The sequence below is a fragment of the Thunnus maccoyii genome, chromosome 12, assembly GCF_910596095.1.
Source record: "Thunnus maccoyii chromosome 12, fThuMac1.1, whole genome shotgun sequence".
NCBI classification, from domain to species: domain Eukaryota; kingdom Metazoa; phylum Chordata; class Actinopteri; order Scombriformes; family Scombridae; genus Thunnus; species Thunnus maccoyii.
Window position 1 is genome coordinate 20,427,067 of NC_056544.1, and position 122,475 is coordinate 20,549,541.

General features: G+C 39.8%; 6 protein-coding genes and 1 long non-coding RNA gene across 9 annotated transcripts; 4 read left to right on the forward strand and 3 right to left on the reverse strand.

Moving 5' to 3' along the window:
* Positions 1 to 17,176: 17,176 nt before the first annotated feature.
* Positions 17,177 to 20,667, reverse strand: adcyap1b (adenylate cyclase activating polypeptide 1b). Its single transcript, XM_042427643.1, has 5 exons — positions 20,158 to 20,667; positions 19,642 to 19,746; positions 18,510 to 18,644; positions 18,075 to 18,179; positions 17,177 to 17,454 (listed from the first exon to the last, which is right to left on the reverse strand). The coding sequence occupies exons 2-5, from the start codon at positions 19,743 to 19,745 to the stop codon at positions 17,271 to 17,273; spliced, it is 528 nt and encodes a 175-aa protein (XP_042283577.1). The 5' UTR covers position 19,746; positions 20,158 to 20,667; the 3' UTR covers positions 17,177 to 17,270.
* A 2,975-nt stretch (positions 20,668 to 23,642) lies between these two features.
* Positions 23,643 to 52,546, forward strand: yes1 (YES proto-oncogene 1, Src family tyrosine kinase). 2 transcript variants are annotated; one of them, XM_042427642.1, is made up of 12 exons: positions 23,643 to 23,699; positions 35,079 to 35,369; positions 36,880 to 36,979; positions 37,988 to 38,086; positions 39,163 to 39,266; positions 39,476 to 39,625; positions 41,277 to 41,432; positions 44,281 to 44,460; positions 46,732 to 46,808; positions 47,586 to 47,739; positions 48,089 to 48,220; positions 50,674 to 52,546. In XM_042427642.1, the coding sequence occupies exons 2-12, from the start codon at positions 35,087 to 35,089 to the stop codon at positions 50,880 to 50,882; spliced, it is 1,644 nt and encodes a 547-aa protein (XP_042283576.1). In that variant the 5' UTR covers positions 23,643 to 23,699; positions 35,079 to 35,086; the 3' UTR covers positions 50,883 to 52,546. The 2 variants fall into 2 exon arrangements, with proteins under 2 accessions (XP_042283576.1, XP_042283575.1); XM_042427641.1 differs by lacking the exon at positions 23,643 to 23,699 and adding an exon at positions 25,474 to 25,860.
* Positions 52,547 to 52,718: 172 nt separating this feature from the next.
* On the reverse strand, positions 52,719 to 56,159 carry clul1 (clusterin-like 1 (retinal)). The gene is made up of 8 exons (XM_042428176.1): positions 56,051 to 56,159; positions 55,598 to 55,746; positions 55,344 to 55,514; positions 54,566 to 55,004; positions 54,154 to 54,273; positions 53,850 to 54,064; positions 53,120 to 53,295; positions 52,719 to 52,936 (listed from the first exon to the last, which is right to left on the reverse strand). The coding sequence occupies exons 1-8, from the start codon at positions 56,145 to 56,147 to the stop codon at positions 52,918 to 52,920; spliced, it is 1,386 nt and encodes a 461-aa protein (XP_042284110.1). The 5' UTR covers positions 56,148 to 56,159; the 3' UTR covers positions 52,719 to 52,917.
* A 4,259-nt stretch (positions 56,160 to 60,418) lies between these two features.
* On the forward strand, positions 60,419 to 92,455 carry colec12 (collectin sub-family member 12). Its single transcript, XM_042428172.1, has 10 exons — positions 60,419 to 60,883; positions 64,062 to 64,112; positions 81,646 to 81,768; positions 85,183 to 85,269; positions 85,400 to 86,443; positions 87,598 to 88,164; positions 88,273 to 88,415; positions 88,533 to 88,642; positions 88,768 to 88,910; positions 91,460 to 92,455. The coding sequence occupies exons 1-10, from the start codon at positions 60,877 to 60,879 to the stop codon at positions 91,477 to 91,479; spliced, it is 2,295 nt and encodes a 764-aa protein (XP_042284106.1). The 5' UTR covers positions 60,419 to 60,876; the 3' UTR covers positions 91,480 to 92,455.
* A 1,697-nt stretch (positions 92,456 to 94,152) lies between these two features.
* stam (signal transducing adaptor molecule (SH3 domain and ITAM motif) 1) lies at positions 94,153 to 105,813 on the forward strand. Its single transcript, XM_042428173.1, has 14 exons — positions 94,153 to 94,387; positions 97,272 to 97,356; positions 97,543 to 97,618; positions 97,803 to 97,898; positions 98,036 to 98,182; positions 98,379 to 98,469; positions 98,744 to 98,939; positions 99,236 to 99,330; positions 100,445 to 100,533; positions 100,798 to 100,885; positions 100,992 to 101,046; positions 101,199 to 101,352; positions 102,001 to 102,122; positions 102,834 to 105,813. The coding sequence occupies exons 1-14, from the start codon at positions 94,348 to 94,350 to the stop codon at positions 103,063 to 103,065; spliced, it is 1,566 nt and encodes a 521-aa protein (XP_042284107.1). The 5' UTR covers positions 94,153 to 94,347; the 3' UTR covers positions 103,066 to 105,813.
* A 1,746-nt stretch (positions 105,814 to 107,559) lies between these two features.
* Positions 107,560 to 112,012, forward strand: tmem236 (transmembrane protein 236). Its single transcript, XM_042428175.1, has 4 exons — positions 107,560 to 108,047; positions 108,728 to 108,800; positions 109,546 to 109,669; positions 111,065 to 112,012. The coding sequence occupies exons 1-4, from the start codon at positions 107,794 to 107,796 to the stop codon at positions 111,703 to 111,705; spliced, it is 1,092 nt and encodes a 363-aa protein (XP_042284109.1). The 5' UTR covers positions 107,560 to 107,793; the 3' UTR covers positions 111,706 to 112,012.
* LOC121908272 lies at positions 111,249 to 114,163 on the reverse strand. Of its 2 annotated transcripts, none has more exons than XR_006099210.1 (3): positions 114,121 to 114,163; positions 113,243 to 113,330; positions 111,249 to 111,336 (listed from the first exon to the last, which is right to left on the reverse strand). It is a non-coding gene; the product is annotated as an uncharacterized LOC121908272 (long non-coding RNA). The 2 variants fall into 2 exon arrangements; XR_006099209.1 differs by having other exon boundaries at positions 113,243 to 113,334; positions 114,121 to 114,160.
* Between the last annotated feature and the right edge of the window lie 8,312 nt (positions 114,164 to 122,475).

A 122,475-nucleotide genomic window follows, 5' to 3' on the forward strand; every position in this document is an offset into this window, starting at 1 on the left:
CAAGCAGCCGAAATGAGTTTCCTCCGGGGAGTGTCTGGGCTCAGCCTTAGAAATAGGGTGAGGAGCTCGGACATCCAGGGGAGGCTCAGGGTAGAGCCACCACTCCTTAGCATCGAAAGGAGCCAGCTGAGGTGGTTTGTGCACCTGGTTAGGATGCGTCCAGGACGCCTCCCTCTGGAGGTGTTCTTGACTCATCCCACTGATAGGAGACACCGGGGCAGAACCAGAACATGCTGGAAGGATTGTCTCTCCTGGCCTGGGAACACCTTGGGATCCCCCAGGAGGAGCTTGAGGGTGTGGCCAGGGAGAAGGATGTCTGGGTTTCCCTACTCTGTCTGATGCCACCGCGACCAGATAAGCAGTGGGAAATGGATGGATGGATGGATGGATGGAGCTAAAGTAGCTAACCAAGTGTTCGCTGCTCAGTGTTCCCAGTAAGCTAATGTTCACTTTGGTCTGAGGTAGCGGGGCGTGTTTCCAGAGTGTGAAATGCAAGACCCGGCCTTTCTTATTTGGAAGGTCCTTGCAAGAAGATGGCGCCAACCATAAGCTGCAACTCTGGGCTTCAAACCATCTCCGATGCAATCCAATGGGTTGTATCACACCTCGTTCAGACCCTGCTATCACTATCAGATTGAATTTTTTTTTTAATAGATAATATGTAAACCCAAAAAAGGAGAGATAATTTGGAAATGTAGAATATTTATTGAGATAACAACAGAGGAAGACATTTAAATTCCATCAATGTGAAGAATCATTAGATATAGACCCATGAAGATGCAGTAGGAGATCCATCCTCCAAGTTGGCAGAAAAATGGACCTCTAAGTTGAATCTCTGGGAACAGTCATGGGTGTCACAATAACAGGATCTCAATGATATTTAAAGAGCAGCATCCAACAACCAATTGGCTCAAGAAGTGCAACCAGTTACTCTAGTGTATATAATAAGCAGGAATACAGCCTGATAATATATGACACATCCATCTGGCGCACTATCATGGGGTGAAATCTGACGCTGAACTATAAATCAATTTTTGCACCAGTGGCAGCTACGGTAGGACCACCATACAATGTGACACTAATGTGGATCTGGCTCAAATATAGCTTCTCTTAGCTTCCTTTCTGGAATATCCGTCAGGCCTACTTTCAATTTTAAACACTTGAGAAACACACAAATTGAAGATTTTTTGTTTGTACATACAGTACCGGTCAGACGTTTGGACACATCAGGAAAGTGTGTCCAAATGTTTGACTGGTATTGTACAGTACTTCTGAAACTAAACTGTATTTTTTTATTTGTGGAGGAACTTTAGCTTCACATCATTTGTGCCTACAACACAGTTTGCCCTCATTTGACACAATTCCATGCAGCTGTTAGCACCTTCTTGGTATTGAACTTCATCCCTGCCAGCTGGAGCAGCTGGTGTGCAAAGTTACTTGTTGCAGCTTTCATTACTTTCTTTTATGCTCTTCTGAGGCAGTTTGTATGTCTTTAATGTTGGCTGGTATTGTGGGTTGCTACAGGAATCATGAAAATAGCTTTGTCCAACTGAGAGTTTGTTGCAGTCGATTTGGCAGCGGGACACCTAGGCTGTTTAAAAGCTCTCTATCTGCCTGTCTTCTCCTCCTGTTCTTTCTCTCTCTCTCTCTCTGCCTCACAGACAAAGTGACTTGACTCCAGGCTGTGTTTGCTATACACTGCAGCATCACTGAGATGTTCAATAATGTTTTTCTATAATTAGAAGCCGTTGTAGCGCACTCATTTCCCCTCTTTATTCCTCTCCGGTTGCTGTTGGCTGTGTCCCTGGTTTCATGATTGGATGATACAAGCTATATTTTGCCACCATATGGCTACCTGTCATATAAGTAAACTCTATAATAACCTTGGTTTTATTACAGCAAAAATAATTTCCCTCCTGATTCTGTGAGAATGGGGTTTTCATATTAAAACTGAGTGGTGAATAAGACGCTGCTCAACTCTTGTTCACAGTTTATGAGAAGCTTTATCTCACAAAATCCATCCGCGTTTTGGTGAGTACAAACTTCCACAGTGAACATAGGAGCACTTGGTGAATTCAAAAGGAAGCACTTAAACATCCAGAGGAGAAAATCTTTGTTTGCATTAGCTGTTGTTTGTTTGCTCGTACGATCCTCCCTTTTCCCTCCCTCTGCCACCACTTGCATCATTACACCATTCAGCCCCAGTGCTGGTGTTAAGGGGGTAAACCGGCCCCTTTGGAATCCTTCAATGGCCATTATTAGTATTCTGTGGGGAAATAAAAGGACCCATCTGTGGAGGTGGTGATGAGGGGGTGACAGGAGGACAGGGGGAGGAGGAGGGGAGGAGAGGGGGGGGCGTCCCTTGAGAGACCAAGGGATTAACCACTGACACATGGAGCCTGCTAATAAGGCGGTTTGAAGAACCCCATCTATAGGATCAGTACATGGACACGTAATGCATACCGTACATATACAAACACACATACACACTTGCACAAACACTCATATAGTTTATATGCATAAAAGATCAGCTGCATCTTTCACACACTCAAGTAGAGCCTCAAAGTCTATCACACATACACACACAGGCAAACACACACTGTCGCATCTTTATTAAATTTGTAGTAGGGCCACATCTGGTCACATACACCCAGAGAACAAAAGGGAGAGGCTGAAGGGGGGAGAAAAGCCCAGTGTCAGATATGGAGATTTCATTCCGTGCTGCAGAGTATTAATGTGCGTGTGCACGCGCCAAGCATCTGTCACATATAATTGGAGGGTGTCAGGTGCGGACACAGGGCCAGATTCAGTCCACCCACAACATGAATTGTCTGCTCCTGTGACTGGTAGAATCTGTGTGTCAACATCTATATTTATTACGGGGCTGACCCAGAGGTTTGGGAACGACGACTGCCTGATGGGGGATGAATGACTCTCAAGATTGTCATGAATCAGGCCGCATCACCCGCAGTCTCATTTGCAGTGCACCTCAGCGTTGCTGTTGTTGATTTAATCAGAATTCATTGATTGTCCAGAGCTTTTCTCCTGAGTGGGTCTTTGTTGGCTGAGTGGAAAAAAGAAAACTCAATGTCTGTTAGGTAGATATGTTTACACTTTAATAGAGCATCTTTGTTAAAGCAGTAAAGCGGGACTTGTTTGTTTCACCGTCCAAATTATCTCCTCTCCAAGTGCAGCGAACACACAAGGGGATCCAAGTGCATGAACATGAGAACCTTCCTCTCATGAGACCTACCTGTCACCGCCACCGCACACAAGCCCCCAAGAGTCTCCGATCCTGCTTGATAGAAGAACCCGCTGCACCCAGCAGAAGGTTTTGACATTTCCCTCCAGTAGTTTTGTTTGTGAAAGCAGTCCAAATTGTCTTGGTGTGTACATCCTTGTATCCGTTTTATCAGATTGCTCATGAATGTCCGCTGACATGAGGAAAAGTATTGCTCATTACCTTCAGGTTTCATCCACACTAGGTAATATGTCACATGAGTTGATGAGACAGCTTGGAGTGAGAATTTACCCAAGGGGCGAGGCAATTAACTAGCATGCAGAGCAGCCTCCACAACAATACAACACCGGGGGTTTTGCCTTCCCCAGTGTCTCTGTCTAACCTAAATTTAACTTAAATGACAATATAGTTTAGAGTGCTGGGATAGAAATAGATCACTGGGACCGGAGGAGAGACAAGGTAATGTAATGTCATTCACCGCAAATCAGGTCTAGTTGGCTTCCTGAGATACGGTGGATCCAGAAATAGAATTTTGCTGACAGAGGAAGTTGTTGCGACCAAAGATCGATACACTCTCACTCGCCCCCCCTGCTTTAAACGTAAGGCATTTTTCTGAGCGCTGCATTTTGTTTTCCCTGTTCCTGTCTGGCCGTACCCAGACTTAAGAGACGGTGGTTTTGTCTTTAACAAAGTTTACTCCTGAAAGACTGTAGTGCCCGCAGAGTCAGCTTACATGGGAATTATGCGAGTGGAGGCTCCAGTCACTCAGGATTTTGCTTTATAACATTTGTTTTAAACATTTCCAATAGAGCTACAACAAATTATTATTTTCATCATCGATTAGCCTGTTTATCATTTTCTTCATGAATGGACTTCTTGTTCAGTCTATGAAATGTCAAACAACAGTGAAAAAATACTTGTAATAATTTGTCAGAGCCCCAGATGAAGTCTTCAAATTGCTTGTTTTGTCCAACTTACTGTCCAAAACCCAAAGTTATTCAATTCATTTTCATATGACAAAGAAAAGCAGAAAATCCTCACATTTGAGTTGGTGGAACCAGCGAATGTTTAGCAATTTGCTTGAGAGATTTGTTAAATTATTAATCAATCAGTACAGTCGCAAATGTATTTTTTGTCAATCAACTCATCGATTAATCAACTAATTATTTCAGCTGTACTCATTCATTGTTGCTATTAACAGCCCTGCTCACAGCTTTCTGTGTATTTTTACCTAAAGTGCGCGTTCAGACCAATAACAGCCCAAGGAGCTGTTTTGGCTTGTTTCAGGCACCAGTGAGACATGAAATGCAGTCCAGTAAGTCCAGTTTGAGGCAACAGATCTGTGGATCTAAAGGCTTCTCAGAGGCCAAAACACAGCACAGCAGTTTATAATACTCTAAGTCAGGCTTTTACAACTGTGGAGAATGATCGTTGGCAATCATTTTGTCATACATTGCTTTGATCGCAAGGTAAACAGTACAAATACAGTGTTCACATTAGAAAGTTATCTGCTTGGAATGTGTGATTGCGTGTATTAGGCTCTACTGAATGCAGCCTAAGGGTGTGGAGGTTGGGGTGGTGGGTGGGTGTGTATTGTGTCTGATTTGTATGCAGGACAATGGAGTTTACCTTAACTATCTTAGTTGCCATGCACAGATATTGTAAAACTTTGGCATTAGACATAATTCAAGGTTTTACGGAATTATCATTTCAACAATCCAGTCTGTCATCATTGTCGATTGTGACAACAACAAGTTATTCAGTTGTGACAGTGAGTCATATTGCATTCTTTACACATGTGAAAAGTACATTTCTACACTGGACAAATGTAGATTCAGGAGGTTGTGATTTATGTCTGCAGTGACTGTTCAAATCTATCATAAATTAAGGTCAAATAAACAGATAGTGGCATCTGTCTGGCATAGTGCTGAGTTTTACACTCAGAGTTAAACACCAATGATTTTGCCTCGCGCCAACATGCGGCAGTCAATCTTTCCCCATATGGCTCTGAACATGCTCACAAGCTGCTGTCAGTCACTGACTAGATACCTCCCACACCAAACAGTGGAAGTGAGACAGGCCTACGCTACACGTCCAGCAAAACAGCAGCAGATGGTGAATATTCTGGATCCACGAGCCATTGTGATGGACACCTCTGAGACTCAACTGAGTGACAGCTGTTTCTCAGTGCGCGTCTACTTACTGTGCAATCAGCCACGGATCAGGGAAACGACCTGACGGGTGTATTGGCAGGAGGATTGACAAGAAAAGCTTAATCACAGATATATGATGTCATCAACATGCACCATAAAGTGTATGATTAAAGTCAAAAGTGAGTTTTTCTTCTTCTTCCTTCAGTCGGACGTTTGACCTTCACTGTGCAGAATGAGGTATGTACAGAGTTTGACAGTAGAAGAAGTTTTCATTCATCTGTTTAAAGTGGAAAGTTTCTCTGTGCTCACCTTAAATCTGAGTTTAACACCTACGAGCAAGATTTGCAACATCACAACTAGTTTGGATTCATTCTGAAGATAAAACCACTAAAAATGAACTCAAGACTTATATAATTGTTTCTCAAAGTAGATATATACTGTTCAAGGCATTTCAAAGCAGTCTGAACGCAATTTGTAGACTTAACTACAAAAGTAAGGCAACTGATTTGATTTCTTCCTACAGCTGAGCAATGTGATGTCAATCAATGATTTCACAAATTTACCACGGTATTTTTTTTTTTTTAACTTTAATTCCATAATTTGTATTACTGCCACAGTAGCTTTCTGTCAGCTAATTTCAGTAGATCATGTAACACAGATGTTAGCTGTCAAACTGTTAAAAGTGGGGTTTATTTGAAATGAAAGCTTGCTAGTATGTGTCTTGCCTGCAAATAATAACAAACCATTTATCCTCAGGAAATAAAACACCAGAACCATTGTAGTTAAACAATAGTTAATAGTCTATCTGTAAACCATGATTCACACTAACGACCACACGCAGGGAACAGCTTAAAAAACAGCTAAATTAAGTCAGTAAGAGATTTTGAACATTCATACATTTTTGATATTCAGAGCCCCTTTTCTTAATTTTAAATTTTTTTCTCTGTCTTTTTTCTCTTTGCAGAAAATATCATTGCAAACTATCACCCCTGATCGTTTGCAAGGGTTTCGGCTTGTGCCAATCATCTAACATTTCTCTGGAAACAACTCTGGAAAAATACTCGAGCAAATAAACTCCTGGTTTAGCGTGATGATGTGTGACAGTTGCAGAGAGAATACAGCAAATGTGTAAATGATGGGAATAAATTTAAACACTGATAAGCGCAGAAATAAAGTGTAAAAAATATCATTAACATCTTTTTAAGTGTTAGAATCGGTGTTGTTTTGTGAGCATTATTTGTTTTGTTAAAATTAGACTTCCTCTTTCTTCTTCCTTTGTTTTCCACCTTTTTAAAAATTGTGTGCCTACTTTGAAACCAGCTAATTCTGAATTAAGTTGCTGAAAATATTTAGACAAAAAAAAAGTTTTTAGTCTATTCTTTAGGTACCTCATCTTCATCATTTGTGTCTCCACTCAGTTCAACATGAGTCAATAAAATGAGCTTCACGTGATTATCTGCAGTGTGTTTGTTTTTATTTGGAACATCTTTACTGCTAACTAAGCAGTCATTGCTGTGTTGTTTTTCACTGCGTTTCGGTGCCAGTACTATGATGTCACTAGACTGACAGCAGCTGCCAAACCGCCAAACAAACAGGCATGGGTTGATCCACTGAGACTACAAATAACAGAACAGCAGAAATTAACACTGCCCCAGTGACCGTGTGTGAAGAGACGAGAATATGTCCACCACTATTTTCATGCATGTTTTATGAAATCATATGAGAAATGTGTCACTGCATTATTTTTACTTTTCTATTACAGATCACAGCGGGCAAATACCCGTTGCAGATGTTGATCTAGGATAATAAATATAGTCTGTCTAGACTGTGACTAAGAGCAGAAGGTACCAGTCCACAAAAAAAAAAAAACAGACACATCTGCTTCTCATCATCTATTCTCATGATTGGTTGTCATGTTAAAAGTGAAAACAGTGACAGTTTACTCAAAACAAACAAACAAAAATAACTGACTCTGCACAAGCTGAAAAAACTCATCAGCAACATTGTGCACATAGCAAACCAAGGCAATGGAGGAGTGCCAAATTATACTGTATTATCAACTGTGCAATGGTTCAGCTGATAGTGGAGTGTTTGTAATGAATTTCACTCTCACGAAAGTTTGGCAAGAACTCTGTCCAGGACATTTTGAAATATAGTTAATAAAATGCAGTTGTTATAAGTTAGCTAGAGGTCTAAACTTGTATCAAGTTTTTGCCTGTTCTAATAACTGTCTGTTTGATAACTTTCACGAAACTTCAGCTTATAATTAAATAAACAACATATCTTTTGCTTCTTCTTCAAGAATGAGATGCAGAACCAATCAGACTCCTCCAATTAAACCTCTGTGTATTTTATTCTCCTTTCACGATGCCTTCAGGCTCCCCTCTGAAACCAGACACCACATAGGTTTCATTGCTGCAAAGAAGAGAATTTCACTTCTACAGTTATAGATTTTTATTAATTTATGTATTTCATCTTATTAAAATGAGAGAAGTAATGGATTGCAAGTTTGTCGATATGATCAAACATATCTTAACGAAAACTAATGCCGGCTGGGGTGAAGTTATAAAACAGCACTTTTCCATCCTGTGGAGATCAAACCGAAGAGGTAACGTTAGCATGATTTCATGTGTTATAACCAGTTTCAGACCAACCATTATCAAGCCAGCACGTGCTTTCAGCCATGCTGTCAGTGAAATTGTGCTCAGTTGCAGATTAGTCTATAGCTTTTAAAAACAGGCCTGAGTTCACATCTGCTCTAATCAGAATATGTATTTTCCACACAAAAAGAAGAGAAATCCCACATTACAAAGACAATACAAAGAATCTCTGTCTTACTGAAGGTGAACTTCCTCCAGATATTAATGTCTGTCCTTGCAATTAAATAAGTTTGGGTCAGCAAATGCAGCTCATAGTGTATACATTTCAGATGAATCACTATAGTATTATAGTCAGATACAGAAAGTAGGAAATCATAAAATTTAAATTTCACAGATTGCTGCTTTGGTGCATGATTGTTTCAGTGTTGTGTCAATCAATGTAACAAAAGATCCCTGATGAGAAGAACCGTGTAGGAGGGGGAGCCTTCCAACAGAAGGGAAGAAAGAAAAAAAGGGGGAGATTGCGGGAGACGCAGACAGAACCTGCTTCTCCACTATGCCATCCGGATGCTGTACCCCAGGGAGCGCAGGATGTCGCTCACAGGTGTGAATGAAGAGCCTGGTTGGTTGCCTTGCCTCCCTATGTTTCCCACTCGCACCTGTCTCCTTATCGCACAGCTCCACTTTTTATAGAGCTGCCGCAGACAATTCCCAAAGTTACGGGTTGCTTCAATGACAGGCAGTGCCTTTTTGTTTTGAGTATATGTGAAAAGATGGGAAAAGCCTATGCCTGCTTTGTGCCGCCTCCTCTCAAAGTGAATGCTTACCCTTTTGGCATGCATACGAGATATGGGATAAATCAATCTCTTAAGATCTCCATGTGTGAACGCTTGCAAGCATGAGAAGTTTATAAGAACGGAGAAGGTGCATTTTACAAAGTTGATACAAGAATGTTAAAACAAGAAACTGTTCCGATTACGAACAAAAGATGTTAAAGTCTCGGTGCGTTTTCTTTGAAGCTGTAGACCAGAGAGAAGACACTTTTCTCTTGCAGTTTTTCTATTCTCCACCAACTTTTTCTCGTGTTTTATTGTCCATAGAACTTCCATCAAGAGTTGTGCCCTTAGAAACAGCACGATTACATCCCCCTGTGCTATATAGTCATTGCCAATATTTTATCGACACATAAAGCACCCACCCACCACACATACACACACCCACACAGACGCGTACACACGCTCCTGTCGTGTTCATTAAAACGAAAGAAGAAAGATAACATAACCACAAGCTGTGTGTCAGCGTGTAAATTTGATTCTCATGAGCACATAGCACATGAAGCCCGAACCTGACAAGCGTCTCTGATTCTACCACTAGGATGAACACCATTCATTAACACTCTTCTCATTCAGGAAATCTCACAACTTTAGAGAAGTGAGGGTGAATGATGTGGAAAGGGATGCAACAGTGGATATCTGTGGGGGGGGTGGAGTAATGGGGTGTCTTTCTCCTTCATTCGGAGGAAGGTGAGACAGACGGGGAGGAGAATGAAAAAGAGCATGAACGTTATTAATTCTCACTAATCTCACACTGAGTTTTCACACCTAACTGCTCCAGTAATAATGCATTATTCAGTGTTTGCACAGCCTCTCCCAATCCAGAATGAGTTGTGGGAGCCTATGAGTTACAGGCAAAGTAAAAAAAAAAAAAAAAAAGGTAAAGCTGCAAGGTGTCCGCTTGTTCACCTTGCACTGAACTCTGAAGGTCAGCATGTGTGAAGTTTTGTTGTAGTAGTGCATCAGTGCTTTAGCAAACCAAACACGACTTCTGAGATTCATACAACAACATAACACAACTTCCTAGTAAAGTCAAGTCATCACACTCCAGTAAATTCAAAAGCCAGCTGGCCCACCCGCTGTGGCGCACCTCTGCCATTGCTATCGACAGAAATTTTAAGAAGCACATGGGACGCAGCGGTTCTTTCTTCCTGTCTTTTGGAGAACCACAGTGGGAGAAAACGGCACTTTAAAGAAATTTGTTTGATGTAAAACAACATGGAGCCGCAAGCTCCAGGGAGTTTTCCTGTTAAGTACTGCTGAGGATGTTGAATGGAACTTCTGAGGATAAGCCTGTTAAAAATGTGTGCTAACATATGAGGGTTTGCACCATAATGGACCTACATGAGAGGGAAATCCTGCAAATACAATTTAACTGAAGGTCATATTTGTAAGCCTTTCTTAATGTTAGAGCTTGCACTTGGAAAGGGAGGATTTGCCACCACAGGACAATTCAGACAGTGACAGAGCTGTCAGTGACGACAGGACATTCAGATTATTTTCTTTGAGGATAGATTTTATTTTATTGTTCTAAGAAGTAAACCTGCACCTACGTAAATTAAATCCATGTATTAACAATGGATGAAATGATGCGTAATGTGAAAAGGGTCACTAGTGACAAACTCACAGAGAATTATGACCCAATCTGCAGTTCTCCTCACCTCTACGGAGTGTTTTCAGTCTTTCAGGTCATTGTTTTAGTTTTTACAGCCCGCAACTTCACTGTTTTGGTTCAGTCTCATGGCTCTCATCAGCGTAGTTTCCAGAAACGGCTGTTTTCAGTGAGAAGCTGTGATAAACCCACTGTGCACTAACTGCCCAGCACCAATCAGAGGGCAGACAAAGCTGGCAAGTAGCTGATGACAAGTGGAGACCAAAACAGAGCTAAAAGGACAGCAAATATTGGACTCACACTCATCAGGTACGACTCAGAATGGACGCTAATGTTACTCAGTATCTACTGGATGTGTTAATTGGCAGTTAACATGTTTGCTGCAACAGCTTCATAAAGTGATAATGTGACAGTGTTTTAATAGCTTGCTGCGCTTCCCCAAGTAGTCTAAAATATACATTAATGCAGGTTTAAATTTTACTTGCATCAAAACTTATCTTTGTTTTTCTATTCTCTAGAAAGTGTAAAAGAGACCCAAAGTGTCTTATATTTGTTCTTTCGACACTCTTTTGTTCCACAAATTCCCTGTTTATATTCATACTTAACATTTCTATGCTTGTAATTTGTAACATTTGTAGCAAAATGCACTATTTTCCAAGTACTTTATTGATTGTTTGTAACATTGTAACCAGAACCCTGCACTTCTAGTCAACATTTGTACATTGGATCTCCTTTAATTTCCTTTTTTCTACTTGTTTGTTTATGTGCGTATATGTTATGTGTATGTACGCATTTGTGTATGTACCTATATACAAATATATATTATGTTGTGTATGTTATGCCCTCATCTTTTCTTATTACATTGGAAACTGTTGATATGAAAACATAACATTTAACACTCCTCATGATATCCAGAGGATGTACTGTAAGAGCTAAAGTCTCAGGATGCTGTTTATTTTAAGGTGCATATCACATTCAAACTTAGCTCGGAGACACACTCATTCAGTAGCTGAGAAAATAATATTTCTCATGGTCATTTTTCTTCCTCATAATAGATGATTGATAGTGCTTGTTACCCATGATTACTCAAGCAGCACAGGTAAAGTGTTTCGCTCTAAGCCAGAAGCAACTCTTGATCAGTGATCCATGTCTGCAAACCCTCGCCCACATCTCCTGTTTTCCTCCTCCCTGTCTCCTCTGTCTCTCTCTCTGTATCGCTGCTCCCAGAGGGGCTGCCGTTCACCGCAGAGTGCCTCCTGCTTAATGGTAGATGTGACAGAGTCCACCACAAGATGGGATTTAAGGGAGAGGGGCTTCGGAGCTGCCACAGTCACAGGGGTTTCATTGCAGGCATGACCCCCCCCCCCCCCTCCAAAAAAAAGAAAAAAAAAACCTGACCACTAAATGATTCATGAGGTGAAAGAAATGCAAGGTGGGGGTGAGGTGTGTGTGTGTGTGTGTGTGTGTGTGTGCGATTGCATCATTGCTGTGTCTGGGCCTCTCTTGTGAGTGCTGTATTCTTAACCCTGAAGGGGGGGGGGGGGGGGGGTTAGTGTTTGTGTTGTAAGGGAATAAACACACAAGGAAGGAAAGGCATGAATGTTAATCAAGCAAGCAATAAATCAGCGTTACACATGCATACACACTTCTGTCTCCACACGCTCATCAGACACATGGTGACAAAGAAAGCTGGGTGTGGCTGTGGTGCTGGGGGGACCTGGTGGTTTGTGTGTGAGGGTGGGGGGGCAGCATGGGTATCCCCACTGGAAAAGCCCTGAACACAACCTCCCCTTCCCCCTCTAACACCTTACACATGATTAAGACGTGTCTAGAGGCATTGTAGGGCACAGGGAAGATTATTAAAAGCTGTGCATGATTCCAAAATCTGTGTAGTGTGAGCCATGCTGTTTTTTTTTGGGGTGGGGGGGGGTTCGGAGCTCTAATTTTAGGTTCTCTTCCCATTTTCCCTCCAAGAAACTGCCAACAAAACAAGCCAACTCTCTTGGAAAATTAAGATCAATTGTAAAACAGCTTGTGGACGCTAATGGAGAGATAAGAAGTGGAGTGAGGCATGCCACACAGGAGCGAAGATGCGGGGCTGTGAGGAAGGGAGGAGCCATATTTTTATTGATTCAGGCATTAATGTACATTATGTACAAATTGGTTCAGCGTGGCCCCTCTTGTGAAGCCTACTGCTGCGCAAACAAATTGGAGCATTTGTCTCAATATCCACTGGTGGGCGTATCAGGGCGTGAATATCAAATCCAATTTGTTTACGAACAGGCCTACATTTTTGGTTCATTTCACCCGGAGTCGGTGCGTGCAGCTTTTTTAGAGCTGGAAAAAATGTCACAGGAGAAATCCAGGAATCTCTGCTTGTCAAGAGGACTAAGCCCGCTTTGCTTCTTGACAGCTGAAGAAAAGTGAGAGAGGGGGAAGGGAGGGACGGATAAATAAAGAATGGAGACGTCCTATATATCACACAGGTAGCTGAAACCTTGACAATTGACAATCTGTCAGCCTTTCATAGCAACAGGGCCATGAATCAACGTCCTCAGGGAAGAAAGAAAGATATATGTCTCAGAATGTGAGTGTGTGGCAGGTTTTTGTGGCTAATTCATTTTTTTTCGGATTTCATTAATCATATTTACCACCTGAGCCGGTGACTGTTGCTGTTGTTACAATATCTGTGAGACATAACAATGTGTATCTGCGCTTTCTATCTTCTGCACAGGCGATGTGTTCGCACAAATGTAAAGGTGCAATGTGGAACCTTATCCCAGTGGAAAGGCTGCTGGTCAAGGACTGCCTGTGTGTGGAGCGCACAAATAGCGAAACACAGTCACAGACATGTACACAAAAGGCACTCACACACACACACAATCTCTTTATCTCACTGCTCTTCCACACATACAAACATGAACACGTTTGACACATGCGTATACATAACCGTGTCCCTTTGTGGACCGTTGCCATGCAACATTTCTCTGATTGGGTTAGTTGAGCTCTGGTGCATGTGTGCGCACACACACACACACACACACACACACACACACAGTTTTGCCACACCCATCCTCCTCTCCCACGGGACACAGCTGCACTTCCAAGGCCAAGGATGGAGTGATGAGAAAGACTCCAGGAGGAGGGGATCTCTCTTAGCTCGGCTGCTCAGTCCAGGGTTGCAGCGTATCTTGATGAGCTCCGTGTGAAGATGGATGGTTGAACTACAGGTGCTTTCACTTAGGTGTATTCAAAGCTTTACTCCATTTTCATTTTATAAAGTGTGATTTGAAATTTTAAAACCACCTGGAAATGTCATTATATGATGAGAACTGCTCAATAAAAGACACCAAAGACACTTCACTTGGCTTTTTTGCTTATGATGCAGTGTCTCTTTCTTATTGTTTGGACCAGTTCTGCACAATGCACAGCAAAGTGCTTTGCTGTTTCACTTTTGTTTAGCTCTTGCTTTAGAAAGACAAATTTAACTTGATAGAACTTCAGGTCGACATAACCCACTAGAGGACTGCAGAGTTGTTGCTGTGATGCTTGGAGGATGTTTTCACTTTATTTTCTGTAATATGGCTTAAGGTTTGTGTTCTTGTGTGTGTGTGTGTGTGTGTTTCAGGAGCAGATCTGTGCTCAGACAAATATGTGGCCCCTGGCGATCATGTAAACTCAACTTTTGAGGAAGATTTCAGCTGGATTCTGGTGTCATTCACAAAACAAGGCTAAAGTATACCTCTCTGTCTTTGCTGCACTTTCTGCTGCTTCTGCTTCATAACACATTTCTATTACCCATCACCTTCAAAACGACGTATTTCAAAGATTAGACATTGATTAGAAAATGTTGTTGTTTACAAAAATTTATTCATACAAATCTTACAACACTTCCATAACATTGAGAAACGTAAAACCCCATATAAGGACTCCTGTGTGTATAATGATGTCACTTGTACTAAGGTTCACTTTTAAAACACATTGTTTTTCAGATAGATAAGAGATTAAACATTGAAGTAAGGCGTTTGGCGCTTTCAGAAATATCAACAACAGGCATTTTCTATGATCTGAACAACATCTCATCATTTTCTGAAACCCTTTTATTCTATATAGTGATGCACATAGGTGTAAAGAATAGATTGGGGCTATTTTCTGATTAATAAATTACTGACCAATATCAAAATAATCAACAACACCTCATAATCAACATTAACAAACACTGGTCATTGTTCACAACTCTCACAGACACTGAACACCCCAAACTCATGCACACACACAAACACACACACACACACATTGCCTGCTCCATCAACATATACATTCTATTCTTTTTTATGTCTTTTTTTTTACTCAATAAATCATTGGCCATGCTTCAAAATAAACGCCTAATTCTACTACTCTTGGGGCAGACCAAGCCGAGCGATTAAAACAGAGTAAAAGGAAGTTTCAATGTAAGCTAATGGACTGCAGCATTGTAGGGCCACTAAAATTGCCATCTGTCACTTGTGGCGAATTTTTTTTTTTTTCTCACGTCGAAGCAAGGCACCAAAGCCAAAAGCTGTTTCCACCGCCACATGCACGTTCAGTCAGTCAGTCAGTCACACAAACACACACACACACACTCAGAAATGCGCACCAACATGCACACATGTACATTAACATCCGCACACACAAACACACACACACACACACACATACACACAAAGCCTGTAGGATAAAGCCAAATTGAAGAAAGAGTGTATTGATAGTTTCTAGGGGGGAACACAGGCCACTGATTGGATTGCAGGGGTGCATAAAGCTGCATTTGCATAATATTGAATAAATACATAAGATATCTCCCTAATAAAAGTCAGTGGGAAGATCCCTCTGCTGGAGGGCTGAATTTCCTTCACCTCCATTCTTTTAGAGAGGGGAAACTCAGAGGGGGCCTCGCCCAAATGCAACATCTGATATTTTCTATCAGACTCATTGACCCTGATCTCACTTTGTCAGGCGAGGTGAGGCGGCGGCAGGCTCGACTCTTGTTAGTTTCTATATCCAGGGTCGACAACCTCTCTCTGTCTCTTGTGTAACAGCCTACTTTGCTTTCTCTGACTCTCTCTCTCTCTCTCTTTCTCTCTCTCTCTCTCTCACACACACACACACAAACCGTGTCTCCTCTTCCTCTCCGTGCACACCTCTCTCTCTCTCTCACCTAACACTCTCCTCGTCTCTTTCTCGCATCCTCACTGCACATACCTAAAACAGATCAGCTTTGTCTCAACAATGAACCACAACACTAGAAGCAAAAACAACCTTTATATATATATTTTAAAAAAAAAAATTCTATCAGGACAAAGATGATCAGCAAAAAGGGGGTCCAGTGTCTTGTCTTATGATATCCACAATGACAGCAGCAGTGGAGGTAATACAAAAAAAAATAAAAAAATAAAAAAATCAACAAGTCAGTGCAGTACCAGTTTCCACCACTTCTAGCTCTCCTTGTTCACATTTCCAACACATCTGAGGGGGAGGGGGAGGAGGAGGAGGAAGGGGGGGAGAGTGGTGCTGGAATTGGCACACACAGCCCACCTCCCAAATAGCACTACTGGGGGGGGGGGGGGGGGGGGGGGGGGGCACGATGGCATGCAATTTCTAAGCAAAAATATCAAGGTGTCAGCTTCCACATGCACCATTAATAAGAAATAAGTTAAATATTCCCTAACTTTAACTCAGATGCTACCATTCCTCTCCACCTCTCTTCAGACAAAAAAAAAATGCTTCACTTCCTGTTTCTCATGTGTTCTGGGTCCATTCTAGATATTTGTAGTGCTGCCCAAATACAATCAACAAGTTGAAGCACATTCTTCCAAATATAATTCTGTCGACTGACAACATTGTGATGGATATGTGCACTGTGTGGTTATACTGTACATGATACACACACACACACACACACACACACACACACACATATATGGAACATTCTTGACACAGTCCTATCTGGCATTATGGATCTTCCTACAGTGAATGACTTTGAGGCAAGTGAGCAAGCAGTGTTTGCAGAAACTTGAGTGCTTCCTTTTGTCATTAGTAAAGGCAATCATGCCCTTGCAAAAGCCTACAATGAAATTTTAGTTTGTTTGTTTGTTTGTTTGTTTGTTTTGAAGAGGGCTGGATTTTTTTTTTTTTACCACCAGTTACCAAGAATGACCGTGTAAGTCATTCCATCAAATGAGAGGCTGTACAACAAAAGCCATCTGAATTCCCCTGAAGGGGCAGCAAGCTATACAAACCCAACACATCTCCCATTGAGGGAGCGAGGAGGAGGGTGGACAAGGGCAACATCTATCATTTAGGATAAGCCGGATATGCCTCACATAGCATGCTCACTGCTTCTTTGGGCCTGTTTGGAAAACAAACAACACTAAAAAAATAGAACGTTGGTTACAAAAATAAGTATAACATTCAATACTTTGATTGTCTTTTTAAAATCTATTTATTTTCTGCATATGTAGATGACCTTTAAAGATTTCAAGCGCATAACGTTGAAGGTGCACAATTATCTTTTTTTTTCTATTTTTTTTTTGTCATTTTGTTTTGTTTTCAACATCTTAACATGAAAATAAAATATTGGTCCACAAAGTATAACTGTGCGGTATCAAGTGCTTTTGTACAAAAAGAAAAAAAAACGATATTATTATTAAAATATTCATTTTAATGGCTTTACTTCATACATAAATACATGTTGAAAGAACACAGGCGCAATCCACTGGTTGGGCAGATATATCTGAATGACTTTAACGACTGGATGTATATACACAGGAGGGCAGTTTGTGCGCTTTAACAACGCTACAAATAGGCAAGTCGGCGTCCTTTGTTCCTAACTCTCTGTCTGTACCTTCTTCCCAGAACCGCTGCCAGGTATTTCTGCACGGCCATCTGCTTTCTATAGCGACTGTAGCTGTCGGTGAAGATCCCATCTGAATGTCGTTTGGATAAAGGCTCTGAGTCCTCCTCCATGCTGTTGTCATCACTGGGAGAAAAAAAAAAAGAGAGAGAGGAAAAAAAAAACATATTAGTTTAAGCTGCAGCCTTCTGCTTCCAAACACATTAACGCTTTTTTTCTGATTTGACATCTTAGCTTTGACAGTCTCTTGATCTTGCCATGATTCAAAGTTGCCTGCAATCATTAATAATGTATTTTAGGAGTATTTTATCTTTTCCTTGTCTTTCTTTCTTTTTTTTTTTTAAAGCAAGCCAGTGTAAGAAAAACAGTGATTTAAGCGTTTTAGAAAACGTATAAATTATTCATTTGCAGTTCATTCCATATTCTGACGCATGATTTTTTCAATTGTGCTGGTGCAAACAAAAAAAAATCAATTTATGGATTGATCACAAATACATCGCAGTGTGTTTTACAGTCACAGAAAAAAAAACTGACCCTCGTTGTTAAGTATTCATGAACGCAGCACGCCACAGTGACAACAAGAGAAACGAAAAGATGCAATGAAAATGTCTAGACTTTATTTCTACAGAGAGATAAAAAAAATGAAATGAGACAGACAGTGATGCAGCAGCCTGAACTTGGGCAGCGGGAGAAACAGAAAAGAAAAAAGATGACTGCAGGTAAACGCTTATAAGAAATGCCCTTACCCTGCACGAATTGTCATCAGAGAATGCAGATAATGTCTCGCTGTTAACTGACCCAGGATCTCCCTCAAGGCTCTATCTAATTCTTCCTCAGCATGCCTTTCTGGTCTGAGATGATAAAACGCCAAAAAACACATAGATCATCAGTGACTAAAAACAAAAAAGCGCAGACAAAATGATCAAAAGTAGCCTAAAATGTCCCCACCCACCCGCAGGTCCAATATCACACAGGCTATCCTCCCGTATCTGCCGTTATTATAACAGTATTTCAATCAACATTTTAGGCTACTCCGTATGAAAATAACACTGAACAAATAACATGAGAAACTCTGGGAAAAAAACAAAGCAAGCAAACATTATCGCAAAACAGCAAACAAGTCATTAAAAAAATGGAATCCACGTCAAGGCTTCAGCTGTGTGACATTAAAACGCATTTACCTTTTCTCTGGTGGGTAGTAGAGAGTGTACGCGTCGTCGTTTAAGGATGGAGGGCTTCTTATAGCAATTTGGTCGCTATCAAAACCCATGTCGGATAATGAATTCCCATCCTCGTCGAAGGCGTCGTTTTCAAGTCTGCAAAAAAAAAAAAAAAAAAAAAAAAAAGGGAAGAGAGCATTCATCACCAAATCTGATCTGTACACAAGTGGGACGCGTGGAGTGAAAGAATGCCAAAATGTCTGAATCTGCTTCCAAAAATCAGTGGGAGGTTAAATGCGTTCAAGATAAAAAGGAAGAAAACGAAATATCATCCAATATCTGGGGGTGTTTTTAAAATAAAACCAGAAAACGAATTATTTCAATTCTGGAAAATACAAACTTAAAATGTGTAAAAATATATACAGATGTATTTTTTTTCTTTCTTTAAATTCTTTTTTTTTTCATCGGGAAAATCTATTTTTAATTCCAACTTGGTGCTGCTGCTCTTAACACTGGCTACAGCCTCATTAATTATTTAAAAATCGAAACAATGGGTGTGAAAATGATCACATTTAGTGTAGGCGTGCAGCCAATAAATGTATTCAAAGAATGCTGCAATTAGTTGTGGAAAAAAATAGAATCAATAACAACCACGCCCAAATTATGGATACTTTTCACAGGACAAAAAAAAAAAAAAGAATAAATCTTAAATGGACAGAGCTTTCCTATTCGTTTTGCCTCGCCTCTCCTTGGTGACGCCAGTCCACCGTCATCCCAAGGGCTATCCACTGCATTGACTGCACTCTCATTTTTAATAAGGGGAGTTCTGTGAACCGTCCCACCGGACAGATACCTTTACGCAATTTCCATTACCATTTTCCACCCAAGACTTGCATGTGTAGATGTTAAAATGACTGGTTTTCCTTTCGTTATTCCTCTTGATTCCGTGATTCAAACTGTGCGCACAGGTTGTGCGTAATTACACACACTTATTTGATTGCACAAATCCAAATTCTTAAATAACACTTAATCATTGATCACAAAGCTGCACCATCATTAAAGAAGTAGATGTTCAGAAGCATTTAACATGGATTAATTAAAAAAAAATACAATCATAATCAGGTTGTAAAGATGCATAAGCACATACACCTACCTAATCTTAGGGTAACTTAGTCCGATAGGTGTGCAGAAGACGCTGTAGTGCATTAAGATTCCGTAGATGAGCAAGATTAAAGTCGCTTTACTCGAACTGGCCATGCTGTTAGAAAATGAAAAAACAGACAATAACATGAAACAGGTTAGTCGCTCCTATAGAAACAACATGCTCGCTTTCTTTGTTCTATCAGTCTGCGCTACTTCTCTGTTACTACAAACTAAAAAACAAAAGCTGGATCGAATAATAAACCTGTTTAAATTAACTGGATGAACACAGCGTCCGTTTGCTCAAACAAAAACGATTTCTGCCTGTTTGATTCATCCCATTTCTTAAAAGTTTAAGAGTGGCATTGACACCAGATCCATGCAGCGCCAAAGTAATTAAAAAAAAAACAGCAGATCTCCATGCAGTGCAGAGAAAGAAAAAGAAAAAGAATCATTTCCATTACTTTATCTTGCTCTCCAGCATTGAATTTCTCCGAGTTTTAAGAGAATCCGCAGCTAAAGCACATACCTATAGCAGGGAGGCAGGGAGAGCGCTGTGCTGTAGGATGTGATCCGGGTGCGGCTGTCGTGGTGTGTGTGTGTGAGAGAGAGAGACGGTATCTTTCTCACGGCACTTCTTTCCTGGCTGAAGCGCCTCCGTCGTCTCCTTATGTTCCCCTCAGTACAGCCTATCTCACTTTTATACACAATTAATAGGACTCAACCAGTCGCGCAGGCAAACAAAAACTCGGTGGGAAAGTGCGCTGTATGTTCGTCTACATATCGTTGCTCTAAACTTTTGTCCTGTGCTGTGATTGCCTTGGATTTTTATCCATGTATCGTAAGCCTTGCCCCCCCTCCTCCTCCCTCCAATAAGTCACATTAAGGATGCTATAGACGTCATCAAGTCTTCCTCCCGGAATATAATAGTACAGTTCCTTCTTCATCGATGCATCCGTCAGACTCACCCCCCCACCTCCCTCCTAAGATGGAAGTTTACTTCCAAACTTTCTTCTTAAAAAAAACCCCAGAAATGTTAGTGAATGCATACATGAATTCATGAACTTTGCAAAGGACGATGTGACGACCCATTCAAATCAATTACTCCCACAACGCGACCGCGACAGCTTTTTTCTTTCTTTTTTTTTTTTTTGTTTTTCCCACGCGTCATCAATAAGTCCAATTAGGCTTTTATGATTATGTCTGAGCTGGGAAATGATCATCTTTGCTGGTGGTTGCGGTTTCATGTGACTGCACGGTTTTGATGGAGGGTGGGGATCGGGCTTCCGCTGACCAAGTTCGAGGCCTCTGGGGAGTCAGGAGCTGTCCGGTGCTGAAATGAATCCTCTCAAATTGCCGCTTTCTGACATTACAGTCACTTCTCTAATCATTTCCAATAATTGCTCATTGGATATCGAGGAGAGGATTGGGGGAGGAGGGGGGGGGGGGTGAGGTAGGGAGGTGGGGGTGGCGGTGGTGGGGGGGGGGGGGGGGGGGGGGGGGGGGGGGGGGGGGGGTTGTTGACGCAGGATGCCGGTTCAGAGAGCCATCAGCCTACGTGGCTTTAGAAACGTTTCGCCCATTTTCCCAACATTGTTCTCAAATTATCTGTATCATTGTAATGCGCTGATTGATGTGTTAAAACGAAAAAAAGAAAGAAAACAGAGAAAAGGCCTCATAGGTTTACTGTTATATATTTGGAAATTAACCAAGAAGCAGTTGGGCCTAATTCCTTCCACCCATACTGGGCTGATGAAGCCTCACTTTGCACTTTTTCGGCAATATGTCGAACTTATCTGCTGCTTCTCTGTAATCGATGACTTATTATTTGCTAATAAAATTGGAGAAGTGCACACTTGGCATTAATATTCATGACATAAAATAGACGGATCACACTAGAGTGTGTCGGATATCAAACGGATGCAAGTTCTACATCTTTTTTTAAAATTATTATTATTATATTATTACTTCTTTATTAAACAAGAACCAGGCACAAAAAAAAAAACAATCTCAAAACGAGAAGAGATGATTTATGCCAGATTTTTTGCTATTAGCTAATTTCCATCTGGAAAGGTACACAGAACAATCACCAAACATTCATTTACATGCAACACCATTTCATAGTCTCTATCACACTAACAAGTATACAGACAATTCTACAAGCACACATCAACATGTAAATACCAGCACATTCATCCAGAACAACTATACAATTACAATTCATTACAGTTATTATTTCGTTTGGAAGTCTGATTAATTTCTCAGGCCTGTGTGGGGCCTAATTATCATCAGCGCTCCTTTTTGATTCATCACTGTAGCACTGAATCAGACCTATAGCTCACCGACCTATTGAAGACTTTTCCAGAGGAGGAGAGATTCACGTCAGCGTTTTGTTTACTCTGACGCAACGTGACGAACAGAGCCAGTCACTGCTAAAGGGGGCCTATCCACAACTTCTACTTCGTGGGGCGTGATTCCCAAGAGGAGCGCAACTTAAACCCCATATGTTTTAGCTGGAACAGATCACTAATACGAGGCCCTGTTGCAGCAGGTATAGACGGAGCTCAGAAGTCTGAGGAAACGGCGCCATCATGAGGAAAAAAAGAGAAACGTGCAAAGATCCGCAGAGCTTCTTTCATCACCAGAGGTACAAGGAAAAAAGATGAGCAAACTTACATCTTGGTCGTCATGAAGCAAATAAGCTGTTATGTTTTCGCAGCTTTCCTCTTATCCTCACACATATTTCTTTATAATTAACTGAACTTAAAGCCATTATGTGTAGGATGTGTGTGAGGATGCTAGAAGTATCTTTTTCATTATCCTGATATCAATTGTGGAAAAAAATTGAACAATCCCAGTGTTAATTGAAAAAAAAAATGAAGCATCTGTACTTGACACCTTGTCACATGTTGCATATGTCAACAATTTCACCAAAATGCAATTTCCCCCTTTAAGCTTCTCAGATTGAGTTATTTGAATAATTCTTAAGTTGACAGGAAGATGTAAAACTATCTGTATTTCACTCAAATGAGAGAAAAGTCAGGCAAAAAAACTACATAGCTGAATTTGGGTGGCAAAAATTGTCCCATTAATCATCTTATGACCCCTCAGATTTATCTTGTGACCTGTTGGTGAGGTCTCTATGCTCTGAGCCACTGATATAAGCTACAGCAGACCTCCTCTACCTGCCATTTCCTCCAAACAGTCTGGAGTACAAACATTATATAACCAAAACTTTCAATTGCAGCAGCAGTAGACTTTTTTTTTTTAATGTGGGATTGTGAAAACTGTTAACTCCAAAGCTTTAATAACTTCAATGTAACAGTTTTATTTGAAAATAGAAGTTCATGCTTTGATGCTCAAATCAATTGCTTTTTTCCATGATCAAAGCTAGCAGGTAAAGAAGATCATGCCTTTGCAGTAGCTGCCTCAAAACTCTGGAGTAGTCTTCCCCTTTCAGTCGAGTGCTCCCACTCATTGATACTTTTAAGGTAAAACTCAAGACGTACATGTTTTCAATGGCCTTTGGGTGCTCTTAATGATTGAAGTACTTTTTTAAATAATCTTTTATTTATTTATAAATGTATCTTACAATTTTTATTCTGTTTTATGTTTTACATATGTGCGTATACTTTGATATTGCCTTGTATTTTATTTTTGCCTTTCATTGTTGTCTTCTATTTGTGCCTTTTGCCCTGTCGTGCCTTGTAATTTGTACAGCTCTTTGGGGAACGCCAGTTGTTTTTAAAGGTGCTCTATAAATAAACTAGACTTGACACAAGTTCAATTTGCTGAGAGAGATCACGACATATGGTGGAAAGCTCTGGAAAAAAGCAAGTATTGGATTTAAAAAAGTGCCTTTGAAAAAATGAGTAATCATTTCTCTCTCTCTCTCTCTCTCTCTCTCTCTCTCTCTCTCTCTCTCTCTCTCTCTCTGTGTGTGTGTGTGTGTGTGTGTGTGTGTGTGTGTGTGTGTGTGTGTGTGTGTGTGTGTGTGTGTGTGTGTGTTTTCAGGCGACGTCCCTCAGAGGAAACTTGTGGCAGCATGCAGTGCGTTGAGAGTCACTAGGGGTCAGCAAATCACTTCTGAATCACTTCAAAAGAAATCTCAGCATGAGGTCTCATATACAGCAGTACATGTTGTACTTGCAGTGTCAATACTTGTCGTCATCATTTTCTCTGATGTAAAATCGGTAAGGTACGACCTTGACACTACCTCCCCCACCCCATTCTATAGCTTTTTATCTTAAAAACACCAGAAATATATATACAGGCTTACTCGTTTGCCTTTTGAAATGCTATGGCATTGATGTCATAGGGAGTTAAAAAGGCTTTTATACACAATGTGTTAACTGCAGAGCGTTTTTACAGTCTGTACAGTTGACTGACTCAATAAAGTAGAACTGAACAAAACTTTATTGTCCACAAAAGGGGAAAACTATCTTTGGCCCATCCGGCAGCTAATGAAAACAACAAGACACACACACACACACACACACACACACACACACACACACACACACACACACACACACACACACTACATAACACTGAGGTATGAATGCTGCATGTGCGCAGAATTTAAGAAAAGCATCTTTAAGCATTAAAATTAAGTGAGTAATGATGAAGCCAGTTTGTGCAATGAATTACTATTGGAGCACGTGAAGGGCCACAGCTGACTTAATGTTAATAAAAGAATCAATAAATATAACCACAGGCTACTTTATGTGCCGTAAAAACCCATTCAATCTTTTACAATAGAGGGCGCCAGATGTCCGCACATTGTGTGTAAGGTTCAAAGGTTAAACCGCACATTAAAGAAACGCTCAAGTATATTCATACGGTGTTTTTATACTCTTGGATTGATTTATAAAAGAGCACACGTTTATGCATTTGGTACGGAGCCAGATGGAGGATTTTGTCCTCAGACATTGATGTCGGCCATATTGGGCGCACGGGAAAACCATTCAATAGCAGATGATGCAACGTTCAGGTGCTGTCGGAAAAAAAATGCAAATTCCCGGTATGAACCTAGATTTATGAAGCAATGGCAGGGGAAAAAAGAGAAAGAAAAGTTGTTGTCTTGGACACCACAGTTCTCACAGTGTTAATTGCGAGGTTTCCTGAAGTAATTTAGACTAATGCAAACTGCATAAAACCATACATGAAAAGGTGAAGGGAGGTTTTTTTGTTTGTTTGTTTTGTTTTGTTTTTTCACTCTGCTGCTGCATTACAAAGTATAGATGAATTTATACAAGTGAGCAACAACCACAAGAGGCAGATTATTATATCTGGTCATATAGGCCTGACTACACGTTTCAGTGTTTTTCCAGGAAGCAAGATATGTAAGGCTGCTAACAATTATTTTAATATTGTTTCATTTATTTTAATCTATTGATTATATTCTCAATTGACCAATTAGTTGTTTGGTCTATATAATGTCAGAGAATGGTGAAAAATGTCAATCACCGTTTCCCAAAACCCAAGATGCATCTTAAATTGTCTTGTTTTATCCCAACTAACAGTCCACAACCCAAAGATATTCATATTTTACCATCATAGAGGACTAAAGAAACCAACAAATGTTCACATTTGAGAAGCCTTTATCTGTCTTAAAAATGACTCAAAATTATCTTATTTGTGAAGTAGGGGCCTACTTTTAGGCGTTTCTTAAACCACTCAAACAAGGACTGACAAGTCAAAAAGGGAAAGATTGGGACCTACTTAAATTGTGTTTTTAGACCAATAAAACAAAACAAAAAAAGAAAAAAGAAAAAAGAAAAATAGGAAGTCGAATTTACGAGTCTAATCTGAGTACACGAATGCCCCATGATTCCTTCTTTGGCCTCGTCGGCTCCTCGGTACTAGTCCGGCTATTGTTGTGTGTCTTTCAGGGCAAGCCTGACCTATCAGCGGCCGGTGATTTCTGGATATTTTAACTGTTTTGCGGCGCTTTCACTCCGCCATATTAAGCGGTCTTTGTCAGCCGGCGGCGTATGCTCGTTTTAAAGGACTATCAGGGATCCCAGCGGAGGACTTTGGGCTGGTGAAGTAGTTAATCGGTATGGGACAGACGGAAGACTGAGATTCCACGTTAGAGAGACTGCTTGTGTCGGCTGTTTCCACTTTGGATTGTCGACGTGAAAAAAGAAAAAAAAAAACGTGGGGTGGAAAAAAAAAGATCACAGGACGCATGTAGCCGAACTACAACACTGCAAAGGTCGCTTTTAAGGTAAGAAATCCTCTCCTGAAAAAGTCACGTTTTGCCTTTGGAAGAGGAGCGAGCAGGGCCTTGTAGTGCTGTGTGACACAGAAAGTTGGGAAAGAGGATCATGAGAGTTTCCTCGCTGTGTTACATTGTAATAAAAGTCTGAACCAGGACTCGAGCTTTGAGAGTCTTTGCTTGTGTTAATCGATGGAAGAAACTGAGAAAAAGACTCCCAAACCGTCCTGGAACAAGGTTACATAGTTTAACTTGCACTATTTTAGCTACAAGAACAACAACAAAAAACCTTCAAACAAAGTCACTTTTTTGTAGCTTCATTTTACATTTGAGTGTGGATTTCTTTCACACAACAAAGTTTAACCACCTACTCTTTTCTTTCTGCCTCACCCAACCTCAGTCTCTCTTTCACACAGTCAGCTGCTACAGGCCTCAGCTGTAATAGGCCTTCAGTGCAGGACATACTGCATTACAACAGAGTTTCCAAAATGACACTAAAACCCTATAATTTAAGCCTTATGCAGTAATTTCCAACTTTCTTCTTGCATGATCTTATGGAGGTGGTGCTGGTGTACTTCCCTCATTTGACCACTACAGAAAATTTGTGTGTAAGATGAGGGATAAAGTACAGGAATGCTGCTGTTGTGTTGTGTGTGTGTGTCCATATATTCACTGTCCATGACTGTGCATGTGTCTGTTGGTGTGCTTGTACACTCCAGTGCCACAGTAAGTAATCCTCCTCCATGGTAATCCCTCTGTTAGTACAGCCCCAGTTGGCTGGACAGTCATGTCTCCTTCACACACACACACTCACACACAGATGGACACACACACACACACACACACACAGCTGGAATGGAGAAGGCTGTTGGCAGAGGAGTGAGGAGCACTAACAGGTGGTGTTGGCTGAGTTTCAGGGGCTTGAGTTTAAGGGGAGGCATGAGGGATCCTTGAGTGTCCTCATGGCACGAATCAGACTCTACAGTATCATTACAGCTACCTGATTAAAGATTATGAGCTTCCCAGTAATTTCAGCCCACAGTGGCGAGGTCAAAGCCGTAATACAGCACGCTCACACGTCTGCAAACCTGAACGAAAAGTTTAGATTTGTGAGGCCAAAAAGAAAATGTTCAGATTTCAGCTTCTCACTGAGCGATGTAGTGTCCTTCATCAGTTTGGGAACAGAGAACAAGAAGAGCTCTTTTTTTTTTTTTTTTTATATAGCTGGAAGATGGCTCTTTCTCTCTCCCAGCCTCACTCTAGCCTTTGACAGGCACAGCAGGTGGCCTCAATGGCATGAATGGATTCGGAAGGAAGTCCCTCTCTCTCTCTCTCTCTTTCTCTCTCTCTCTCTCTCTCTCTCTTCCCCCGCCGGCCCCCCGGTCCCTCTTCCACTCTCAGTGATTGGCAGAGATGGCAGGCTGCCCTGAAGATAAGACCGTACCGCGCCTCAGTGAGTGTGCCAGGGCAATTGCCGAGTTACGCTTCAGTAATGGTTTACAGCCCCTGGTACCTTCTCATCTCTCTGTGATTGCGGTCAGTGTTTACGGAGGAGGTCTGTCAACTTAGCTTTCAGGAGTATGCGTGCGCTGGAGTTATCTTTTATAGCAACCAGCGGCTTGGTTGCAGACTTTGGGTGCTGCTGTTCGCCCAGAGCCACGTCTAAAAGTCTCTCTCTAGTGTAGGAGCTTCAATAACAACCTGGTGGCCTTTCTTGTAGTGTTTTGAATTGATCAATGGAAAATAAGTGAACAACACACACAGTGATCAATGCATCGTGTAATAATTTATCCAAAGCTAAAATGCCACATATTCACTGGTCTCAGCCTCTCTAATATGAGGATTGAACAACTTTTGCTTTTGGATTGTTTGAAAGTTCTCAGATATTAAACGTCTAAACACAAGAACGGTACAAGAACCTTGGTTAAATGAATGAAAGTCAAAATCTGCGTTTCAGTCTGGAACTATCTGATCGAAGAGTAAACAAAGATTACAAATCAGAGAAAGCATTTGTTCAGGGCCATCAATAACGGTTTATTGTTGTTATCAAGTAATCTGATGATTATTTTCATGACTAAGCAAGTGTTTAAGAGTGTTAACCATCACTGTCACAGTTTCATAAAGCCCAAGGTTGACGTCTTCAGATTGCTTGTTTTTACCGACCAATAGCCCAAAACCCGAAGGTGTTTAGTTTACTGTCACGCAACACAGAGAAAAACAGCAAATCCTCACAACTGAGAACTGGAAGCAGAGAATGATTAGCATCTTTTCTTGATAAATGATGAAAAACACTTGCAGGTTAATTTTCTGTTGCTTGATTAATCGGCTAATCATTGCATGTTTATATTCAGTGCCATTTGTCGGCTCTTGGATTGATTTTAGATAATGCTATAAACACACTTCGAAGTACCGCTATTTGCTTATCAGTCAAAGCAATATGCCCTCAATTCATGTAGTTACTAAACATGAACCCTGTTAAAGTTCAGTGTGTGAAACAGGTTCATCTCAAGTGACTGAAAAGGTTACGCAAGGCAGTCGCTCAGGGGTCGGAAGGCGTTCCCACATCTCTCCCCGCCGTCGCATCTTATCTGATTTGTTTGTCACAATGAAAGTAAAGAGCTGCGTCACGCTCAGTTTATCTGAGTGCATCACACAAACTTCACAGCAGCGGAAGATATCCCATTCATATGAAACTTCCCTATCAGAGCTACACGCGAGTGGATACTTGTTAATTTTTTTGTCATTTAAAAATAACCTCAGATCATAACACAAAGCCCTTTGTTATGACATACTGGATTTTGAGATGCTCTGACATAGAACTTGAAGATTGGTTCATCAGATACTGTTTACAGTTTGTTTTCCTTACATGTACGAACTTATCACTCTTAACAATACTCTCTTAACATTTCCAACTCATTTTTTTGGCACAATTTAGGCCCGTGGAGCAATTTGAGACACTTTGACATGAGTCGAATAAATAAAACCGACTCCAGTACTAGTTGTGAGTCGGCTCTTACCGTCTTTGATAAAAGTTTACCTCAGTAAAGAGCTAACAGTTCAGCCTGATAACACGCAGCGTTGGGATTTTTTTTTTTGCTCCTGAATGGCAGCTACAGCAAAAGCTTCCCTCCTGCCGCTCTGCAGCATTGTTTCATTCGGCCCTGTGGGAAGCAGCAGCCTGTGTCTCCTTAATCTGACACGGCATCACTGGCAGTCTGGCACACAGCCTCACATGTCACATGTCCTTGGATGGGCTCCGACTCCGCCGTTTGTTTGAATACATACCAGTGTCTTTTTGTGTGCTCTTGCACAGTACGCCTGGCAGTAAAGTTAGAAGTATTTTTTTGTGAATTTACTTCCATTCTGTTCACTTCCAAACTTGTACATCATTTTCTTAGATTAGAAGGGAGTTTGAGTATAATTTTTGCTTTTTGTAAATTTATAAAACATCTCAAACGGATTAGCTAACCTCCATGGTTTTTAAGATCCAGTTAGTTAACAAGCAATTTACAAAGTGTATTTGAAGTCATGACCCACATCTCTGTACGAGTGGGAGGCAGTATCTCTCTGTTCCCTCGGAGCCATCAAAAGAATAGCACACTTCTTCCTGCTAATCTCGTTGTTGTATATAACAATCTCATTCAGGAAACCATCTGATAAAGGATACAATAATCTGCCTGTAATTTGATTTGCCGTAAAGTCGATTTGAGCCGTCATTAGTTTTGGTAAATTTGTCACACAAGGGAAAAAAAAACACTGGTGGTGGTCATATTCTTTGCCAAGAATATTCTCATACATATTTCTCAGTGTTTCATGTCAGTTTAGGACTTAAGTATCTGGATGAAAATGATTAATAGCTTAACAGATAAATAGAACAAATAGAGCTGTAAACCACCATAACAAATCCTGTCTGTAGAAACATCTTTTTTTAGTATTTAATGGAAGTACTTGGTTTGATTGTTGGGGCTATTTGGCTCCAACTCTGTAAGGACAGTTTGTGCCCTTATTAGCATTTATGCGGCTCAGTGTTAGCATGTGTATAGTGAGTCTGCTGTGCTGTGCTCCGCTCTGTGGGGGAGCACCACAAGGTACTTTCTCTTTGTCTGTAACAAAAGGTAGATGGGACTGACAAAAGAAGAAAGTGAAAGCCTCTCTTTTGCAACAAAACAGGGAGATGTGGGCTTTTCTTTCTCTCTGAGAGCACAGTTCTCCTTGGGTGGTTCAAAAGCTGGGTAGTACATTTGTTATATTCATTTTTTTTGCTCTTTCAAGCGAATAAAAAGAACTTTTCCTATAACCCTGAGAATCTGTGAAATCAGCTATGGACGGCGTTGAAATGTTAACCCCTAAGCGATCTCCTCTATGCTGTCTTATTTTCATAAAAGAATGTGCTGTTAGATATCTGTAGCAGCAAGAAAAAAAATGAACCCTGAAGACTCTCCTGTCTCATGATCTTTTATTAATGACATCATTTTTTGATTTATTAATAAATCACAATATAATGTAACATCCCCACATTACATCTGCTCCAGGCCACCTCTTGTGTTTTTTTTGTGCCAGAGAGGATCCCAACTGAAACTTGTGGGCGTTGAACCAGTTTGACACACCAGATCATGCGCCAACCCTGTGGGCTCGCTCAGGCTTGTGATCTATTCATGGCCATTTTAGGAGCGAATCATCTGGGTGCATAACGGTGAAAATAAGAGAGGTTGCCAGTCATTAAGGAAAGGGCAGTTTTTATGCAGTAGTATAAACTTTTGGAGCTCCAGATGCCTCAGCGGAAATCAAAGTAGGTCCTGAAACATGATCCGTGTACTTAAACACCAACATCAGTCACCCATCGTCTGGTTTTGTCAGGATTAGTCGCAGCTCGGAGTGTGTTTGCTTCCAGGACGCAGCAGAGGATTTGAAGCGTTGACACCCTCTTTAGACGACACAGACACACTCCTTCACCGTGTTGTCTTTGAGGTCAGCCACTAGTTTGCTGTAGCATTAGGTTCAGTGTCACGCAATAAGTGTGTTGGACTTGTGGAACCGTGTAGAGGTTGACATGTGACACAGGACAAGGTCAAAGGTGACAGTCATGTTTATGTTGGCCTCCGCTCTGATGTCAGTTGCTTCTTATTATGACGTGGTGTGGACCAAAACTATTTTAGGGTTTAGTTTAGCCTCTATAGAGATATGATATAATAGTGCTGTAATACTATTCACTAAAATAGTGAACAGGAAGTTCAAATTAGTAGAGAGAATATTAAAAAATAGGCGTTTCTGTGATTGTATTATATATTGCAACCATAATTTGCATCATTTAAAAGATGAGATATTATTTGCAAATACTAGACCACACCAGGGAAACACTTAGGCTACATATCTGATTTTTGTTTGCATGTTTAAAAACCTCATAAATCTACTCTTAACTGAAGTGGAAATACAATAAAAAAGGTTTCTTTGGAGGAAAACAAAGAATCAAATAGTAAAAGATGATCCATTTAAATGATTTTCCAGTTTATTTCTATTTTAAATATCAGATTTCTGTGGTTTCCAGGTTAATTCTTTGTTACATTCTGCTTTACGTGGGACGCTTCCTTACGCTGACTTTAATTTTACATTTACGTGCCGTGTTTTTTCCCACACACCTGTACGAACATCTGCGCATGACAACCGTGCCTGTTTACAGCCTCAGATTTGCAGATGTGTGTTTCAGGCTTCACTGACACATTCACAAACACAGGGCTTAGCTTTCTTCCCATCTGATACACTTCATGTAATCAAGATAACGAGAGAAAGTTTATTTTACTATATAATCGGCATTTTATAGCAGCTACGTTGCCAAAGTGATTCTCTCTCTCTCTCTCCTTCAAAATTGCAGACATGTTTCCTGTTGCTTTGCATGTTAACCAATCGTAACAAACCGTCAGGACAAGCTTTGCTGTCATGCTTACACAGATTGCATGCTGTCGCCACCAGCTGTTGTTGGTTATCTTTTCTGTGCAAACAATTCTGTGAAGGATGTCTGGCTTCTGAAAACGCTCTAATTTGTTTGACTGGACTAGTTAGTTAGCTAGACAGTGTACATGAGTTGAACTTAACATTTTTGATTTATTGGTCTGATTTTGTATTTGAAATATAACCTCACCTTCATCAGCTTCTCTCACATGATGTTTCTGGTGTGTAGAAATAGTTAAAACTTCTCAAAGAGTGAAAACATGTCAACTAAAAGCGTCCGTTCTTTTAAATGATGACGGCTCTGCAGCATCAATCTGCATCTAAAACCGTCCTTCCACCTCTTTAAAGTTCACCGTTTTCATTATGTAAGAATTCATGTCCATCCATCCTTCTGACACCATCATTCATCCTGTTGTCTTTTTCTGCTGCGTCAGAATTGGCTGCTCAGTCAATACTGTTTATTAATGGGAGGAAGTCAATACACCATCCGTCTCAAATAAATAGATCCATACATTGACTGTTCTCTCTCATTAGGTTCAGTTGTAGCGATGCCCTTCACAAGCCAAGATCATACTCGGGAGTAGAGACTAAATGAATTGTTTTCTTTGCTGAGTTCCAGTTTTATAGAAACAAAGTGCTGTCAAATCAATAGTAATAGTAGCATAGTAGCATAGTAAGGATCTTTTTTTTTATTTGTCATCTTACCTTTTTGGTTTCATTTTTAGATGGAATGACAAACGTAATCCATGCTGCATGACTATAATCCACTTGTGGAAAGGTCACAGATTAAGTATTAGCTGAAATTCAAACCTGTGTTCATAACAGATTGACTGGAATAAAAACCTAATATTGGTCTGCACTAGTAGAGCTACAGTTTCTAATATAAAATATTAAATCTGTGTATGTTGTTAAAATAATCATTTTATAGCCTTTGCTTGTGTTTTTAAGGACACAAACTTATAAGGCTGCAACGAACGATTATTTTCATTATCGATTAAAGGTTCAATGGCCAGAATTTTGGTTTAAAAGATTTTTGATGTTATGTCACAGACTTATATGTAATGTGTTGCAGAGATATCTGCTGAAGTTAGCATGCTAACTAGCTAGCTCTGGCCCCGTCCAGTCTGTTTCATAATACCACTTATAGCACCAGCTATGTGTCAACTGGCCATTTGGCATCGTAGCACATCGAAGTAAGCTGGATCAATATTGAAATATCATATCAATAAATAAGGTCTCTGCTGGATTACTGTGTTGCAAAATTGCAGCAATTAATGGAAAAAATGACGCTGTTTGGCAGAAAAACTGTTGTTTTACCATTTGTGAGTTCTGTAACATTTCATGATTTACACCTACCCTAGAGACATGTGTGTAACTATTTAGTTTTTATTTAGAGTTATGTTGTAATCATCTCTGTGGTGCAACCACTTTCTGGTCACTGCAGCTCTTTTGTAATTTACCACTGTCTCTAATGTCTCCTTTGCCTTTTCATATCTTGACAACGCCATAGCACAGAGTCACTGGAAACAGTAAGCTTTATGCTGAGTGATAATGGAGGTGGGGTGATGCGTTTGAGGGGAAGGGTTGGGGTTGGGTCAGACGGCCAATTCTTACACATTGAACCTTTTATTCTGTCAAATATTTTTCCATTAAATAATTAGTTGTTTGATCTATAAAATGTCAGAACACACCAAATATACAAAAACCACTCCAAAGGTGTATCAATACAGTACCAGTGAAAGGTTCAGACACACTTCCTCATTGAAGGGAGTGGGAAGGTGTGTCTCTACTTACAAACCTGTAACACCTCCACTCAGGTGTCACTCATTCAAATGTCATTACACTGCCTGATGATGTGTCACAGCATCAAACACCAAAAATGTTTTCTGAAGCTAACTTGAGGCTTAATATGAAGTAAAGTTTGTATTTTTCAAAGTTTCTGTCTTCTTACTACAAAACCTCCATCTATGTAAGAAACCCTAGGTATCAGTGTGTGAGCTGTCACTGCCAGATATTTGAAACCATGTTGTAACATTTTACAAATGCCAGGATATGAGTCACTGACAATGGATCAGTCTTAAGAGTTATGGAGTGGTAGCTTGTTGAACACACGTAAGGAAAGAACACACAATAATACTTTGACAAAGAAGTCAAATGTGGCAGAAAAATGACTAAACACAGCAGGCTCTGTAGAACACACCCATAAACTGACCTGCATTACATCTACCACCGGATACTCTTCTAGTGAGGACATCCCGACGCCTTTCCAAAATCTTAAACATAACCCAAGACAAACATTAACCGAGCCAAAAATAGTCCAGAGGAGGATTCCGCTATCTTTATGATCTGTGAAGTTATTTGGTCATAGTCCTCGAAATACAGCAAACACACCCACACCCACACCCACACCCACCGAGCTCTCATATATCAATAGGTTAAGCAACTCTTCACACCTAAGGGCTCTTCTCTGAAATCTGTGTCAGTGATAGTGTGATCACAGGGGAGAGCTGAAATGGCCGCAGGCTGCAACAGGATCTAGTTTATAGCTCTGCTGGCTTGAAATGCTTTTGTTGGGAATTGTGAAGTCATGTGAGGTCATCGGTTGGCTTGCAGTCTTTGTTTTCTGGACGGCAAGGTTATGCTAAGAACCCCCCCCCCCCCCCTCAAAAAAAAAAGCTCCAGGCGTAGTATGCGCAGTATCACAATTATTCCTCTCCACATAAGTTCAGCTCCATGACAAAGCAAGAGGTCAGGCCTGGTAGATTCTGTTGCTGATTTATTCAAGTTTATAGTTAAATTTGGTAATTGAGGACTTTTCCCTTTTCAGGGAGGGAACATGTATCTTCTGCATTTTACATTCAGATTGTTCTTAAATCTCATCATTAAGATTCATCTCCAGGAAAAAAATAAATCCCAGCTTCCATGATCGATTGACAAAACAGACATCAGTTTCTGTAACAGTGCTCATCAATGAGGACATCATTTGGCTTGTTCCCAATTCACAAATATATCTGGCACATTTTCACAGCTCCAACTGTAATCGTCCCATTTAATTTGCATGTATTTCCTGATTTGATTAATCCAGCAGTTTCCATCTGAATGTTGTTCCTATATGTAAATTGGAGCCACACTGGATTTGCACTTTGTCGTTAATGTGGTGAAACATTTATCTGACCACTTCTGAAAGGTATTTAGGTCAGATATTATTTGCATCTCAGGTATCATTGTGTTTTATGTATGAATCAGCCAGTTAAGTGAATCTGCCTTGTCATCCCCTGCAGGCTTGACAATGGGTTGCGTCAGGAGTAAAGAAGACAAGAGCCCGGCGCTGAAGTACCGACCCGATAACTCAAATGCCACGCCGGTCAACGCCCACCTGGGCCACTACGGGCCCGACCCCACCCTGATGGGTCATTCGCCAGCAATGAAGACACACAACAACAGCTACAACAGCCACGCCAGCGCCCTCACGCCTTTTGGCGGAGCGTCCTCAGTCATGACGCCCTTCGGCGGGGCGTCCACCTCCTTCACCTCGGTGGCTGTGAGCAGTCCCTTCCCTAGTGTCATCACAGGTCAGTTTCCAGAGAGGATTTAAGATTTCGGGGACGCATGAGAGCAGGGAATCTGCATATTTGAGAAAAAGGCTTTGGAAGTTTTTCAACATGAATGAAATGTCCTTTTTTTTAAAAATTCAAATATATTCATATAACTTCAGGTCCCAAAAGCTCCTTGAGAGAACAGAAGAGAATCTTTGCTGCTTTTTTAATACAATCCAAAATGAAAGGCATGCATTTTCTTTACTAATTTGCAAACTAAATTCAACCTAATACATATTTTCCTCTGCCATTTTCTAACTTTTTTTATTCTGTTATTATGTGCAAAACATTGTACAACTTTATATTAAACTCAGCCGAACATTTGTTATGCATAGGACATTATGAGCAGCAGATGTTATGCAAATTAGACATTTGAAACGACTCAGCCAAAACATCAAGGCCGACTAGAAACCCTGAAATAGCTTTATAATATGGAGAGCAATGCAGCAGGCAGACATGGCTGCTCTGGAGCCAAAGAAAACAATTACATACACTGAATTCATTGACTTAAGTTATATGTACATTTAAAGTTTTAGTTTGATTACTCACTGTGAATGCGGATTCGGATTGGTGAAAATGACTCTCTTGTTATTCCGGATGATTAATGCAACATAGATTTGATGGGGAAATTATGCGGTAAATGAGCACAACAAATGTACAAAGAATGACGTGGCCTCCTACAGTGCGCACACACACACGCACACACAGAGACACGCACACATGCCACCCTGCAGCCCTATCTCGTTCCATCTCGCTCTCTCAAGGAGGATAATCTGACCTGAGGGGCTGCCACAGATCTAATCCTGCCCGTTCAATTTCCTCCTCAAGATAAACATATCAGAGTCCTGTTGTCTCTCAGCACTCTGTCACTTCATACTATGTCGGACGAATAAACTCTTTTCATTACAGCCAGAGATCAAGTGACATCAATTTGATTCAGTGACTCAAGGCGATACTACAGAACGCTGGAACGTATATTCTGTTTCCTTCATGCGTTCGTAAAACAAATCATAGTCAAGAGAGCTGGTTGTATGTTTTTAGATATTTCAAAAGAAGCATACTCTGTGATACAATCTTGAATTTTATGAACATAATCTGATTGTTTTCTGTGGATTAAGATGAGTTTCCATTGTAAAACATGATAAAAGTAACAAAGGAGGATAAATATCAAAACGAGCATCTTGTTTTCATATGAAGGCCGAAGGCTGCTTCTATTTGCTGGTCTTTCATCATGTTGCCAGTAGATTAAATAGTCATTAAAGATCAGGAAATTCTCTGTGGTTACTTTCAAAGTCACACAGAGGAAACTAAAACTCTCATACCAGCTATAATAAAAAAAAATGATGCATAGAGACAAAAAACTTGATTCAGTATAAATATGGTGTTGATAAGTCAAACTGTCTTATTGAAGCTTGGAGGTTGTGTGGGACTAACTAGCGGTTGTAGTCATGCACACCTCTAACTATCTGTCTCTCTTAACTTGCAGGCGGTGTAACATTTTTTGTAGCGCTGTACGACTACGAAGCGAGGACGTCGGACGATCTGTCGTTCAAAAAAGGGGATCGCTTCCAGATTATCAACAACACGTGAGTACATTTGCTTTTTACACCGACAAACTCCTGCTGCGTTGATGTGTGTGTGTGGAGACGGTTGTGTTTGTGCAAGTGACATCCTCTCTGTGTGTATGCGTGTGTGTGTATTTAATCCCTCATTGTATTCAGGTCTGATATTAAGGCTGAAATCTGTCTGGGTTAATGGGTTCCTCTAATGGGCCATCTGTTTAGTCCTCATCGTTTTTCTGCCGCCACTGATCATTCCTCCAGTTCAGAGTGTTACGTTTGTTAAAGCAACTTTTGCATCAGTCAGTAAAATACAAGCAGTGCACATTTATAAAATATGTCATGATTTATAGAATCTTTATTCAAAGACATCAGCAGTGCACTGAAGGTCAAACTGATAACAATATACTGAAAACAATATTTTTTGCTTTTTACCAGTAAATTTCAGTCGTTGCATTGTGACACTTGTATTGTTAGCCATCATTTGTGATCATTTTGTCCACAATACATGTTTAAACAAGTACAGTATGTCCTGTTTTGCAGGATTACACTTCAGTAATGCTCCATTAAAATAATATAAAAGGAAATAACAACAAATGATAAGAACTAAGAATATTATTTTCTACACATTCCTCACTCCCTACTCCCCCCAGCACCATCTACTGCCCAGGTGTGCAGAGGTGTTAAAATAGGCAAAGCTCCAAAAATTCTTCTCTCCTCATTTATCACATACAGTCCTCAACAACTGTCCGTGTTCGCGTTGCGTTCGCAGCGATGGACATGGCCATCTGCTTTCAGAGAGGAGGTGGGAGGAGGATAGACGTGCTCAAAATGCCAGCAGACAGATTCTCCCAACACCTCAACTCCTCTCATCTTTGAATTTAAACGTGAACATCTGCTATTCAAAATACCGGGAATGTGACTACCTGTGTGGTGTTTTCAATGAATCCACAATAACTTGGACTAAGTGTATTTTTCCAACATGTTTTCATCTATATTATTTCTTACTAACTTTTTTACTTTTCCTCTGTTCAGGGAAGGCGACTGGTGGGAGGCTCGCTCCATTAACACCGGACAGAAAGGTTACATCCCCAGTAACTACGTGGCCCCAGCCGACTCCATACAGGCTGAAGAGTGAGAACTCATTATCCTCTCTAACCTCTCTGTTTTGCTCGCTCCATCTTTAGTTTACTTTCACTTTATTTAAAACCTGGTCGGTTAGTTCTTCCCTGATTAAGACAACACAATGCGGCTGGGCGGTCGCACTTTGTGACTAACCCATCACGTCCACACGGCAGAGAGTCTAAACAATGAGGCCCTGTATTGAGGACCGGTGGCTGTTCATCCGGTCTGACAGAAACGTTACGTACTGTGTTGCTTTCATACAGTTTTGGCCTGGTTTCTATGTGGCTGACAATTTAAGCTACTGATGAAAAAAATCTCAGCTAAACCAGTCAGTTAACTTTGCCCGCAGGGTGCCTAATAGTCTACCAAAACGTTTTAATTCATTAAAGTGATGACAAGTGATTGACAAGGTTCAGGATTTCTGGTTTCCTTTTAATTGTGTTCAGGGAAAAGTATACCTGTGAGGTGAGATAATACGTCTAGTTTCTAACATGGCTGGACTTGTAATGTCATCTGGAAACAATAAAATCTATTAAAAAAGAAGAAGAAGAAAAGTTAGACTCTTAAGATTGTATACAGCCGTGACCTAATATTTTACTTATTATTCATAGCAATAAGGACAAACTATTTATGTAGCTCATACTGTATGTAATGGAACAAGCTAAAGACCTACAGGCTGCAGCAAAGCTAATAATGAGCTATAATGACAGGAGTGTGGTCTAAATTATTTTGACTTAAATGAGATTTTAAGCTATCTAACTTTGAATGTAACCACAAAAGAACCGCTTCAAATTCCTTATGTTTAATGTCAGCTGAATAACTTTGAATATATTTTATTTCTCTGTTCAGCCGTCTTTGATGTTTAATCTGCCAAGATTACAGACAGGATTTAACAGTCAAAAGTTTGGACACACCTTCACATTCCCTTGAATGAGAAAATGTCTCATTCAAGGGAAACTTTTGTCTGGTTCTGTACATCTCCAACATCTAAATATCACATCTCCATCAGCATATTTTTTTTTAAATGAATCCTTGAGCTTGAGCTTCTCCTCTGACTAAGAATTTGACTTTCTGTCTTTTGGCAGATGGTACTTTGGTAAAATGGGCCGCAAAGACGCTGAGCGTCTCTTATTGCTTCCAGGGAACCAGCGGGGCACTTTCTTGGCACGAGAGAGTGAGACGACCAAAGGTAAGTAAATTTAGTCTTTGACATGAAAAGGCTGTAATAATAATGCTGCAGTTTAGTATACAACCATAAAATGAAATTATTTTTTTCTTATTTGTGCTTTTGAAGACTGTGGACCTTGATTAATGGCAGTCATATGTAATGCATTGCAGATTTGAGTCATTATCTATTACTATGAAGCATAATCTAACTGAATTTCTGTGAATTTAAAGGTGCCTACTCTCTGTCTATCCGGGACTGGGATGAGATAAAGGGAGACAACGTCAAACACTACAAAATCCGTAAGCTGGATAACGGTGGTTATTACATCACCACTCGGGCCCAGTTTGAGACACTACAGAAGCTGGTGAAACACTACACAGGTACGCAGTCCGTCCACATGACCCGCTCACACATCTTATCCTCACGCAGGTAGCATTTAGACAAATTGTTGTTTATAGCTGGACAGCTCGGAGAAAGTTTTCCCTTCAGACTCATGTTTGAGTTGTGTGATCTGGTTTATTTAACATGTTGGGGGTTTTTTTTTTAAGGTTTTTTTGAAGGACAAGTAGTCACCACTGTTGTTTTATTTAACATTTCAGCCAATGAATGCAATGCTTGCAGAGGAAAATGCATTATTCAACTGTGGATCTGCTGCAGGGATATGTATTGAATACGTTTTACAGAGGCTTTTTTTTTTTTTTTCCTCCTGTGGTGACTGTAAACCCGTTGCAAGCGGTGCTTTCACTGACACGGTCGCAGCTCAGTAATCACAACCAAGTCCCAAAAAAACTAAACCATGTGAGACTTAAGCCAAAAGAGGCGTGAATATAAAAAATGTTTCATAAAAAAAACCAGTCTTAAGCCTGCTGTAATCTGCACAATATTGATAAGCAGGCAGCTGTTGCTAAAAATCCCCTGCGGACTGTCGCAAGAAAGCAGGACGTCTGGATGATGCAAACACAAACTGTTCATTGAAAATTTTGTAAGAATACAGTTTGACTCCCAGAGGTAGAATAAAAAACAAAAGGATGTTTGTTATTTGATTCTTTAACATTTGATTTCAGGTCATGTGTTGATCCTGCTGCTCTGCCCCATATAATTTATCCAATTCACTAACTTCTGCGCTTTTTATCATTAACGACCGGTAGATTCAAAGCTCTGCACTCCTTTGTATTCCTATAAGTGTCGTCTTTGAACTCCAGGCAGACTTGCATACGAGTCAACAATAACCGAGAAGTCATGCAGGAAACATCTTACATGTTCAGTGGCTGAATATAATAGGCTGTTCAACTCCACTGTTTCTCCCTTTTTCTGTGTGCAGAATACAAATGGGGCATTTCTAAAGCTGCAACAATTAGTCGATTGAAAGAAAATTAGTCATCAACTATTTAGATAATCGTTTCAGTCATTTTTTCAGGCAAAAAAATGGCAAATATTTGCTTTTCCAGCTCCTTGGATGTGAGAATATGTCTCTATCATATATGATAGTAAATTAAATGTATATTTTTTGTCTGTTGGTTGGAAGAAACAAGCAATTTAAGGACATCCTTTTGGTCTCTTGGAAGTTTTGATAGGGGTTTTTTTCACTTCTTTTTGACGTTCCACAAGATGGTCAGTGCTCCTGTTGTCAGCTAGACTCTTAAAGAGGCTTCTATACCAAAACTGCCTCTGGATCTTTTTGCTTTTCACAGAAATTGTTCACATCATTATAGTGAAATTACCAGAAAATTTGATTATTTCTGGCATTGAAAAATAAATTCTGAGGGGAAAAAGTCAAGATGAACAATTCTGTGTGTTTGCTTTGTTGTGGTTTGATTGTAGTATGTTGTATGTATCACATGTTTACAGTCCACTTACTGTAGTCTGGCTGTGATCACTGCCAGGATTATGTATCTATTTACACATTGATTGTGTTTGTGTTTAACATGCTACTGGTGTGAATGAGCAGGCTGATCAATCATTCAACAAGTCCCATCTGACCGGTCATTTTTCTTCCTGTGTGTGTGTCTTTACATGTCTGTTCCTGTCCAGAACATGCCGATGGTCTGTGCTACAGGCTGACGACCGTGTGCCCCACGGTGAAGCCTCAGACTCAGGGACTAGCTAAGGATGCCTGGGAAATTCCCCGAGAGTCCCTCCGACTGGAGGTCAAACTGGGCCAGGGTTGCTTTGGAGAAGTCTGGATGGGTAAGACACCATCACTGCTGTACTAATGCACACATGTACATTCATATACTGTTGATAAAAGGAAGGCTTCCAAAGACTCAACTGAGTTTCATATTGATTAACATGCACTTGTGCTTTTAGAATGAACCTTGGGGCCACAGAACCAATTCATCACAAATGTGTTGACTTTAAGTATGTTGTTTTGGTAGTTTCACCATAACTGGCACAGCAAAATTGATTTGCACGGCTTGCTGGAAGCTTGGTGGCATAGTGAGTACTTATGATCTCAGTCGCTAATGGCCCTTTCAGACACAACAGGATTTGAATTGTGCTCACCATTCGGTTTAGCGCACATCTGACTAGGTGTTCGGGGAAGTTGCGGAGGACAGAGCAAAATAGGTGGAGTTTTCAAAACTCCTAGTGGGACTGTAGAGCAATTAGAGCAGTTTATCATACAGGCTACACATATTGCCTACCTACACGCTACCTGATTGTTAAAACACACCTGTTGTGCCTACTTGGTTGGAAACATGTTTCCAAGATAGGGCTTTCCTCCCAAAGTCTTGATACAAGCGTAAACTTGTGTTGTACAATTCAGGGAATTCAGACACACACAATATTAGTTTTTCCTCCATATCGCCTTCCACGCCTGGCTGGCTGCCTCGTTTCTATTCAACCAGGTTGAACTCTGGGCGCTGCGCACTGTGACGAATACTGAACAAACTAGTAGCACACTGTGCCCACGCTTTGCTTGACACCGCAGAAACCATCATGGCACAGCACAAGCCATTGGAAATAATGGGTTTCAGAGCGCTGTGGTGCCGTTGTCACTTTATGTCTGAAAGGGCCTTAACTGGACACACAGATAACCCAAAGGGAACTACAGTCTTTGTACCACTCACTCCTGATTGCAAACCTTGTTGCATTTTTGTGGATCCACTTATACTCCAGCAGAGCAGGATTAGATAAAATTACGAGGAGCAACACAGCTAATGAGATTTTCCACCAGTTTCTAACATCTCAATGGTCAGCACTGTCAAGACGGTTTACAATTAGTCAAAAAGTTGAACTTCAAATGAAAACACCCTCTGAATCAACTGATCATGGCAATTCCATTGAAATGACTTGATGTCAGTCTGAAATCTTGCTGATATAAACACTTGTGTGGCCGCGCCCTTAAAGAGGTTTGGGTTTCTGTCAGAGTTCCTCTATTTACTCCACAGCAACGGAAACAAAGAGAGGGGTTTTTACTGTGAAATTCCCTCCTGAGTATAAAAAGCCAATATGAGTAGGATACAGGTTGAATCATATTTCTATGAAACCTGCCAACAAAACTACTATATGGAAACACTGAAGTGACTATTCATGCTACAAAAAAGGTGCTTTGCTCAGTGACACTGACTGGCTTGATCTGTCCTGCTACACAACATAGAGATTGACGTCCAACATCCATTTTCGTATACACACTTCCTATGTCAACAACACGCTTACATAAACACACTGTACACTTTTAGTATTGATGTTTGACGCTGATCATGAATTAGTAAAGAATATAAACAACCGCATGGACTCACACAGCCATTAGCGCTTACATACAGAAACAAATCATCCACTTTAAATTATTTATAACTAATGTAAAATTAATGTAAAAGAATCTAGAAGCAGTTAACTCTATAAACCGAGTTACTTTATAGCAGTGGTTCTCAAAGTGGGGTCCGGAGACCCATTGGGGGGGCCTTGAAAGGGGTCCAGGGGGTCCCCAGCAAAAAGGAGAATCATTTATTTTCACTATAATTCCATCCATAAGTAACACAATGACAGAATGTATGACTGTTTTGGTCATGGGTGTCAAACACTTAATGTAATAAAACATCTAAAAGCAAAAATCTTATCAAATGGGTGGTGGCTTTATAGAATGATTCACATTACCATAAACTAAGATCTCATCTTGCTACATCACTGGCCCACATTCTGATGTAAATGCTGATTACTGATTGCCGTTGGTTCTCACACACACACACACACACATAGCTCAGTAATCACAGGTCACATCCTACGCTTCAGCTCTCCGGCCTGCATGTGAGAAGGGGGCCTTTCAGCAAACACGACTCTCTTCTTTCATCACTCACTCTTTCATTAAGCCTGGCCTGCAGCAAGCCTCGACCTGCCAGCCTCCACTGTGCAATCCCAGGAATCCCTCTCTGCCTCTCTCTCTGCACTGTTCTGTTCTTGATGGTTTTTTCTGCTCAGACAGCTAAAACCCCTCACTGAAAACTCTCCCTGTTCATGCATTTGTCTAACGTTTTCAAATGTGTTATATTTTCTTGTGCTTTCTATGTTCTCACCACTTCATATTATTAGATATTATCAGTGCCCTACTTTGTCCTTCAGCTTGTGTGTATGTGTATGTGTATGTGTATGTGTGTGTGTGTAGAGTTTGTTCAGTATGATTCATTCATGAAGGTCAGCCTTATGACGGAAGCACTAGATCTCCTGCCTCAGCTCATTGTATGTAAGCAGGGCGTGAGTAAGTGGCTCTCGACCAGGAAATGGCTGATTATTTAAGCTGTCGTGTTCTTTCTCTCCCGGGCTGCTCTTGACACATGGGAACGCTGCCAGTGATCACTGGCTTGCAGGTTCATTTTTAGGATTGATGTGCCAATCACCTAAAAGGGGTCAAAAAGTCTCTAATATGCCTTCAGTGTTTCATTTTGTGTCTAAAAGTAAAATATGTTAATGTGCAGAATAATAAATTGGGGAAAAAACGTGTTATTCCTCAATTATACCTTTCAGTAGGCTACACAAATACCTTGTAGGTTTGTGGTTTATTTCAGTCATCAGTGATGATTATACATTTTGTTTTATTCAGGCACATGGAATGGAACTACTAAGGTGGCGATCAAGACCCTGAAGCCCGGCACCATGTCCCCAGAGGCTTTCCTGCAGGAGGCTCAGATCATGAAGAAACTCCGACATGACAAACTGGTACCTCTCTATGCAGTGGTGTCTGAGGAACCCATCTACATCGTCACCGAGTTCATGGGCAAAGGTAAGGACAGTTCATAATCACAGAGACTCTAAATTTGAGCTTTAGCAGAGCTCTATAGACCAGGCTGTCCACTAACCCAAACATAAAGGCTGTGATGCTGTATTGTTAATCCAATATTCTTCAGTATATTAACGTAAGGACAACATTTATAATACAGAGGTTATCAAAGTTCTCAAAATGTGATTCCTTACCTTGCAGCTCTTTTCAAAAATATCCCAGCAATGATCACTGATGCCTTTCCTTTTTTTTTTTTCAACATATTTTTATTTCCAAAGCATGTACGATAACCAGCACCAGTGGATAAACAAGCATAACAGTACACTGAGTATCCTCTTATCCCCTCATCCTTCCCCTCCATCCCCATACGCCTAAATAAACAAAAAACAAACAAACAAAGAGTATATTTTCTGAAACTGCACTTTAAATACCTTAGTTTATCCTTAAAAATTATACTATTGATGTGTTCTTGGTTACTTTTGTCTACCAAAATTTCGTAAACATCTCAGGTGTGAACTTAAGTATACTTAGCATATTAATGACCACCAAACTGTTCATGCAATGAACCACCAAAGATACATTGCAAGTTTACCCTCAGAAGAGCACATGTGCATAGAAATGTGCCTGTAACACACTTCATTATTATTATTATTATTATTATTATTATTATTATTATTATTATTATACCAACAATTTACTTTCGGTATAGAAAAACATACTTGTGTTTGACTTAGGTGCACGTATGCATGCACATACGCATACACACAGGTTGTGTATGAGAGGAACAAAACAACAAAAACAAAGAAAAACAGTGACAGAGTAGTAAGTAACAATAACAAAATATGTCCATAATTTATGGTGTACCTGTATCCATAAAGGCTTAGGACCAGAAATTGTCCAAGTCCATTATTGATCACCTCAAGAGAAGTTTTCCAAGTAAGAAAATAACAGGAACCAAAGGTCTTGAAAAATACATCCACTGTTATGTTTCACTAGAGTTCATCTCTCTAATGGAAAAAAATCTGATATTTGGTTCAGGAACAGTTTAAAAGTTGGAGATAGAAGTATGTAAATGGTGAATCAGGGTGTTGTTGATCTAATTCAGATAATTTATGTAAATTGCTGCTTTGGAGGTAGTTATCCAGTTCATCTTGTGAATAGTTACTGAGGCATTTATAGAGTTTATTATAAAATTCATAAAAAGCCCACTTAATCTCTTTTAGGTGATGTTATTGTCTTTGATGCCTTCTTTAATTGATTGGCAAGTAATTTACTTGGTTTATCGCCAAATTCATGGTGCTTTTGTCTGATATAGTTAATTTATTTTGTGATTTCATTTGTAATGTTGAGGTTTAGTTTAGCTCTGGATACAGTTAATTGTCTCCAGTTATCCTCTGCAGACGCAGTCTTATGAAGTACTTCACATCTTTCTACTTCTCTCTCAAGTTCTTGTCTTTGCATCCGTTTTTCTTGTTTTTAAATGATACATATGAAATAATTAATCCTCTTGATTGATACCTTTCCAAATGATGTTTTGCAAATGCATGTAATTCATGGAATGAAATCAAAGCTGGTTGTGTATATATAAGACAAAACCAAATTTAGAGTATTTGCCACAAGCAAAATGGGAGTTTTGCAACCAAAAACTAAGTCAAAGTTATAGCTGTCGTTTTAAACATAGTTTAAATCTGCAACTTATCAATACTATCATATGAGTGGTTTGCAGTTTCATGATTTTCTTCCACTGCAACGTGTAAGCTCTGCCATCTTGCATATCAATCATATTGAACAAACAAATCCCACTGTATTACATGGCAACCTTTATGAGAAATTTCAAATGTCATTTGGAGCATAATGCCAGCCTCAATCATCTTTAAGCCTCCGTACGTGAAGAATGATCATAACACATTATATAGTATATACTAGATCTTCAGGCAATGGATCTGTAATTTCTTCACTTTCCAACCCAGCCCTTGAGAATACTTTTGTAACAATATATATATAAAGAAAGGAAAATACCTATTAATATACAGAGAATCTGTAATGACAAGTCACCTAATCAATACAAATAATCTGTGCTGAACTGGATTCTGACTCTCATTATGAGTGAAGCGACTGCCAACTGAACTTGAAGGGCTAATCCTCTGATGATCTTTGTAAAAACATGTCATGTTGCCTCTAAATTGACTTGTCTGTTTCAGCGTTTCTACTGCTAAACTCTGTCAACTCATTTGCATTGATTCTGCCTGACAGTATCTTCTAAACTCTTGACAGGGAGTTTACTGGACTTCCTGAAGGAGGGAGATGGGAAATATCTGAAGCTGCCTCAGCTGGTGGATATGGCTGCACAGGTAGGATTTAAAAAAAAAAAAAAAAAAAAAAAAAAAAAATCATCTGAATATCAACACTGGCCCAGGAACTCCCTCTGCCTCTTACCCTCCCAGCTGCTGTTTTAACTCTGTATGAGGGAAGGAGGAGAAGCAGTAAAATAAATAGCTCCATGTGGGCAAGTTCTCAGCTGCGTGTGTAGGTGTGTATGAGTCAAATAATCAGTCCCTATGCAGAAGGGTTTTAGTTTGTTCTCCATCTGTTCGTCATATTTATTTAATATCCAACCTGACATCTCTACATTCCCCTCCCTTCCTCTCCCGCCTGCCCGCTGTATGTGCCTTCCCTCGTTCTCCACCACTTAGCTGCCTGTAGCACTTAAACACTGCTCATCAGAGGCCACTTAAGCTCGCTGGTTCAGTCGCCTACTGTGATCTGCTCTTAATTCGCCACTCCACGCTCCCGGGCTCCCTCTTCTCCTCACTCAGCAGAGTGGAAAAGTGTTTGAGAATTAGACCGAGGCAGGCTGACACCTCGAGACGCCTCTGAGGGACTTGGCTGCCAGTGCCAGGAGGTGTCAGATAGTTGTTTTTGAAGATTTGTCCAATTATTCTCACTGACACAACTGCAGATAATCTCTCAGCCTGAATTAAAATCTGGATTAAATACTACATCAGTGACATGTATTTTTCTTGAAATGACAACTCACTGTAACGGCTCTTGATTGGTATTATTCATGATTTGTGACTGTTTGGTGACCCCTCTTCTGTCCCCGTCTTTTCTGTCCAATCCTGTCCCAGATTGCAGACGGCATGGCCTTCATTGAGAGGATGAACTATATCCACAGGGACCTGAGAGCTGCCAACATTCTGGTGGCTGATAACCTGGTGTGTAAAATCGCCGACTTCGGCCTGGCTCGGCTCATCGAGGATAACGAGTACACCGCCAGACAAGGTGTGTGTGTGTGTGTGTGTGTTAAGAATTGGATGTGATTAGCCCACAGAGATGCACATGTTTGTTTGTCTGCATTTGAGAGGACCTATAAATAGACTAATTTATTCTGAACCCCTGTTGTCTATCTTGAGCCTTCAGTTTATCTCATGTTCATCAGTGATCCCAGTCAAACTTTGGGTTTGTCCTTTTTTAGGAGTTAACATTTGATCCTCACTTGAACAGAAATAGAAAAAGCAGACACAGATATACATTTTTCTTCTCATTATGGTTTATGCATCCTATTCTATTTAGGCTACAGTCTCTCACTTTTTGATCATTTTCAATCATTTTTACTCTTTTCTCTGTCCAGGTGCTAAGTTCCCCATCAAGTGGACGGCCCCTGAAGCTGCTCTGTACGGCCGCTTCACTATCAAATCAGATGTCTGGTCATTTGGTATACTACTGACTGAACTGGTGACCAAGGGCAGAGTACCATATCCAGGTAAGGATGAGAGTTACACAGATATGGGATATATGGGATATTTATTCCCGTTTTTTTTTTTTTTTTTTAAGTCTTCCATAATCTCAACTATGTTGCTCCCATAGAACATAAATGGAATCTTTTTCAAGTTTTCCTCATGGAAAACGGGAATAATTCATTCATTTTTGCCTCAGGATGATTCCCACATGCTACTCTGATCCTCAGTCATCTGAATCTTTTAATAGTATTTTCTCACACATGCAGATCAGAATAGAACTGCAATATAGTAGATATGAGTCAACGCAGATGTCTAATGACTTATCAGTCCATGGGAAAGTACCCCTCACCCTCCCATATGTGATCCTCTAATCGTCTGCCACCACATCCTGACCCCTGCTGTCTGAGAGCAGTACTGCAGCTTATCTGGTGTTGACAGCATGCGACTGGCACTGATTACAGAGTGTGCCATATGGCAGACTAAACCACCATCTCTTGCAGAGGGCCATCTGGCTCCTGTGGCCTCCTTGGTTTCAGTGCAAACCCTTCAGTCTAATTAATTCACCCCAGAGCTGCAATTTTTGGGGGCTGAAACCCTCATCCCCCCTTCTCAAAATTGTAATATGACTCAACGGGCATTTGTGGCTCTTCTCGTGCCACGCTGTCTTTTTCGGGAGCTCTGTTTCTATTCCCTTGCTTGGTAGTGTCGAAGCAGTAGGTGGTAAGTAAGACTGCAGCATCCATATGGGAACACACCATTTTTTTCTATTTTAGTCCGTGTGTATTTATAGATATCTTATACACACTCTGATATACGACAGGCATGTTATTAGAGCTATGGTTTCCAGATGCAAGACATAAATCACGCTAACACCTCAGCATCCGACATACCTCCACCACCATATCGTGGTCTCAGCAGTCGCTGTGGGCCTTTCCTCTCTCCGAGTGTGAGATAATCTGATCCCCACTCTCCCACAGAGAGATGGAGGGGGGCGAAGGAATGGAGGAGGGGGGCAGGATGCGGCTACGACCATGCCACTGACTCTGTGTCATAACCTCTTTTAGCTGCAGTTGAGCTCCCCATGGAGCTGTCTCTGCACTGTGTCAAAGGGTTCAGGATCACTGTCTTCCTGTCTTGGGAAGGAATACATAACTCTAGTGCTCTAGTAGGGCAGGAAGGGGCCAGAAAATGTAATGCCACTGTTTTTGTTTGAGTTTTATCTTGAACTCTTCTCAAATCCCATTTTATTTCAAATTACTTACTAGGTTGTTGCCCTGTAAGCGTTTTTATCCCTGTAACTGTCTACAAGTCTTACAGGAAATAGTCACCCAACCTCCACCTAAACAGTTACTGCTACTTTTACCCACTGCTTCAGGCTGCATAATGAGTTGTTTTCTCATCAAAAACTATTATTTTTCTTAACCAGAAAACTTTGGATAAATCCACTTTTCTACCCTGTAAATAACTTGTCCACTGTTCTCCTTTCTGAAAAAAATCAGAAACCAAAAGGGAGAAATTAATATTTGAAAATCTTTGGTTTCATGATAGTTTTTTATTAATTTGATCTGCTTATGTCGCTGGAGTTCTTATTTCTTATTTCAGCAAATCGAATCTTGCAATAATGTGGTTTAGGATCACAGGCAGAGCAGATGGTCGCACTGAGCCTGATTGCATCCTGCTACACAACACAAGAGCCACAGACTCTGAACAACAACCCACATTAGCTTTCCTGCTAAAGTCTCCTTCTTATCTTAACTTACAAATATGAGCACACATCTTGTCCTGCACCTTAGCTTGTTCATTTCAATAACACAAAACTATTACCAATATATTAACAAAAACATGTTGACATTACATTATTTTGACTGATTAAATGTGATTTCAGTTGGACTTTAACTAACATACACTGACGTTGAGAGGACAGTAGTCATACTGACATGATTATTTTAGAACATCATAAAAATAAAGGCTCTTTTTTTGGGCTAATTTTTCATTTCACTGGCATTTTGTGAAATTTCAAGACAATTTTACTCTACATCTCTATCTGCGCTCTTCTTCTTATCTTATTGAACTTTACACACAGTGCATTGTAGCATCCCAGTCAAATAAAGGGAAGCCTTGACTGATGGCCTGTTTTTCCATTGGACCTCCGTCATATTATGGGGCTATAGCAACACAAATTTAGCAAACTTAACACATAAAATAAGATTAAAATCCTTAGAAACACATAAAGAAATTATAAAATAATCTTGTTGCCACTTTCAAGTGGAGCTAAACCTAAATTACACCAGCCCCCATACAGCCTGACTTGTTAGTTATTTCTGTTAGTGAGTTAACTTACTGTTTACTTTTTCCATCAAAAATAAAAGCCACACAACAAAATACACTTACAAACACAAACTTTATACCCATGAGTTATGAAACCAACCATGTGAGAGGGTGATTTACACATTGTATTCTTGTGTGTTTTTTCCAGGTATGGTGAACCGAGAGGTACTTGAGCAGGTAGAACGAGGATACCGCATGCCGTGTCCCCAGGGCTGCCCCGAGTCTCTCCACGAGATGATGAGGCAGTGCTGGAAGAAGGAGCCAGACGAGAGACCGACATTCGAGTACATCCAGTCCTTTTTGGAAGACTACTTCACAGCCACAGAGCCACAGTACCAGCCAGGGGACAACCTCTAGTTCAGGGGATTTTGGGGGAACTGTGGCATCACACAGAGATACATCAGAGGAGAGCAAAACTTGGGAAAACGGAGAACTGCTGGAGGAAAAAAAAAGAGGTTTTAGTGCTACAAATGAGTCCACAACCACACTGGCATATCTGCAAGTGCAAGAAGTAAATGTTTTCTGAAGTAGAGGTTTGTCCCTTGTGTACCTGGGGACCAATAATCTGGAAGCATCCAAGTGTGCAGATTGGTGCTGGTACGTTAAGCTCTGGGAACCCTGCTAATCAGAATAATCCATATGGACTGACAGGCCACGACACTGTGATCAAACAGAGATTAATTTCAAATCGATGGCTACTTGCAGATGCACAGTTTTTTTTTACTTTTTTATGATTCCCCCCAACCCCCACCCCCGCCCCTCCAATCTCCCCCTTTTTATTTTATTTTACAACACAATTCTTTGAAATCTTTTATATGTACATGAGTTTGGTTTGAATATGTAGGTTGATAAGTTTTTTTTTTTTTTAAGCGACCAAGAACTGGTTGAGTTGTAGAGTATGTGCTGTGACTGTAAAGCTTTGATGGAGAAGAGTGAAGCGATGTAAATGAAAATGGATGCAAGAATGTACTGAGAGATCAAAGCAGATGTACAGTATGTGCGAAAAAAGTGTATTTTCAGCAGGTGCGATCAGGCGGACGAATGAGAACATGAGAAGTGATTTGCATGTTTCTTTTTAACACGGTCACTTGAATGGCAAATCACGTCGATTTCTAACGCTTTTACTTATTTTCATTCGAAAGGGGACTTGAAATCATAGAGATATTTTGATAATTTACAAGTGCAAAAAACATCTTTCCTGTTTTAACATTTTATAAATGTTTTGAAATGGACATTTCCAGTGCACAGCTCTGATTGCTGTGAAAAGACTCTTAACATGTTTCTCCTCATGTTGCACACATTTACACAGCGTAACTTTACAGCAGATGAATTACCTGACATACTGTAGATGGTACAGTGTGCTGTTAGATCTATTAAATTCACATCATGTAAATCATACATGCAGCTGTAGTTTTTTCTTCTTTTTCTCAGTAAAATTCCACCATCATATGATAAATGAACCTTCAATGTCCTTAGTACGCTGTTTTTTTACCCCAAAAAACTGTAAATGGAACAATGAAAAGCCACTCTGTGTTTTGTTTTATAGAACAGAATTTGCAGAATCTGAAATCCTATGTTGAACTCTCCTTGCGGTTCTGTTATTTCAAATCCCAGTGGTAGAGATTATGGATCACTTTTGCAGCGAGGTAACTAGAACCAGACAGAACAAACACCTTGCACACTCTGTGGTCAGATCAGGGCTTTTTTACTTTAAATAGAGAGAATCTAAAAGTCCAATCACAAGTTCTTAGCGGTACTTCAACTGTCTGTCCAGCAGTGTATGATGGGAGAGTTGAGGAGATGGAAAGCCCTCTTCTTCTTGTCATTAAGTAAGTAAACTAAAGGATTGGACAAAGATGTGAAAATTGTTTTGTTTTTCTTTCTGTGCTTCACTCACGAGAGCCTAATATGTGATCGTTCCTGAAGACAGGACTTGAACTAGTGGGGAGATGATAATGAAATTACTGAGAACTAATATGATTTTGTACAGAAAAAAATAAAAGTTTTACTTAAAAGTTTCACTCAGCTTTCGACAATCATTCTTGGTCAGATTCAGACTGAAGATGTCTCAGTTTTGCAGTACACGCCTTAGACAACCGGGCCACCAAAAAGCGGGTTGAAACACACCTGCATATTACTTTTTCCCCCATTTTTAAATGAGTCACACTTTCTGGTATTTTATCTGTTTTTATTTATTTACACCATTTGACAAAAGGTAAAGTTCTTGATTTATACATTAAATAAATGGCAATAATCGACATTGTTAAATTATAGTGCATTTACATTTCAAAACAAGTCAACAGTATACATTCTGCTGCTACACAGGAACACAATCTAGTTCTGTTCACAAAGAAAGTGTTTGTAGAAGCTCAGAAAAAGAAAAAGTATAGTTTTACTCATCCTCCTCATACCTGTCAAGAAAAAGAGAATGCAGTTATGTCAGAGCAGTAAATATTAGAATAAAGCATCATAGACAGTTCAGACAGCTGCAGGCAAATATTACTCCTTTTTTTTTACTTACTAGAAAATCTAAAAGGACAGAAGAGATAGGAAAGAGATGATGGATGACACCTGTCACTGATGAAAGTTCTCACCTGGCCATCTCCTTGTATTTGTCCAGAGCCTCCTGGGCCACATACTGGATGAAGGCTGGGTCCTCCAGCTCCAGCTCCCCAGGAACCGAGAGGATAAGTGCAGGGGAGTTGAGGATGTTTACCTGCACCTTAGTTTCAGTCACAGATACATTCTCTTCATGGCTCTTTGGCGCCACCTGGAGAGTGGAAAAAGTCATGTTTTTACTAACCATTATGTGGATGTTTCCCCACTTTTCCCCCAGCAGTGCAAACAATTGCAGGACTCATATTTGCATACACACACATGCATCGTCTCTGCTTAAATTCAGGTTTCTATGCAGGTTGTGTGACCACATCAGGTAGCCGATTAACTCATATGAAACACCTTTTGCCTTTTATCTCTCTTCCTCTGATTGGTCATTGCTCCTAGTTTTTTTTCCCAGTGTCACTCTTCTACCTTTTTGTCAATGTGTGGGCGATCCTTTTATGAAATGGGACAGTTGATTTTGGCCACTCACACCTGACACTATCTTTTGAAAAGGCTGGATTTAAGAGTACAACAATTCTCAAGTTGTGTTCATTGATTTAGTTCTTTATATTAATCAATAGATATCTAATATTTAAGTGTGATGCCTCTAACATTTCTTCTTATCTCAACATGAATAATCTATCTCATGTAAATGATTTCTTCCTGATGTCTCACTGATGCTTTGCACCTTCTTTCATTTATTTCACCCCTGCTCCTGCTCACCATGGTGATACGGAAGATATTTTCAGGGGCACTGCTGTTGTTCACAGCCTGAGCCACCCAGCTGAACTCATCAGCCATGTTGCTGAGCCAGCTGACTGTTTCATCAGTGTGGCGCTGGACAATAGACAAGATCTCATCATACTGCTCTTTGGAGACATCCAGCAGCTGGGAAACCTCGTCCAGCTCCACATGCAGCTCACGTACACTGGGGCACTCTGGAGAAGGGGAGCGGAAGGGTCAGGTGAGATATGTAAAGATATCAGTTGAAGTAAAAACACATGCTGTGAGGGTGGCGGTGCTTCACCTGTGAGCAGGGCTCCCTGACAGGCCTCGCACTGGTTCTGTAGCTGCCAGCACTCTGAGGACTGTTTGCGAAGGTCTCTGCACAGCTTCCTGTTCTGCAGGAAACGGGGGAAACTTCTCCCTGCACCAAACAGAAAGATGTCAAACAAATAAATTAGTGTTTTTGTTGTCGTTAGATATTTATTTTTACATCTAAATATTCATTAAGAACCGAAATACTTGTCAAATATGAGTTACAACATTCAAACCATATCTTGATGCAGTCTCTTTTAACTGTTTTTAAGATTGCAGTTGCTCTAAACCAGCTGTTCTCCACTATGTGCCACTGAGGCCAAAGAATCTGCAGATTTTCTAACCAATCCTGGCAGCTGTTGATACTGATTCTTACATAAGTAGAGAAAGAAATCTCTAACCTTTCTTCTTCTCCTCCTCCACTGCCTCATGGAGGTCATCAAAGACCTGGGTCACCACAGCTCCAAACTCATCCACCACGCTCTTGCCAAAGTCAAAGAAGGAGTCCAGCACCTCCTCCAAGCCCACACCCTGCAGGAAGCCTGAGTCGCGGGCCGGGTAGTAGGGATCTGAGGTGGTTTCTTCAGTCAAGTCATCGGTATCGTTCAGGAAGGCCCTCTGGAGCACCTTGTCGAGCCTGTCGTTCATCCTGGAGACCAGGGCGACGCTGCGGTTCACCAGCATGCCCACCTTGCTGATCAGGCGGTTGAAGGAGTCCTCAATGCGGACGACCTCTGTGTCAGTGTTGTCGGGGTCCTGGTTCACCAGGATGTCCCCTGTGTCCATGCGAGGCTCACGGGGGCCAAAGCGTGTGGACACTCTGCGGAAGAAGTTCTCCACCTACAGTGTTTAAAACAATGTAAGTAATCATCTTCTGTTGTTTGAGAGCAAGTACATGATTGCAAAAAAACAAAACAAAAGTTGTTCAGGCACTTTCTGGGGTTTTATATCGAGATTAGTGCAGTCATGTTTATTCATATAACATATGTATACAGGTGGTTTTAGGGATTACCATGTTTCCTAATAAAATATGTTGATTTAGTTTTTGGCTTGAATGAAAACCTCAGAGCACCAGCCAAGGCAAGGAATTTGATTCCAAGAAAAGTAAAGTTTCAGCTGACAACCACACTGCTCTGTTATTTTTGGCAATGTTGTTACTAGAGTTTGAAGTTTTCATACCTTGGCACGGAAAGTGGCAAATCCCCTGCGGCAGGTGGAGGTGTAGAAGGTTTTACATGCATCCTCCAGACAGGGTCTGCATTCCTCCCACTCAGACTGCAGGGAGTCTTTACACTGCTCCTCTGCCTCCTCCAGCTTATCAGTCACATCCTTAGCCAGCTGGGCTGCCCCCTGGTGGCAGCGAGGGACACATTTCATATATATGCATCCTGTCTCTTCATTTCTTTCTTAAGAAAAGTTCATGTTTAACTCACTTTTTTCTTTTCACTGCTGTGTTGGAGGGACTTCATGAGGTGTTCATGCTTCTGCTCATTCCTCCACATCACCTCCTTCATCTGTTTCACCCCATACAGAGCTCTCCTCACCTCCTCATCCACCAGTTTCTCGCCATCCAGAGACAACTCTGAGAGAGAGAGCAAAGAAGAAAACGAAAACTTGGTTGAGATGTTCATATAAACACTCAGTTTACAACTTAAGAACAACAGTCAAAGCAGGAAACTCAAAAATATTCAACACACTTCCAACAAAAACTCATGAATTACAAAGATCAACACTAATAACGTATCTGTAAACTAAGCTATTATGTGACACTCATTGTGAAGAAACAGCTTTATGGGAGTTTATGGAAGTATGGGAGTAACTGAGTTAGATGCTTCCCAAGTGTTGATATAGATTGTTTTGGAGGAGGTTCAGCTCTGCAAACTCACGTTTTAAGGTATCCTCTGAGATGGGTTGGTCCTCAGGGGTAGAATTGAGGACACCCAAAGTCACCACCAGAACTGCCAAACTGAGCAGGATCTTCATTTTTGAGCTCAGTAACAAACTTGTGGGGCGAAACTCCTGAAATTACATGATAGATGGTTGTGAGTGGTTCAGAATTACATTTGCACACTGTTAGATGAACACATTCACCTCCTGTACGCACAGAAACACCAATACAATATAACTGTGTACGCATGTACATGTACATGTACATGTACATGTACACAAATAAAGACACTAAAACAACAGATGCCATCTAGTCTGATCCAGAAAGCTAATAGGATTTGAGTTTGAGCATGACTCAACATCAACCACACTGTATAGGGTCATAAGTAGGTCTGCCACTTGGTGGTGCTACGCATCTTGTCTGGACCTAAACAAAAACACATGCAGTCCCTCACACATGGATGTTAGATAATCTCAGATAATAACTGTACTTTTTAACTGATTAGACGACATAGACACATACAGTATGTGCAGTGATCCCTGTTATTCTCTACTCATAAACACAACAAAACAACAATATAGCACAATTTAAAAACTGGTTTCTGTGGCAGGACACTTTTTGTGACAAATGTGTGACAAAGTTTCAGTCCTGCAAAGCACTGACATCAATATATTACATAACATGTTTGTGTTTTTATCATCCAGACTGTCTGTTCAAATTGCATCATTTCAATTCCACAAATACTGTTAAACCAATCTACTTCCTTCTCATGTTGACACTTGTACCTTTTTATTCATTAAACAGACTGACGACACCTTTACCCTTGGTTTTTACTTTAAGCCATACCGAGGTCAACAGTAGGGGGTGAGACAACTAATAAGATTCATCATAGGGCCAAACTCAGCTTTAAAACTCTGTTTACGTCTTGGCCATCTGCTGTGCTCAATCAAGTCACAAAAATACACCCAGAAAAACATACACTTCTGAAATCATATTGTGTTTTCTTGCTAATTTGGTACCAGTAATCAAACTAAATTCACCCTCCTCGCTCCATTGGAGGCTCTACCCTAGTTCACACACTAGTTACACAAGTTGGTAACCAGCAGGGATTTACAGTACATGGGGATGTACTTACTTTCCTTATTTCATTATGGGTTTAAATTGCTGATACAATCAGCTCTATTATATCATACTGACAACATCTCAAGCTGTTGTTTTTCATTAAGATGACAACAGGAGCTATATTATCTACACATACACATTTAGCTATGAATCAAAAATAAGTTAAAAGAGGTACAAATCACTTAAACTGGTATGTTTTAATGATTGTCATCATAATTTAAATGCAAAACATAACTAAGACACAAGCAAGCATAATGGGTAGATCATATTATAAGATTTATATTTATTTACTTTTATTCTTGAGGGACAAATATTCACTAAAAACACTCTATTGTAAAAATACATCATGATATAAGGAAATATTAAAATAAACACAAAAGCAAGACAGATCAAATTAAAAAAAATACCTCAAAGGAACCATCACAACAAAGTTAGACTTACCAATGAAAGACTGAAGGTGGTTCTCCGCTGACAGGAAAAACAAAGTGCTCTGTGTGGACAGTAGTCGTGAAGTTACTTTGACCTGACCAGGTCTATTTGTGCTCTTTCCACTCGAGCTTTATCCTATTACAGTCTTTGCTTGATGTTGATGCCCGTTAATCCGGCATTCAACACGCTGAGAGGCTTGTTTTGCATAAGAGGTTGCTTAGTCATATCAACCAAACTGTTTACATATAAGGACAATGTGTTAATGTTATATGTGGTCAAGATCAGTCAAATTATTCATCATATTATAGAGCAGAGAAGAGTTTTCTTGTAGGTTTCTATTAATATTAATATGTAATTTTCAAATGTCAAACGTTCCCATGGAAGACTCAAAGGTTTTGGAAAAAGAATCAAGTGCAAACTGTTGATTAAACAGCAGTGTAGTGTTTTGGGAATGATCATAAAGTACACAAATATTGTAGCATGTTAAATGAATATATGCTTTATATAAGCTTCTGTCCTAGTGCATGTACTGACAATAGTTCTTAAATGATCACAAAGCCTTAATGCAACACACACACATCCTCACACAGAAGCAGTGTCATCACAGTAAGCTGTACTTCACATCATATTGTTTGTTATTTGATTGGTGAAGGGATTATTATGCTTTATTTTGTAGTGATTCACCAGATAATAAGTGATGACGTGATCAGAAGAGACTGTTTTGCTGGAATGGAGCCTTGTGCTGATCTCATAAGAACTGCTTCAGAGCCTCCTTTAACAAATAGCTAATGACTATAAATATACAAGCAACCAAGACTACACACAAACTGTTATGTTATGTATAAAGTGATGAGTAACTTCAGTCTGTCATGTATCAATTACCAGCAGCTACTCTTACATCTATAACCAGATGTGAATGCAGATACAGTATTTTTAGTAAAGGAAACATTCCTCACAGTAGGAAGCTGTTTAGCATCTCCACTCCTGCTGGAATGTGAGGGACTTGGGGGTGAAAGGGTTCCTGTGTCCGGTGCCCCGGCTCCCTCAAAAATGTGCCCTCTTTGCATGCTGTGACCCAGAAAATAGGGTCCTCTCTGGATAATAATCAGAAACAGCCAGTGCTCTAGACCGCTCCACAGCCTCGCTGACACCTTCAACACCTGGTTCCCATAACACTGCAGGGAGAAAAGTTCCTCCTATGTTCTCCTGTGGCTGACCTAAACGTAAAACAGTTGACAATAAAAAACTCTCTTGGTAGTGTGAGACTACATGCATGCAATAATTCATAGAGGAATAAATGTAAATCACCTTTAACACTGTGCACAGGCTGAAATTTAAGACATGATGCAGGGGGAATTTTGTTTTTTGTGAATCTGATGATCTCTAATGACATTTTTCAGTCTTTAGAGAGCTTCATACACTCCTTGAAGTGATGTGATGTGGTCTTATGTGAAGTTGGGCTACTGACCAAAGCGTTAAGTCCTGGACTGAAGAGATAAACAGGTGTAGAGGATAAACTGCTTTACAGAGAACTGAGGTGAAGTGGGTCTGTGTTGAGTTTTGTTTGAAGAAATGAGTCAGGATTGGTTGAAAGTACGTACAGTTGTTGCTCATTAAAAAAAAAAAAGTCTAAAAGGTGATAGTGTAGCAGACATTTCTAAAATAAGGAACACACAACATGTGTTTGAGAACTGGAACTTCCAATAGAAAAGGATTACAAATTAATCTGATGGCTATCTTGTATTATATTTGTATTATTTAAAGCTGCAAATTATCAATATTTTTACGTTTACAGCTTGTTGCTGCCCCCAAGTGGCCAAAAAATGAATGCAGGTTTGAAATACTCTGTAGGCTCAAGATTCTCTCCACTTTTCAAATGAAATACTGCAAGACTATGCTGTAGGATTTGTACATGCATGTATTAATCATTACAACTTTACTGTTAGATACTCGTATATCTTTGATTTCACTTTTGACCTGGCACGTTTTAAAATTAAAGAACCGCATACTTCATCAAGAAAATGTTACCAAGACAATAAAATTTCAGTAAACATTAATGTACATTTTTCTGCAATCACTCCCAACCCATCAAACCCTGCCAATCCTAGTCAAAGTAAAACCCAACACCTCCCTGTGGGAATCTGTGCAAATAAAACAGGGAACAGACTGGTAAACCACTCACGTAGATGAATAAACCAGGGAATGTATTGGTAAATTGTACATGCCAATATAGCCGATCTCAGCAGATAATGTGATAATAAAATAACGATTTTATTGGCAACTCAGCACCATAAAAACTGCTGGACAACATAACCTAGTCTAGTATGTAGTAGTAGTCTATAGACTGACACAGCATGTTTTCATGGGCTGCCTTCAACAGTCAAATTGAGGACTTAGTCCCACATTGATAAGACAATGGCTTTGATTTAAGTGAAAAGTATCTCATTGTAATGTGAAAGTTTTGTCATAAAAGGTCAAGTGACAACACACACAAACTGTGATACAAAATCTATCTGTTAGTTAAACCTGTAACATCCTGTACCGTAAAGTTCAAAATAGTGTTATTACTGGTGCTTATTCAGTGTAATTATGCGCAGTATTATATCAAACACACACACTCACTCACTCTCTCTCTCTCTCTCTCTCTCTCTCTCTCTCTCACACACACACACACACACACACACACACACACACACACACACACACGCACACACGCACACAGAGAGCGCAAACAGGGGTGCAGACGGTGCGCACAGATGTGGGAGCACGTGGTTTCGCGGTTTCTCCAGGCAGCCCTACGGGCGCACCACTTCCTCTCACGTTTGGATTCCTGCACTCTTGGAGTTTCTCCGGTTACTTCTGCGGGTACCACCAGAGTGCTGAGCTGAACTAGGATACACCCTCACCTCAGCATCTTCCCAAACTACCACACAAACAAGAAGATTGTGTTTTCTCCCCCCCTACCCTCCCACACCCCCTCCTGCTCTTGAGTTTCTTGCATTGCTTACTTGCTGCAAAGTTCATTCCTCTTTTTCTGCTGCAGCATCTGGGGTGCAACTCTTCAAGTTACCTGCGCTGAAGGAGGTCGTCCCCGGCGTTAAGAATTACGGATGGAGCTTTGAATTTCTATTATTTTTATTTTTATATAACAGCGGATATTGGGATACTCGCTAATAAATTCGCTCAAGTGGAGCTTTTGGGCAAATACCATAGCGATGCTGTGGATGTGACTTCAAACAACAGCTTCACAACGGTAGACTCCTGTGCACCACAATGAAAGGTAGGCTCACTCACAGGCACAATTAAGCAGAAAACCAGAAAATACTTTCAGTACGCATTATTGATGACAATTAGATCTATTTTCTGCTCATTTAACACTCTCCTTGCTCGTCTTTGTCACTTTTCTGCGCTCTTTCTCTGTCTGGGACGCGAGGAATGCGTGGGCTACAACTCGCGTCTCACATCTGGTTTCAATTACGGGACTCTGTTTGGGATTGTTTTGCATCTGGCCGCTGCTGCACATCAAACACTGAACCCACACTAAAGAGAACTATTCACAACAGACCCGAAGGACATGCTTATTCACCCAAAGAGCAAGTTTTTACTTACTAGTGTGTTAGTAAAAAATATTGAGTTATTCTGGCTTTTTAAACTGATTTCTTTTCAGTTTTTGTGTGTGCGCTTCAGCACTTGTACATGTCAGGTTATAAAATTGTGCTGGCTCAAAGAATTTGGAGTCCTGAAGGAAACACTGAGTCAGACTTAACTGCATGAACAGCTTTATTGTGGTGTAACCACCACACGGACTCCTAATGACTTTTCAGCACACTAATTAAAACAGGGACCTGATAGCGCATGCGTCAGTGTTTGACAGCTCATGATTATAAATACAGATTCATATTAACTTGGTTTGATTTTCTGTATGTTGCTATATTAACATGGTGCATGTTATTCTCATCTACAAAAATACACGAGCAAGCTGGTTCCTTATTACATAAAACAAACACTACATGACTCATGCCACCTTGTGGTCTGTCTGAACATACTTACTCAAAGCTCTGGATTGTGGGCATGATCTGGGGAAATCTGTGATGACTGGCATGTAGGCCACTTCCTGTAGACACTGTAATGACCTCTCATGGACCTAAGAGCAGTTGGTGTAATATTCAGACAGTCTCATTCTGCAGCAGTGTAAACAGGATGAATACATCTTCAGTCCAACTTTATGTTGTCCATTAACTCTCATAAGGGATGTGCAGATGCAGAGGAGTCACAACAAACACTAAAACAGACCTGTTTTTGTTTCGTGTTAATGAACGTTTTAGATAATCCAATGATGTTTTAAATGGTTTATTTAGCATAAGAAGTCGACATTTTCTCAGTCCTCAAAGGAGCACCTAATCCATCAGTTTATCTGAAAAATTGAAAATCAACAAAATTGAAGATCATGGCTTTCACTGCTCAGCTGTTACACTTTTTGTGTTATTTGTAGGTCAAAACACATTTGAGTGTTTAGGTTGACTAAATGAAAGTGAACGTTCTCATACTTGTCTTAGTGTGCGTACAATATAACCATTGTTTCAACAACATTTCAGCGTGAAGCAGATCCTGGCAATAGGTTGAAAAAAAAATCAGTGCTGTTGAAACACCAATTATGTGTAACCCAGACATCTAAAAACATTCACTTTTAAACCAAACTTGGCCCAGCTTTAAAGGATAGGTTCACAATTTTTCAAGTCTGTCCTAAAAGAAATTGTCAGGAGCCCAAATGAACACTGACACATGTTTTTCTTCCTGTTCATACTGGCCATTCATAATGCACTTTCCGTGTAAATGATGAGGGACAAAATCCACAGCCCTCCCTCCATGCATAGATGTATTTAAAAGTTTATCTGAAGTTAATATAAGGCTTCAGCCATCCAGATCAATCAATTCAAGTCAATATCTGTCAAAGTTACTGTGTTTTTAGTGCCAATTCTCTCTTTTTGTTATGATCCTTCCACTGCAGCTTAACAGGAAAACAGTCTGATGAAACACAAAGAGGGACTTTTTTTTAACTAAAAAAGGCTGTAAATGTGGCAGATATCCACTTTATTTGATAAACTCAAATTGCTAAAGCCTCATATAAACTTCAGATTAACTTTAAAATATATTTTTGCTCAAAATGACGACTGTGGGTGTTGCCTCCATCACTTACACTGTAAGCACATTTGTAAGGGATCTTCTAAAGGTCAGTATGAACAGGAGGAATGATTACAGCAAGAAAAAACTATTTCAGTGTTTATATGGGCACCTGACTATTGTTATAAAACAGACTTTAAAAATTGTGAAACTATCCTTAAAGTAAGATGCATAACATCTTTTGACCTGCAAATGACCAAATCAGCGTTCACTGCGATCTTTATCTGTGTTATGTTTATGTTTAGCAATCCTTCTTAAGTATCATGGTCCCATATGGCAAAAGACATCCCGTAATCCATTTTACACAAAGTTTGACCCGTATATCTATTTTCAAATCCACTCAGTTTTCAGCCCTTTGGGTAAAATGTGATGAGCTCCATTTCCCCGAATGGTTCTGGAAAAGCCAAACATATTAACGGGAACATTACCGTTGTAATGGGACACAATCATGTTGCTTGGACATAAACAGGAAACAGGGTATTGTGAATATTGGGAAAGTCAAATTCCTCAAGTGAGATGTGGTTTCAGATTTTTCTTTTTTACAACTGTTTAGATTATTTCTGTCATTTCTTAACTCTGCTCTCCTTCGTGCGTCTGTTCAGGAGTCTCTGCAATTTCTCAAGTTTTTAAACCACAGCAGCAATAACTCTTGAATGTTCCCAGACTGCATATTTAGCCCAGGAAGAGACAGGTACACTACCAAAACACAACTTTCCAGCAGTCATCATCTTTTATATCACCACGCCTCACTACCTTTAAAATAACAGATGAGGGTTTTTTTCTGGAGGTCTTTTGGGACATGTGGTCTTTCTTTATTGTCACCAGCCAAGGACGATGACACAGTATAAAAAGCTTTGAAGTCACAGAAGTAGTTTCCCACAGGCGTAAGAGCTGCTTGCAAGGAGACTACACTCAGGGCCTGGCATGGAAGATAGGAGTAATCCCACAAAGTGAAAGAGTTTACTGGAAAAGAGCAGAGCCAACCTGAGTGAAACATGGCGTACTTCTTTGTCTAATAATAAGCGCGGCACAGTGAAAGGCACCAGTGGGTTGTGATACAGAAATAAAGTCCTGTATCATTTTGGCCAAATAAACTTTGAGAAATAGACATTTTTATAAAATTATACATACTTTAAGTAGGAGTAATATCATTTAAATGATTTAGAAACTCATCGGTTTACATAATATGATAAGTTGTGTCTCCATCCCTCCAGTTTCATGGCACATTATATCATAAATTCACTATTTATTAATTTATTTCTGTGTTTTCCCTCCAGACGACTTTGCTGATGAGGAGGAGGTGCAGTCCTTTGGGTATAAGAGGTTTGGTAAGTACCATGTGACTTTTTGACTTCTGGCAGTGAACTTCAAGTGTCACCTTCATTAGTGCATATCCCATATAACACATCAGTGATGTCAGTTATCCATATAAATGCATAAATAATATTTTCTTAACATACAGTGTTTTCTTTGGCTATATTCCACCTACAAGCATTCCTGAGGTCAAAAGGAGGACACACCTTGTTTCCCAGAAACCAGCTTATTTTTGGCAGTTGTGTTGTTTCATTTTTATCTCTCTGTTGTAACAGCAGTGGGGTACAGTGGAAAGGGAAACCACAGCATCCTGGGTGTTCCTGAGCAGTGCACTGATTTTGTGCAACCGTATCAGTATCCTAGTGTACTTTTGTTCCCCTCAGTACAAAACTGCAATAAATAACTTGGTCTAAAACCAAAAAAAATCAGACTTTAAATGGGCCTGCTCGTTTCCTTTTCTTCTAGTTCCCCGAATGTATCAAGTATCTGGAATGGTAGCACAGCAGCCAGGTTCATAATCTCACCCAGGCCAGATCATAGTACTCTCCAGCTGTGTGAAGCACAAATGTTACATTAACACATTCCTCCAGATGAATCTCCTGATACTGGCCACAGTCATTTACAAAAAGAAAGATTTTAGCAAATTATGTAAAACCTGCTTTAGTCCAAGGTTTTTGCCTGCGCAGCACTCAGGTTTTTTTAGCATCTGCAGTTCGAACAAACAGTAACCTTCTACTTAATATTTTGATCATATGCCAATAAAGTGCTACTATATTGGTGAAAATACAATATCTGAGTGGTTACACTATTTTTGTACAGAATCATTTAAGAAAATCAGCCAAATTTTTTAATGTACAGTATGTGTATAGTGTAAAAGTAGCAAAATTCTAATTGAAATCTGGTGATATCTGATACATATAGTAAATCCATTATGTTATAGTGACTCAGGAATTTTGTCCAATAGGGCAGAAAAATTAGTTTAACTCAGGTTTTCTTAGGATTTATAAAGTCGAGTTGATTGTTTAAAACATGGCAGGCAACAGCCAATCCAATTTCTGATGCCCTATAACCCTCTTGTGTGTGCCCGAGTGTTCAGGAAATTGGTCCCTACATAAGTGGTAATACTGCCTAAATTACAGATGATAATAGGCCTGTAGAACTCACTGCAGCAGCATGTTTACATTTAGGCACATTACCCTGAAGGTAAAATGAGAAGTTCTGTAACTTCTGAAACGTTATGGCAATAAAACAAACCCAGTTTTTTTAGTTTACTCTGTATCCATCTCTTGGCATTCCTCATACACACGTAACACCAGATGTCTGTTATTACAAATACCTTTTCTTTATTTTGCGGCACAAATGCTTGGATACCATTTTACTACTTGCAGCTAATTTTTTTCCCCCTCTTTGACAGCATACATGTGAATAACCATAACTTCAGTGTAATTTTTCTCCTGCTTCTGTCCCAGAACAGAGATCAAGTTACAACCCTTTGGGTTGAAATGGTCACAGCGGTCCCTCTGGTTTAAGAGGTGTTTTAGAGTATGTGTGTCATCCAAGCACTCAGCAGTCATATTTCAGGAAGTGTGAGGGCAGAAAGAGTCCACATTGTGTGTCATCAGGATCAATTTACACATGTGAACACCTCTTACCATCTAACATCTGAATGTGAAGGTCCGTGTATCGGTTCAACTTGCTTTCCAAGAGGAGGAGAGTTTGAATTTCCTTGATTCCAAACCAAATGGGAAAATTACACAATGTGTCAACTCGTGACAAAAGACACGTTGCTCCAAACTCTGTGGAGCTACTACACATAATTACGTATAGGCAGGGAAATATGTTGCTCTGCTCCTCATGTGTCCTCAGTGTGGAGAGAAATTGGGTCCTTGACTCATTTTGACATCTGCTTTCCACAAGAGGTCTATTATCCCGCTGAGATTATATCCAAACCTGAGAAGTTGCTGAGCCGCTTCCTGTGTCCATACTGGAAGTTTATTCAGTACAAACCTATACACTCAGAGGGAGAGGGAGAGGTGGAGAAGGAGTAGGCATTGTGGGCCTTGAGGGTCCATGCCTGGGCTGTGCTGTGTCAGCAATGTGCCAAGGAGAGAAGGAAGAGGGGGATGGAAAAAGAGGGAAATACAACCTCAAGTGGAGATGATTTTACAAAAAAGTTGTATCTTTCTATTTTGTATCTGCTTACTCTATCTTCAGTGCTCACTGGTTGCTTTTGGTTTTATCAATTTGCTTTTATTTTTTTCCGATTCATGGGGGGAACGTTTGTCAACAGTTTTATTTTCAGCTGAGGAACCACATTCCTTGCCCGACTTATTTTTGGGAGCAAAACAGCAAGTGGTTTTAATTTACGGGGACTTTATTACCAGAAAAGAATGTTTTCAGAATGCTTGCCCGTTACTTACAACCTCCTCCAGGGCGTGCATGCATGCAGTTCGTGTTCTGTTGTCCTAATGAAAGATTACTTGTGTTTTCAATAAAGAGTGGAGTGAGTTGGAAGAGGAGGAGGAGGAGGAGAGAGGGAGAAAACATTAAAGGATTACAGAGAAGTAGAAAGCAGTTAACAACACGGTAACAAGAAGAGAGACAAAGACAGATAAAACTACACAGAACACCGCCTGGTTGATTTGTTGCTGATCCCAGACCTGTGAAGTCTACAGGAGCAGAGTCTGTGACTGGTCAGAAGAACAGTGGGTCAATCCTGGATTGACCAATGACAGGCAGGCAGGAATGAATCCCAGACAAGGCACAAATCACTGCATCCTGGCGGGGGACAGCGTAAAGCATGCCATGAGGCTTTCTTGCGGGAGCGTTAGTTGGGGGACAGGTTTAGGTCATCGGCAGGTCGATTGAACTGGCCCCTCTACTCCTTCTGTGTTTAACCCTTCATTTAATACAGCTGATAACGACTCAAATGCAGACAGTGATAAGAAGTAAGCTAAACAGGTGGTTGTGAGCCCTCTTATGTGCCAAGGCGGACAGTAGCGGGACACTCAAACAGATTCTTGTCTCCCACAAGTCAGAAGCTTACAGGCATGTTTGTGTTGAGCATGTAATTTGCTTACCCAGCTGTGAATGGGCAGCCATTCTCTCATGTTGCAACTATACTTGAGCATGTGTATTTAAGCTTATTAAAACCCCAGTAGCTTATTAAAGTCATCATAGGAAATGTAGATGCCATTGACCATGACACTCAGCTTTTCCTCTCTTTTGTTTTAAGTACTTTAATGGAAAACAAGAATGTGCTTCACTTTCACAAGGGAATTAAAATAATATTGGTTGTTGCCATGTTGGGCTCAGAGGACTTTTGCATGAAGTTGAACCTTTCTCATCTTCCCTGCCTTTTGAGAAGTGGTGGGCTGCGCTTGCATGTTTTTTTGAAAATGCAATTCACAATGAATGGCCTCTTGTGGTATCTCTAGTGTTTGAATACATGTGAGTGCCATAAGAGCGTGGAGGTCACAGTGTTAGATTGGCGTGAAGAACATCTCACGTTGATGCAGCCTACATGATGCAGGAGATAGAAGTTTACGTCTTGTTACAAAAGAAATTTGAAATGTTTTGCTTTTTTTTTTTTTTTTTTACATCCTAACAACAATATTTCCCTAATCTTATCCAAGTGTTTTAGTTGCCTAACTTCAAACATACCTCAGTTATACCATAAATATACAATAATCATACCATTAATATTCTGTGCCTGAGCTCATGAACCTCCCTGCACCTTCCTGGCCGAGCCTGAGACAATTGAGAGCAACATTCAAAATTGACATAAATGTAAATACGAGAGGTGGCAAATAAATCTGTTTCTGATACATAAACTTTTCATATGGTCCACCTACAGTAGTGTTATAGAATGGTAATCTATGATTGGACGATATGAGGAACATGTGATTATAAAGCGACTGTTGTTCCTTCCTAAACTACTGGAGGCTCCATTTGTTATCAAGCTCGGAGATCAAAATGTGTTTCAGCTGCGTTAACTTCCACCTAGCAGGCACTTATTAAACACACACTGTATCAACGATTGCAGACATGAGAGGAGGAGCTGCCACTAACTCAATAAGCAGCTGAAAATGGGTCTCAGTTATGGAAGAGGACAGTTTTGGAGTTGCAGTGAAGCTCCTGTCAGTATGTGCTTTTATATATAGCTGTGGTTGTTTTGACTGAAACTGGCCCAACCACCTCACCAAACATCTTCACACCACTCTGTGCTAAGTGTCCCCAAGAGATACATTGGCCAATGGTAACAACACGCCTACAACAAACTGACATCTGGTATGGTGTCTTCTCTCGCATAATGGATGTTTGCTAAGCTCTCCTTTCACAGCAGGTTTTGGCTCAGCCACAAGAATAACACACACAAGTATTGGAAGTGTCTGACTCCATTTTCTGTCAACAGTCTCAGACAGGCTGGATGAAGAAGTTCTGCATATGGCACAGCCTGTGGTGTAGGCAGAATTTATATTTTAGGTGGGCCAATACAAGAGTGGGTGGGCCATCTTTTTCCAGAAAAACTGACTTATCAAAAGAAAACAAAAAATTGAGCATCAGTCTATGAAGGCTGTACACAACAGTATAGACAAAAGCGTCTTTTATAGCCTATACAGTATAAAAATACAGTTTATTTGCACCAGCAAGACTGACAGCTCATTGGCTCTACAGAGCACAGGACTGTTAATTAACTATTTTATTTATCTACTTATTTTTATTATTAATTTTATTATTAAGTGGCAACTAAACATAAACCAGCAGAGAAGGTGTTAACATAAACGGAAATCGCACACGTAACATATCCCTCTTGCATTCATTATAGCCTGTAGCCGTTGTTGCTTCAGTCAACAATGGCAGTCTGTCATCTCATGAAAAACCAAATCTGCACATTTTACAGAAAACTGCATCCTTACACTCTGTTCTGTCAAAAAAATGGACCGTACCAGTGTGATGAGAAGCACCTCGATGTTCCATTCTTGGCTCTGCTGGGAAATACATACAGATTTGGCTGTGAACGTGTTTCATAAATGGCACATAAATCGGTGGCTGAGCCCATAGCTGCAAGAACATGATTTCAGTTGGGCGTGTGGGGATGTTGACTACTATACACCCCCTCCCAAAAAATTATTTAGTTTATTAAATACTTGCAGCGGCCGGGCTAACTTTGTTGTAGGCTGATGAGTTGGGTGGACTCAACTTTGTTTATCCATTGTTGTAGTGTTAATGTTACATCGCATGAAAAGCTGAAAGCCAGCGAGCTGACTGAAGGCAGCTCAGGAAGGTCTGCGTGTCAGAAGAAGAGCAACTAATTACATTCCAGAGACTTCCTACAACTTATTTCAACAGTTCGTTTTAATCAGACAACAAATTCAATACACACATCAAATCAACAAGAAAAAATCAAGTTTATATTTATTTATTTCCTTATATATATATTTTTATATTAATTGTTACAAAATGTATTTTGATCAAATTTGGCTGGGTGTGCTACTGCCGGCCAGGCCCATTACTGGCTATGCGCCTGGGTTCAGCATCAGAGTTACATTTATTTGAAGTCTTTTGGCTCCAAAGAGGGCCAACATCAACCTCAGTGCTTCCTCTCCTTGAAACCCAGCACAAAGCTGGAATGAAAAATGTGTATTTTTCTTTGTTCTGTTGTGAGTCACAACGCTGCTCACACTCCGATCGACTGTCAGACCTGGCCGTGGTGTGTTTGTTGCTGTGGATGTGATTGCGTTGGCCCCAAACCAGCACACACCGTTGTGTTTTTTTCTTGTTTATGCTTTAGTATTTGTGTTTTTGGAGATACTGAAAATGTCTGCATGTTGTGCAAAGAAGCCAGCTATGTAGAATTTTTCCATTGACTCAGCTCTCGAATGTTTCAGATGACCGTTTCAAGTCAGGCATGTGTTTGTGTATTCACATCTGCTGCAAAGGAAAATACCAGACCTGCTCCGTCTGCCTGAACATACTCATAGCAACTTTTATGTTTGCAGGATTAACTGCAGTGTGTTCAGTGGTTTAGGACAGTAGTTCAGGAAAATTATGTTGTGTACCTCCACTCAAATAAAAAAACAAACAAATGTTCTCACTTACCTCTTGTAGTATCTTGTCATGTAGATACTTTTTATGTTATCTGACCAGGTTTTGAAATATCTGTCTCTGAGATTTCTGCATGTGGAGCTTAAAGAATTGAAATTTTACCTTTAAACTAATTCAACAGCATCATGTCTTTCCAGAATACAGTTTCTTGCTTACCTCAGGTAATACGCTTGTTTCACTGTAAACAGTTTTCATTTGAACTACTTCTAAAAATTGTTGACAGTGAGGTCTGTGGATTATTTAGACTGGAACACTGTTTCTGGAAAGAGAAGTTGCTTATGTTTTTTTTCAATTCTTCGTTAACCTGATAATCTGACTGAATTGCCATTTAACTTTCATGTCATTATTTAGTCTGACATTGTGTTCATGTTAGCGGTTTTCATTTTTCACTTTCAACACAGCAGTGGTTAGCCATAGCAGTTGCTAGATGCAATTAGCTTAACATTTGTCATGTCTATCAAAGAAATATGAGCTGCTGTTTCTTTATGTTGGCTTGCGGCAACCTCTATGGCATCATTGATCTTGTCGCCATCTTCCAGCTCTGTTACAGGATGATCCTCATTCTCATTCCCTCCTACAAAGCTCTGATTGGCTGGGTTGTTTTTCCAAACAGGAAACATCAGACCTGTTTGAATGGCTTCATATAGATATAACATGATAGCACTAGTGATAAGTGAGGAAATATGGACAATTTAAATATATTCTACTACTTTCCACATGGACCACAGTGCAGCTGCAACGGCCTGAGCAGGCAGTCAGATACCATCTTCTCTGTGGTCAGCATCTTTCCCCACAAGTAAAGCCAGACTTGGCTGGACGGCTGGCTGGGTCCACACTGTGTGGTTTCATTGGCTGTACTGGGCGATGAAGCTTGAAAGTGGTGTGCGGTGATGGGATGGAGTACAGCACAGTCTCAGGCTGATGATCATCAGGCTGGGTGATGATTGCTGCTGATTCAGTATCTAAAGTGCTTCCACGGCGGGCCACCCAGCAGGCGTGACCACACAAAAACCCGACAGCACAGATGGTCTGTGGAGTTAACTCCAGTGTTCGGTTCAGCGGTTTTGGGCTCACATGAGTGTATAATGAAGTATTCTTAACCCGCATGAGAAAATATGCCTCAGTTTATTTGTTTTCATGTTGTTGTGGTGAGGTTGAGATTAGGAAAAGTCGGGCTTTATGGTTGATGTCACTGCATCTGATTTTTAGATGTCTTCCAAGACACAGAAAATTATCTGTGAGGCTTCAGTGTGGGAGCCATTATAAATACTAACATGGCCCTTCTACAGAATAACATGGTTACAATTATAGACTTCTTTGATATTGATCACACTTATATAATCCACATTTCACAAACAGATTGCCGTATATTCTTCGTGGTAATAAGAAAATTAGTTGGACCAAAATGGATTCTTATAAAATCATGAGATCAGAGCCACAGCACATTTCTACATGGAGGTTTCAATCCAAAAGTACAACATCCTGTAAACCCTCACTTTACTAGACCCTCTTGTGCACTGTGCCTAAACCTGTAAATGACTTAAACCAGTGACGGAAACTGTTTTATATCTGATGTGTCATTAAAGTGGCCATTGCTTGTCCCATGTGGCTTCTTTTAAAGTAACTATGTTTCATGTGTTGGCAAACTATATCAATTACTCAACCTTTGGAGCTCAATAGTTAACTAATTCAAATTGGAGAGGAGCTTTACTATCCCACATTCTTAATAGGATGGCAATTGGGTTCTTGATCCAAATCTGATTAGCTACTGCCAGGCATGACAGACTGCATCCAAGATAATTGCTCTTTTAGGGACATCTGACTTTTATATGTTCTTTTTTCTGGACAAAAAACAAAATACATTGGCTCCTTCTCATGCACAGACAGAGACATTTGCAGACATACTGCAGATGTAAATGATTCGAGTCATAAGTCAAAGACTAAAGTATGGATGCTCATGTGGTGCAACTGACATGGTAAAAGTGAGGATCAATGACCAACCCCCTCTGTTCTCTTTCTCTGAGGTTCACATGGCCCTGTTTTACTTGAAATGACCTCATTCCAACATGCCAACACTGGAACTTGAGCAGAGGGAGCCAGGGGGTCTCTTGTTCTCCACTCAGGCCAATAAAGTTGGTTTATGGCTTCCATGTTGTTCTAAATTCATGCATGTGAATGTGAATGATCGTAATCAAGAATTGTGAGCTTTGAAGGGGCACTTTTCTTAATTTTAGTGTCCTGTATTTTAGTTGGAGATATTCAGTTTCAGTTGCACATGGGCTCAAACGTATGCATTGCAAGTACACAAGTGCACATAGTTAAAAATAATTGATAGTGCATAAGAGAAAGAACAGCTTGGAATTTAACATGTTCCTCTTTTTGATAGTTGACTTAAAAAAAAAAAAGTTACTTTACCCGTTAGACCCGTTTACTTATCTCCATAAAGGGTTATCAGGCTGGATTTAAGTGCTTAGACCAAGATTACAGCAAACGTGGCATATTTATGTTGAGTGGCCCCTTCTCAGCACAAGACTAGGCCCCTTTTTATGGAACAGGATTATAAAACAAAATAAAATGTTAACAGTCTTTATAAACAGAGAAATACATCATCTTTATTTTAAATTACAATTGATAAGGGAAGTGTGAATCCAAAGTTGAAATACAGTTTATCATAAATTAACAAGTGTTTAGTGTGTGTGCATAAATGTACACACTTGCATGTGCCCACTTTAAAAACATTCCTTTTTAATAGTGTAGATGAAGGTGTTATTTTAGTTGCATTCTACAGTTTTCAATGGGAATATTAACTCTCAATTACGTTTAAAAAAACCTCCACCTCAGCTTTCTAACTCACAAAGGAGCTACATCACATATTGTATTCCATAACATAGTCAATACTTAGTATTTCCTCTCTTGAAACCTGTGGCAGCAGATGGGATTCCAACTATTTATCTCCAAATCTCACCATGAGCAGAGCAGGAGACACACACAGTGAGACTGGATTTCACTCTTCAGTGGAAACTGCTGACTGGAACATAAAGACTTTTTTGATATTCAATCCTGCCTCACAAAATATCCCCAATACAGTGGCCCAGCTTTGTTTATGAGGCACACTTGCGTGCTTGAAGCTCTGTCTCTTGAAATTACGATATATGACCTATTTGTCATAGTCTGTCCTCCTCTAACCAAGCACAGATGGGATGACAAAACCAGATCTAATCAACACCACGTTCCAGCAGCCTACTCAGCTAACAATTAATGCACCATAAAGTTTTCCTTTAACACCGAGCTCTGTTCCACTGAAGGATACCATTATTCTCCTTTTGCATAGCTCTGTCAAAGGATACACCGCTCTTCATTTCCAAGCACTTCTTTCTTTTTATTGCACAAGCTTTTGTGGAGCTTGCATGTGTCTGAAATCACATAGGAGTCCTAAAGGGACTTGCAATTTTGTAAACTTTGCAGAGAAAAACTTTGAGTGTTTATGGATGGCACAAATAGCAGGTGGTGATAGGTTAGAATGTAATGATTTTTAATAAAATATAAACATGTTAAGGAGTTTTTTTTTCTTTTTGCAGAAAAATCACATCTACTCTTTCTCCCTCATTAAAAATTACAGAATCTATTAATATGCACATATATTTCATTTCAAAAGTTTAACTGTTGGACATGAAATATCTCCTACTTCACTGAAAAGTCTGTTCTCAGTTTATGTGCACTGAAGGCTTCAAGTTTACACATCACACTAGTGTAAGTTGAATATTGATGTAAGTTGAATATTAAGACAAGATTGGCTTCCAAACTAATTTTGATGTCACAAATCCTGCTGGTGAGCCCACCCCTAAAAATCAGATTTTCAATGAGCACAGAGAAAATTTCCATTTTTAGTAGCTGAATGTGAAAACAGCCTTCCAGTGTCAAACTCTGCACTACAGGTGGGTGGAAAAAATCGATTCACATAAGAATCTCGACTCTTATCTCCTACCGTTCTGAATCAGTTCACAAATGTCAAAAATCGATTTTCTAAATTGATATTGACAGAATGAAGAAGGCCAAACTCAACTGCGAGGGCAGTGCAGCTTTCAGACAGTCTACAGCGCGCACACGCTAGAGTTATCTTAATGGATGTGTAAAGAGAACTGGATACAGCATCAGAAATGGGGCCCCCTTCATTCCTATGAAAGTTGCTCAGTGGCATATGAAGTCAAAAAAGCCACTACCTGCAACATACTGTGCACACTCCATGGGCCCAATGCTCCCATGGAGCATGCTCACTAGAGACTTCTGCTGGCCGAGACCGCTAACTTCCGGTTTAGCCCTTCAGATAACTTGAATGAAGATAAAATGATTCTATTGTGCTAGACTTTTGAAATGTGATCAGACCAAATGGATCAAATTCTGATAGTGAAACAAATAATTTCACAGGGGTTGTGAAGAAAGGTGAAGAAAATAACTCAGTGCTCAGTCTGCTTCACCTCAAAAACCCTGCGTCTGTTCAGTGTCTTGGACAACAATGTTTTTTCCTCAGAGCTAACACTTCAGCAGAGAGGCTTCTCTCCACTGCTGGAGACATGACGTTAATAACAACACAGTAGAGCACTCTGCCTCCCCCTCAGTTTGTTATTCTCGTACAGGCAGGAGACTGTAAGATGCTTTCAAATTAATTAATTCATTAATTAATGCAGTTAACTTTTTAAAATAAATAGCCCGAGAACCATTTATCTTAATTGCCAGTTATGTTTCATATTGTACTTCAGTGGAATAAGGACACTAGTGAATGGTTTGGCACACAGTATACTGGAGCAAGAGAGTGAAAACAGTGCTCCCTTTTCTATTCATTCAATCGAGAATAGGTTTTGAATCGCGAATCGAGAATCAATTCTGAATAGAAGAACTGGAATCGCATTGAATCATGAGATTCCCAAAGATTCACACCCCTACTCTGCACATACATCATTCTGTACAGTAAACTTCAAATATCCAACTGAAGGAACAAGAAGGAAAACATATTTTTGAGTGGAGGTGGACTTTAAAATTCCTGTCAGATTTATGAGTCTTATGCAGTCCAAGACTTGAGAGATAATAGCATGCTAAAGAGGATGTTTTCCAAAGACGCCCGTCCACAATGTATATACCAGTGTGGTGTTTATGTTATGGCCTGTGGCCAAGGCCTTCAAAGGACACTTTTCAGCTTTGTCAGCTTTAGGCAATGTGTGTGTGTGTATAATGAATGCATCCCATCCTGTTCAGACATGCAGCCATCCATATGGTATTTTTCTCTAAACAACCTGAACATACAGATTTCTATAAACCACTGATCTCCTTACTCATGCTGAAAAAGAAGCAAGCTCTACTGAGAGGGTTTCTTATAAAAACACCCCAAAAAACTGAATATTGACTGAGGGCAAAGTAAAAAATGTAGCCCCTTATTCATATATTGCTTGGCATGAAGAGTTGATGTATCAAATGTTTGCATGCGTCCTTTGATTTGGCTCCACTGTAACAAGGTCCAGATGTTCTAGAGGACCGGGGCCCAATTTTAAGTGTCATAAACCTGTTAGCAGTGAGTGAAAAAAAAAAAAACGTGGTATGCTACGCTAGCTCAGCAATTCAAGGACCCTAATGCCTTAGTAATTTGTCTCAGTAGTAACTTCCCCTATTTGAGAGTGTTTACTTGTTAACATTCCAGTTGGTGACTGTTAATACTGGGGCAGCTATAAGGGCTAGAGGGGGACAAGACGACCCCGGGGGAACTTTGTTTGCTCAGTTAAAGTTTTAACATTTTCTGAAGAGTGAAGTCAGAAGCATTAGTCCTCGGTCCTTCAAGCTGAAGCTACTCAAGGTGCATGGCTCAAGGAATGGAAATGTGTGTCGGTCAGTCAGTTCGTCTACCACTTTGCTCCAGACTGAAATATCTCAACAACTCTTGCATGTATTGCCATGAAATTACATACATTCATGGTCACCAGAGGACGAATCCTGCTGACGTTGATAATCCTCTGACTTTTTAGCGACTGCCACCATGACGTTGACATTCGTGGCTTTAGGGAAATGTCTTGATAACTATTGGATAGATTGCCATGAAATTTGATACACACACTCATGCCCCCCTCAGAATGAATTGAAATAACTTTGGTGATCCCCTGACCTTTCATCTAGTGCCATCATCAGATCAGAATTTCAATTTCAATACTTGGTTTGAATTGGTCTTAGTTTGTGAATGCGGACCATGTGTAACATTGAAACAATTGGTCCCTTCAGTGAAAGTCTTATTCTAACCATGACAGCAGCATTGCGTGTCTTACCAGGCATTTATTGAATGTCTTCATTCAAGTGGGTTGCTTGCTTTGATTTGTCTCAGGAATTAAAAAAACATTATGGAAAATTGTATGATATCCTCAGAGGGTCACTGCGGTACATTGTTGTTCTTTTGTGTGTCTATTTGCATATGTTAAACCAACTTGTTTTCAGTACAAGATTGATTATAGAAATTACAAACTATAACACACAACTGTAATTACATGTAATTGTACTTTTGATTGATCATGTACATTTGTAAACTGATACCACACAGTAGTATAACCACAAAATATGTGTCCTCCACCCCCCGGTAGAGTAGAGAGGCATGGCTGTCTATGTGACTACTGGTTTTTGGTGTGTGACCATAATATTCAGCTTTCATATGATACAAAATGAAAGGCTGAGAAGTAAAAGGATTCCTGTGGTAGCCACCCAGTCACTGTATATAACATAGTATTAACACTCTGCACAAAGGGTCTTTACACAAAAAGGCTCTGGTCTGTACAAGCTTTCTTTGTGTTGCCATGGAAGTTTCCACTGCCGGCCAGGAGTGAGACGGGGAATGCAGTCAAGTCTTGTGGCAGGTACATGGAATAAGGGAATAAGTGTTGAGATTTTTTTTTCTTTGACTGACTCAGAGTCCAAATTAAATACAGCTGTTTTACAGACACCAAACTGTATTGCCCCCATCTTTCTCCCTCTGCCTCTTTTCTCTTTCACCCTATGTCTTGGTGAATGGCGAACTGATGATAAAAATGGACCACAAACAACACTAGCAACTCTGTGAGTAGGAACAGTGGTACTAAATGCCAATGTCAGCATTTTTGCATGCTCACAATGATAATGCTAACATATGTTTAGAAGGTTTAATGTTGTTTACCATGTTCACCATCTTAGTTTAGCATGTTAGCATGCTAAACATTAAACACACTACAGCTGAGGCTGATGGGAATGTCCTAAGATTTGCAGGTATTTGACAATTTAGTATTGTACAAATTAACATTTTGAGCTGATGACAGCACTAAATGAAAGGTCAGAGGATCACCAAAGTTATTACAATTTTACTTTTGTTGGACATGGATGTCTTTACCAGATGTCAAGACAATCCATCCAATAGTCGTTGAGACATTTCACTCAAAACCACAAATGTCAAACTCATGGTGGCATTGGAGAGAAAGTAATCAGCATTCATCGTCTGGGAACCATAAATGTCTGTACCAAATTATGTGCCAATCCATTAAGTAGGTGTTGAGATATTTCACTGAAAAGCCAGGGGATAGCCAAAGTCGGTAGGATTCATGCTCTGAGGACCACAAACGTCTTAACTAGGTTTTGTGGTAGTCCATCCAATAGATTTTGAGAGATTTTAGCATGAAAGTAGTTGCTTAGCCGACAGACCAGCATTGCCATCCCTAGAGCCACACAGCTAGCATGGCTGAAAATTAGCTTCGAGTTAATTGTTCATGCATATTTTGAAAATATATATGATTTTTGTCTGGGTCTGTAATCTCAGCCTTAATGACCATATATAAACAAATACATGCCTAAACTGTAGGTACATGGTTTTCACTTGTCAGCAATAATATGTAAGCTACAGTATCCTCCGCCATACCTCTACCTCTTTCTAGGCTTTTCTGGCATTTATTTACCTCTTGGGGATTGTCTGGCTGGACTCCAGCTTGTTGATTGGGGCGTCCTGGCTGCCTTCCAGCCTCTCAGCTCCCAACAAGCTCAGCCCCCCTGTGTTCTGCACTGGGCTGGTTGGTTTAGCAATGTGTTTTCAAACAGCTCCTGACATGTATGTGTCAGCATGTTTATGTACTGTGGTAGTTTATGCGTAGTAAGCAAGAGGTCACAATGGCCCCATGGATATGAAACATGACACACTTACTGACTAATGAGGTACAACATGGAGGGGGCGTAACAGACCAAAGCAAGCAAGAAATTAAGTATTATACTGTTATATTGGATTTTCTTTCATCAAAATTGACCATCTAAATTTCATGCCCCTCAGGTTTTACATCACTGCTTTGAAAAGATTGTAAATATTATATTTGATTGTGCAAGACTTCATTATATACTTGGATTATCATCATCACGACAACAAAGACATTATGAGTTCAATAATTCACTACTTGTGAAAACAAGCCATCGAAGCATTTACAAGAATTGCTGGGCTCACATCTATGTCTATGGATATAGAAACCCAGTTGTTATATTTTCTGTCTGGAGTCAGTGTTGGAGAATACTGCAGCTACCTTGGAAGGATTTGGTCTTCATCATTACTGGGGCCACATCACTGACAGAATTGTTGTTTAAGCAAAATTCCTTGGAAGGGAACAGAAAACACTCCGGTGACAAGCAGTGGGAGCATGTTGTGACCCTGGAAGGAGCCACTGGCTACTCTGCCCAGAATTAATTTCCATGTTAGTGCAGTTGGAGCTTCATCAAGAGCATGACAGTCTGGGTTTGTAGTCTGGTAGTCACCCGGTTCTACACTGCAGTACGTGCTAAATAGTGACGGTTTTAAGTTAACGGACCTTTTCATTTTACACAAGACCACATGTGTATATACATTAAGGTCCTGACAGCTGATGCCATTTTGGTTATGATTTTACTGTCACAGACACATTTTTTCCTTGATGGACAAATAGTTTAAACATTCCACCATCCTGGTCAAAATCCATGGGGAACAAGCATTTTGCTTTACTGCCCCACACTGGAACATTTCTGTAAAATTACAGTTTGTTAGGTCTTCCCCATTTATTCCACTTTCAGTCTTAAGATCCATCATATTTTTAACTTCTTTTGAGAGTCCACAATTATTAACATAAAAACAGGATAACATTAATTTTGTCAGTTACACTCTTACTTTTTCATCTTTTTATTTTCCTTTTTATTATCTACACATATTTTTTTAATTTCTCTATAAAGCACTCTGTTCAGCATTTGTTTTAAAGTTTGCTCTACTGTATATATGAATTGACTTAACTATTTCCCCATGTTGGCCAAGTTGTTATATTTATATTTATATTTTCACAGAGTGAGAGAAAGCTTAAGTGCTCCTGCATTTTTTTTAGGCTCAAACAGTGATCTCATAGTGTCATAAATTCTGTACCCCATTTGTGCAGTTAGTAATGAATAATAATAAAATATGGTTGCAACTCTGTTAAAGCACAGCAGGCTGGGATAGCACGCTGACACGCCAGTATGGATCTAATCAACAAACATTTTGAGCCTGAAAACGAGTCCAGTGATCAAAACAGTCTTGTGCAGAAGGATGACAGAAATCATGATTCCTTGAATCATCTGACAAGGCTGCTTTTGTGATTCATATTCAGGTTTTATCAAACACATGTTAGTAGTGGGGTGTGTGTAGAAATGTTTTTTTAAACATCTAGAAACGTTAATACCTACAGTACCAGTCAAAAGTTTGGCCACATATTCTCATTCAAGGGAACTGGGAGGTGTGTCCAAACTTTTGACTGGTACTGTAATTCAAAAGGTTGTGACTGTGAGAAAGTATTTGAGATTCAGTGACCCTGCAATCATGATAAACACTCATTTACCCACAAATATGATACTGCCACTATGGTCCCAGCATTAGCACAGATATATTACCTCTGCCTCGCTCTTGACCCATAACCTCCAGACAGTCGGCCGCTTGTTTACATGGTGTGATGTTGTCCTTTAAGCAGCATGTGGTGAGAACCAGTCAGGGGGCCTCTGATGGAGCTCTCCACATTAGCTCCCAACATGAGGCTCTCAGTACATATAAGGACAACAGTGGTCTGCATATCCATGTCTAGGTCCACGGCTGGGCCCCTTTGAGGTGGTCAGACATGATGTTTGCACAGATGTGTGGGTCCAAAGCTGAGAGGCCAAACCCCCCAGTACCCCTCTGGTGGTCCTGGCCCACCCCTGACTGGGAAGGATGGAGCCTCCTTTGACTCCAGATTCTGTCCCATCACGGGTGACATGACTTAAAGGAACAGAGTCAGACCTCTGATACTGTTTGAGAAAGATGTCAATACAGCTGGAGTAGCTTGTAGCTTCTACTGATGAGGACAATAGACCTAGACATAATCCTATGGGGCATTTTTGTTTTTACTTTTGATCCTCATGCCCAGAATCAAGTAGTAGCTAATCTGGCAAAACTTTCTTTTTGTTTAGACCTGTTTTATTGTCTGACAGCTGTTGTTTGTTGCCCCATAGGACCGTTTTTTAGTGATGTCCCCTTGTTCTGAGATCTTTAGTTCAGTCTGTACAATGTTATCGTAACCTAACCGATGGACAGAGCTATGAAAATAAAAACAAAATTGGAATAAATCATAGTTTTCCTTTAAGTCACTTTTGGGATTGCTCACATTTTCAAGCCACGTTTGATATTATAACATTTCTCATGTATTTTAAGCATTTTTATTTTTGCTAAAACCTTTTGTTTAATAACTTTCCTGTCCAGTAAAGTATGACAGATTTACACAAATTCTCTCTTCCTATACAAATAACATTTGAGGTTCGTTCCAACTACAGAAACTGCTTTATTGCCTGTTTTGAATACACACCAGCTGCCAGAGGCTTCTTGGTCAGTTCTAATGAAGTCACGTAAACATCCTGCTTATAGTATAATGTTTGCATCACATGGTACTAGTGGTTTAAACAAGTAGTGCTGCTGGACAAGTGAACATCTGTGATGTAAATGACCAAAAATTTTACTGCACCATGGTTTTAGGTTGGATGGCAACAAGGAATGACACAGAGGGGAATGTTACTGTTTTGTTTCGGTTTCTCTGTCGTATGGCTAACACATGTGCAGTGTTTTTACAGTTTCATAGTGAGTCAAGTTTTTGCATATTCATGAGGGCAAATGTTTTCAATTGATACTTGGCTGAATCAAGACACAGCGTGTCCCACTTTAGAGATGCAGTACTAAACTTAGTTATGAAATGAAACAAACTTCCCATGTGACTTAACTTTTGAATGAAAACCTTGGACTTGCTTTCATTAACTTCCCGCTCCTATTGCACAATATTTTAGTTACTACTGCTTCTCATCATTGTATTGTGAGTTATTAGAATGACGCAGATTTACTACATACAGTATACTGATTTTTGACACAAATTCCATTATGTATTGCAGGAATCCAGGAGGGTACAGAGTGCACCAAGTGTAAAAATGACTGGGCATTACGGGCAGCTATTGCACTGCTCTATGTCCTCTGTGCCCTGCTCACCATAGCAGTGGCTGTCCTTGGGTTCAAAGGTAAGTCAAAACAGAAGTCAAAAATTGCTTCTTGTACAGTACAAATGACACATGCTGTAATTTTTACATGCTTCTAAGTCAAACTTTGACCTCCACATTATATTTCAAACAGGTTTTATAGCTGTCATGTTACAGAGATCTAAATCTTACATTAAATGCAGAATTGCTCGAATAACACAATAGTGAGAGTGGTTCATAATGAGTAAAGCAAGCATTATTCTATATTTTTGTTATTGCCAACAAACTCCATGAAAAGACCAAAACCAACAATGTTGTGTCTGTCTCTCAATATTTTCTGACTTTCCCGGCCTATCTATAGGTCTCATCCCATAGCCTATTTGATGTAAATCTTTAAAACAAATTTAAAGTTTCATTGTTTTAAAAAGGCTATGTCATTTCATAAAACAGCAGGGCACTGTAGTTTTTAGCAAACATTACCTAAACAGGAGTAAATAGTGCATTTTCCAGGGACTATTTTCAGCTGCGGATTAGTACACATTTGGAGTGCAAGTGATTATTACAGAAGTAGGCTGGTGTTTGTGGGATTGACTCAAAATAAACTACAGTACCCATGTTTGTGGTAATGAAGAAAAATGTCTTACAGTGTGGCAATGTGGTTCATTTATGTGTTTTTAATAGTTTTTGGACAACAATGGAGGTCTAAGGGTTTGGCTACACAGGCGATAATTGTTAGTATAATAACATAACATTGTTGGTTTGGGGCTTTTTATAGGATTTGTTGACAATAAGAAAAATATAGAACAGCGCCAGACTTTGAAATTACTAGTATCCACAGGTTCTTAAAAAGTCAGTCATACATTTTGCATGTTTAAGGCTTAAAGTATTTGATGTCTTATATTATATCAGTCAGTCCTATTATATTATATCCTGTCCCATTTCAAAAAAAGTAATTTAGTTTCAATAGACCCTTAAATCCATCTTTGTTGAAATATTATAATAGAAATATGTAGATTCTGTTTTTTGCATAGATTTCCCCCTGTACTTTTACACCCACTGCCCCTTTATTTGCAGTCTCTCTGTCTCTTTCTCTTGTGATGTGAGTCGAATGGTATCACTAGCAACCAAATGGAAAACTAAACCCATCCAAGTCAGAGAGTCCAGCCTAAGATTTTACCACTTGAAGAGACTCCCTTGATAGAATCCCTTGTTCACTCTCCACTGAGTTTATATCTTTTGGAGATAAACCATAGCTTGAGATAGGAAACACATTTGTTGTGCAACATTGTCCTAATTGCAACCCACTTGTGCGGTTTCTGTCTTTACTGTTTAAACAAGGGCAGCTATGTTAAGTAGAAACAGACAGAAATTCCAATTATCTCATGGGCTATCAATATGGAAGTCACTTTTGTCTATTGTCCAATCTTATACATTTTGAGGCCCCTATCAATCATAGTAAACCTGTCAAAATATCCTTGAACTAAATATTTAAGTCCTACATGTCTGATGTCCTGACTTGATGAACCATGTACCTCAACCAGAGGGCCAAAAGCATATTCGCCCAATGGGAAATGACCTCATTCAAAACATGGTCTTCAAGTGAAGATCTAGATCTGAATCATGCCTTGTATGTGCTGTCAGGATTGTTTTGGTTTTCCAGTTTTGGGTCTGTGTTAGCGCGGAGCCCATGTGATTTTGATGGTTTTGGTCTAATGTCTACCAGATGACCATGCAGCGACTACCCTGGCTTAACAACCCAGAGGAGATTTTATGGCTTGGTAGTAATTTGTTGTCTCATGAACCACAGGTTGACTCACAAATGGGTGCAAGTGTTGAAAATAGTTTTAGTGCGCAAGAAACCAGTGTAGAGTGGGTTCTGTGTTGTGTTTTTCTCCTCTACATCCCATACACAACATACATACAATAAAATAGAAAATAAAGGGTTGAAGCCGTGTACTTACAGTAGCTCAGAATGCAGTTGAGATAAGGTGTTGGCATGTTTACAACTATGCGAGCACTCGTACACAGCTTTTTTCTGCTCCTGCAGCATTGATCAGCATTAACCTACTGGGCCTCACATTGGGTAACTGCCTAATTATGGCTCATAACTGGGGTCACAATAGGCAGCCAATAAGCCCTACTCAAATTAGCAACCTTATATAACTCATAATGCTTTTCCAATACTCAACTGTGGGGGGGTGGAAAGATTAACCGAGGGGAATAAGAAGGTTTGTTGGAGATCAGGGAGGAAAGATAGTGTGGCAGGCATTTCTGTTCTGCTGTTATTTTACATATTTGTCAATATTACACAGTGCTGTAGTAATATAGATATCTTAAATTATTGAATTATTTTATGGGCAACAAATTAGGAATATATAGTCTTTCTCTGTCCTCAAAAATATTTAGAAATTTGCACTTTAGAGAAAAGAGAAGAAGAGGAGTAAATAGACTCTAAGTTGCATATTCCTGCTCCCAGCAGTTGACCAACAGCTTTTTGAAACAGGGCCCATGATGTGTTTATGTTGTCCCAAATACATGTTATTGTTCTGTGTTTTTGTCACTTCTGGAATGATAACAGTGAACGCTTAGGATGCTTTCCAGTGCTTTTCTTTTTGTTTGCCAGTTTTAGACGCCCACATACCGACAGTAAAACAGATCACGCAGGACAGGAGATGGACTCTCGCTGCAGATGTGAGGAGGAGATAGATAGACAGTTCAAGTGTGGTATTCATTATGAGTCTGACATTGTTTGTACTCATGAAGTGGAATTTGTGAATGTTCTCTGAATACTGAGATTTGTATCGATCAACAGATACAAAAACATGTGCAGATACAAAAAAGAAAAAAGAAGGAAAAGAAAAGAAAAAAGAAAAACAGAAGAAACTCCTCTCCCTTTTCAATGTTCAGAATTCAGAATTGCTGTACAAGTTTCCAGTTATTCACTGGAGACTTATGAGTACAGTAGCACCCTCTGGTGTTCAAAATCTGACCGAGTACATTCTCTGCAGCTGAGTTCACATCTAGAGATCTATCTGTTATTAAGTAGAGAAATAAGTATTCAGATCCTTCACTAAAGTAAAAGCAGCAATGTTGCAATGTAAAAATACTCTCCACTAATGGTAAAAGTCTTGAATTCACTTACTTTACTAAAAGTACAGTACTATAAGTACATAATCAGCCAAATGTAGTTCCAGTACCAATTGCTCATTAAGTATCTATCTGAGAGAGAATGACTAAATGAGCACCACAGGACTCCTATTTAGATTATCATCAATAGAAGGTCCACAGTCCACAGGGAATGCACTTCTTGTGGTGATTGTTTCCTTTCACTATACAGTAAGGGGAGCATATTCTGTTCACCTCATATAATTTTTGCTTTTCCTCTGTAAGTTTTTATACATATCTATGAATGAAAATAATTATCACTTTACACCCTCTCTTCCCTGTTTATCTCAGTGGTCCAGAAAATGGACAATGTCACACAGGGGATGCAGAATTATGGAGGCAAGATTGATGCTGTGGAGACAGACTTAAAGAAGCTAGGTGAGTCTCACTATCACAAGATAAGCATTCAGAAATGGAGAGTTTTAACTTAAGATAATATTTTTTTTCCAATCCTCTACATGATAAAGATGCATCTGACTCTGACATTTTATTTTTGTTACCTTGTCAGATTATCAGGCAGGAGAAAAGTCCATAAATGCCACCAGCGAAATCAAGACTTTTAAGTCAGATCTTGAAGCATTACAGAGCCAACTGAATGACATTGCTGTCAGGGCAACCAGAAACAGGGACATGCTGGATGAACTTCGAAACACAGGAGATGACATGCAAAACAGCCATGTTTCCCTGCAGAGTTTTTTGGAAGGCAACACTGCCTCACTGCGTGGGGTCAACCAAACCTTGGCCTCCTACAGTGGTATGATTGAGAATCTCCAGACAGACACTGCATGGCTTCAGTCAGAGATAACGAGCCAGGTCACAGTGCAGAGCCAGACCCAGGTTAATGTCAATGCACTAAACATCACCCAATCCCAGCAGCGCAATATACTCAGCACGCTGCAGAAGACGGTTGAAGACACAGGCCAGGCAGTGCAGAAACTGAAGAATGACTATCAGGGTCTGCAGCAGACAGCCAGACAGACCCGGGCTGACACAGAGTGGCTAAAGGAAAAGGTCCAGAACCTCCAGGTTTTGGCAGCCAACAACTCAGCATTGGCTCGGTCCAACGGAGAGACTCTGGATGACTTGGGGGCTCAGCTCAGCACACTAGCTAGCCAGATCCAGAATGCCTCAGCCCTCACTGAGGGACATGATCAGAATCTGCGTGAACTCATGGACCACCAGAGAGACCATGATAACACCACCTCGTCAAAGTTCGATGAGATGGAAGCAAGGTTAGACAAACACGAGTATGACATGGAGCTTGTAAATGGAAATATGACTTTTGCCTCGCAGCTACTGGGTGCCATTAACACTGATCTCAATGGCCTGAGGTCCTGTGCTGAGACAGTGATGCGACATTCAGACCTGTTACTGGGGCTGAATGGGAGTGTGACAGAGGCCAAGGCAGACAGCCAAGAGCTGCGCGCCCAACAGGACGAGCTGGCGGCAAGGTTGGACAAAGAGGTCAGCAGCCTGTCTGGGGTGATGGAGGAGATGAAGCTGGTGGACAGCAAGCACTCACAGCTCATCACCAACTTCACTATCCTGCAGGGTAAGAATACAAGGCGTACTTGTGTGTATCCTGAAAATAGTCAAAAATGTTTCCAGTCATGAGATGACTTATTTGATTTGATTGTGTCTTAAACAACATACACATAACACACTTCAAATATTCACAAAACAAAAAAAGAAGAAAACCAAAACAAAATACAGATTTAAACCAACATGGGACGTGGATATACAAAGACAAAAATATAAAATGAAAAGAAAAACTATAAATAGCATGCAACAAAAACATGGTGTTTTGCATAAAATTTAAACAAACTTATTTCCATTGTAGTTCTGCCTGCACCAAATCATGATAAAAACAAAGATTGCTGTGCTTCTGCTACTTCACAGATCTGAGTGAAAGTTGTGACATGCAGATTTATTTTTTCTGGATATTACTCAGTAAATGGAAAGTACATTTTTACTAAAATAACACATGCATTGACACATCCCTCTGCTTACTCCCTCTGAGTATCAACATACACCATCTGGTAAAGTGTTCAGATTCTGGCCCCTAAACAATGAAAGGATTTAGACCCAAAATAATCATATTTATGAATTTTGACTGAAATTTGATTATGACGAGGATTATACCACTGATGGTCTCCAATAAGCTATTGAATGCTATCAGCAAAATAATATTTAAAGGTATCCTGTGGAGTTTCTGACCTCAACTAGTGGTTCCCTGTGGACGTTTTCTGAACAAAGGCCACTGTGGCTATAAGTTACAATTATGGGATAAAGATAAAATGCTAAAACATAGTGTGCCAACAGCACAAGTAGAGATGAGTCATAAAGTCAGCAAACTGACCCAGTAATGTCAGTTATAAAGCAGTATCCAGCTAAAGTTTGCTAACATTAGCCATCATAAGCTACTGGTCTTACCAGACTAAGTAAGGCTGTAGCATTGTATTGAATTGAGCAACGATGCATTTTTATTGCTTATGAATTCAACTTCTCATTTGTAAGAGGAAGATTTAGTGATTTCTTGTTTTAAAAATTACAGTTAGTCTTGCCTTAACTAACATACTGAATATGTCTGAAGTACGAGAAATACACTGTATTTTTTCTTTGTGACGGTGCGGAAACATTTTAGAAACTTTAACAGTAACAGTACATTTTAACACATATAGTCCACTCATCTGCTGTTACTTTCAGGTCCACCAGGTCCAAGGGGCCCCAGGGGTGACAGGGGTCCTCAGGGCCCAGTGGGCCAGGCAGGACAGAAGGGCGATAAAGGAGACAAAGGGATGCCAGGATTGGTGGGACCTAAAGGAGACAAGGGTGCTCCTGGACCGCCAGGTGCGACAGGCCCAAAGGGTGCAGCTGGGACTCGAGGCCTTCCAGGGGCTAAAGGATCAAGAGGGTCTGGAGGTCGACCTGGAAACCCTGGTGACAAAGGTGACCCTGGAGCTCCAGGACTCCCTGGCAGGGATGGACAGTCAGGGATGCCAGGACCTCAAGGACCACAGGGCCTCAGAGGAGCAGCAGGACCTGCAGGGTTGGAGGGGCCTCGTGGGCCTGTTGGACCTATCGGCCCTCCCGGTCCTCCAGGGCTACCAGGGATACCTGCACCTGCACCACCTCCTCCTCTTTCAAAACCTCCTCAGCCCTCCCTGGCCCCCGAACCCCCCAAACCACCTCAACCTCTCAAACCAGCAGAGGAACCGCAAGCCACCACGTCCCGGCAGGTCCAGCTTCCTGTTGCTACCACTCAAACTCCTGGTGAGTTAAATAATTATATATGGGCAGAAATGAATATGCCACTCATCCTTTATAAATTCTGAAAAATTACAATTGTTACAGTTGCATCTTTGTAATAACTTATTCCAGGTTGCCCACCTGAGTTCAGAAAGTTTGGAGAAAGCTGCTATTACTTCTCCTCTGGTGCTCAGAGACTTAACTTTGATGAGTCCAACCAGTTTTGTACCAACAAGTCATCTCATATGCTCATTATCAATGACAATGAAGAACAGGTAAATTAAATTTAAAGTGTTTACTTTGAAGAATGAAACTGACAAAACCTAAAATCATTGGTTAGTCATATCTGAACTAATGATCTTGTGAAATATCTGTTGCTCTTTTATCTTCAGCAATTTGTGAGAAATGCGATTGCAGGAAAAGGCTACTTCTGGCTGGGCCTCACTGACAGGGAGGAGGAAAATGTCTGGAAGTGGGTGGATGGAACCTTACCAGTTTTCAAGTGAGTTAACTAGCCAAATTGATTTTACAATAAATGTATAAATCAGTTATTTAGCAAATAGAATTCATGTCGTTCTTGTGTGCTGCTTGAACTTTGATACTTACTGTCCATGTGGTTGCTCTCAGGAAGTGGAAGCCTGGCCAGCCTGATAACTGGACCCACGGCCATGAAGATGGCGAGGACTGTGCCGGCCTTATCCATAATGCCAACTGGAATGATTTCTACTGCACTGACCGCATTGGCTTCATCTGTGAACGGGCTTCTGACTGTCAGTATCTTTTGCATATTAGACCCTCTTGAAATGTGAAATTTCTTCTTTGTGTGTGTTTGTGCCTGTGTGTGTTGTTTTATTTTAAGAATAAGGCTGGCATTATTCAATTTTTTTTTTTTACTGTCAACAAATCCCATGAATAGACCAAAACCAACCATGCATTAGTCTCTCAATATTCCTCTTCCTTCCTCTGTCAGTAGTACTTAGTCCCAAGCCCATTTGCTCCTACCTACTCAAGAAGTACATTTTTATGATCCCCTCTAAACATGTTTTAAGACATATGAAAATATTCTGCTTGGAATGATAATGTGTGTCTGATATTGTGCCCCAACCTCACACCCCACTCCAAAAAAAGTGCAATTACCACATTAAAATCCTTACAATTGCATCTTCTCTGAATCTATGAATATGAGTGGAGGGGACTTGGTCACAAATTCATTTTTAAAAGACTCAGGGGCAAATTCACAAAGAATTGATTGCAACCGCTGATAGCACCATGAATTGCGCATTATTTGCAACTGCTATCTGCCCTGTCTCAGGGTCCGATTCATAAAAGATATTGCACTAATGATATGACGGCACAAACACACTCCAAGTTTTGCAGCTTAGTTCAATTTGTCCTTGTTTTGTGTCTGATTGAGTGAGCGGAGTGGTTTTCAGTGTCAGGCTTTTCTCCACATTTCAGCACACAGATTGATCCATGATGAAAACTGCAGAGAGCACAAAAGCCTCATATTGTGTGTCTTTAATTAGCAGAGGTGCGCACACATAGAGCAATCACAAATCAATTTTCCTGTATTTTGCTTCTTTAACTTCTCTAGTATTTTGCAACTATAAAATAATCTACTGAAATGTCAAAATACAGCTATTAATTTGACTAGTAGGCAAGTCTGAAACGTGTTAGATTAATGTCTGAATCTTACAGTAATGTTGTTCAGGTGTCACTGAATGCATCTGGGATTTCGCAGAAACTATGTGAACTATGAATACTGTTGTTGTGTTTGTTGCCCACAGCTGGCTGTGTGTCACAGCTGGCTGCAGCATCACACAGCAGCTGAAACAATAAGTGCGTCTCCAAACTAAGAAATAGGCTGTGCACATTTACACATGCGGCACAGCAGCGGTAACTTCATTAACACTGGATCAGTCATGAACTGACGTAATTAATGTTCTGTGTTCTGCTACACATCTACACAGGTCAGCTATTACACACAGATTCCAGGTTTATATGGCAGACTCGTTTGTAATAGAGTAGCCCTCATGGATTTTTCCCAAGACATTTTTATTTTTAAGTAGCTGAAAGTGCTTGATCACCCCCCCCAATGTCTGACTGAAGATTTTGCCTATGATATCATTCAGTATCAATTCAATATCATTCAGTGCCTCACAAGTTTGAAGATTTGAAGATAATGAGTGAGAGAGAGTGAGTGAGTGAGTGTGCTTAAGTTACCACCAACTCTCTGAAGACTTTAATAATTTCCCTCCAACTGCGTGTGACTATTAGCACTGGGCTTTGTGAATTGGACCATTTTTGCAATGATTTGCAATTTGCATAGAAAGGGGCCAATTTTGCCGCCAATGCTTATTATCTAATTTACATATGTGCAAATAGCAAAGGAGCACCAAGACACTATTTGCTTGGCAGAGCAGTTTGGGTGCATTTCACCCTTTACGGGCGCTTTGTGAATTACATGGTTTCTTTTTGTCTCATTTGTGCAGGTTTAGCTGCCATAAAAGCTGCACAATCCCTTTGTGAATTTACCCCTGAGTAATTTCCACAAAAAGCTGGGAACTGTGATTTTTAGCAAAAGTCGCCCAAAAATGAATAAAAGGTGCATATGTTGGGGACTATTTTCAGTAGCTGATTTACACAAATTTAGTGCTTTAGTGGGTATTTGGCAGGACCATTGACTGTATATAAAGATATGTATATTTATATATAGTCAATGGGCAGTCAGACAGTCACACTGCCCATATTCACCTTATAGAAGACAAATGTCACTCAGTGCAATGGTGCGGTGCATTTAAGAGGTCTTTGACATAGAGGAATAAGCTATACCAGACTTTGGCAACACATGATCAATTTATTGTTGGTTTTGGGCTTTTCATGGGATTTATTGACAGTAGTAAAAATATAGTCAATTTCAGGTAATTCAAGACTTGCACATCTGATATCTGAAATATGACACTGATCTTACAAATTTAATCCCAGATAAGGGTTCTTATTTAAATGTGGTATCTTAGACACCAGAGGGCTGATTTAGAGATAAGGCAATGTATATTGGAGTTAAAAAATATACTGACAGACTTGATGTGGATGCTATCAGTAATAGTTAAAATGCAAATCTTAAATCTAATAATTCAGAGGCACACACCCCTATCCAATTTGGAATAAATGAACTGTGTCATATTACTGATTGGCCCAAGGGTCGTCTACATCATTCTATGGGACAAAGTTATATTCTTACTGTTAATATCAGCCTGTAAATGCACTTGGAGATGTAAAATGTATCTTAAGTGTTTTATTTTTTGTTGTCTCTTCTCAGTGGAGGTTCCAGTTTTATAGCATCCATCGACGACAGTGTGAGCTGTCTCTGGAAAAAGAGCGAAGAGGACAAGATGCAAGGACAATGAAGAACATGAGGAGGAGCTCTAGAGAACTAGAGGACTCTGATAAAGCCAGTCCAGTCGAGCATCACTGAGACTGGGACTGATCTTTGTCTTAAAAGGCACTTTACAACACAGTATGGTGCAAAAGACAGAAGATGCACACACCCAGCCCCACTATTGTACTGATTTAGTATTTGTACTGAAGAAAACATGAGAATGTAGTCATTTATTTAGGCTATACTAAGTCATTATTTGGTGCAGCCACTGGTGTACAGGTGTATCTGTAAATAATATTTCACAAAGGATACAGTGTTGGTTTGGATTGAATTTCATATGGTTTCATTTCTTGACTGGCTTCTCAATTTTTACACTTACAAAAAATTTATAACAGAGGATTATGTTTTTAATAAAGTGGAACTATTTTTGTACCGTCATCTCAGATTCTGAAATAAGCTCTTGGGAAAAATGATGATTACCCACCATCAGCATTACTCACCATCAGCAAATGACTGCAAACTCAGATAATACATAGAAATAACGCTGGTGTAAATTTCACCTTTTTGCAAACTCTTTCTTCTTTTTGAGAATAGATGCTCAGTGTGAGCAGTGCTGCTGTTTTGTGAAGGGCAGTATTTCTTAGACTTTAGACCGCCAGTATGAGTTATATGTGAAGTACACATTAACAATATGTAAATGTTTTGTAATGTAGCCAGCATAAGATGATTTATTCATTATGCCAAATACAGTGTTTGAAATATGTTACATGTTTGCATAATCAGTTGTAATTTTTGTATGATTGACCTTTGCCAATTCACATAATGCTTGAGGACATTTGTAATCTGGATCAAGGCTCATTATGCCTTTTTAAATTACCAGGTTCCCATGAATCAGCCCAGAACACTTATTACAATAAAATAAAAATAAAAACTGTGCAAGGAGTCTGTGCTTTATGTCTTGTTAAATATTGTAACAAATACATCTACATTACATGAAAAGTATCCCAAGATTAACAAATTCATGTATTCTTCCATTGAAAATAAAGAAGATAACTTAGTACATGATTAATAATAATGTACAACAATCAGACATCAGAGCTTGAACAAAAGTTTATTGAATAACAAATCACAACAAATATATACAGTAGATACAACCAAAATACTCCAAAACTTGACAGAAATAATAAAAAATCAAGCATGCTAAATTGAAATAAAATGGTAGAGAGACTTTATGTGACATTTGGCATTATTTCCACATCTTTCAGACACTCAGTATGTTTCTTTTCTACTGCCTTGCGATGAGATAGTTCAAACAATTTAATAAACTTAAGATTTAGATGATTGATACTCTGATTTTTGTTTGTGTGGACTGTCCAATTTTTTTTTCATTGCATCAATAGTATTTAGCTAATATAATTAAATTTACATGGTAAAATGCTTTATCTTCAGATTTATGAAAATTATGGAATCCAAACAGTACATTATGGTAATACAGAGAGAAATAATATTGAGCCTTATCAATAACAAATCGAGCAACATCTTGCCAAAATTTTAAGTGATACTGTCCCACCCCTGGAACACATTTTATCCTTGGTGGCTCATTCTGACATTTTGGTTGTAAAATTTAAACATTTACCTCTTAAATGAGAGCAGGTTTATTACTGTAATCAAATGTGTTGAAGAACAGTAACCTTTTTATTTTTGGTATATTATTTTCAGGTTTGTGCACAAAATTGGGGTGCCTGGTTAGGCCAATTTTTATTTTGCCAGGATGGCAAAGTCATGGCCCGCCCTGCTCTGCCTCTGATTGGCTAGGTTGGCTTAGGGTTGGTTAGGTTTAGGCATGAGGAGTGAGATTGATTAGGATTAGGCTCAGAATATCAGGGTGAGCCAATCAGAGGCAGAGTATGTTGGGTCATGACTTAGCCGTCCTAGGAAAAAAAAAAAATCAAGCCCGATCAGAGGTTAAAGGACCAGTGTGTAGGATTTAGTGGCATCTAGCAGTGAGGTTGCAGAGCCAGTGTTTGGTTTTTCCACTCTGGGCTACAACATGGCAGTGAAACATGGCGAGCTCCGTAGAAGAAGACCTGCTCCCTGTGTAGATATAAAGGGCTCATTCTATGGTAATGAAAACACATGATTCTTATTTTCAAGGGATTATACACTGATTAAAACATACTTATGAATATTGTATTACATTTCTGCCAAGTCTGCTCCATAGATGCCACTAAATTCTACATACTGGTCCTTTAAGTAAAAAATTGAATGCAGGACTTTTCACAGTATTTTTACCATGTCCTATTAATAGTTTTACGTAAGAAAGAAGTTTTGAGTACTTCTTCTACCACTGCCAATACCAACATTTAGTTAGAGAAAGGGTGAAAATAAAGCAAGACAGAGTTTGCTTGGGGCCCCAAAATCACTAAATCCGCCCCTGGTCACATGACCAGCATCACCTGATGATGACATGTTGTATTTATTTATATATTTATTTATTTTTACTGCAAAGACAATTTGTAGCTCGCGGTTCATTTTCTGCAGTGTGCAGTAAAGTCAGACATATTAACAGGTGTATGACTGTGAATGTCAATTTGTGTCTGGTGTCAGCAGTTTATTTGACACCGGACAATCTGCTTCCATTACCCAGAATGCCTCGCTTGTTGCCGTCTAGCGAAGCAGTGACTGTGTAGAATATAGTCCGGGGGCAGCTTACATTTGACATTCATGAAGTTTGCCGTTACTATGCATTTTTATCGCATGAAATAAACCACAGCGGGGAAAGAAAATAACAGGGGAAGGCGACATCTGTTGCTGTCAAAACACAAGCAATGCCACTCTTCGCGACCAACCCATTTGACCAAGATGTTGGTGAGTAATCAGAGCTGGAGGCTAGCTGAAGTAGCTGTGATCAGTCAGCTTTGTTTGTGTTTAGCCTTTTTAGTTAGCCTCTGGAGCTGTGATGCTGATGTTTTTAGCGTTATAGCTGGCTTGCACTCCGGACTGATTAACTGACATGCTTCGCTTCATGTTAATTGTTGGTGAATATGTGTAGTTTGTTGTGAATCGTACGCCAGCTATCTCAGCTAACTAACGTTAGCTCGCATCCTTATGAGCAGCTAGTTGGCGGATAGCATCCAAAAGCCTTGAAAACGTTCACAGTTTGCGCCATTTGAAAAGTAAACCACACATGTAATATTAATGTTTGAAGTCACATCATGTGTATCTTATAGTTTTTCGTTTTTTTGGTTCGGTTAACCGATAATAAACGTGGGATATTGATGTTGTCATCCGCTAATTGAAGTAGCTCGCTAACTAGCCTTCTCCCTCATTATTGCATTACCCTCCCTTAATCAGGAGTCAGCAATTAGGCTCAGTCATTAATGGCCAACTCCTTTTGAGTCATTTTTTAAGAAATTATCTGATTCCAGTTTATATAATGTGAATAATCTCTGTTTATTTAAAGTCTTCTATGATAATAAATTGAATATCTTTGGGTTGTGGACAAAACAAGACACAAGAGGACATCACTTTTGGCTTTGGAAAGCATTTGGTTGACATTTTTCACCATATTCTGATATTTTATGGACCAAACAATTAATCAATTAATCGAGAAAACAATAAATGTATTAATCAATAATGAAAATAATGGCTAGTAGCAGCCAAATGTTATGTTTATTCATTTATTTTAATCCATTCAAGAACAATATTGGTTAATAAAACAGTTTTAGGGTTGTATCTCAGGGCATTTGTCATAATTCCTATCAGGAAGTGAGGGCTGCTATAGTGACAGCAGCTTATATTAATACTCATGTGGCAAAAAAAAAATACTCATAAACATGAAAATATCCTCTGTGTCACACTATGAAAAAAGAAATGTAATTGATAACTTATCCACACACAATAAAAAGTAGGCTGCTTCGTGACTTCAAAGTGCTGTTACTGACACAAATCTGTTCTGCTCAGATCGACCAAATTATGTTGTTTACCTGTGTTATTCATCTGGTAAGTTCAAGGTCATATTTATTAGGATTTACATGAGCTTTGTGTTTACATCGTTGTCTACTGTAGATTTAGGAAGAGTCAGGTAAAAGATTTGATGTCATCTATAAGAGGGAAAACTTCAGGTTTCGTTATGGGGCCAAATATTTTTGTTGGAGGGCCAGATTTGGCCCACAGGCGGTTATTTGCCTTCAACTGCTGTATAACCAATCTAATGAGCCTCATATTCACCATTACTGGAAGTGAAAGAGGATGTGGTTGAGTGTGAAACCATAATGTCACGCTGTGTTTCCTATCTTGTCTTTTTTCTGTGTCAGGTGGTTAACCACTTTATTAACATGTAACCTACAGTGCACGGGGTGGACAAAGTACACAAACACCTCACTGACATTATGCAATACAACACTATAACCGTCAATGCTGGCTTTAAATGCTACTTTGGTAGAGCTTATAATGTGTATGATAGAACTGTCAGGTGTTATTTCAGTGTCAGTGGTAATTGCCTTTTGAATAAAAATGCCTTCAGGTATCTTTTTGGCAGTGTTGCTGATCATTTTACTTGGTTACTTGTGACAGTTTTTCTTTTCAGTTGCAGTTTTCGTGGTATATATTATTTTTAGATTTTGCCCTAGCCACAAAACAATGTTGCATTGTTTGTTACTGATGCATCAGCATCTGTTTATATAAATCAGGGTGGACTAAATATTAGAAGTCAAAAAGCTTTAGCACTCTGAAAGATGTGTCAGAAATCTCTCTTTTTATTAAAATACATAGCTGAGCACAAAGACAGACGTTTCAGCATAAATGCAGCACATTCGGCATAGGAACAAGGCATCTGTGCCGAAACGTCTGTCTTTGTGCTCAGCCATGTAATTTCATAAAAAGGAGATTTCTGACACTTCTTTCAGAGCTTTTTTTGACTTCTGATTGTTTCTCCCGAGGAGCGCACCTGACAAGTACCTGGAGCTCCATAATGTCCATAAAGTTAAATCAACAGCGCTCTAAAAGAGTTTCAACATTAACAACAACATCCTGTATTTGTCTTGGTGTGTGTGTGTATATATATATATATATATACAATTATTTTTGAGATTTTGTCTTTGTCATAAATCCTCATTTTGCAGTGTTTGTAACTGATGCAAAAGCAATCCAAGGAGTGACGACTATAACTTGTAGTCGCAAAGGCAGCCAAATATATGTAGGATATATGTAGAACGTTGAAAAGTGCTTGATATTAACTTGGTAAGAGATCTGAGAATCACCAATTTATCAGTCCAATATGAGGCCGCTTGCAACAGATGCCAGAAAGTTGCCTGAATTGCTGCTCTAAACACTATGTGTAATTTGACAAGCGGGAAACTTGCAATTGCAAAGAGAAACCAACACTGAATGAGAGACACAAATCACTATATTTTTCTTAACAGTACATTTGCAGCCTCAAATAGTTAACTTGACTCAACACCTCCAACACTCAACACAAAGTGAACATTATGAGCTTTACCACATTGGTATTTACTGCAGGGCTTGTGTATAGTTATTATCTCTAATGTTTATACTGATGTGTAAGTGTGCATACTATACACAATATTGATGTTGTTTTCACAGACTTTCTTGAAACTTAATCATTTCTGATCTGAGGAGGATCTTGACCTCTCCTTTTAATCTCTGTCTCTAAAGATAAAGTCACAAAAATTGTGCTTATGCAAGTTTTAACCTTTCTGCTTACACCAGTTGTTGTGTTTCTTTCCCACAGAGAAAGCAACCAGTGAGATGAACACAGCTGAGGACTGGGGCCTCATTCTGGACATATGTGATAAGATAGGGCAGTCACGCACTGGGTTAGTTAACTGTGTTCATATTCAGCCTGACGCACAAACACAAATGTACAAGCAGGAATTCAAAGACAAATATCGATGCCTTCATTTTCATAAAGAACTTCTCTAGTGACATATTTTACTTGATATACCTGGATTTTTGTTTGGTGCTTGACCAGACAACCATTGATTTCTACTAATCTGTCGCAGGCCTAAAGAATGCCTCCGCTCCATAATGAGAAGAGTGAACCACAAGGATCCCCACGTGGCCATGCAGGCACTGACTGTAAGCAGACTGTAAACAAACAGCCACATTTGGTATAACGAATTGCTTCAGTTCATGAAGGTGAAATGTCAGCTAATGGAGTAACCAAGCTTATTCTGTGATAAGTTATATCCTAAAAGCTGCTACATGTTTTCCACATTTTGTTATAAATTAATTAGCAAAGTTGCACTTTTTGTCCTCACAGCTCCTTGGTGCTTGTGTCTCAAACTGTGGGAAGATATTCCACTTGGAGGTGTGCTCCAGAGAATTCGCCAGTGAAGTCAGTAATGTCTTAAACAAGGTATGTGGTCACTTTCATGTAGTGTGTTACCCAGATAAACCTAATTAGTTATTTCTGATGAATTGAAATCAGGCCACGCTGCCTCCAGGTTCTTGTTCTCATGAAGTGCTGCTTTTTTTTTATGTTTGTTACCCCAGGGCCACCCCAAAGTATGTGAGAAGCTGAAGGCACTGATGGTGGAGTGGGCAGAGGACTTCCGCAACGATCCCCAACTCAGTTTGATCTCAGCCATGATCAAAAACCTACGTGAGCAGGGTGTCACTTTCCCTGCTGTGGGGTCGCAGGTAGATTTGCGTGGTTGAATAGATCGGGGACTTTGGGAGCTTTAGAATATTTGATCTTAAATGAGATGAAGTATTTTTTATTGTTTTATGTAATCAGAGAATTTTTGGGGGGTTAAACAAGAAGACATCCTACTATTCTTCTAAATCATGACTCGCTGAAAAGTATGTGGTAATCTTTTTTTTTTTTTTTTTATAGGCTGCAGAGCAAGCAAAAGCAAGCCCTGCTTTAGTGGCAAAGGATCCCTCCACCTCAACAAACAAAAAAGAAGAAGAAGACCTGGCCAAAGGTAAAAAAAGAAACCTCTGGGCAGGAAATTACTAGTTTGTGGTAGCGTGACTATTTTTGCACATAACCAAAACACTTATACTAGTTCTGCAGTCTTAAGCCATCAGTAGAGAAATGTATTCAAAGAGACATAGTCCTTGAAACATGCATGCAGCTCTTTTATTAATAGTGTGTAAAAAACACACATTACACTGGATTAATGAATTGCAGATGTTCAGCAAAGGCTTCCAAGGGCGCAAACACAGTCACACATATCCGTGTCTTTTGTTTTGCAGCTATTGAGCTGTCACTGAAGGAGCAACGTCAGCAGCCCCAGACCTCCCTGTCAAGCCTCTACCCCAGCACCTCCAGTCTGCTCTCCTCACACAAGTCCGACGGCAGAAAAGTCCGCGCCATCTATGACTTCGAGGCCGCAGAGGACAATGAACTCACTTTCAAATCAGGAGAAATCATCACTATCTTGGACGATAGGTGAACTTTTCTACGCACGCACGCACAAACAAATAAGTAGTAATAAGCACACACTGCAAACAAGGATTTGTCAAATAACTGAGAGGATTTAGAGCAGTTAGCTGGCGCTCTGAGGTGGCTGACTGTTCTTTGTTAAAATGCCCTTCAGCAGAGCACTGAATCTACCAGTTCAAAAGAAAAATGCTCCTCGAGTATCACATTATCACATATAAAAAGACAACAATTCAAATCCGTTTGGTAAAAGATGAACTGTAGTTTCTGTTCATATCTGAGTTTGGATTTCCTTCTTATTTCAGTGACCCCAACTGGTGGAAAGGGGAAACATACCAGGGCGTGGGGCTGTTCCCCTCTAACTTTGTCACTGCTGACCTCACTGCAGAGCCTGAGATGAGTGAGTACACACACACACACACACACACACACACACACACACACACACACACATACACATACACTTTATCCACTTATGTTATCTGCAGTTCTTTGACAGCCCATTTAGTCCATTAGCAATATTGCTGTATTGATCTTAGGGTGGGAACTACAAAAGAATATATGAGTCACACATATAGTAAACAACAACCCTGCATGAACTTTCCTCTTATTAGAGATGTGTTGATAAAACTTATTTACCACAGTTTTAGGTATACTGTCACCGATCTGATGTGAATTATTTTTATTCCTTCTAAATATCTTCTCAGCTTTTAATAAGCCATTTATATGCAGCTTGCATGTTCTTGGCACAGTTACATATACTGACATTCGCTTGCTCTTTTTGATTTACTATGCATTTAACATCTCCTTATTGCTGCCTCAAAGGATTCTACTGCGTGCCGCTACAAATCTGTTAAGCCTGAGACGTCTCTCTTTTTTTCCGAAGCAAAACATCTATCCAGTTTTGCCTTCAGGTGTTCTCATAATATAGGACGTTTGAGCTCCAGATTCCAGTTGTAAAAACTGTAAATTGTTTCTCAAGTGTTTTGGAAGGAATTCATGTGCTTTGGGGTGGTCATCCAGGATGATAGATTTCACACTTTTCTCTTCTCATACATCTTCATTACTCCCAATAATGCTTGTTGCTCTAGCAGACTCTTCTTCTTATCTCTTTTTGCTTGTAGCTTTTTGTCATATTCTTTTGCATAAAGCCTCTGCAAGTGTTTTATTTAGTTTATGATGTTGAAACTTCCGATGCTGCTTCTGACCTTCAAAAAACTCATAATGATCACTTCCATCCTGCCTTTTTTTTTTTCTCCGTTTGTGAAAAATACCTCCACATAGCTAGCATGAGGACAACAGCCAAATGCCGCGGCTACTGTTATGTGTTGCTACTTCTCGCAACATTAACTTTTATCAGATAGTTACTTTTATTTTGGTCTGATATCTTGTACAATGTTCTGGGCAAATAATAATCGAGTCAGCACATCCTGACCTCTTACGTGTGTTTAACTGATTACTACTGTTACGTTGTTTTGCTGTCGCCGCATCCGCCGTCGCTCGGAAATCTACAGTGAAGACAGAGAAGAAGTCGGTACAGTTCAGCGAGGACATCCAGGTGGAGACCATAGAGCCTGAGCAAGAGCCTGTATATATAGACGAGGTAAGTTCCCCGCTGTGTGTTTTCTAAGCTTGTTCAGCCTCATTAACATGTCACTGCGTATTAATTAATTAAGAGTTTGTTCCAAAATAGGCTCTGCCATTTCAGAAATGTCATCTACTCATAAACTGCATAGCAACAGACTCAAAATCGGTTTTCTGTTTTGGAAAATAAATGACCCTGGAGATTTTTCTCTTTACATAACGACAGAAAATAACACATGCATGTGGAGAGTGTCATCACATAAACTTTGTTGAAACCTTTCAGGACAAAATGGACCAGCTACTGCAGATGATCCAGAGTGCGGATCCTACAGACAACCAGTCAGACAGCGTTGAGTTATTACAGTTGGAAGGTAAACTTTCGAGAGACAAATCTGGCTTTTTTTTTTTTTGTTCCTGTAAAATTGGACTAATGTTGACTAGAGATGACATCATTAAATAATTCTTTTTATTGATCAGGTGCCTGCAATCAAATGGGACCACTCATTGACCAGAAGTTGGAGGATATAGACAGGTACATCATGACATGTTTTGCTACTACAGAATGTTAAAAGATAAAAAAAAGTGAAGAATTTTAACCTAAAACATTTGTACTTCAAGTGGTCATTAAATACAGTTTTCAGTAAACATCTGTGTATGTGTGTGTGTGTGGATTTGCAACATCAGGAAGCACTCAGAGCTGTCAGAGCTGAATGTCAAGGTGATGGAAGCTCTGTCTTTGTATGCCAAGCTAATGAACGAAGATCCAGTCTACGCTATGTACGCCAAGCTGCAGAGCCAGCAGTACTACATGCAGCAGCCTGCCAACGCAGCACAACAGGTGAAGTCAACTCGTCATAGATGTGACCCTGCGACAGTGATATTTTTTGCCCGTGTGGATACGAAAAATGTTACCTCGACTAGCAGAAAAGTTTCCACCATAGGAATAAGGTTTCCAAAGGTGTGAATGTTTTGAGTGAAGCTTGTGTGCAAAATCCTGGATGTGTACAAATTGTCTTAAGTATAAAAGATGCAGTTTTTGCTGCAGTTGCTGTTGAGCGCGGTTATGAATGCTATTAACCAAATGTCTTTGAGCTCTAATGAGATTAAAGCTGATATCTACAAACCTCACAAATCTCACTGAAATATCTTGATGTTGATTGGACTTAAGATGAGCGGAAAAAAACATTAACTGCCCAGTTCTCTCACAGTTCTCCCAGTTCAAATTTACCATTACCTTTTTAAATCGGCATGTTTGACTTCAGGCACCCATGAATTACAGTCTCATTGTTGTAGAGAGACTTTAAATGAACTTTTCTCCGTTTGAGTAATGTAGCAACACGTTGGAAGTGAAAAGAGAAGAAAACTAAGTGGTTTACAGAAATGCCCCTTTGTTATCCACCTGTTATTTTCCCCATTCTACTCTAAATTGCTGTTGACCTCACCCCCTCATCAACACTCTGTGCTCTGTACATGTTTGTGACTCCAGGTCTACCCTGGTCAGCCTGCATCAGGTTCGTACGCCATGAGCGGTACCGCGGTGCAGGGTTACACTGTTCCCATGGAGCAGCTTCAAGCTGGAACCCCAATGCCCGGCCAGCCAGCCCCCAGGTGAGCTCCACACTCGCTAGAGGCTTGTTTTCCTGGAACACTAATGTGCATTAGAAAGCTGCCAACATTATCAAACTTTGTGGTTTTCTTTTCTTTGAAGTTTCAGAATTCGCTCACTCTCCTCTGTGTCCTATTTAACGAGGAAGAAAAGAGAGTCTGCCCAACTTAAAACAGCAACAAAATGCTCAACACCATCTCATTTACTTTTTTAATTGTTTACATACCTTGTATTCTATGTATTTCCTCCTGTTTCATAAGTATATTTCATATATTTAATGAAAAGCCTCCCTGCTTTCTTATCTTTTTTCTGTTGATGCTGTTTTCTTATAATGAAAACTCAAAGCTTCTGCCATGTTTACCGGTTGTCTTGATAAATTTGATATGATGTAAATTACACAGCACTAATTATCTCAGTGCAACAACAGTCATGTTATACTCACCACTTTTTTTTCTCTAATAAATCAATGAAATGCAACACTTCCTAAAGATGTCAACTGTCCTTCGTAGGCTTTTTATTTGAAGCATCTAGGAAGTGTTGAGTTATACTGACAGTAACTACTAGAGCTCAAAAACCGTAGAGAAGTGATTTATTTTTGTGAGTATGACATGACTGTTGTTTATATTAGTGCTAGCCATTATTTGTATCTACAATATTTATGATTCCACCTGACTGTAGTTTGGTATTTACTCTCGTTTCTTTCTTTTCCATAGTGATGTCCATATGTACATGGGCCAGCCGCCAGCCTACACTGCAGCCCCGGGCAGCATGGCCCCAGCAGATATTCACTCCTACCAGAACGCCGCCAGCGCCCCTGGCCCCGCCCCTGGCACAAATCCCGCAGGCATGACGCAGACGCCAAACTACAGTACCCCCTCTGGCCAGAGCATAGCACCTTCCTCAGATGCCCCACAGGCCCCCTACTCAGAAAAGGCCTTGCTATAGGGCCACCCGAGCTCACCGTTATCCTCACGCAGACACTCACAAACGCACACACACACACACACCAGACCTGATCAAATAGTGGTTGTAAATCATTCTTTCCATTTCTTTGATTGTGTTTTATAATTTCTTTTATCATCGAACACCAGATGAATGGAAAAAATGAAGATAGAGGAGACTGACATTGATACCTGGCATACTTTGCATTGTTTTATCAGGCAGATATAAAGTTAAATATACAGTTACACTTGTCCTTCTAGGTTTAGAAGTGATCACAGTATGGTCTGAAAATGGCCACAACTTTCTTTTAGGACTGTATTTGATTAATTGTGTTTCTTCATTCTCACTCTTCTCCTCCATGTCTTTACACGATTCAGATGTAAAGATGTGGAGGAGCTCTCAGCTGCACTTTCATCCTCAGTTGCACTTATTTATGTTTTAGACATCACTCGTGCCTGATCACTTCTAAAACTAGATGTCATAGCAATATGAGCATTGTCAATTTTTTATTAATTACTTCCTTTTTATCATAAGACTATTAAAAAACAACAAGTGTAATTGTAGCCACTAATCAGCCAACTAATCACAGAATATTTGTCCGATTACTATTTGATCAAGTGTGAAATATACAAGCATTCCCCTCACACCACCCTCAGCACGCACACTGGAGCTACACACACGGTATTCAGTCACACTACAGGCAGGTGTACAGCAGTGAAAATGCACACAAACACAGTTGCACCAGTTGGTTCACACATCCTCTGAAGTACGTGACCTTCACACCTCACCTTCACTCACACACTAACACGGAGAGAAATTCACAACAGCCTTCTCACCCACTTACATAACTACAGCTAATCACGTCACAAAAAAAGGGGCGTCGACTCGCATTCACCTTTTTTTTTTTTTTTTTTTTTTTTTTTTTAAACGAGGAAAAGGACTTTTAGCAACGCTGAAAACGTTAGGCTACTACATTCTGTATATGTTGTCAACTTTTAGAAGTACTGAAAACTGAAGACACTTTTTTTTTTGGAGGGAAAAGAAGCAAGAGGAAATTAAGCATGCACATGACTCTTGTATATACTGTACTGAACTAGTAGTGAAGCCACATGATGACCTCATGGGTGGTCTGTGTGTTAGCGCTGCTCCCAGGTGTTTCAGCCTTAAAGGTGAACTCTGCAGTTATGACGTCTCCGATGAATTAAAGGTGTAAAAGCCAAAGAGAACAAAGTGAAAAAATGTTCACATGTCAGAGAACAAGATTGTTTTTCTTTCTTTCTTTCTTTTTTTATTTTTTTTTTTACATGATTGACTTCATACTGCAGAGTCCTCCTTTTGAAAACGAGCAGTTCTGGATCCTCGTTGGTGGACGCAGAGCTCGCTCTGTCTCCATTGTGGGGCTGCACTAACAGACTCGTACCACAGTCTTGGCTACTAAGGGGGCGAACTCTTTGAACACACCCCCCCCCCCAGTGTCTTTTAAAGCATCTCCTTAGTCAGTGTTGAAAAATGAATACTATGTTTTTGTAGTGCATTTTAATTTATGTTTTTGATTATTGTTATGCTATTTTAAATGGAGAAGCAGTGCAGGATGTATGTATTCAAAGAAAAGCGGAATATGTGATATTCTGCCCATCTTAGTTGTATATTTAAATCGCTCACATGAGAACATGGACTATTCTCTCTGTGTTTGATACATGCTTATTGTACTGTAGGCTCAAATGGTAATGTGAAAACTGATCGAACCTCCCCACGCATTTCAAAACCTGTCCGTTCTCAGAGCTATGTTAACACTAAAACAAATTCTACCTGAGGCAGAGATGAAGTAAGGTTTCTATGATCCCGCAGTTGGGATTTGTAGACACCTCTTTCCCCAATGTCTGTCTAAGTTAACAGTGACTCTTATTTCAAGCATTCATGATCAAAGCTTTTATAAAGTCTTCTTTTCATATTGTGTTATTCATTAGAAAATGATGCTTGATGAAAGCACCTTTTTGATACTCTTAGTTCTCAGTTGCTCATATTGCATCGACATGTTTAAAGGTCTTTGGGAAAGAGGTCATGTTTGCAAATACTGATTGGGTTGCAAAAACCTGATGAAAAATAATTTATCTGTTGTATAATATTGACTGAAACTAAATGAAGGAGATATGAAGCAGTTTTAAATAATTTCTTCCAATTGCAGGGCAAATTGGTGTGTTGATCTAACTTAAAATCTGTGTCATTTTAGTTTCTCTTGAGATCTTCTGTTTCAAATGTTCTACTCCTTGCCATCCCTGTGCCGCCTTAAGAATATAAAACAGCCCTCAATTTAAGCTCAGTAACCAGGACTTTGCAAACAAGAGGCCGTTTTATCCTTCAGAGCTTGATTTTAGCATTTATTAAGTTGATTTCCAAGACAAGGAATCCTATTTCGCTGCCTTCAACTAAATGCTACAGTGAAATAATACGAATCTGTTGAATATAAAGAGGGTCAAAAATATCAAAGTAGCAGCTATTCTGGGGACCACGGGACCAGGAGCCAGTTAATCATCACACGACATTTAAAATCTAACATCTCGTTGCACCACTGCAGCTCTGATGTAACTTTATTGTACAGGATTGAGATGCTGCCTGTTTTTAAGTTTTAAACCAACATCATTATTGTAAAGGTTCTGTCTAAACTTGTACCCTGCTGTTTGTATGTATTCTTTTAACCATACTTATTAATTGGTATTCACAATAAAACCAGGCCAAATGTACAGAATAATATGTATGCTGTTGTTTTCCTTGATTCATGTGCTTTTTAGGGAACTTTGTAGATGAAATTGGACACTTTGTTTTCATGATGAGGTATTTTATTTAAAAAAAACAACTATTTTCTCAATCAGCTTCTGACTGTGCTGAGTGATGGGGTCCTTTGTGAACTCACTATTTTCTGTCTAAGGAAGAACACCTTTGGTTATTTCACACTAGAGATTTCTGTATTTGTGTTTTTGTCAGCATTTCTTACTGGTGTAAATGTGGGTGAGTCTCAGCTGCAAAAGGTTATGTCAAGTAATTTTCTTACACCAAAAACATAACGACAGTTGTGGGATTGTTTGCTCATGTTGAGAGAGAAAAAACTGTGACTGAGGATGTGAGTGTCTGCGCGGCGGATTTCAGCTCCCAAAAAATGTATTTGACTGAAGAAAGCAATGTTTTTGATGATTTTCATCAGACAAATGGAAAACATGACAGAGAGCAAAGTATATATATAGACATCAAAATATCATATGTACAATTCATGGTACAAAATGTATCCAAAGTATATCTTACTAGTTATTTAATAATTTGTTTTAAAATGTACTTTATTGAGGAATAAAAATACAGCATGACAAGAAAAGACTACAAAATGTAAAAGACCTGTTAGACATTTTTATGGAGAAAACTTAAATAAACAAAACGTTGTTTGCTCATGTTGACAACACTGTCAGTCCAGTCTGCTCAAACCGCACCCGCACCGTCCTGATGAAAAAGATTAGACAAGGTTTTGAGTGTTAAAAGATAGGTTCAAAATTCTGAAGTCTATCTCAAAACAACAGTCACGTGCTGAAAGAGGTTTTCCTCGCTGTAATCATTCCTCCTGTTCATGCTGCCTATTAAAAAAACCCCATTCAAATGCGCTTTTAGTATAAGTGATGGAGGCCAAAATCCACAGAGTGTCCACACAGTCATTTTGTGCAAAAATGCATTTAAAAGATTATCTGAAGCTTATATGAGACTTCAGCAGTCTGAGTTAGTCATATCAAATGGATATCTGCCACATTTACAGTCTTTTTAGCATCAAATTCCCTCTTTGTGTTTCTCTGTTGAGCTGCGGTGAAAGTATGGTAACAAAAAGAGGGACTTTGACACTAAAAAGACTGAAATGTTGAAAGATATCTACTTGATTTGACTCATTTAGACGGATTTTAGATGGAATCTGAATGTTCATATTTGCTTCAGATAAACCTTTAAATACATTTTTGCACAGAGGGAAGCCTATTTAAACCTATTTAAATGTTCATTTGGGCACCTGACTGTTGTTTTAAGACAGACTTGAAACTCTTGAACTTTAACTGCAATTGTGGCCAATTTATTTCATCAATATTCAGTGTTACAGAGAAACAGTGAAGATTTGAACGCTTTAAAAAACTGTCCTCTACCTTACCACTAGATGGAGATAAGTGTGTACAAGATCCAATAAGGACAGATGGAGGAATGTGAAGTGTGAACAACAGAAGAGGAAGGCAAGACAGTTTTGCTTAGCAGCCATCGAGCATGTCACTGTGGAAGGGATTTATCAATTTATAAATAACTGTTTAGTTTCTTGTTATGTTTTAAATTTTGCTGCAATCATAACACAAACTCAACTCTGAGGCTTACGTTTCTGTTTTTCTTTTATCATTTTGCTCATCTTAAAAACACCTGATAAAACAGACATGAGTCTCAATATATGTATTTTATCTTTCAGAATATGTGTACAGTTCAGCTGGACGCTGAGTGTAATTTTCTCCTTGAAATTATGGGATGGGAGTGCTCTTCTTTGCAAGCTCATAAAAAGGCCAGCATGACCACCTCGTTACCTCAGCAATAAAAGAATACAGCCTCCAGTGCAGTGTAAGCAATGTCAGTGTGCAGAGTCCAACCGCTCGACTGGATGCTTTTGCAGCAGATGATTGTCAAAGTCTTTAGCTCCAAGTTCAGACCAGCAACTGGTGTTCGGGGACCATGCCCTCGGGGAAGACAGTCAAGCTCATCCTGTATGAGGTGCTGCAGTTTGCGGCCCTGATCGTGCCAGTATTTGTGATCATGGAGAGGTTTGCCAGCCTCATACGAGAGGTGAAAGGCTGGGATCTAACAGCTTACTGGCTTGTGGTAGCGACCTCTATCGCCTACGTGACCTCTGTGACCCTGCTGGTGTGGGTTCCTCTTAAATATGTGATCCTCCAGCAGCGCAGGTTCATCACAGAGATCACACAGTGGTAAGTACGGTTGCTAAGAAACAGCTCAATTATTTTCACAGTGATAAAAGAATCTGCATGTTCCAGATAAGGGATCTTACCTCAAACAAATGAAATCTAAGATGGCACAGATAGCTGAACACGAGCCGTTTTAGGCAAAAATTTGATTTTGGGTTGTAAATATAAAATGAACTTGACAAGTAGAAAAACTGTGATATAGCAATGAAGTGGTGGAAGAAATACTGAGACTTTTAAGTATAAAAATATACTTTATATATCAACAGTAAAAGTACTCATGATGCAAACTGGCCCCTGGAGTGAACATTGTAGCTGGTTAATGTGGTCATAATTTTAATTACTTTGTATTTCTTGAGTAGTTTAATCTTATTAATGCATATTTTGTAAATGAATCATATTTTGTATGTGTAATCGTAATCTACAAAGCAACTACAGATAAAAGATAAATATAGTGTGGAGAGTAGAAAGTAGAAAGGGGCAATACTTGCACATAACTGTACTTAAGCACAGTACTTCAGTAAATGTATTTAGTAACTTTCCATCAATGTAACAACGGAAGCCACAAAATGACATGATAAACTGCAGTATATACATTGAGAATAGCATCAGTACTTTTCAGTAATTCATCACACTGAGATGATCATTATTCAAATGTGATCTAAAATACTTATTTTGTTTTCCAGGAGACCGACAGCGTTGGCGTATCTCATCCTGTGTACATTACCATGCTTTGCTATTTTAATAGCCGCCTCCAAGGTAGTATCATCAAGAGTGATCGTTCTTGTCACCGAGGAGCACCTGTTGATGTTTTGTTTTGTCATGCTCCGACGGGGCCCTTGAACAGGCATATTTGTTGTAAACAGTCCATTTGTGGCACAAGCTTGTTTCATGTCTCCCTTGTGTAAGAGAATGTGTTTAGAGCGCTATAATTATTCACTGAGTGACGGTTGACGCGGCACATTGCACCACAGAGACGGAAAGAGATTGCTTGTCACCAGTTTTCTTCAGTCTCTTGAGGGTCATTCCTTTAAGTTGCATCCAAATATTTTCTCATGTGCTGAGAAGGACTTTAGCACCATTACAATTACAAGAGAAATCCCCCGTCACAAGACTTTACGCTCTGTCCGGGGTATTCAGTAACCCACAGTTAATATAACAGGTTGGCCATTAACCCAAACTTGAATACCATCCACCACTCTAAAAAGATGGGAATGTTTACTCATATGTTACACTGTGCTCTTATCTGTTTTATTCTTAGACAAGCAAGGATATAAATAAGAGCATCTGACCACAAAGACATATTAATACATCTAATATTTCTTAATCTTGAGGTAAGAAAATCATAAAATTTAGAATGCAGGAGCTCTTCTTTCTCAGTCCAGCCAAATGCCATAATGAAGAGTTTCAATTTCATTTCTTCCTGCTTCATCCTTCATGATTTCCAAGTGGCAGATCAATTCTTTCTCCTGTTAATTTTTGCTTATTATGTGTTGTGCTGTAGGTGCAGGTGGACGGAAGACACAGGTTTGACCATTTCACTGAGCTGCCCGTTTCCTTGGTGCTTTTCTCTCTCATCTGTGTGGACGTCATCGAGAGGATTCGACCCTGCAGGCTCGTTGGACAATGTAAGGCTTAAACTTACTGACATGATTAAAAATGTAACTATGTTTTTCATAGTGCATGCTCAGGGCTTTGAACTGACATAGATTGTTGCATTCTTTAAAACTAGACTTTAGACTAGATTTTAGAGCTGAAACAAGTAGTCGATTGTCTGAAAATTAATCAGCAACTATTTTAATAATAGATGAATCGTTTGAGTTATTTTTCAAGAAACAATCCTGGACTTTTTCTGATTCCAGCTTCTCAAATGTGATTTGCTGCCTATCTTGTCATATATGATGGTAAATTGAATAGACTAAGATAGTAGACTTTTGAGAAAATATTTGTCAGATTAATTGATAATGAAAATAAGTGTTAGTTGCAAGAACTAAAAATCAACTACTAAAAATCAATTTCTAAATATTTATTAGTCAGAATGTAAAGTTTATGTGCCTCTCTAATACAATCCTACTGCACCATTTCAAAATAACCAAAACTCCAAAAATTAACCTCCAAAAGCCCCCAAAGCAGCACCCTAATGCCTCTGTACTGTTGCATCTATAAATCTAATTTTCAGTTTACTGAGTTTACTGCAACTTTTTCTACTACAAATTTGTAGTCAGAAGATCACAGAAAGCTGCTAAAAGGTGAAAAAGGTAGTGCTAAAACAATAGCTAACCCAAAAATTAACTAGAAATACGTCACATTTGTATTCCTTTATTTCTTTTTTTTTAAAACTTTTTTTAAAAACTGAAACCTTCAGTTATCATTACAGAGCGTAAAACAAATCTTGGTTGGTTGAGCAGTTGATTATTTGGCCATTCTTTATCACTGTAGGTGTACTGTATGTATGTTGGAGAGCAACATGACAGCTAGCAGAGAAACACTTTTCACAGAAGACGTTTTGACACGTCACAGTAAGAAAAGGTGTTAATAATAAAATTATATTATTATTTATATATATGTATATTATAATTCTATTTAGCTGCTTCAATTTCAGGGTCGTGGTATCGTGCATGCTGGCTCACTGTCACACTGTCATGGCTTACTAAGACACTTGAAAGGAATAGTCATCGTTAATGTGATTAGTAACACCTGTGCTTTTCCTGTGATATGTCAAAATATCTCCTGTGGAAAAAAGCTTATTGTTAGACTGCTGAAGATGCTAAAATATGTTTCAGGTTGATATTGGCTAGAATTAAGCATATAGAGTTATGGTTATCTTTTTTTGGTCATGAGCAATAACATTACACAACTGGTGAATTAACAGAGGTGACCATAACACAACATACATACACTGACAACAACAGTCACTAAGACTAAGGACAAGGACAAGGGTTATGGTTATGCTAAATGTATATACATGTATATTATATGTGCAGTATGACAGCTGGTGTTTTGTATGCTCTCGTCATTTGCAGTAGACAGCTTGGATCATGACCTCGATATAGCAGGTCTCACCCTCACCCACCTGGAACAGGTGACCACCATATCAAGCCAGCTGCAATCTGATGAAGGCCAGAACGGTCTGACCCACGGCCATCCAGAGACCAGGAACGGCAGCGCCACAGGCAGATGGCAGGACTTCAATGGCTCGCCCAGCCGGTCAGCATTCAGCTCACGAGCATCCAGCACCGCCTACCTGTACTCCTCATCCTCGCGCCCCCGATACTACTCTGGCCCTATGGGCTTCCTGTGGAGGAGGGATGGAAGGTCAGAGGTGTTTGTGGATAGTTTCCTGTTCTGGCTAGACACTGTGGAGATGGTGAGAGTGGCAGGAGAGCCACTGGTCTTCTACTCAGTCTGGGTGTTCCCCATCTACATCCTCGCTTTCCTGTCCACTCTCCGCGTGGTCATCACTCCTAACAACTCCTTGTTGTCTTTTGCTGGAGTGGCTCTGCAGGATCTTCCTTTCTTTATAATTCGGGTGGCTCTGATTGTTGTGTTTGGTTATGTAACACCTGTGTTGTATGCAATGAAAAATGCGCTGGTGAGCCTGACATTTATCTACTTTACATTCCTGACCAAGCTGAAGATATTCAGCAGTCAGAGCATGTTTTGAGGAGGAGTGGCACATTCTGTCGCTAATGAAAAGATCCGCTTTGATTGTGGATGGTTGAACAGTTGGTGTATTTATGTGTATGTAGCAGCATCAGAGAAGCATCGTGCTGGTGCTGATGATGAGGTTTTGAATTGTAATGGCTTCAAATGTATTGAAAGCCCATTCATCCAAATCAAAGTGTAAAAAATGATTCTCTCAAAAAAGAGGAGAGCTGTGTCAGCTTCAGTATAGACCAATTGTTTTTGTTTTTGTATGAATTCATTTAGTATTTATTGATACCAGATTTTATGTCTATCTGCTACTTTTTCTTTTTTTTTATCTGTACCACATTTGTATAGCATAATACAAAAAATTGTTGAAAAAACATACAAATATATTGTATATAAAAGATTCAAAACCATTTTAAACAACCTTAACCATATTAAATAAATATCTTTTATTTTAACTGTGGTGTAAACATACTGAATACAAGTGGGTTAAAGCTGCAGTAGTCAATATTTTTATATTAAAAATCAAAGTTGGCGACTACCTGGTGAACACAGTGTAGCATGTAGACATGAAAGAGCCAGATATTTCACTCAGCAGTTAATGGAGACAAAAAACAGATAAAACAAGAGAAATATTGCACGATTGAACCTCAAATGAATGCTAATGTTGTGTAAATAAGCAACATGTTCATCATATCAACATCATAAGTGATAATATGTTAATTTTACAGCTTGTTCTGTAGCAAAAAGTTGCAAAAGAATCAGTTAATACTGCTTTAAGTTAGTATATGAGCATTGGTAGTTGACATATTGTGTAACCTTTCTCTGGCTTACCCCGAACGTGTTTCTATGCCACTTACTGTCTCGACAGAATTGCCCTCAGTAATGACCACAGGATTTCTGTCATGATGCAGCCAATCATACCGTACTGTTGTAGCATGTAAGGAGCCTGTCCTCCCAAGAAAAATAACACTTGTTGCATGTAGGCTCACATACAAATGGGCGACAAATTCAGAGAAAAACAACCTCAAGTGTCTTAGTAAGGTGTTGAACCACCACAAGCTGCCAGATCAGTCCAAAATCTCCCATATCTTGGATCATTTGGCCATTGTCATCTTTATCTTCCTTTAGTGACTCCTCATGCATCTGTATGGAAACATCTGCAGTTGTTTTTCCACTTATTTATTCAGGTTTTTTTCTTCAATTTATCTCTTGGATATGGTAAATGCACACTCTCTCATGATTACTCTTTCTTCTTTAGCAAATCACAGAACCAATAGATAATTAGATTTCCTTTTTGCTTTTTCTTGCTGCTTCCAACTCCTTGGTTTGCCCTTGGTTTGTTGCAAATTAGCATCTCACCCTCGTCTTTCGCCTGTGGCACAGACAGTGTCATGGTTTATGTGATTCCATGGCCATATTACTCACTGGATGGCAACCTTGGTGTATGTGTGTGTGTGTATCAATGCAGAATGCCAAAGTGACACCACAGAGAGACGCTGGTGTATAATCGGCAGTCCTCCACCAGGACAAGTCTGACAGAATCATACCCCATGGAGCACTTGGTCTTTGTCCGTCTGATGGATGAGCCAGGGCTGCGGGACAAAGTGTTTAAGGGAATTGCCAAACCGGTGGTTCCTGTCTCTCCCAGAAAAAAGAAAAAATGAAGGAACTTGAAAAATAGCAGCAAACGTCATACTGCATCCGTGGTCATAAATTCAGTTAATATCAGACAGAAATTTATATCAGTTCGAAATGCATTGCCACACTGAGAGGGAAGATTTGTAAGAGACACTATTAATGATATACACATGGAGTGACAGAAGACAAGCAGCTGTAATTCACAATGAGGGACCAGAGCTGGCCTGCTTTCATTTACTAGTGTGAAAACTAAAATTAACTTCCCTTAATTTCCCCACAGCCATGATCATCCTACTCCTTAATAATTCATACTATAATCGGCAAGAAAGCATTAGTGCAGCTCGAGATATTGTGGCCATTTTACAGTGCGTCATGTTGACAGGCTGGGGAGCTTTTTTTTTTTATTCCTGTGACATAAGCTGAATGCTCTGAATGATCAAAGGAAAAAGCAACAGACTGCATCCATTCCTCTTTAACTGAGTCTGTAAGATCCACGTTAAACTATGAAGAGTGCTGTGAGGCAGACGCTTTCATTTCTTTCTTTTTTTCATCAAATGAACCTGTCATGCATGCTGAGAGAAGCTTTGGATTAAGTCAACCAGTTTTAACTTCATATTCAGCATTTTCACTGCTGTAATCTCATCCTAATCAAGACATTTTTGGCTGCGATTGAGACTTTAAAGTCTAATTTTCTTTAAATGGTGAAAAAAATCTGCCAGTGCTATTGTAAGTTGTGTTGAAATCACAACAAAATCAAGTTTTCTTTATTACAGTATGGCAACCTTACCTTGTGAGGCAGCTGGAATCGCGGGATCACGACATGATGGGATCACGCGAGAATCCATCTCGTCAGGCTTTAAGTTATGCACCTGCGTCCAAAACACCGGCAATTCGGACCAATCAGTATCACAAATCCAGCTGCCTGGCAAGTTGATAGATGGTGATAGATAGATGGTTCATCCAATCACCTTCCAAGTATTTTTTGAAAGTGCCTGCCCTTTTCCAAACAGTTTCCATGGATGACTTCTCAGATGGTTCTGTGCAACAAACCATCTGGCGTATCAGCTTAACGGCAACCTGCCTTATTCTTTCTATTTTGAAGATACAGATGCCAGAGTGGTAGCCAGGATTTGAGAAATGCTGAGGTGATGAGTCCAAATTTTCCAAGCAGAAAACACCCATCGAAGAAACCACCAACGGAATTCTGTAAACATTTTCTGAATATTAAAAAAAATGTATTCTTATAACTTTTCTTACATCTGGTGGAGAATCCTCAATCATATTTATTTCAATGTGTTATCATTTCTAGCCACACTAGTGGCATGGCTTTCAGGATGTACAATGTCAGTCTGTCAGTCCACCACTTTGGTTCAGACTGAAATATCTCAACAACTATCAGACAGATTGCCATGGAAACTGGTCCAGATCTTCATGGTCCCCAGAAGATGAATTGTACTGATTTTGGTGATCCCCTGACTTTTCATCTGGGGCCACCATGAGGTTCACATTTGTGGTTTTGAGTGAGATGTATCAACAATAATTGGATAGATTACCATGAAATTTAGTACAAACATTCATGTCCCCCTCTGGATAAATTTTAATAACTTAATCCCTTAATTGTTCATCTAGCGCCATCATCAGGTCAACATTTCAATTTGTCTTCTACTTTGTTGGTCAGTGCCTTTTCTAATGACCATATACCTGCAAAACACATGACATTCCCATCAGCCAGCTTTATTTTATGTTTAGTGCTAATTAGCAAATGCTAAACTACTTAGCGTGTTAGCCCATTACACCCGCTTAACATCAGCATGTTAGCATTGTCACTGTGAGCATGTTAGTGTAACATGAGGGTTCCATATGTAGATATGTTTGATCGCTCTAAATGAAAAGAAACAGCAGGATGGAGACACATAACTTTCTTAAGCAGCACTTTACTCTTCTCCACACTTCATCAACTTCACAACAACAATACCTCCTTGTTTCTAATTGACATGTGGCTGAACTAACCAATCAGAGGCTATAAGGACTTAGACTGAGGTAAAACCACAGAAGTTGATTCAGGAGATTATTATGACTGTTTTAAAGATGCTAATATATATATTTAAATATGTAAATAACTGTGGAAACAAATATGTTAAGTCAAATATATGAATCAACTTAACTTCTAAACCTTACATTAGCATGCTGATGTTAGTAGAGCCTCAAAGAGCCACTTGCGTTGCTGTAATTCTTAGTCTTGTTTAAGATCTACTACTTATTGAGGATAATAGCATATCTTGGAATATACTTTATCTAAAAAAAAGATTGAAATTTAGTCTAAAAAATGATAGACACTTTTCTTTTGGAAACAGAGTGAAATGATCTGAATGGACAGGAGGAAAATAAGGTCTCTGGATTCTAATTATAGAATGAAATTTAGCTTTATAAGAGGGAGAATTTTTGCAGCATTGAACAGAAGCAGGATTATCCTCATTGTTTCCTCAACCCACTCTCAAGGTAACACGAAAAACAAGTGAGAGCGCGGCAGAGAGGAGAAATGACATAAAAGGAAGCAACAGCGGAGGGAGAGGGAGCAGACATTGTGGACAAAGATGAGGAGAATGAGATAGCGGAGAGAAGAAAAGAAGAGAGGACAGATAGAGAGATGACAGAGGGAGGAGGAGGAGGGGGGCTTGCTGTTAAGGAGGGGTGGAGGCTTTGTACATCTGAGAGGCTGGAGGCGCATTTGAATTCAGGCTGTGTGTCTCCTGCGCTAGCCGAATGTTACCTGCTCTAGCATGGCAACAGAGAGAGAGGGAGAGCGGTGAGCTTCAGCTGCAGCCTCCACACACACACATACACACACACACACATGCACGTGTTTACACAGTCACAACAGGAGTGCAAAGAGTGACTCAGGTAAGCAGGAACGCCCCTGATGAGAGTGAGGACCCTTGAGGGAGGGAAGCAGCATGGTGAAGTGAGAGGGAGAGATACTGGAGGAGGAGCTATAGAGCTGGATTTTTGAGGAGGAAGAAAGAAAAAGCACAGAGCCAAAAAATCTCTGAATCTGGACTCCCAGGTTAGGCTTGAGAGAGAGGGATAGACAGGGATAGACAGATGTGGAGTGATGCGAGAGCTCTGACTGGATCATTCTGAGAAACTATAGAGCACAGAGAGACACACACACAGGGAAGAAAATGACATTTAGTTTTTGTAACAAGACCATACGGGGGGCTTAAGCTCGGGGGAGGCTGGAGGGGGAGCCTCTTCGACAGCGCGAGTCGGGACGGTGAAAGGGGTGAGATGTGGTAGTTGGAGGGTAAATAAAGGATGGCGGATGAATGAACCACCCCTTCTTTTGAGATGAGGTGAGCACACATGCACCTTAACACAAGAAGACATTCGAACCTCACACTCACACACTCCTCAGTCTCCGGGACAGTCCTTGGATTTAGGATTTAGAGTGCAGGACTTTGAAGAGGCTGTGAGACGTCTCTGGACAGAACTTGTTAGAGGGACCACCAGCCGCTAAACCACTAGGTCGTCCTCTCCTGCTAAAACCTGCGGACACAAGAGATTGATTCAGTTTTCTTTTTGGGGGGATCCCCAAACTCCCAGATGAGCTGGCGATCAGGTAGATCACCTGTGCCATGAGGATCTTGTGTGTGAGCCTGGCCTGAAACGACCCACTCCGGAGGCTCTGTCTGCCTGTCCCCTCCTCTTCCCCCAACTGGATGTCTTGATGTATTGCTGTGGGCTGGGACACTGGCAGAGAGTGCAGTCCACCTATGTAAGTGACCATCGCAGCATCCATCCCCATCTTTTTGATCCCATAGCAACAGTGGTGTTGTGTTGTGGCAGAGAGGGGGGTCATGCATCTGAAAAAACTGTACAATACAGAAGCTATGGCAGATTATTGCAAATACATACATACATATATATATATATATGTATATATATATATATATGTGTGTGTGTGTGTGTGTTCAAGCCATTGAAATGTGTATTCAGTTCATTCACAATTATTACCATGCACCCTTTGCATCTGCAGTATGTAAGCATACTCAATAACGCAAGCAGTCTTCTATCAGCTGCAAGTGTTATGATGTTATGATTACAACCTGTTATTTGCTGCTAAGGTGTGCACTACTCAGTGACAGTCAGTGTGAGTTTTCAGCCGGGCTGCAGTTTATCATCACAGACAGTGGCATTGTGAAACAGCTCTCTGTATTGATCTGAGTACAGGACTTCATCAAAACATTACCTAAAAGCCGATAACCGGTATTGGATGGTTTCACCTCCACCCCGGAGGCAACAGTTTGATTTCCTCACCAAGCATTTTTCTGTTGCTCGATGAATTATAGGGAGCAATTTATGGAACATGTTTTGTTGCATACCAGAGACAAGGTGATTTTTTTTAAATGCATGACAGCTGCTTAGAAAAGCTGTTGGAGCTCTTTCAAATCATCTGTCCTGGTTGAGCCGTCTGAAGGAGGAGAGGAGAGGAGAGGAGCAGGGGAGGACAGACAGGTGCTGTTATCTCATTACAGGCCAGGTTTTACTGTCCTCTCAATGACAGAGAGGAGCAGGGAGGACAGTCACTCTTCTCCTCCACCTGTTTCTCTGTCTTTTTTCTAACTCTTCTTCCTTTCCCTGCTCTCTTTCTCCCAGCCTGTTTGCTGCTTCATTATTATTTTATTCATTGTTGGTTCACTGTATGTGTATGTCTACCAAACCTCTGTTGCAGCTGATGGTACAGAGTCTTGGGGCTGTGCATTGTGTGATGGCGCTGACTGCAAAAGACCCTATCTTAACCACATTCCTACATGAAATAGGCTTACTGAGAGCCCTCAGCGCTCAATAGGCTGTCAGCGCCCAGCCTCACAGATTACCACATACTGTACTGCTGCATGCAATGTGTGCCTACCTCAGCAACAAGCCACCAAAGAAGCTTACAGAATCAAAAGCCGCGGATGGCTAAAAGCAGTGACACATCAAGACGTGGGACCTGGAGCCCGCATTCAGTGCATTGATTTTGTGTGCTTACAACAGTTTAACCTGAGTAGAAACCCTGAGCCGAGTAAATACATGTAAATATAAAGAGGTGAAAAAAATCCACAAACTCCGTTATTTGGAAAATGTATGATAAATGGTTGCTGCCCCTCTGCCTTAAGTGATCCAAGTACATTAATCATCTGTTATTTTCACTCTGTTTGCTGCAATACATTGCGCAGTGTTGCCAAATAGACATGGTCTCCAATTAAATTAAAAAGGAGACATTGGTCTAAGTCAGTCAAGGGGTCACAAGAGGAAAGTTCAAAATAAGTCCTCTTTTGTGTAACTGGTAGACAATGCAACATGTGATGAGAGGTCCCAGGCAGACTTTCCTTTATTTTAAGGGGTCACAAGCCAAAAAGGTTGGGGAACACTAATGAATTGATTTAGGACAATGCCTGACCTGGAGGCCGTGACCCCCCCAAGAGATTATAGACTAAGTCTGATGGGTCCTGAGATGACTGACTAGATTTGGAATAAGAGAAAAAATGTATTCTGTCACACAATTATTTTAACTCCTCAGACTTTTCTCTTTTTTTTTCTTCTGTATTATGAAATAACGGATCGTTTTCTTTTTTCATGCTTCTAAAAACAATTCAGATGAAATGGTCTGAGAAGGAAGCATCACACTTTCTCTATTTTTCGTATTATCAACAGATCTCATGTACAGAGCCAAACCAACAATGAACTGACTTACAAGTATTACATGTGTATCCAAAGCCTGATATATCGTATTCCTTTGTGCCATAGACCTCCATTGTTGTCCAAAAACTATTAAAAACAAATCAATGAGCCACACTGCACTGGGTGACATGTTCCTTCACCACAAAGATTATGGTCATAGTAGTTTGTTTAGAAACGGCTACAAAGACTAATAAGAGTGATCATGTTTTCAGTCTCAGGAGAGTAGTTCTGTGTAAAGCTTTGTACTGAAGTTCTTGTAGAAATTTACAATGTACTACAAAGTCAAGAGGTTGTGATATGTTGCACAACAAGCTACCAAAGCTCTATAAACAGAACCGGCGTGCCTGCACATTTGCAGTGGCATCTGCCTTACACAGAACTGCTCTCTGGAGACTGAAAACGTGATCACTCTTATTAGTCTTATTAGTGCTGATCAAAGCAGCAATAACACATTGTTGTTAGATCTAAATTTTTCCCAAATAAACCATGCAATGTTAAATTCATACTCTCCAGTCTGTTCCTCCAGGTGTGGCCTTTGCTGGCAGAGAACAGAGCCAGTTTGCCTTAAGTGCTTGCCTGGCTCTAAGAAGGAGCTTAAGACATCTTGCTGTTCTCTGCTTAATTGCTGCTGTTTTCATAACGTTGACTGTCAGGACAACTTTGCCAACAGGTGAAGGGCGCGGCGCAGATGAAACCCAGTTACACTCTAAAATCCCCATTAGATAAATCTGATAAAACCTTAGAAAATAGCAAAGACAGTTCAGGAAGAAAATCTTGTTAACTTGACATTCCCTTCAACTTCTCATCTCTTTCTCCTCTTATTTCCTGACATCTCTCTACTGTTGACTCAGTATAAACAATGCCCCAAATCTTTTGCTTTAAAGGAAAAGTATGTTCATGTTTATCTCTAGATGGAAGCACTATGTGTTGCAGCAGGGAGGACATTTCACTTTACTCCTTATTTATATCACACTTTCTATGCAAGCGATCATTTTATTTGAGAATTCAAAAGTGTTTGTTTCCATATGAATTTCCTGAGGTGTCTTTTTGGATAACTTAAGAGCAATTTTTGTAAGTCCTGCCTTTGTGTTCCTCATTCCTCAGAATTTCAATATGTCAATATATTAGCCTACTTTACTTTGGGAAGACTTGAACTCACTTATATGACTCATGATACCCACAGTGATCCCTATAACATGAATAATTTAGAAAAAAAAGAGAAAATCATTGCTTTACATGGCACCTAGACCTGGATACTCTTGCTGTATATCTGAACATCAATTTTAGAAAGTAATATTTAGAGATAATACTACATCGCTTTCTGTGACTGTTGAGAGAGGCTTAAAATTTTAAACAGATAATGTCACTGGTGGAGATATTTTGCTTACTGGTTTTTCAGTAGTGACAGAGAATCAATAATCTTTTTACCTACTTTTCTACATATTCACTGAAAAAGACTTTAACTGTTTTAAAATCCAAAGTGTATGTTCGACTACTCTCATGTGTCTAAAGTCTTAAACCTGCATTTGAGAACAGAGGATACAGATGGAGTAGCTATAGCCCTGAAAAGTGTCTTCTTTCTTTCTCATAGCATGACTTTAATAGCCTGCTGAGTTTTGAGTAATTTACAAGAAATGCACTTAACTCCTCTCCAATCATATAATTTCTTCTTTGGTGCAGTTATGAACCACTAGTGCCTCCGGGTTTAGTTCATGTGCAGGATGCAGCATTAAACTTGCTCTCTTGAATTTTTTATACTGCAGTGGTAGTTGTAATTCTCATCCTCTGTTAGCCTACTTCTGTTGAGGTGAATCTATAGGGACCAGCAGATCCATACAGTGGGTGGACATTGATTATAACGCTGAATCAAAATCCTGTGGATTTGGTAAACACACTGCAAGCTGTGGTCGGTATTGACTTGTTTCCACACTCACATGGCTATTTCCTACTTCACCGGAGGCGATGGGATTGTAGATCACAGACGAGTATCTGTGTAGGACCAAAAAAGCTCTCCCGGGCTGCTCAGCCTCAGATAGTTATTTATTTGATTATATTTTCTTAGAAATGCAGTTTTATGGGGTAAATGGGGTTATTTTAATTGCTTATAAAGTTAAAAAGATAACTGGAAGCTGTCACAATTATTGAATTAAGTATATCGTGTCTGACTAGAAGAGGCATTTAGGTTGTGATAGGTAAATTTCTGTCCATCATTTTAAATAAAAAGATTTAATTGATGATAATAATAGTTGGGACATACTTATTCACTTTATTTCCAAGTGTGAGATAAAAAGACTGATGCCACTTTCTGGTCTGTGCATTACATATAGAGCTTGAGCCAGGAGGCAGTTAGCTTAGCTTAGCATGAAGACTGGAAGCAGGGGTAAACAGCTTGCCTGGCCCTGTCCAAATTTCTAAAACACCCACACCTCTTAAGGTCGCTAAGCCAGGGAATTACATAGTGTAACTATTCTGACAAAGTTTTTCTTCATTCTTCATTTTATTTCTATGCGGCATCTCTGGCAATAAAGTTGTGAAGTGCGAAGAGCTCATTTGGGTGTCACCCAAAAGACAATTTTGGGTGACACATAGTTGGAGCACCTCTATGGCTTGGTTGGGCATGAAACTGCTTTAGAAAATGTCTAGTTCTTTGATTAAAAATTGAATGGTACCAGACTGCGTACATAAAAGCTTAAGGTGAGAAGTGAACTCCTTAGAAATCATCAATCACGAAGCTAAAATAACACGTGCTGCTAATGACTGGCTGAAGGTAAACATTATGCTGCTGAGAAAACTGATTTTACTGTTTTCACTCTAAATTGGGTGAATTTTGGATCAATTCAGCAACTGTGGTGCTGTGTTTTCTTAACAATTGCAACAATGAAACGTTCTGAATTGCTACAGCTTATTCACAGACGACAAAACTCAGGGAAGGGAAAACTCACTGCTCCCGGCTGTTCTTCACCAATAAAAAATTCCAGCATGTAAGTTCAAGTTAAAGTTTATTGTCATCCCAATTCTACACAGCAAGGTATACAGTAGGATGAATATACAGATAAAAATTTGGATTGAACATGACAAATCAATATAACATATTTCAAATAACTCCCCCTATAAACCACAAATTGTTGATTTCAAATCAAACACACAATATAGAATTTGTTACTTGCTGAGCCTCAGAGGTGCTGGTAGGCATATTTTTTAACTTGGAGAGACCAGGATAGCTGTTTCCCCTTGCTCCCAGTCTTTATGCTAAGCTAAGCTAATCATCTCCTGGTTCTAGCTCCATACTTATCACACAGACATGAGAGTATAGTATTCATATTCTCATCTCACTTCTGGAAAAAGAGTGAATAAGGGTATTTCCCAAAATGTCAAACACGTCCTTTAATTTCATTCACTGGTAAAAACTTGAGTTGAT

Excerpts from the sequence above, each read along its gene's own strand:
- stam (XM_042428173.1), top strand. The coding sequence starts at position 94,348 with ATGCCACTCTTCGCGACCAACCCATTTGACCAAGATGTTG. Across the intron at positions 98,470-98,743 it reads AGAAGAAGACCTGGCCAAAG|CTATTGAGCTGTCACTGAAG; the intron begins GTAAAAAAAGAA and ends TTTGTTTTGCAG. Across the intron at positions 101,353-102,000 it reads CTGCCAACGCAGCACAACAG|GTCTACCCTGGTCAGCCTGC; the intron begins GTGAAGTCAACT and ends TTGTGACTCCAG.
- yes1 (XM_042427642.1), top strand. The coding sequence starts at position 35,087 with ATGGGTTGCGTCAGGAGTAAAGAAGACAAGAGCCCGGCGCTGAAGTAC. Across the intron at positions 35,370-36,879 it reads CTTCCCTAGTGTCATCACAG|GCGGTGTAACATTTTTTGTA; the intron begins GTCAGTTTCCAG and ends CTTAACTTGCAG. Across the intron at positions 39,626-41,276 it reads GCTGGTGAAACACTACACAG|AACATGCCGATGGTCTGTGC; the intron begins GTACGCAGTCCG and ends GTTCCTGTCCAG.
- colec12 (XM_042428172.1), top strand. Across the intron at positions 88,416-88,532 it reads TCAATGACAATGAAGAACAG|CAATTTGTGAGAAATGCGAT; the intron begins GTAAATTAAATT and ends TTTTATCTTCAG. Across the intron at positions 88,643-88,767 it reads GGAACCTTACCAGTTTTCAA|GAAGTGGAAGCCTGGCCAGC; the intron begins GTGAGTTAACTA and ends GGTTGCTCTCAG.
- adcyap1b (XM_042427643.1), bottom strand. The coding sequence starts at position 19,745 with ATGGCCAGTTCGAGTAAAGCGACTTTAATCTTGCTCATCTACGGAATC. Across the intron at positions 18,180-18,509 it reads TACTACCCACCAGAGAAAAG|ACCAGAAAGGCATGCTGAGG; the intron begins GTAAATGCGTTT and ends TTATCATCTCAG. Across the intron at positions 17,455-18,074 it reads CTGATGACAATTCGTGCAGG|TGATGACAACAGCATGGAGG; the intron begins GTAAGGGCATTT and ends TTTTTCTCCCAG.
- tmem236 (XM_042428175.1), top strand. The coding sequence starts at position 107,794 with ATGCCCTCGGGGAAGACAGTCAAGCTCATCCTGTATGAGGTGCTGCAG. Across the intron at positions 108,048-108,727 it reads ATCACAGAGATCACACAGTG|GAGACCGACAGCGTTGGCGT; the intron begins GTAAGTACGGTT and ends TTTGTTTTCCAG. Across the intron at positions 109,670-111,064 it reads CTGCAGGCTCGTTGGACAAT|TAGACAGCTTGGATCATGAC; the intron begins GTAAGGCTTAAA and ends CGTCATTTGCAG.
- clul1 (XM_042428176.1), bottom strand. The coding sequence starts at position 56,147 with ATGAAGATCCTGCTCAGTTTGGCAGTTCTGGTGGTGACTTTGGGTGTC. Across the intron at positions 55,515-55,597 it reads ACAGCAGTGAAAAGAAAAAA|GGGGCAGCCCAGCTGGCTAA; the intron begins GTGAGTTAAACA and ends CGCTGCCACCAG. Across the intron at positions 53,296-53,849 it reads ATATCTTCCGTATCACCATG|GTGGCGCCAAAGAGCCATGA; the intron begins GTGAGCAGGAGC and ends TCCACTCTCCAG.